Source organism: Leopardus geoffroyi, chromosome X (genome assembly GCF_018350155.1).
Source record: "Leopardus geoffroyi isolate Oge1 chromosome X, O.geoffroyi_Oge1_pat1.0, whole genome shotgun sequence".
Classification (NCBI taxonomy): Eukaryota; Metazoa; Chordata; class Mammalia; order Carnivora; family Felidae; genus Leopardus; species Leopardus geoffroyi.
In genome coordinates, this window is record NC_059343.1 from 95,754,401 (window position 1) to 95,896,080 (window position 141,680).

General features: G+C 59.7%; 2 long non-coding RNA genes across 2 annotated transcripts; both read left to right on the top strand.

Moving 5' to 3' along the window:
- The first annotated feature begins 8,902 nt into the window (after positions 1–8,902).
- LOC123595360 lies at positions 8,903–66,595 on the top strand. Its single transcript, XR_006711142.1, has 3 exons — positions 8,903–9,111; positions 57,965–58,078; positions 66,354–66,595. It is a non-coding gene; the product is annotated as an uncharacterized LOC123595360 (long non-coding RNA).
- Positions 49,069–56,753, top strand: LOC123595361. Its single transcript, XR_006711143.1, has 3 exons — positions 49,069–49,908; positions 50,165–50,170; positions 56,170–56,753. It is a non-coding gene; the product is annotated as an uncharacterized LOC123595361 (long non-coding RNA).
- Positions 66,596–141,680: the final 75,085 nt, after the last annotated feature.

Consider the following 141,680-nt stretch of genomic DNA (forward strand, 5'->3'; position numbering starts at 1 on the left):
GAAAATGTAGAATTTTGAATAGTGATATACAGCAGATCAATGACTTTCCAGGAGTGGTTAGGGGACAGGAATGTGTGAGGGGAGGATGACAGAGTGGAAAAGGGAATTTCAGGGGACAATGAATATGTTCCTTATTTTGATATAGTGATGTTATCACAGATGTGCATATACATCAGCATTTATTAAATTATATATGTTATTTTCATGATGTATTAATACTTATAATTCCGAATTATAAAGCTACAGATAAATAGCTTCATATTTCATGGTTGGTAAGATTTCTCATTTATTTCTTATCATTATTGCCAGTTGATAGATATTTCACTTGTTTACAGTGCTTACCTATCATGCTACCAAAAAAAATAAGCAGTATCTGTGGTTATGTTTTGAATCCACAAAGGTTAAGCACTGTATAACTGAAATAACATTTAAAAAGTGTCACAAAAGATGGGATGCCGGGTGGCTCAGTTGGTTAGGTGTCCGACTTCGGCTCAGGTCATGATCTCAGTTTGTGAGTTCGAGCCCCACGTCGGGCTCTGTGCTGATATCCTGGAGCCTGCTTCTGATTCTGTGTGTGTCTCTCTCTGTCCCTCCCCTGCTCATGCTCTCTCTCTCTCTCTCTGTGTGTCTCTCTCTCTCTCTCTCAAAAATAAGAATAAGCATTTAAAAAAAAGAAATTATTGTATCAGACACCTCAGGCAAAAGGTGGCTGCCAGTCTATACTTCTATTCAGTCACTTTCCCAATTGCCATTAAAGAGAAATTGAGCCATATCACACATAACACATACTACATACATAATACATAATACAATACCTACTGTTTCCTTAGCTGACTTACCGAGTTTAACATGAAGCTTCTCCAGGACCATAACCAAGCATCCATGAACATATATTGACCAGGTTCTTGCTAATTTTAAGAAACTCCAAATAATTTCAACTTTTCTGATTACAGAATTCTATAAAATTTCTTTCATAATTTATTTATTTTTGTTTTTTAAATGTTTAATTTTGAGAGAGAGAGCGCGTGAGCAGGGCAGGGGCAGAGAGAGAAGGAGACAGAACTCAAAGCGGGCACCAGGCTCCGAGCTGTCAGCACAGAGCCCAACGTGGGGCTCGAACTCACAAACTGTGAGATCATGAACTGAGCCGAAGTCGGACACTCAGCCGACTGAGCCACCCAGGCGCCCCTCTTTCATAATTTCTTATGGTTGGAACTATGCCAAAGAGTCTATATTTACAACAATTAATTCTCAAAGTACCCTTAAACCAAAATCAGTGATAGGACATACAATAACGCTCATTAATTCAGGATTTTTATGAAAGGATTATTTAATAAAATTTGATCTATGGCAGAAAGTGCCAAGTACATAAGAAATTTCTCAGGTGCATTCAAATACACCAAGTGCATGTTTTTAAAGTATATATGTAATTGCCTTAATAATAACTTATCCCTGGTTAAGCAAGAAGTAAATAACTAAATCACCTCTTTGGAACAACAGTGTAGTCCTCCTTACTATATGGTCCAAAGGATTATGAAGCATGATGTAATGCATGTGTTTGTTACTTTGATTATGGCGATCATTTCTCAGGTGTAACATATGCTGATTTTATACATTGTACACTCTATTTTTTTAAGTTTATTTTATTTTGAGAGGGAGAGAGCTGTCCCACATAAGCGGGGGAGGGGCAGAGAGAGGGAGAGAGAGAATCCTGACGTTGGGCTCAATCTCACGAACCATGAGATCATGACCTGAGCTGAAATCAAGAGTTGGACACTCAACCAACTGAGCCACCCATAAACTGTACGCCTTAAATGGGGCAGTTTATGTTCTGTCAGTTATATTTCTATTAATAAAGCTTTTTTTTTTTTAATTTTTTTTTCAACGTTTATTTATTTTTGGGACAGAGAGAGACAGAGCATGAACGGGGGAGAGGCAGAGAGAGAGGGAGACACAGAATCGGAAACAGGCTCCAGGCTCTGAGCCATCAGCCCAGAGCCCGACGCGGGGCTCGAACTCACGGACCGCGAGATCGTGACCTGAGTTGAAGTCGGACGCTTAACGGACTGCGCCACCCAGGCGCCCCAATAAAGCTTTTTTAAGAAACCCAAAAGTTGTGTGTTTGAGGCAAAGCAATCAGGGAAAAATGTGGTTAAGTAATCAGGGCAAAAAGTATCCCGATCTTGTGTTTTGCTGGCCATCCTTAGAAATTATTATTATGCTAATTCAAATTATGCCTATATGATTTGAATGATGGAAGATACTAGAATCACAGATGAGCAAAATTGGAAGAGACATGGAGCTCCTTAAGTCCAGGTGCTCTTAAGAATGATTTCAAAGTTTTCCTGAAATTTCCTGAAAGATCTGCTAATTTGTGTGTGTATGTGCACATTGTGTTTAAATTTTTTTTACTGAAGTGTAATTGACATATGATATTATATTAGCTTCTGGCACCCAACATATTGGTTGGACAGTTCTATACATTACTCACAGCTCACCATTATAAGTATAGCCACTGTCACTATACAATATTATTGACTACATTTTCTATGCTGTACTTTATATCTCCATGACTTATTTACTTAGTGACTGGAAGTTTTTTTTTTTTAAGTTTATTTATTTATTTTGAGAAAGAGTACGTGCACAGGAGGGGCAGAGAGGGAGAGAGAGAATCGCAATTAGGTTCTGCACTTTCAGCCGGGAGCCTGATGAGGGGCTTGAATGTACAAACCGTCAGATTATGACCTAAGCTGAAACCAAGAGTCGAAGCTTAACTGACTGAGTCACCCAGGAACCCTTAGTAACTGGAAGGTTTTACCTTTTCATCCTCTTTATCTTTTTGCCTATCCCTTCACCCACCTCCACTCTAGCAATTGATAGTTTGTTCTCTGTATTTAAGAGTCTATTTTATTGTTTATTCATGTTTTTTAGATTCCTTGGGGTGCCTAGGTGCCTCAGTTGGTTAAGCCTCCAACTCTTGATTTCAGCTCAGTTCATGATCTCATGGTTCATGAGATCGAGCCTGATGTAGGGCTCCGTGCTGACAGCGTGGAGCCTGCTTGGGATTCTCTCTCTCCTTCTCTGTCCCTAGCTCACTCATGTATGTGCGTGCTCTCTCTCTCTCTCTCAAAATAAATGAATAAACATTTTAAAAAAATGATTCCACATATAAGTGAAATCCTATGGTATTTGTCGTTCTCTGACTTATTCACTTAGCATGATACCCTCTAGGTCCATCCATGTTGTTGCAAATGCCAAGATCTCATTCTTTTTATGGCTGAGTAACATTCCAGTGTGTGTGTGTGTGTGTGTGTGTGTGTGTGTGTGTGTGTGTATACCACATATTCTTTATTCATCCACTGATGGACACTTAGGTTGCTTCCATATCTTAGCTATTGTAAATAATGCTGCAGTAAACATAGAGATGTATATATCTTTTTGAATTAGGGTTTTCATTTTCTTTGGGAATGACTGGATCTTATGGTAGTTGTATTTTTAACTTTTTGAGGACCCTCTATATTGTTTTCCATAGTGGTTGTATCTATTTGCATTTCCAAGTGTACAAGGGTTCCCTTTTCTCCACATCCTTGCCAATACTTGTTATTTGTTGTCTTTTTTATTGTAGCCGTTCTGACAGGCATGAGGAGATATTTCATTGTGGTTTTGATTTGCATTTTCCTGATGATTAGTGATGTATAACAAAATAAAAAGCTGTCCTACAGCAAAGAAAATCATCAACAAAACAAAAAGGCAGCCTACTGAATGGGAGAAGATGTTTACAAATAATATGACCAATAAGGGGTAAAACTCAAAATATATAAAGAACTTATACAACTCAACACAGAAAAAATGAATAATCTGATTGAAAATTGGGTAGAGGACCTGAATGGACATTTTTCCAAAGAAGACATACAGATGGCCAAGGGACACATAAAAAGATGCGTAACATGCATGTTTTCTAAATTTAATTTCCACGCTATTCTTCAGCTTCTCAGAAAGGTCCTCGGCCATACGTTTTTAAGACCTTTTCATTTAATTGACCCACATATTAGCTGAAGATCAAAACCCGGAGAAGTAAAGAGATTTGTTCAAAATCAGAGACGGCAGGTTGATGGGATCACAGGGGTTGTTCGGTACTGTCTACCCTCTCTTCCCACGTGCCCTCCTCTCTCCCCACTCCCACTGCTGACTCACAGAACTTTGGAGCTGGCACGGGTCTACTGAACCCTGACCCACTCACCCATGTCAGCAGGAGAGAGAGCGCCAAGGGTATGGTCCAGAAGAGGTCATAAGCCACGACAACCATCAGAAAACGGTCTCTTAGGGCTCCGTCATCAAACGTGTATAACGTTCTAAACCACCTACATGTGTATTACTATTAAACTCACAAAAGAGTACATCGTGATAATAAGCTAGTCATCTTTCACTATTACTCGGAGCCTGCCCTGTGCTACAGACCAAAAGAACAGCACAGAATTGGCATTCGACAGGTAGAGTTTTCTTCTTCTAAAGAAATGACAAGTGAGTTTATGGTCGATCCTCCCCAACAGAGATTCTGATTATGTATAAATCAAACTGCTGACTAGAAGGCCCCAGAGCAGACTACATTTCACAAGGGAAGTTCCAATGTCATCCTCTAGATCCGGTACAGGACAGGACAGGAGAGTCCTCCTTTCTTTCGCGCTCTAGGGAGACAAACAGGATCGCCTGACATCTTTGCTGGTGCTAGAGGTAACAAATATATCAGGCTACCCTGACAGCTTGAAAAGGTCTCAAGTTACTGAAGTTATTAGCTGCCTTTCTTTGCTCAACCTCGGGCACTAAGCACATAGCTATAATACTCATTGAAACCTAACGTACACAGGATTTCTACAAAACCTCTGTGGCACCGGTAAAAGCTGGATTAAAACATTTCAGAAAGTCATGCTTGCAAACATCAAGGAGATAAAACACAAGGCACAACTTATATTCCATCCCTACCAGATACACAACATCAACGCTAGTCAAATAATGGCCTTTGCTGGGCTTTGAGTTTGGAACTCACCAGGTACGTTACTATTTCCAGTTCCCCAGGCAGAACCCTCATAATCACCATCATTATCGCATTATTATCGCTATTACTGACCTTCTTACACCATGTCGGAAGGAGCATCTGTTTCTGAACTACAGTCGTCTGTAACAAACTGTAGAAAATGAAGTCATTGATAAAGGGGGGATCACTGTACTTAAAATCACCTGGGGGCACATGTGGTGTGGAGTTTACTTAAAATTAAAAAAAAAAAACCTTTTTTTAAATCATCTGTCTTGAGTCTTAACCGGAAATACAACGAATCACAGATCTGTAAATATAACCATAATCAACCCTTTCAGTTTGGTATTTTATCCATATATCTCAATAACATACGCAAAATATGATTATTTTATCAGTTTTGGTTGGCATAGTTGTTTTCTAGGTCTTGTTAGCTCTGTAACATGGATCAATTCAAACAAAGCAGATGTAACATAACAAAAATTCTGGTTACCAACCAGCTTCAACAAGGACTAATATTTTCCCAATTATTTTTATTTATTTAATTTTTTGCTGGCACATGTCAAAGCATATTCCAGATTTCGTACATCTTCATGCATAAATTCAAGGAAGGTATTTCCTCCACTACTCAACTGTACCATAAACTCTAACAAATAGTTTTTTTATTTTAAATTTTTTCTTAATGTTTATTTTTGAGAAAGAGAGAGAGTTAGAACACGAGCAGGGGAGGGGCAGAGAGAGAGGGAGACACAGAATCCGAAGCGGGCTCCAGGCCCTGTGCCGTCAGCACAGGCCTCCAACACACGAACTGCGAGATCATCACCTGAGCCGAAGTTGGACGCTTAACCAAGTGAGCCACCCAGATGCCCCAAATAGGGCTTTTAAAAAATGTAGCCAAAATACCACCATTACATCTAACAAAAATTACAATTACTCCCTGATGCCACATGAAAACATCCATGTGCAATGAACCTGTTGGGCCTGAATGTGTGTCTTAAATTTGATTTGTTCTTACTGGTATGCCAACAAGGATCATACACAGCACTGACTGAACTATGACTTTTTATAGTGGACACTTTGCACTCCTATCACACTATATAAGAGTGCACATGATATCTGTTGCTCACATTTTTGGTGATGTAAACATTGATCAGTGGATTGCAGTATTCTTACTTTGATTCACCCATACCGCAAAATTTTCCATCAATCTTTTACCTGAATTTTATTACATTGATGTGCTGGCTTACATTTTTTTTTTTTTTTTGGATTGATAGACCATTTACATAGCATGTAACTCACCACATTAAAATGTACCAGTCACTGTTTTTTAGTATACACAGAAAATTGTCCAGCAATCATCGTAATACATTTTTGGACATTGTCATCGCCCCGAAAAGAAAGTCCATACTTACTATCAGTCATTCCCCATTCTCTTGATGGGACTGGTAACCCAACTGAATGGTATAAAGATAGCTTCAAAGTGAAAACATCTGAGATACAAGAGAGCCAGAAGTCTTGTCTGAATTTCTCTTATCGAACTAAAGCAAAGTTTTATAAGCGACAGCTGCCACGACCGGGGTCTCTAATCAGCAGGCCTGACCTTGAGCATCAGAACATTTCAAAAGATTGTGAAAGCAAATCTCATAAGAACTTTCCATCCTTTGAAGTCCGCCCCCCACCTGCCCCACCTTGTGAAGTTGGTATATAACTCCTATCTCAAGCTGTTTAGGGAGCCTCTTCATCTAAAAGCTCTCACACAGTAAAGGAAATTTTCTCTTGTTAGTTTTCTGTTACTTAATTCACAGGCCCCCAGGCCCTGAACTAAGATGGTAAAATTTTTCCCCCAACATCTCCTGCCCATGAGCCCTTGGCAACCACTAATGACTTTCCAGCTCTGTAGATTTGCCTGTTCTAGTCATTTCTAGTGAATGAGATCTTACAGTGTGTGTTCTTTGGTGTCCATTTTTTTCGTGTATCATGTTTTCAAGTTTCGTCCATGTTTTAGCATGTGTCAGTACTTTGTTCCACATTATGCCTAAATAATAATCCATGGTATGGATATAGCACCTTGTGTTTAAACATTCGTCAATTGATGGCATTTGGGTGGTTTCCCCCTTTGGGGTTTATGAATAATGTTGCCATAAATATTTATGTACAGTTTTTGTTTGAATATCTATTTTCACTTCTCTGTTACAGATAACTAGGAGTGGAATTGGTGATCATGTGGTCACTCTATGTTTAACTTTTGGGGGAAGTGCTTTCCACAGTCCCTGTACAATTTTATATTCTCACCAGCAGTGTATGAGGGTCCCAATTTCTTCACATCCTTATCACACTTGTTATTTTCCATTTTTTTCATTCTAGCTCTCCTGGTAGGTGTGAAGTGGTGTCTCCTGTGATTTTGATTTTCCTGAATGATGTGGAGAATCTTTTTCGTGTGCTTATTGGCCATTTGCAAGGAGAGAGCAACGGATTTTGCACCTTGCGAGCCCCGTGTGCATGGTTGACAGTAAGAGAGTCATTTAGACCTCGGTTTCCTGGTACAATGAGTAGTTAGTAGTTACTGAATCTGTGTCTGTCCAAGGAATGGGGACAGAAAAAAAAAAAGCTTTGACTTGTACATCAGCCTGAGGAAATGACCCCTACTCCCTAACGTGAAGGGAGGAATCCAGAGGCGCAGCCGAGGCCCAGAGCCCAGGGGCTGGTCAGGTAATCCCACCAGGGGAGGAGGTGGAAACGCTTTCATTTACCACTCTGCCAGGTGGGGAGAGTGAGGCAGGGAATGAACCCCTCCCTTCACCCCTGGGAGTGGAAGGCTGCTGGGTTTTGTGAGATTTCCGGTGTTGACCTGAAATGCAAAAAGGCCGCCGCCCGGCCAGGACAAAGCCCCTCGGGGTCTTCTTTGTCCTCCTTCCTTCCGCCCTAGAAATTCCCACCCACTTCTACCCAAACAACCTAGGGAATGGGTGAGAAAAAGGGGCTGTGAGTCCCAGCTTGAACCAGGCTGGGAGCAGCCGGAGAGCAGGTGGTCTTGAGGGTGATGGGCAGGTGGGGGCAGGGGTGACTTCAATTCTCTCTTGAAACAGGTCTGTATTCCCGTATTTGTGAAGATTTTCTTCTTTAAAAATAAGAAAGGATTGCGTTTGTCAACGGAGAGAGAAAAAGCACACAAACGTATCTTCAACAGATATAGATTACAAACTGCTGGGAGGATACACGCACCAAATTAACACCCCTCATCTCTTGACTAGTCGCATCACCTGTTAGGTTCCTTCTTCTCTCGTAATCTACACGTGTCTTCCGTTGATGGTAACATTGTTTTGCAAGAGGAACGTGGTCCCTTCTCAATAGTTAGGAAAAAATAAATCAAGACACCACTCAGGTAGAAGAAACCTGCCAGTCGCTGTGAGATTCCTTCTGACCCAGCACATCCCCATCCACCTGGAGGGTGTGGACACCACCTGCAGCAGCCCCGGAAAGGCCACACAAGGGACGCTGGCTCCCTAGCAGGTCCTGGGCAAAGAGCGGGAGGTGATGGGGCGCAAAGAGCGCCTGCTCTTCCGATCCCGACTCTCACCCGGGGAGGGAGCAATTAAAGTTTCCATTACCTCAGGCGTATGAATGACGCAAACGTGTAACCTCGTCTGAAAGTGTACGTATTGAAACTCCTTTCCCCCTAAATAGTTTTGCTACTGCGGAACGGTACATTTTCGGCTTTATTGGACCAGCCCATTCATCATTTACTTTCTCGCCGGCAGGGACCCTATGAAGAAGTTGGTTCTCCTTTGCAAATGGCAGTAGGTGGGTTTCCCCTCAGACTTGCACCCGCCCGCCTCGCCCCGCCCCTTCTTGCACCTGGGATCTTCTGAGGACGTCCCACCCTTCCCTTGGGCGGGGCTGGCAGTAGAGATACTAGATTTCTCCTACTCCTTTGGCTGCCAGATTTTCAACCCTCACCCAGTCTCAGGAACGATGAAGTGAAGCGCAGGTTTGAGGGCAAGTGGTGGCTGCCTATTCCGGATCAGAGGTGCGGCGGCCCCGAGGTGGCCCAAGACTGCACCACGGCGCGCGGCCTCCGCCAGGTGGGTCCCTCGGCTTTCGTCCCTTTGCCGTTCCTTTCCCTTCTCGGGCGCGAGGGGACCGGGGAGGCGGGGGGGCGGGGGGCCGGGCTTGAGCGGCCCTTCCGGGCCCGAGGACCTTCCCTGTCCTCCAGAATGTGGACAGCCTGTCCCCGGCGTGCGACGTAGGCCAGCGGTGGCTGCTGCCCGGCCTGCTTGGAGGGACAGGAGGGGACTGGCCGAGGCGGGGCGAGCGCGGGCTCCGGGATTGTACCGCCGTCTAAGTTCTGTGCCCAGGCGCGTGTAGGGGGAGCCTCCCAGGAGCGCCTTCTCGGGCCTCCCTGGTCGGTGGGCCTGGGAGTGTTTCCCCAGCGGTGGCTGCGGGGTGGGGGTGGGGAGGGCGCGGATCCTTGTCCCCAATCCCCACTCTGGCCCCTCGCCTTCTTCCCCATTTACGTGGCCCCGGGAGGTTCTGCTCGGTCGGTTTGGATGGAGGGCTCCTCGGAAAGTATCCCTAGAGAAGTGACATTTCCTGTAATGAATTTTTGACCTAAAAAAAATTACAGCTCCATTTCCACGTGTGCATTTAACCACGTTGGGGGAAAAGCCCCTAGATTTTCAGGGGGTTCTCCTCAACTGATGGAAGTGCTGGTAGTTCACTGTTTTCATCTAGTTACAGTTTTGTAAAGTTAGAGGAGTTATCTGTAAGGAGGATGCCTTCTATTAATGAAAGAAACAGTGAAGCTTTTTAAAGAAATAGTTTCAGGTTAGTAAAGATAATAAAATTTAATGGTTATACAAACCACGAGTAAGGCGAACAAATTATGTGTGCATTTAAAAAGTCCAAAAGTAAAACAACCTAGTTACTTTCAGGCCCCATTGTTAAGGCGGGTGGGGGCGGGGCAGGGTGTGCGTGCGCGCACGCGAGCTGCACGCACATTTGTTTCCGGTTGCGGAGAGTGAGGGGGAAGGAATTTTGGCCATATTTCCAACGTTTATTTATTTTTGGGACAGAGAGAGACAGAGCATGAACGGGGGAGGGGCAGAGAGAGAGGGAGACACAGAATCGGAAACAGGCTCCAGGCTCTGAGCCATCAGCCCAGAGCCCGACGCGGGGCTCGAACTCCCGGACCGTGAGATCGTGACCTGGCTGAAGTCGGACGCTTAACGACTGCGCCACCCAGGCGCCCCCATATTTCCAAAATTTAAAAATTCAAATTGTGATGGCAAGAGAGGCCTATCGAGATAGAAAGGTCAGAGATTTTCGTATAAAGGACAGTACTTTGTTTACAGTGGGATTGTTATCATTTCCTGGGTAAAGGGGACTTTGGGGCCACTTGTAACAATTCAGATCCAAGAGAGGTCCGGGAAATGGCAGATCGGGCAGGACTTGGTTGGGAACTTATTATATGTAAGAAGTTATACGGAAGTTAGGTTTTGTTTGTGTTTCTCTTATATGAGTGTCTGAGGAGTCTTTTTGTGTATTTAAGAGCATTTTATGTTTCTGTTTCTGTGAACTGTTAATATCTTTTTCTATTTGCTAGTTGCTAATCTTTCTCTTAAATGATAGTTGGCAGCTCGCCCTACGTATTAGAAAGACTACTAATGTGAATTGAAATTTTTTTCCTTTTTATCAATGCTTTTCTAACTTTGATTACGGTTTTTCCTCCTTAACATGGCGAATTTTACATGGTCACAATTGTCCATTTTAAAGATTTTTTTAATGTTTATTTTTGAGAGAGAGAGAGAGACAGAGTGCAAACCGGGGAGGGACAGAGAGAGAGAGGGAGACAGAATCCGAAGCAGGCTCCAGGCTGTGAGCTGTCAGCACAGAGCCCGCCCCAGGGCCTGACCTCACCAACTGGGAGATTATGACTGAGCCACCCAGGCGCCCTTACCCATTTTTTTTTTTTTTTAAAGGATCTTTGACTCAAAAGGCTTTTCCTTCTCCGGGGTTATAAAGGAATCTGCCCATTATTTCTTATAGGAGTTCTACAGCTTATAGTTCTTTACTCCATGTAGAGTTTATACTGTTTTATTGTAAGGTTTGCGAAACTAAGAGCCTATTATACATGACTACCTCTTTGTCCCAAGGCAGACCACTATTACTGATTTGGGAGGCTGCCTCATTGTATATGAAATTCTTGTATGACTTCAGGTCTGTTCTTGGATTTTGTGTTCTATATATTTGCACATGTGGTAAGACTACTTCTCACACAACATGGCTGTTAATTGTCATAACTCTCCCAAGATATTCCTGCCTATTTATTTTCCTTTGCAAACACTGGAACATAACAAAGCATTCAAAAGTCTTGGATTTTCCTTAGTATTAGAATAGATTGATGAATTAACTGATGCAGAATGGAAATGTTCATGAGGTTAAGTGTCTTTACTCAATAATACAGTATATCCTTACTCTTGTTAAAGTCTACTAGCATTTAGGAATTTTAAAGTTGTCCTTGAGTACATATTCATGTAACTTTTATGCCTAAGCATGTAATATTTGATTATTGGTACCTTAAAATCTTGTATTTTATTTTATTTTTTTAAGTTTCTTGATTTAATTTGAGAGAGACAGAAAGCACAAGAAGGGGAGGGGCAGAGAGGGAGAGAGAATCCCAAGCAGGCTCCATACTGTCAGTGCAGAGCCCAATGTGGGGCTCGAACTCAGGAACCCTGATATCATGACCTGAGCTAAAGTCAGACACTTAATGGACTGAGCCACCAGGGGCCCCTTTTATTTTTAACTGGATGTTGATTGATGAAATTGGCTTCTAAAAATTGGTAATGCCCCTGATTACCAAGAAACTGGTTAACATTTTCAGTATTGGTGAATAGTATATTCTCTATAATCTAATCACCCCTTCGAGAGGTTAAAATGTGTTCACATATCCCTCTGAGTATGGGATTTTTGAGCATTGGCTGGGTAACGTTCTGGGAAAAATAAGTTATAAATCAATGTCTTTCAAATGTTTTGCCTCCTAATACACATTGTTGCATAGTTGAAATATTACTACAGTTTGGGACACCTGGGTGGCTCAGTCCCTTGAGCGTGCAACTCTTGATTTCGGCTCGGGTCTTGGGATTGAGCCTCATGTTAGCCTATGTGCTAAGCATGGAATCTGTTTAAGATTGTCTCTTTGTCCCCATATGCTCCCTCCCCCGCTTGCTGGTGCTCTCTAAAATAAAAAGAATTAAAATATCACCACATTTTTAAACACCTCATTGGAGGTGTACTGAAAACTTTGAATCTCTCATTTTTCATACCCATCTATGACTGTAAAATTTTGAAAGTTAGGGGCAGTTAAGTGGCTTAGTCGGTTAAGATTCCCAATTCAGCCCAGGTCATGACTTTGAGTTTCAGCCCTGAATCGAGATCTGCCCTGACATTGCAGAACCTGCTTGGGATTCTCTCTCTCTCTCTCTCATCCTTTCCTTCTGTCTACCCCTTCCCCAATTGCGCATAAGTGCTCTCTCACAAAATAAATACATAAACTTAAAAAAAATTGTTTTGAATGCTAATATTAAGTGGGAATGATGTTGAGACCTTATTTATTAAGCTAGTGACGAGTTCATCAACCAATTGAACTTGTGGTCCATACCCAGCGCTGTGGCTAGATGTTCTCAAGTGTGTACTTTTCACCAAAATTAACAACAGGGTATTATGAAGATACAGACAATAGACTACATGCCTGAGGTTCCCAGGTAAATTTCTAAACAGGAGGAAATTGAAATAGACTGGAACCAACGAAATAGGAGCCAAACAAGCCGTTTCAGAAAAGAAAGGTGTTCAACAGACTTTGATTTAAGGACTCCAGAATTGGATTACATAAATTCATAGTGAGAGACAGTACATACTTTTATTAATACCTAACAAGATGAATTTTAGAACTGTAAACTATGGCCCAGACTGTATTCAAGAGGATCACCAAAAAACAAACTTTAATACACTTCTAACACTGTTCCTTTTCATAACCTAATTATAGAGATATATTTTCTACTGAAAAAACTTAATCAGTAAAAAACATTCTCTTGTTCATTGTTTTCAAGTAGTATTATTGGCTTTATTGTAAACACGTCACTGGTAAGAGAAAATGTTTACGATTTTTTTCTTTTTTAAGAAACAGATTCTTTTGCCTAAAGAGTAGGGTGTTTTACAGGGAGTAAGGAGTATATATATTAAATTCCAGAAATAAGTTAAAAAGACAGAGACTCTCAGCCCATACTGGTCACCTTTCTGTCTATGATGATCTGAACCAGATGATCGCTGAGAGACCACTGTAAACACTTCAAAAGCCCTCCCATGGACCTACAATGCTCTCCTGAGACGACACACTATCAGAAGGCTTCTGGAGATGACTCCACTATTACCTTACCTATGGCGTGTCTCCTTAGGTCTGAAGACCTTCACAGGACTTGACGGAGACCCAGTTAGGTTGGAAGTGATTTACCAGAGAAAGAACACCGGCACTGTGCGTTGGCCTTGTTACCGCCGTGCCAGAAAAGGCACGGGTCCTGGAGAGCGTGGGCACCCCTGGGTGCTGCCCATGCCTGGCCTTGGCTCCCGTGGGAGCTGTCCAGGGATGGAGCCTGGGGCAAGCGTGAGGCCGCTTTGGCGTCTGTGGTGCGGCTCCAGGCCGCCCTCCCCAGTGACCTGTGGGTGCCACCGTCCGCGCCTGAACCGCGGGGGTGCCCCGGGGGTGAAGGGCCAGGTCCTCGGACCCGTACGTCCTCTGGCCGCGGGAAGCGGACGCCAGCGTTGACCGCACGGCTCCTGCCCGGGGGCCAGCGCAGACCTTGGCGTCTGGCTGCTAGAGGCTTCGGGGTCACGTCAGGCTGCCCTGTTGGGAGTCCTGACCGAGACACCCCGGGTGAGCGTGTGCCCCCATCGAGCACTGAATGGCTGGACAGGGGTGGCCCAGAGTATGGGTCCATGGCCAGTGGATGGTGTGTGTATGCGTGTCTGTGCATGCGTGAGCACGCGTATGCGCGCACCTGGTTTTTTGCCCTATAACATGGGATTGGGGGAGGGCTGGGGGTGTCAGGGTGCCCTTCCTATGACATAGGTCAGGTGTTCACTATAGGAGAGGATGGGAGCCTATTGACAGGAAAGAAGACCGTTGGTTGGCCTCGTCCGGCCGTGCCAGAACAGGCACGGGTCCCGGAGCACGTAGGCAGAGCTGGGTGTCGCCCGCGCTCTGGCCTTGGCTCCCGTGGGAGCTGTCCAGGGACAGCCAGGGGCAGGCACAAGGCCCCTTTGGGGACTGTGGTGCGGCTCCAGGCTGCAGTCCACGCCTGAATCGCAGGGGCGACCCATGGGTGACGGGCCAGGTCCGGGGGACGCGTCCGTCGTCTATGCCCGGGAGGTGGACGCCAGTGTCGACCCCCAGCCCCAGCGCGTACCCGCCGGCCGCCTCACACCTTCGTGTCGGCCTGCCGCTAAAGGCCTCCAGGTGGAAGCTGGCCTGGCGGGGAGTCCTGATTAAGCTCCCTGGGAGCATGGGCCCCGTCTGGCTCCGACTGGCCAGGTGGGGTGGGCTAGGCTCGGGCTCTGGGTTCCACGACCACTGTGTTTCCTGAGGTTCCCTGCAGACCTCCAGGAATCCCGACGAAGCCCTGGAGACAATCAGGGCCACCGCGGGGAGCCTCGATGCGCCTCGCCCTGGCTTTCCGGTCCCAAAAGCAAGTGCTAGTAAATTGCAGCAGCCAAAGGGGACAAATCAGATCTAAGGAGCCACCAACGAGGGGAGGGGTTGCCACAGACGGGTGGAGCCATGGACGCCGCCATGTTTGAGTCAGGTGGACAGGGCATAACTTTTTTCCACCACAAAGGGCGGGGTAAGAGGACTGGGTGAAGGGTGATTGGCACTCGTGGTGCAATACTGCCATCAAGTGGATATGATTAGCAATACCGTGAACACCTCTTCTTTTCTTCCCTACTAACAAAGGGGGAAGTCCCAGGCTAGTCACACTGCAGTTGCTCCCTGCAAACCCCCAACTGCTTTGAGATGCAGACCTACCGCAACCAGGCATCCCTGAAGGCTACAGAGAAGAGTAGCGGGACAAACCGCCAACTCCCACCGCCCTGTGTGTCGGGAACGGGCAACCACTGTTCTCTACGCTGGTGGCCTACATATCTGGGCGGGACTGGAGGGGAAGAGGCCGCCCCGAAAGGGCCAGGAGCACCAAGCGAACAAACGGGCCAGGAGAAGCCACCGGGCCAGGGGCGCTGGGACTCTGGCCTGGGAGAACATTGGGCCGCGTGACCCTTGCCCTAGCAGCGGGGTCCCCGTGTGGCCCGGCCTCGGGTGGGGGGCGGAGAGGAGGCTGGAAACCGTGCCTTAGACCTGGAGGGGCAGTTGGAGGGGTGCTGCCACTCGGTGGGGGGCAGAGTCGGGACCCTGCTGTCCTTGTGTTCCATTCTGAGGATCAGGTGTGGGGCCCGGCCACCCATTGTCCAGGGGCTTTGAGTCGTTCTCGGGGTGCCTGGGGTTGGGGGGGGGGCGGTTGTCGGGAGATGTGGACGTGGCTCCCTGGTGCAGCAGAGTCCAGAAGGGACGTGCCCACCACGGGGTGAGTGAAAGTGAAAGTGAAAGTGGAAGTGGAAGTGGAAGGGGGAGGCGGCGGCGGCGGTCTTAGCCGCCGCCGCCGCCGCCGCCGAAGCAGCCGCGGCAACCGCCGCCACCAACACCAGCGCCTCCTTCTCCTTCTCCGCCAACCCCCTCCCCCGCCCTTCAATAGCACATCTGGGCGCGAGAAGCGGTTGTCTGGCACAGACCCGGCAGCCGCGTTGCCATCCCCCCCGGGGCCTCACCCTCTCTGGCGGAGGCCTGGCCCCACCACCGATCACGCACTCAGGTCTCGGTCCCGCACCCGATTCTGGATCGCGCACTCGATCCTCGGCAGAGCCGTCCGCGGAGGACTCTGCGTTGGCGCACTTCAGCTTTCCGGGCCACCCTGTCCAACGTCCCACGGGAGCGTTCAGGGCAACGGGGAGGAATGGCCGTTGACATCTGCGGCCGGATGTCACTCTTGCTTCACAGCTGGTCATCGAGGGACCGGTGTGGACAGCCAGCCCGCCTGCCCGTTCACAGGGCCAGGCACCGTGGGATAGCGGGCCCGGTCCCGCTTTGGCCACCGGCGCCAGCGCTCAGGCACTCGTCTGCCAGTGCCACCGAGGAGGCTGACGCTCTGGATCCCGGGGGCAGACCTTAGGTGGAGACCTCTGCTGTCCCCACAAGCCCTGACCGGGGCGGGTCGTGCCTTCCCCTCCTCACTCGTCCACAGGCATCCACGCGCGTCTCTACCACACCCCCCCCGCCCCCCCCCCCCCATACCCTGCTGTCCATCCTCCTGCCGGGCACTGCCCCCTGCGAATGCTGAAGGCAGCCTGTTGCCCCTTGTCCTCACACATGTCGCCTTCCAGAATGCGTGGGGGGTGGGGTGGGGGGCGGGGGGAGGCCCTGGAGGGGCGGGACGTGGTGTCTGCTCGCCCGCTTACGTACACCGGGAGGGTGTGCCGGCTCACGCGTTCCTGGAACGCCAACCCCAGGGGCACGGTGTGGAGCTCCCGGACCTCCTAGCCCTCCGTGTCCCCCGCACCTTGCCCGAGAGCGCCGGAGGTGTCCTCGTGCCCTCCGGGCCCCGGCGCCACCTGGTGCACCTGCAGAGGTTTGGGTCTCCGGAACCGCGGAGCGCCCTGCTTGCCGTCTGGGGTACCCACCCCGAGGACAGGAAGTGGGTCACGCTGGCCCCGAGGCCGACGAGCAGGGTTTCGCTGGCCTGCCGTCGCCAGCCAGTGGGGAAAGGGGGCGTGGATGGGGTGACTCCCGAGGACGATGTCCTTATGGGCCGAGCGGACCCGGGCGCGTGTGCACACCCTCTGTCAGAGTTGCCGGGGTGGGCGCCGTGAGGGTACCTGGGGGCGTGCGTGCGGGACGGGGGAGGGGGGGGGGATGTGGAGGGACAGTGAGGGGTGTGTCTCTGTTTGGGGGAGCTGGTCGCGCGCCCGAGCCGGACCCACCCGAGTCAGGGGGCACCCGGGTGACCCTCCCTTGACGTGGACCCAACCCCGACGTTCAGGGCGGCTCGCCTCTCTAGGAACCGGGTCCTTCCTTCCCCTTGCGGCACATCTGTCTGTGTCCTTTGGGGTCTTGCGTGGCTCCTGCCTGTGCGTGTCTTTGCTTCGTGGTCAGTACGGAAGCCCTCGGCAGGGTGGGTAGGAGATGGTGGAGAATGGAGACGCTGGGTGTCCAGCCGGTCTGGAGGGCCAACTAAGTGTCTGTGAGCCTGCTCGGAAGTCCGGGCAGCCCAGAGTGTCCGGAATGACCGTTTGGACTTGAGGACCGCGGAGGGTGCGTGCAGGGGCGTGGCCGCGCGCGCGCGTCAGGTGAGACCGTGCGGCACGGGCCCCTTCGGGAGGGGCGGTGGGCACCCCTTCCCTTCCCTTCCCTTCCCTTCCCTTCCCTACCCTACCCTTCTTCCCTACCCTACCCTTCTACCCTACCCTACCCTTCTTCCCTACCCTACCCTACCCTACCCTACCCTACCCCTCTTCCCTTCTTCCCTTCCCTACCCTTCCCGGGACCCCCCGCAGCTGTAGCACCCTTCGCCTAGGCCCCGGAGGCGAGCGTGCATGCGTGCGTGTGCCCCTGGCCGGACCCAGCGATCGGACCTCGTCCCACCAGGCGGGATGCCAAGCTGGCTCCGGGAGCGCGCGTCCCTTGGCGGGACGCTTGGTTCCAAGTTCCAACAACAGAGAGCCTGCAGCGTGGGTTCTCTGTCCCCTCCCGCCAGCACCAGCCCTCCTCCAGGCCTGAGTCTCCCACGTGCACAGGGTTTGTGTCCACCGGGGTGTGATTCGCCAGGGTTCCTCGAACTGAAGCGTGGGAAGGGACCGCCAGGGCCCTTCCGAGGTGGAGGATGCGTGGTTGGGCACGGGAGGTTGTGGCCAGGGGGCTGCGGGTGCGGGGAGGGGGCGCGGCGCTGCTGTGCACAGCTGGGACCCAATACATCCACCCGCTGGCCTAGGAAGAATGAGGCGCTGGGCCTCTGGGGCCGGACGCTTGGGAGAAGAAGCGGGTCCTGTTTGCAGGGCAGAAAGTGAAAGTGTTCCCCGAGGGTTGAAGTTGGATCAGTCTCGGGTTTGGGTCCGGGTGGTTGTCAGGAGTCCCTTTCTGCCCTTGGGCACCCAGACTGGGGTAAAAGCACACATCCATCATTGACCTGTAGAGGCACTTGCTGTGGAGTGGGTGGGCCTTCTCCCGAGGAGGAAAAGCATGACCTCCGGTTGTGATCTCCCTTTTTCTCCGCGGGGGGGGGGGGGGGGTGGGGGGGGTGGGAAGGGGTGGGGGGAGGGAAGGGGGGCGGAGGGTTTAGGCCATGCGTGTGTGAGTGTGTGTGCTCGCGTATGCGAGTGTGGGTTTTGGCGATGGGGTTTCAGGGTGTTTGCCGCCGAGTGTGTGTTTGCCAGCGTGTTCGTGGTGTGTTTGTGTGAGTGTGTGTGTGTGTCTGTGTGTGTGATTATGCGTGCGTGTCCGTGTGCGTGCGCAGGCGCGCACCTGGTTCTTCTGCCGTGTAACGTGAGGCGGGCTGGGGCGGTCAGGGTACCCTCGCTATGACACAGGTCAGGTGTTCACCATAGGAGAGGACGGGAGCCGGTTGACAGGAAAGAAGACCGTTGGTTGGCCTCGTCCGGCCGTGCCAGGAGAGGCGCGGGTCCCGGAGCGCGTGGGCACAGCTGGGTGTCGCCCGCGCGCTGGCCTTGGCTCCCGTGGGAGCTGTCCAGGGACGGAGCCGGGGGCAGGCACGAGGCCTCTTTGGCGACTGCGGTGCGGCTCCAGGCTGCAGTCCACGCCTGAATCGCGGGGGCGCCCCGTGGGTGACGGGCCAGGCCCGCGGGACGCGTCCGTCGTCGATCCTCGGGAGGTGGACGCCAGTGTCGACCCCCAGCCCCCGGCCCGTGCCCGCCGGCCGCCTCACGCCTTCGTGTCGGCCGGCCTCTGGAGGCCTCCCGCTGGGGGCTGGCCTGGCGGGGAGTCCTGACGGACGATGCTCCCTCCCGGGGAGCATGGGCCCCGTCGGGCTCCGACTGGCCAGGTGGGGTGGGCTCGGCTCGGGCTCCGGGTCCACGACCAGTGTGTCTCCTGAGGTCTGCTGCAGACCTGCAGGGGTCCCGACGACCGAGCCCCGGAGAGGTTCAGGGCCACCGCGGGGAGCCTCGATGCCCCTCGCCCTGGCTTTCCGGTGCCGAGAGCCGAGAGCCGAGAGCCGAGAGCCGGCTAAGTGCAGCAGCCAGAGGGGACGACGAGGCTGCGCTTGCTCCACGGAGCGTCCGACGCGGGGAGGGGCCCCGCGCAGAGTGGCGGAGCCGTGGGCGCCGCCATGTTGGAGCCCGGGTGGACTGGGCCCGGCCTTTTTTTCTTCGGCAAAGGGCGGAGGGAGAGGCCCTGGGGGAAGGGCGCGTGGGCATACGTGGTGCAACACTGCCATCAAGCGGAACTCGTTCGCTTTCCCGCGAGCCCCGCGCCGTGGCTTCCCTGCGAGCGAAGTGGGGAGTCCCGGGCGGCAGAGAACGGGGTCCTCCCTCCAACCCCCCGACTGCCCCCGGGTGCCGAGCTCCCGCAGGCAGGCGACCCGGGAGGCTCCAGAGACGGGTAGCGGGACAGAGCGCCAGGTCCCGCCGCCCTGTGGGTCGGGCACGGGCAGCCACGGCTCTTGACGCTGGTGGCCGCCATGTCTGGGCGGGACTGGAGGGGAAGAGGCCGCCCCGAAAGGGCCAGGAGCACCAAGCGAACAAACGGGCCAGGAGAAGCCAGCGGGCCAGGGGCGCTGGGACTCTGGCCTGGGAGAGCATTGGGCCGCGTGACCCTTGCCCTAGCAGCGGGGTCCCCGTGTGGCCCGGCCTCGGGTGGGGGGCGGAGAGGAGCCTGGAAACCGTGCCTTAGACCTGGAGGGGCAGTTGGAGGGGTGCTGCCACTCGGTGGGGGGCAGAGTCGGGACCCTGCTGTCCTTGTGTTCCATTCTGAGGATCAGGTGTGGGGCCCGGCCACCCATTGTCCAGGGGCTTTGAGTCGTTCTCGGGGTGCCTGGGGTTGGGGGGGGGGCGGTTGTCGGGAGATGTGGACGTGGCTCCCTGGTGCAGCAGAGTCCAGAAGGGACGTGCCCACCACGGGGTGAGTGAAAGTGAAAGTGAAAGTGGAAGTGGAAGTGGAAGGGGGAGGCGGCGGCGGCGGTCTTAGCCGCCGCCGCCGCCGCCGCCGCCGAAGCAGCCGCGGCAACCGCCGCCACCAACACCAGCGCCTCCTTCTCCTTCTCCGCCAACCCCCTCCCCCGCCCTTCAATAGCACATCTGGGCGCGAGAAGCGGTTGTCTGGCACAGACCCGGCAGCCGCGTTGCCATCCCCCCCGGGGCCTCACCCTCTCTGGCGGAGGCCTGGCCCCACCACCGATCACGCACTCAGGTCTCGGTCCCGCACCCGATTCTGGATCGCGCACTCGATCCTCGGCAGAGCCGTCCGCCGAGGACTCTGCGTTGGCGCACTTCAGCTTTCCGGGCCACCCTGTCCAACGTCCCACGGGAGCGTTCAGGGCAACGGGGAGGAATGGCCGTTGACATCTGCGGCCGGATGTCACTCTTGCTTCACAGCTGGTCATCGAGGGACCGGTGTGGACAGCCAGCCCGCCTGCCCGATCACAGGGCCAGGCACCGTGGGATAGCGGGCCCGGGCCCGCTTTGGCCACCGGCGCCAGCGCTCAGGCACTCGTCTGCCAGTGCCACCGAGGAGGCTGACGCTCTGGATCCCGGGGGCAGACCTTAGGTGGAGACCTCTGCTGTCCCCACAAGCCCTGACCGGGGCGGGTCGTGCCTTCCCCTCCTCACTCGTCCACAGGCATCCACGCGCGTCTCTACCACACCCCCCCCCCGCCCCCCCCCCCCATACCCTGCTGTCCATCCTCCTGCCGGGCACTGCCCCCTGCGAATGCTGAAGGCAGCCTGTTGCCCCTTGTCCTCACACATGTCGCCTTCCAGAATGCGTGGGGGGTGGGGTGGGGGGCGGGGGGAGGCCCTGGAGGGGCGGGACGTGGTGTCTGCTCGCCCGCTTACGTACACCGGGAGGGTGTGCCGGCTCACGCGTTCCTGGAACGCCAACCCCAGGGGCACGGTGTGGAGCTCCCGGACCTCCTAGCCCTCCGTGTCCCCCGCACCTTGCCCGAGAGCGCCGGAGGTGTCCTCGTGCCCTCCGGGCCCCGGCGCCACCTGGTGCACCTGCAGAGGTTTGGGTCTCCGGAACCGCGGAGCGCCCTGCTTGCCGTCTGGGGTACCCACCCCGAGGACAGGAAGTGGGTCACGCTGGCCCCGAGGCCGACGAGCAGGGTTTCGCTGGCCTGCCGTCGCCAGCCAGTGGGGAAAGGGGGCGTGGATGGGGTGACTCCCGAGGACGATGTCCTTATGGGCCGAGCGGACCCGGGCGCGTGTGCACACCCTCTGTCAGAGTTGCCGGGGTGGGCGCCGTGAGGGTACCTGGGGGCGTGCGTGCGGGACGGGGGAGGGGGGGGGATGTGGAGGGACAGTGAGGGGTGTGTCTCTGTTTGGGGGAGCTGGTCGCGCGCCCGAGCCGGACCCACCCGAGTCAGGGGGCACCCGGGTGACCCTCCCTTGACGTGGACCCAACCCCGACGTTCAGGGCGGCTCGCCTCTCTAGGAACCGGGTCCTTCCTTCCCCTTGCGGCACATCTGTCTGTGTCCTTTGGGGTCTTGCGTGGCTCCTGCCTGTGCGTGTCTTTGCTTCGTGGTCAGTACGGAAGCCCTCGGCAGGGTGGGTAGGAGATGGTGGAGAATGGAGACGCTGGGTGTCCAGCCGGTCTGGAGGGCCAACTAAGTGTCTGTGAGCCTGCTCGGAAGTCCGGGCAGCCCAGAGTGTCCGGAATGACCGTTTGGACTTGAGGACCGCGGAGGGTGCGTGCAGGGGCGTGGCCGCGCGCGCGCGTCAGGTGAGACCGTGCGGCACGGGCCCCTTCGGGAGGGGCGGTGGGCACCCCTTCCCTTCCCTTCCCTTCCCTTCCCTCCCTTCCCTTCCCTACCCTACCCTACCCTAGCCTACCCTTCTTCCTACCCTACCCTACCCTACCCTACCCTTCTTCCCTTCTTCCCTTCCCTACCCTTCCCGGGACCCCCCGCAGCTGTAGCACCCTTCGCCTAGGCCCCGGAGGCGAGCGTGCATGCGTGCGTGTGCCCCTGGCCGGACCCAGCGATCGGACCTCGTCCCACCAGGCGGGATGCCAAGCTGGCTCCGGGAGCGCGCGTCCCTTGGCGGGACGCTTGGTTCCAAGTTCCAACAACAGAGAGCCTGCAGCGTGGGTTCTCTGTCCCCTCCCGCCAGCACCAGCCCTCCTCCAGGCCTGAGTCTCCCACGTGCACAGGGTTTGTGTCCACCGGGGTGTGATTCGCCAGGGTTCCTCGAACTGAAGCGTGGGAAGGGACCGCCAGGGCCCTTCCGAGGTGGAGGATGCGTGGTTGGGCACGGGAGGTTGTGGCCAGGGGGCTGCGGGTGCGGGGAGGGGGCGCGGCGCTGCTGTGCACAGCTGGGACCCAATACATCCACCCGCTGGCCTAGGAAGAATGAGGCGCTGGGCCTCTGGGGCCGGACGCTTGGGAGAAGAAGCGGGTCCTGTTTGCAGGGCAGAAAGTGAAAGTGTTCCCCGAGGGTTGAAGTTGGATCAGTCTCGGGTTTGGGTCCGGGTGGTTGTCAGGAGTCCCTTTCTGCCCTTGGGCACCCAGACTGGGGTAAAAGCACACATCCATCATTGACCTGTAGAGGCACTTGCTGTGGAGTGGGTGGGCCTTCTCCCGAGGAGGAAAAGCATGACCTCCGGTTGTGATCTCCCTTTTTCTCCGCGGGGGGGGGGGGGGGGGGTGAGGGGGGGTGGGGGGAGGGAAGGGGGGCGGAGGGTTTAGGCCATGCGTGTGTGAGTGTGTGTGCTCGCGTATGCGAGTGTGGGTTTTGGCGATGGGGTTTCAGGGTGTTTGCCGCCGAGTGTGTGTTTGCCAGCGTGTTCGTGGTGTGTTTGTGTGAGTGTGTGTGTGTGTCTGTGTGTGTGATTATGCGTGCGTGTCCGTGTGCGTGCGCAGGCGCGCACCTGGTTCTTCTGCCGTGTAACGTGAGGCGGGCTGGGGCGGTCAGGGTACCCTCGCTATGACACAGGTCAGGTGTTCACCATAGGAGAGGACGGGAGCCGGTTGACAGGAAAGAAGACCGTTGGTTGGCCTCGTCCGGCCGTGCCAGGAGAGGCGCGGGTCCCGGAGCGCGTGGGCACAGCTGGGTGTCGCCCGCGCGCTGGCCTTGGCTCCCGTGGGAGCTGTCCAGGGACGGAGCCGGGGGCAGGCACGAGGCCTCTTTGGCGACTGCGGTGCGGCTCCAGGCTGCAGTCCACGCCTGAATCGCGGGGGCGCCCCGTGGGTGACGGGCCAGGCCCGCGGGACGCGTCCGTCGTCGATCCTCGGGAGGTGGACGCCAGTGTCGACCCCCAGCCCCCGGCCCGTGCCCGCCGGCCGCCTCACGCCTTCGTGTCGGCCGGCCTCTGGAGGCCTCCCGCTGGGGGCTGGCCTGGCGGGGAGTCCTGACGGACGATGCTCCCTCCCGGGGAGCATGGGCCCCGTCGGGCTCCGACTGGCCAGGTGGGGTGGGCTCGGCTCGGGCTCCGGGTCCACGACCAGTGTGTCTCCTGAGGTCTGCTGCAGACCTGCAGGGGTCCCGACGACCGAGCCCCGGAGAGGTTCAGGGCCACCGCGGGGAGCCTCGATGCCCCTCGCCCTGGCTTTCCGGTGCCGAGAGCCGAGAGCCGAGAGCCGGCTAAGTGCAGCAGCCAGAGGGGACGACGAGGCTGCGCTTGCTCCACGGAGCGTCCGACGCGGGGAGGGGCCCCGCGCAGAGTGGCGGAGCCGTGGGCGCCGCCATGTTGGAGCCCGGGTGGACTGGGCCCGGCCTTTTTTTCTTCGGCAAAGGGCGGAGGGAGAGGCCCTGGGGGAAGGGCGCGTGGGCATACGTGGTGCAACACTGCCATCAAGCGGAACTCGTTCGCTTTCCCGCGAGCCCCGCGCCGTGGCTTCCCTGCGAGCGAAGTGGGGAGTCCCGGGCGGCAGAGAACGGGGTCCTCCCTCCAACCCCCCGACTGCCCCCGGGTGCCGAGCTCCCGCAGGCAGGCGACCCGGGAGGCTCCAGAGACGGGTAGCGGGACAGAGCGCCAGGTCCCGCCGCCCTGTGGGTCGGGCACGGGCAGCCACGGCTCTTGACGCTGGTGGCCGCCATGTCTGGGCGGGACTGGAGGGGAAGAGGCCGCCCCGAAAGGGCCAGGAGCACCAAGCGAACAAACGGGCCAGGAGAAGCCAGCGGGCCAGGGGCGCTGGGACTCTGGCCTGGGAGAGCATTGGGCCGCGTGACCCTTGCCCTAGCAGCGGGGTCCCCGTGTGGCCCGGCCTCGGGTGGGGGGCGGAGAGGAGCCTGGAAACCGTGCCTTAGACCTGGAGGGGCAGTTGGAGGGGTGCTGCCACTCGGTGGGGGGCAGAGTCGGGACCCTGCTGTCCTTGTGTTCCATTCTGAGGATCAGGTGTGGGGCCCGGCCACCCATTGTCCAGGGGCTTTGAGTCGTTCTCGGGGTGCCTGGGGTTGGGGGGGGGGCGGTTGTCGGGAGATGTGGACGTGGCTCCCTGGTGCAGCAGAGTCCAGAAGGGACGTGCCCACCACGGGGTGAGTGAAAGTGAAAGTGAAAGTGGAAGTGGAAGTGGAAGGGGGAGGCGGCGGCGGCGGTCTTAGCCGCCGCCGCCGCCGCCGCCGCCGAAGCAGCCGCGGCAACCGCCGCCACCAACACCAGCGCCTCCTTCTCCTTCTCCGCCAACCCCCTCCCCCGCCCTTCAATAGCACATCTGGGCGCGAGAAGCGGTTGTCTGGCACAGACCCGGCAGCCGCGTTGCCATCCCCCCCGGGGCCTCACCCTCTCTGGCGGAGGCCTGGCCCCACCACCGATCACGCACTCAGGTCTCGGTCCCGCACCCGATTCTGGATCGCGCACTCGATCCTCGGCAGAGCCGTCCGCCGAGGACTCTGCGTTGGCGCACTTCAGCTTTCCGGGCCACCCTGTCCAACGTCCCACGGGAGCGTTCAGGGCAACGGGGAGGAATGGCCGTTGACATCTGCGGCCGGATGTCACTCTTGCTTCACAGCTGGTCATCGAGGGACCGGTGTGGACAGCCAGCCCGCCTGCCCGATCACAGGGCCAGGCACCGTGGGATAGCGGGCCCGGTCCCGCTTTGGCCACCGGCGCCAGCGCTCAGGCACTCGTCTGCCAGTGCCACCGAGGAGGCTGACGCTCTGGATCCCGGGGGCAGACCTTAGGTGGAGACCTCTGCTGTCCCCACAAGCCCTGACCGGGGCGGGTCGTGCCTTCCCCTCCTCACTCGTCCACAGGCATCCACGCGCGTCTCTACCACACCCCCCCCCGCCCCCCCCCCCCATACCCTGCTGTCCATCCTCCTGCCGGGCACTGCCCCCTGCGAATGCTGAAGGCAGCCTGTTGCCCCTTGTCCTCACACATGTCGCCTTCCAGAATGCGTGGGGGGTGGGGTGGGGGGCGGGGGGAGGCCCTGGAGGGGCGGGACGTGGTGTCTGCTCGCCCGCTTACGTACACCGGGAGGGTGTGCCGGCTCACGCGTTCCTGGAACGCCAACCCCAGGGGCACGGTGTGGAGCTCCCGGACCTCCTAGCCCTCCGTGTCCCCCGCACCTTGCCCGAGAGCGCCGGAGGTGTCCTCGTGCCCTCCGGGCCCCGGCGCCACCTGGTGCACCTGCAGAGGTTTGGGTCTCCGGAACCGCGGAGCGCCCTGCTTGCCGTCTGGGGTACCCACCCCGAGGACAGGAAGTGGGTCACGCTGGCCCCGAGGCCGACGAGCAGGGTTTCGCTGGCCTGCCGTCGCCAGCCAGTGGGGAAAGGGGGCGTGGATGGGGTGACTCCCGAGGACGATGTCCTTATGGGCCGAGCGGACCCGGGCGCGTGTGCACACCCTCTGTCAGAGTTGCCGGGGTGGGCGCCGTGAGGGTACCTGGGGGCGTGCGTGCGGGACGGGGGAGGGGGGGGGATGTGGAGGGACAGTGAGGGGTGTGTCTCTGTTTGGGGGAGCTGGTCGCGCGCCCGAGCCGGACCCACCCGAGTCAGGGGGCACCCGGGTGACCCTCCCTTGACGTGGACCCAACCCCGACGTTCAGGGCGGCTCGCCTCTCTAGGAACCGGGTCCTTCCTTCCCCTTGCGGCACATCTGTCTGTGTCCTTTGGGGTCTTGCGTGGCTCCTGCCTGTGCGTGTCTTTGCTTCGTGGTCAGTACGGAAGCCCTCGGCAGGGTGGGTAGGAGATGGTGGAGAATGGAGACGCTGGGTGTCCAGCCGGTCTGGAGGGCCAACTAAGTGTCTGTGAGCCTGCTCGGAAGTCCGGGCAGCCCAGAGTGTCCGGAATGACCGTTTGGACTTGAGGACCGCGGAGGGTGCGTGCAGGGGCGTGGCCGCGCGCGCGCGTCAGGTGAGACCGTGCGGCACGGGCCCCTTCGGGAGGGGCGGTGGGCACCCCTTCCCTTCCCTTCCCTTCCCTTCCCTTCCCTACCCTACCCTACCCTACCCTACCCTTCTTCCCTTCTTCCCTTCCCTACCCTTCCCGGGACCCCCCGCAGCTGTAGCACCCTTCGCCTAGGCCCCGGAGGCGAGCGTGCATGCGTGCGTGTGCCCCTGGCCGGACCCAGCGATCGGACCTCGTCCCACCAGGCGGGATGCCAAGCTGGCTCCGGGAGCGCGCGTCCCTTGGCGGGACGCTTGGTTCCAAGTTCCAACAACAGAGAGCCTGCAGCGTGGGTTCTCTGTCCCCTCCCGCCAGCACCAGCCCTCCTCCAGGCCTGAGTCTCCCACGTGCACAGGGTTTGTGTCCACCGGGGTGTGATTCGCCAGGGTTCCTCGAACTGAAGCGTGGGAAGGGACCGCCAGGGCCCTTCCGAGGTGGAGGATGCGTGGTTGGGCACGGGAGGTTGTGGCCAGGGGGCTGCGGGTGCGGGGAGGGGGCGCGGCGCTGCTGTGCACAGCTGGGACCCAATACATCCACCCGCTGGCCTAGGAAGAATGAGGCGCTGGGCCTCTGGGGCCGGACGCTTGGGAGAAGAAGCGGGTCCTGTTTGCAGGGCAGAAAGTGAAAGTGTTCCCCGAGGGTTGAAGTTGGATCAGTCTCGGGTTTGGGTCCGGGTGGTTGTCAGGAGTCCCTTTCTGCCCTTGGGCACCCAGACTGGGGTAAAAGCACACATCCATCATTGACCTGTAGAGGCACTTGCTGTGGAGTGGGTGGGCCTTCTCCCGAGGAGGAAAAGCATGACCTCCGGTTGTGATCTCCCTTTTTCTCCGCGGGGGGGGGGGGGGGGTGGGAAGGGGTGGGGGGAGGGAAGGGGGGCGGAGGGTTTAGGCCATGCGTGTGTGAGTGTGTGTGCTCGCGTATGCGAGTGTGGGTTTTGGCGATGGGGTTTCAGGGTGTTTGCCGCCGAGTGTGTGTTTGCCAGCGTGTTCGTGGTGTGTTTGTGTGAGTGTGTGTGTGTGTCTGTGTGTGTGATTATGCGTGCGTGTCCGTGTGCGTGCGCAGGCGCGCACCTGGTTCTTCTGCCGTGTAACGTGAGGCGGGCTGGGGCGGTCAGGGTACCCTCGCTATGACACAGGTCAGGTGTTCACCATAGGAGAGGACGGGAGCCGGTTGACAGGAAAGAAGACCGTTGGTTGGCCTCGTCCGGCCGTGCCAGGAGAGGCGCGGGTCCCGGAGCGCGTGGGCACAGCTGGGTGTCGCCCGCGCGCTGGCCTTGGCTCCCGTGGGAGCTGTCCAGGGACGGAGCCGGGGGCAGGCACGAGGCCTCTTTGGCGACTGCGGTGCGGCTCCAGGCTGCAGTCCACGCCTGAATCGCGGGGGCGCCCCGTGGGTGACGGGCCAGGCCCGCGGGACGCGTCCGTCGTCGATCCTCGGGAGGTGGACGCCAGTGTCGACCCCCAGCCCCCGGCCCGTGCCCGCCGGCCGCCTCACGCCTTCGTGTCGGCCGGCCTCTGGAGGCCTCCCGCTGGGGGCTGGCCTGGCGGGGAGTCCTGACGGACGATGCTCCCTCCCGGGGAGCATGGGCCCCGTCGGGCTCCGACTGGCCAGGTGGGGTGGGCTCGGCTCGGGCTCCGGGTCCACGACCAGTGTGTCTCCTGAGGTCTGCTGCAGACCTGCAGGGGTCCCGACGACCGAGCCCCGGAGAGGTTCAGGGCCACCGCGGGGAGCCTCGATGCCCCTCGCCCTGGCTTTCCGGTGGCCGAGAGCCGAGAGCCGAGAGCCGGCTAAGTGCAGCAGCCAGAGGGGACGACGAGGCTGCGCTTGCTCCACGGAGCGTCCGACGCGGGGAGGGGCCCCGCGCAGAGTGGCGGAGCCGTGGGCGCCGCCATGTTGGAGCCCGGGTGGACTGGGCCCGGCCTTTTTTTCTTCGGCAAAGGGCGGAGGGAGAGGCCCTGGGGGAAGGGCGCGTGGGCATACGTGGTGCAACACTGCCATCAAGCGGAACTCGTTCGCTTTCCCGCGAGCCCCGCGCCGTGGCTTCCCTGCGAGCGAAGTGGGGAGTCCCGGGCGGCAGAGAACGGGGTCCTCCCTCCAACCCCCCGACTGCCCCCGGGTGCCGAGCTCCCGCAGGCAGGCGACCCGGGAGGCTCCAGAGACGGGTAGCGGGACAGAGCGCCAGGTCCCGCCGCCCTGTGGGTCGGGCACGGGCAGCCACGGCTCTTGACGCTGGTGGCCGCCATGTCTGGGCGGGACTGGAGGGGAAGAGGCCGCCCCGAAAGGGCCAGGAGCACCAAGCGAACAAACGGGCCAGGAGAAGCCAGCGGGCCAGGGGCGCTGGGACTCTGGCCTGGGAGAGCATTGGGCCGCGTGACCCTTGCCCTAGCAGCGGGGTCCCCGTGTGGCCCGGCCTCGGGTGGGGGGCGGAGAGGAGCCTGGAAACCGTGCCTTAGACCTGGAGGGGCAGTTGGAGGGGTGCTGCCACTCGGTGGGGGGCAGAGTCGGGACCCTGCTGTCCTTGTGTTCCATTCTGAGGATCAGGTGTGGGGCCCGGCCACCCATTGTCCAGGGGCTTTGAGTCGTTCTCGGGGTGCCTGGGGTTGGGGGGGGGGCGGTTGTCGGGAGATGTGGACGTGGCTCCCTGGTGCAGCAGAGTCCAGAAGGGACGTGCCCACCACGGGGTGAGTGAAAGTGAAAGTGAAAGTGGAAGTGGAAGTGGAAGGGGGAGGCGGCGGCGGCGGTCTTAGCCGCCGCCGCCGCCGCCGCCGCCGAAGCAGCCGCGGCAACCGCCGCCACCAACACCAGCGCCTCCTTCTCCTTCTCCGCCAACCCCCTCCCCCGCCCTTCAATAGCACATCTGGGCGCGAGAAGCGGTTGTCTGGCACAGACCCGGCAGCCGCGTTGCCATCCCCCCCGGGGCCTCACCCTCTCTGGCGGAGGCCTGGCCCCACCACCGATCACGCACTCAGGTCTCGGTCCCGCACCCGATTCTGGATCGCGCACTCGATCCTCGGCAGAGCCGTCCGCCGAGGACTCTGCGTTGGCGCACTTCAGCTTTCCGGGCCACCCTGTCCAACGTCCCACGGGAGCGTTCAGGGCAACGGGGAGGAATGGCCGTTGACATCTGCGGCCGGATGTCACTCTTGCTTCACAGCTGGTCATCGAGGGACCGGTGTGGACAGCCAGCCCGCCTGCCCGATCACAGGGCCAGGCACCGTGGGATAGCGGGCCCGGGCCCGCTTTGGCCACCGGCGCCAGCGCTCAGGCACTCGTCTGCCAGTGCCACCGAGGAGGCTGACGCTCTGGATCCCGGGGGCAGACCTTAGGTGGAGACCTCTGCTGTCCCCACAAGCCCTGACCGGGGCGGGTCGTGCCTTCCCCTCCTCACTCGTCCACAGGCATCCACGCGCGTCTCTACCACACCCCCCCCGCCCCCCCCCCCCATACCCTGCTGTCCATCCTCCTGCCGGGCACTGCCCCCTGCGAATGCTGAAGGCAGCCTGTTGCCCCTTGTCCTCACACATGTCGCCTTCCAGAATGCGTGGGGGGTGGGGTGGGGGGCGGGGGGAGGCCCTGGAGGGGCGGGACGTGGTGTCTGCTCGCCCGCTTACGTACACCGGGAGGGTGTGCCGGCTCACGCGTTCCTGGAACGCCAACCCCAGGGGCACGGTGTGGAGCTCCCGGACCTTCTAGCCCTCCGTGTCCCCCGCACCTTGCCCGAGAGCGCCGGAGGTGTCCTCGTGCCCTCCGGGCCCCGGCGCCACCTGGTGCACCTGCAGAGGTTTGGGTCTCCGGAACCGCGGAGCGCCCTGCTTGCCGTCTGGGGTACCCACCCCGAGGACAGGAAGTGGGTCACGCTGGCCCCGAGGCCGACGAGCAGGGTTTCGCTGGCCTGCCGTCGCCAGCCAGTGGGGAAAGGGGGCGTGGATGGGGTGACTCCCGAGGACGATGTCCTTATGGGCCGAGCGGACCCGGGCGCGTGTGCACACCCTCTGTCAGAGTTGCCGGGGTGGGCGCCGTGAGGGTACCTGGGGGCGTGCGTGCGGGACGGGGGAGGGGGGGGGATGTGGAGGGACAGTGAGGGGTGTGTCTCTGTTTGGGGGAGCTGGTCGCGCGCCCGAGCCGGACCCACCCGAGTCAGGGGGCACCCGGGTGACCCTCCCTTGACGTGGACCCAACCCCGACGTTCAGGGCGGCTCGCCTCTCTAGGAACCGGGTCCTTCCTTCCCCTTGCGGCACATCTGTCTGTGTCCTTTGGGGTCTTGCGTGGCTCCTGCCTGTGCGTGTCTTTGCTTCGTGGTCAGTACGGAAGCCCTCGGCAGGGTGGGTAGGAGATGGTGGAGAATGGAGACGCTGGGTGTCCAGCCGGTCTGGAGGGCCAACTAAGTGTCTGTGAGCCTGCTCGGAAGTCCGGGCAGCCCAGAGTGTCCGGAATGACCGTTTGGACTTGAGGACCGCGGAGGGTGCGTGCAGGGGCGTGGCCGCGCGCGCGCGTCAGGTGAGACCGTGCGGCACGGGCCCCTTCGGGAGGGGCGGTGGGCACCCCTTCCCTTCCCTTCCCTTCCCTTCCCTTCCCTTCCCTACCCTACCCTACCCTAGCCTACCCTTCTTCCCTACCCTACCCTACCCTACCCTTCTTCCCTTCTTCCCTTCCCTACCCTTCCCGGGACCCCCCGCAGCTGTAGCACCCTTCGCCTAGGCCCCGGAGGCGAGCGTGCATGCGTGCGTGTGCCCCTGGCCGGACCCAGCGATCGGACCTCGTCCCACCAGGCGGGATGCCAAGCTGGCTCCGGGAGCGCGCGTCCCTTGGCGGGACGCTTGGTTCCAAGTTCCAACAACAGAGAGCCTGCAGCGTGGGTTCTCTGTCCCCTCCCGCCAGCACCAGCCCTCCTCCAGGCCTGAGTCTCCCACGTGCACAGGGTTTGTGTCCACCGGGGTGTGATTCGCCAGGGTTCCTCGAACTGAAGCGTGGGAAGGGACCGCCAGGGCCCTTCCGAGGTGGAGGATGCGTGGTTGGGCACGGGAGGTTGTGGCCAGGGGGCTGCGGGTGCGGGGAGGGGGCGCGGCGCTGCTGTGCACAGCTGGGACCCAATACATCCACCCGCTGGCCTAGGAAGAATGAGGCGCTGGGCCTCTGGGGCCGGACGCTTGGGAGAAGAAGCGGGTCCTGTTTGCAGGGCAGAAAGTGAAAGTGTTCCCCGAGGGTTGAAGTTGGATCAGTCTCGGGTTTGGGTCCGGGTGGTTGTCAGGAGTCCCTTTCTGCCCTTGGGCACCCAGACTGGGGTAAAAGCACACATCCATCATTGACCTGTAGAGGCACTTGCTGTGGAGTGGGTGGGCCTTCTCCCGAGGAGGAAAAGCATGACCTCCGGTTGTGATCTCCCTTTTTCTCCGCGGGGGGGGGGGGGGGTGAGGGGGGGTGGGGGGAGGGAAGGGGGGCGGAGGGTTTAGGCCATGCGTGTGTGAGTGTGTGTGCTCGCGTATGCGAGTGTGGGTTTTGGCGATGGGGTTTCAGGGTGTTTGCCGCCGAGTGTGTGTTTGCCAGTGTGTTCGTGGTGTGTTTGTGTGAGTGTGTGTGTGTGTCTGTGAGTGTGTGTGTGTGTGTGTGTCTGTGTGTGTGATTATGCGTGCGTGTCCGTGTGCGTGCGCAGGCGCGCACCTGGTTCTTCTGCCGTGTAACGTGAGGCGGGCTGGGGCGGTCAGGGTACCCTCGCTATGACACAGGTCAGGTGTTCACCATAGGAGAGGACGGGAGCCGGTTGACAGGAAAGAAGACCGTTGGTTGGCCTCGTCCGGCCGTGCCAGGAGAGGCGCGGGTCCCGGAGCGCGTGGGCACAGCTGGGTGTCGCCCGCGCGCTGGCCTTGGCTCCCGTGGGAGCTGTCCAGGGACGGAGCCGGGGGCAGGCACGAGGCCTCTTTGGCGACTGCGGTGCGGCTCCAGGCTGCAGTCCACGCCTGAATCGCGGGGGCGCCCCGTGGGTGACGGGCCAGGCCCGCGGGACGCGTCCGTCGTCGATCCTCGGGAGGTGGACGCCAGTGTCGACCCCCAGCCCCCGGCCCGTGCCCGCCGGCCGCCTCACGCCTTCGTGTCGGCCGGCCTCTGGAGGCCTCCCGCTGGGGGCTGGCCTGGCGGGGAGTCCTGACGGACGATGCTCCCTCCCGGGGAGCATGGGCCCCGTCGGGCTCCGACTGGCCAGGTGGGGTGGGCTCGGCTCGGGCTCCGGGTCCACGACCAGTGTGTCTCCTGAGGTCTGCTGCAGACCTGCAGGGGTCCCGACGACCGAGCCCCGGAGAGGTTCAGGGCCACCGCGGGGAGCCTCGATGCCCCTCGCCCTGGCTTTCCGGTGCCGAGAGCCGAGAGCCGAGAGCCGGCTAAGTGCAGCAGCCAGAGGGGACGACGAGGCTGCGCTTGCTCCACGGAGCGTCCGACGCGGGGAGGGGCCCCGCGCAGAGTGGCGGAGCCGTGGGCGCCGCCATGTTGGAGCCCGGGTGGACTGGGCCCGGCCTTTTTTTCTTCGGCAAAGGGCGGAGGGAGAGGCCCTGGGGGAAGGGCGCGTGGGCATACGTGGTGCAACACTGCCATCAAGCGGAACTCGTTCGCTTTCCCGCGAGCCCCGCGCCGTGGCTTCCCTGCGAGCGAAGTGGGGAGTCCCGGGCGGCAGAGAACGGGGTCCTCCCTCCAACCCCCCGACTGCCCCCGGGTGCCGAGCTCCCGCAGGCAGGCGACCCGGGAGGCTCCAGAGACGGGTAGCGGGACAGAGCGCCAGGTCCCGCCGCCCTGTGGGTCGGGCACGGGCAGCCACGGCTCTTGACGCTGGTGGCCGCCATGTCTGGGCGGGACTGGAGGGGAAGAGGCCGCCCCGAAAGGGCCAGGAGCACCAAGCGAACAAACGGGCCAGGAGAAGCCAGCGGGCCAGGGGCGCTGGGACTCTGGCCTGGGAGAGCATTGGGCCGCGTGACCCTTGCCCTAGCAGCGGGGTCCCCGTGTGGCCCGGCCTCGGGTGGGGGGCGGAGAGGAGCCTGGAAACCGTGCCTTAGACCTGGAGGGGCAGTTGGAGGGGTGCTGCCACTCGGTGGGGGGCAGAGTCGGGACCCTGCTGTCCTTGTGTTCCATTCTGAGGATCAGGTGTGGGGCCCGGCCACCCATTGTCCAGGGGCTTTGAGTCGTTCTCGGGGTGCCTGGGGTTGGGGGGGGGGCGGTTGTCGGGAGATGTGGACGTGGCTCCCTGGTGCAGCAGAGTCCAGAAGGGACGTGCCCACCACGGGGTGAGTGAAAGTGAAAGTGAAAGTGGAAGTGGAAGTGGAAGGGGGAGGCGGCGGCGGCGGTCTTAGCCGCCGCCGCCGCCGCCGCCGCCGAAGCAGCCGCGGCAACCGCCGCCACCAACACCAGCGCCTCCTTCTCCTTCTCCGCCAACCCCCTCCCCCGCCCTTCAATAGCACATCTGGGCGCGAGAAGCGGTTGTCTGGCACAGACCCGGCAGCCGCGTTGCCATCCCCCCCGGGGCCTCACCCTCTCTGGCGGAGGCCTGGCCCCACCACCGATCACGCACTCAGGTCTCGGTCCCGCACCCGATTCTGGATCGCGCACTCGATCCTCGGCAGAGCCGTCCGCCGAGGACTCTGCGTTGGCGCACTTCAGCTTTCCGGGCCACCCTGTCCAACGTCCCACGGGAGCGTTCAGGGCAACGGGGAGGAATGGCCGTTGACATCTGCGGCCGGATGTCACTCTTGCTTCACAGCTGGTCATCGAGGGACCGGTGTGGACAGCCAGCCCGCCTGCCCGATCACAGGGCCAGGCACCGTGGGATAGCGGGCCCGGGCCCGCTTTGGCCACCGGCGCCAGCGCTCAGGCACTCGTCTGCCAGTGCCACCGAGGAGGCTGACGCTCTGGATCCCGGGGGCAGACCTTAGGTGGAGACCTCTGCTGTCCCCACAAGCCCTGACCGGGGCGGGTCGTGCCTTCCCCTCCTCACTCGTCCACAGGCATCCACGCGCGTCTCTACCACACCCCCCCCGCCCCCCCCCCATACCCTGCTGTCCATCCTCCTGCCGGGCACTGCCCCCTGCGAATGCTGAAGGCAGCCTGTTGCCCCTTGTCCTCACACATGTCGCCTTCCAGAATGCGTGGGGGGTGGGGTGGGGGGCGGGGGGAGGCCCTGGAGGGGCGGGACGTGGTGTCTGCTCGCCCGCTTACGTACACCGGGAGGGTGTGCCGGCTCACGCGTTCCTGGAACGCCAACCCCAGGGGCACGGTGTGGAGCTCCCGGACCTCCTAGCCCTCCGTGTCCCCCGCACCTTGCCCGAGAGCGCCGGAGGTGTCCTCGTGCCCTCCGGGCCCCGGCGCCACCTGGTGCACCTGCAGAGGTTTGGGTCTCCGGAACCGCGGAGCGCCCTGCTTGCCGTCTGGGGTACCCACCCCGAGGACAGGAAGTGGGTCACGCTGGCCCCGAGGCCGACGAGCAGGGTTTCGCTGGCCTGCCGTCGCCAGCCAGTGGGGAAAGGGGGCGTGGATGGGGTGACTCCCGAGGACGATGTCCTTATGGGCCGAGCGGACCCGGGCGCGTGTGCACACCCTCTGTCAGAGTTGCCGGGGTGGGCGCCGTGAGGGTACCTGGGGGCGTGCGTGCGGGACGGGGGAGGGGGGGGGATGTGGAGGGACAGTGAGGGGTGTGTCTCTGTTTGGGGGAGCTGGTCGCGCGCCCGAGCCGGACCCACCCGAGTCAGGGGGCACCCGGGTGACCCTCCCTTGACGTGGACCCAACCCCGACGTTCAGGGCGGCTCGCCTCTCTAGGAACCGGGTCCTTCCTTCCCCTTGCGGCACATCTGTCTGTGTCCTTTGGGGTCTTGCGTGGCTCCTGCCTGTGCGTGTCTTTGCTTCGTGGTCAGTACGGAAGCCCTCGGCAGGGTGGGTAGGAGATGGTGGAGAATGGAGACGCTGGGTGTCCAGCCGGTCTGGAGGGCCAACTAAGTGTCTGTGAGCCTGCTCGGAAGTCCGGGCAGCCCAGAGTGTCCGGAATGACCGTTTGGACTTGAGGACCGCGGAGGGTGCGTGCAGGGGCGTGGCCGCGCGCGCGCGTCAGGTGAGACCGTGCGGCACGGGCCCCTTCGGGAGGGGCGGTGGGCACCCCTTCCCTTCCCTTCCCTTCCCTTCCCTTCCCTTCCCTACCCTACCCTACCCTAGCCTACCCTTCTTCCCTACCCTACCCTACCCTACCCTTCTTCCCTTCTTCCCTTCCCTACCCTTCCCGGGACCCCCCGCAGCTGTAGCACCCTTCGCCTAGGCCCCGGAGGCGAGCGTGCATGCGTGCGTGTGCCCCTGGCCGGACCCAGCGATCGGACCTCGTCCCACCAGGCGGGATGCCAAGCTGGCTCCGGGAGCGCGCGTCCCTTGGCGGGACGCTTGGTTCCAAGTTCCAACAACAGAGAGCCTGCAGCGTGGGTTCTCTGTCCCCTCCCGCCAGCACCAGCCCTCCTCCAGGCCTGAGTCTCCCACGTGCACAGGGTTTGTGTCCACCGGGGTGTGATTCGCCAGGGTTCCTCGAACTGAAGCGTGGGAAGGGACCGCCAGGGCCCTTCCGAGGTGGAGGATGCGTGGTTGGGCACGGGAGGTTGTGGCCAGGGGGCTGCGGGTGCGGGGAGGGGGCGCGGCGCTGCTGTGCACAGCTGGGACCCAATACATCCACCCGCTGGCCTAGGAAGAATGAGGCGCTGGGCCTCTGGGGCCGGACGCTTGGGAGAAGAAGCGGGTCCTGTTTGCAGGGCAGAAAGTGAAAGTGTTCCCCGAGGGTTGAAGTTGGATCAGTCTCGGGTTTGGGTCCGGGTGGTTGTCAGGAGTCCCTTTCTGCCCTTGGGCACCCAGACTGGGGTAAAAGCACACATCCATCATTGACCTGTAGAGGCACTTGCTGTGGAGTGGGTGGGCCTTCTCCCGAGGAGGAAAAGCATGACCTCCGGTTGTGATCTCCCTTTTTCTCCGCGGGGGGGGGGGGGGGTGAGGGGGGGTGGGGGGAGGGAAGGGGGGCGGAGGGTTTAGGCCATGCGTGTGTGAGTGTGTGTGCTCGCGTATGCGAGTGTGGGTTTTGGCGATGGGGTTTCAGGGTGTTTGCCGCCGAGTGTGTGTTTGCCAGCGTGTTCGTGGTGTGTTTGTGTGAGTGTGTGTGTGTGTCTGTGTGTGTGATTATGCGTGCGTGTCCGTGTGCGTGCGCAGGCGCGCACCTGGTTCTTCTGCCGTGTAACGTGAGGCGGGCTGGGGCGGTCAGGGTACCCTCGCTATGACACAGGTCAGGTGTTCACCATAGGAGAGGACGGGAGCCGGTTGACAGGAAAGAAGACCGTTGGTTGGCCTCGTCCGGCCGTGCCAGGAGAGGCGCGGGTCCCGGAGCGCGTGGGCACAGCTGGGTGTCGCCCGCGCGCTGGCCTTGGCTCCCGTGGGAGCTGTCCAGGGACGGAGCCGGGGGCAGGCACGAGGCCTCTTTGGCGACTGCGGTGCGGCTCCAGGCTGCAGTCCACGCCTGAATCGCGGGGGCGCCCCGTGGGTGACGGGCCAGGCCCGCGGGACGCGTCCGTCGTCGATCCTCGGGAGGTGGACGCCAGTGTCGACCCCCAGCCCCCGGCCCGTGCCCGCCGGCCGCCTCACGCCTTCGTGTCGGCCGGCCTCTGGAGGCCTCCCGCTGGGGGCTGGCCTGGCGGGGAGTCCTGACGGACGATGCTCCCTCCCGGGGAGCATGGGCCCCGTCGGGCTCCGACTGGCCAGGTGGGGTGGGCTCGGCTCGGGCTCCGGGTCCACGACCAGTGTGTCTCCTGAGGTCTGCTGCAGACCTGCAGGGGTCCCGACGACCGAGCCCCGGAGAGGTTCAGGGCCACCGCGGGGAGCCTCGATGCCCCTCGCCCTGGCTTTCCGGTGCCGAGAGCCGAGAGCCGAGAGCCGAGAGCCGGCTAAGTGCAGCAGCCAGAGGGGACGACGAGGCTGCGCTTGCTCCACGGAGCGTCCGACGCGGGGAGGGGCCCCGCGCAGAGTGGCGGAGCCGTGGGCGCCGCCATGTTGGAGCCCGGGTGGACTGGGCCCGGCCTTTTTTTCTTCGGCAAAGGGCGGAGGGAGAGGCCCTGGGGGAAGGGCGCGTGGGCATACGTGGTGCAACACTGCCATCAAGCGGAACTCGTTCGCTTTCCCGCGAGCCCCGCGCCGTGGCTTCCCTGCGAGCGAAGTGGGGAGTCCCGGGCGGCAGAGAACGGGGTCCTCCCTCCAACCCCCCGACTGCCCCCGGGTGCCGAGCTCCCGCAGGCAGGCGACCCGGGAGGCTCCAGAGACGGGTAGCGGGACAGAGCGCCAGGTCCCGCCGCCCTGTGGGTCGGGCACGGGCAGCCACGGCTCTTGACGCTGGTGGCCGCCATGTCTGGGCGGGACTGGAGGGGAAGAGGCCGCCCCGAAAGGGCCAGGAGCACCAAGCGAACAAACGGGCCAGGAGAAGCCAGCGGGCCAGGGGCGCTGGGACTCTGGCCTGGGAGAGCATTGGGCCGCGTGACCCTTGCCCTAGCAGCGGGGTCCCCGTGTGGCCCGGCCTCGGGTGGGGGGCGGAGAGGAGCCTGGAAACCGTGCCTTAGACCTGGAGGGGCAGTTGGAGGGGTGCTGCCACTCGGTGGGGGGCAGAGTCGGGACCCTGCTGTCCTTGTGTTCCATTCTGAGGATCAGGTGTGGGGCCCGGCCACCCATTGTCCAGGGGCTTTGAGTCGTTCTCGGGGTGCCTGGGGTTGGGGGGGGGGCGGTTGTCGGGAGATGTGGACGTGGCTCCCTGGTGCAGCAGAGTCCAGAAGGGACGTGCCCACCACGGGGTGAGTGAAAGTGAAAGTGAAAGTGGAAGTGGAAGTGGAAGGGGGAGGCGGCGGCGGCGGTCTTAGCCGCCGCCGCCGCCGCCGCCGCCGAAGCAGCCGCGGCAACCGCCGCCACCAACACCAGCGCCTCCTTCTCCTTCTCCGCCAACCCCCTCCCCCGCCCTTCAATAGCACATCTGGGCGCGAGAAGCGGTTGTCTGGCACAGACCCGGCAGCCGCGTTGCCATCCCCCCCGGGGCCTCACCCTCTCTGGCGGAGGCCTGGCCCCACCACCGATCACGCACTCAGGTCTCGGTCCCGCACCCGATTCTGGATCGCGCACTCGATCCTCGGCAGAGCCGTCCGCCGAGGACTCTGCGTTGGCGCACTTCAGCTTTCCGGGCCACCCTGTCCAACGTCCCACGGGAGCGTTCAGGGCAACGGGGAGGAATGGCCGTTGACATCTGCGGCCGGATGTCACTCTTGCTTCACAGCTGGTCATCGAGGGACCGGTGTGGACAGCCAGCCCGCCTGCCCGATCACAGGGCCAGGCACCGTGGGATAGCGGGCCCGGGCCCGCTTTGGCCACCGGCGCCAGCGCTCAGGCACTCGTCTGCCAGTGCCACCGAGGAGGCTGACGCTCTGGATCCCGGGGGCAGACCTTAGGTGGAGACCTCTGCTGTCCCCACAAGCCCTGACCGGGGCGGGTCGTGCCTTCCCCTCCTCACTCGTCCACAGGCATCCACGCGCGTCTCTACCACACCCCCCCCGCCCCCCCCCCCATACCCTGCTGTCCATCCTCCTGCCGGGCACTGCCCCCTGCGAATGCTGAAGGCAGCCTGTTGCCCCTTGTCCTCACACATGTCGCCTTCCAGAATGCGTGGGGGGTGGGGTGGGGGGCGGGGGGAGGCCCTGGAGGGGCGGGACGTGGTGTCTGCTCGCCCGCTTACGTACACCGGGAGGGTGTGCCGGCTCACGCGTTCCTGGAACGCCAACCCCAGGGGCACGGTGTGGAGCTCCCGGACCTTCTAGCCCTCCGTGTCCCCCGCACCTTGCCCGAGAGCGCCGGAGGTGTCCTCGTGCCCTCCGGGCCCCGGCGCCACCTGGTGCACCTGCAGAGGTTTGGGTCTCCGGAACCGCGGAGCGCCCTGCTTGCCGTCTGGGGTACCCACCCCGAGGACAGGAAGTGGGTCACGCTGGCCCCGAGGCCGACGAGCAGGGTTTCGCTGGCCTGCCGTCGCCAGCCAGTGGGGAAAGGGGGCGTGGATGGGGTGACTCCCGAGGACGATGTCCTTATGGGCCGAGCGGACCCGGGCGCGTGTGCACACCCTCTGTCAGAGTTGCCGGGGTGGGCGCCGTGAGGGTACCTGGGGGCGTGCGTGCGGGACGGGGGAGGGGGGGGGATGTGGAGGGACAGTGAGGGGTGTGTCTCTGTTTGGGGGAGCTGGTCGCGCGCCCGAGCCGGACCCACCCGAGTCAGGGGGCACCCGGGTGACCCTCCCTTGACGTGGACCCAACCCCGACGTTCAGGGCGGCTCGCCTCTCTAGGAACCGGGTCCTTCCTTCCCCTTGCGGCACATCTGTCTGTGTCCTTTGGGGTCTTGCGTGGCTCCTGCCTGTGCGTGTCTTTGCTTCGTGGTCAGTACGGAAGCCCTCGGCAGGGTGGGTAGGAGATGGTGGAGAATGGAGACGCTGGGTGTCCAGCCGGTCTGGAGGGCCAACTAAGTGTCTGTGAGCCTGCTCGGAAGTCCGGGCAGCCCAGAGTGTCCGGAATGACCGTTTGGACTTGAGGACCGCGGAGGGTGCGTGCAGGGGCGTGGCCGCGCGCGCGCGTCAGGTGAGACCGTGCGGCACGGGCCCCTTCGGGAGGGGCGGTGGGCATCCCTTCCCTTCCCTTCCCTTCCCTTCCCTTCCCTTCCCTTCCCTACCCTACCCTACCCTAGCCTACCCTTCTTCCCTACCCTACCCTACCCTACCCTTCTTCCCTTCTTCCCTTCCCTACCCTTCCCGGGACCCCCCGCAGCTGTAGCACCCTTCGCCTAGGCCCCGGAGGCGAGCGTGCATGCGTGCGTGTGCCCCTGGCCGGACCCAGCGATCGGACCTCGTCCCACCAGGCGGGATGCCAAGCTGGCTCCGGGAGCGCGCGTCCCTTGGCGGGACGCTTGGTTCCAAGTTCCAACAACAGAGAGCCTGCAGCGTGGGTTCTCTGTCCCCTCCCGCCAGCACCAGCCCTCCTCCAGGCCTGAGTCTCCCACGTGCACAGGGTTTGTGTCCACCGGGGTGTGATTCGCCAGGGTTCCTCGAACTGAAGCGTGGGAAGGGACCGCCAGGGCCCTTCCGAGGTGGAGGATGCGTGGTTGGGCACGGGAGGTTGTGGCCAGGGGGCTGCGGGTGCGGGGAGGGGGCGCGGCGCTGCTGTGCACAGCTGGGACCCAATACATCCACCCGCTGGCCTAGGAAGAATGAGGCGCTGGGCCTCTGGGGCCGGACGCTTGGGAGAAGAAGCGGGTCCTGTTTGCAGGGCAGAAAGTGAAAGTGTTCCCCGAGGGTTGAAGTTGGATCAGTCTCGGGTTTGGGTCCGGGTGGTTGTCAGGAGTCCCTTTCTGCCCTTGGGCACCCAGACTGGGGTAAAAGCACACATCCATCATTGACCTGTAGAGGCACTTGCTGTGGAGTGGGTGGGCCTTCTCCCGAGGAGGAAAAGCATGACCTCCGGTTGTGATCTCCCTTTTTCTCCGCGGGGGGGGGGGGGGGGTGGGAAGGGGTGGGGGGAGGGAAGGGGGGCGGAGGGTTTAGGCCATGCGTGTGTGAGTGTGTGTGCTCGCGTATGCGAGTGTGGGTTTTGGCGATGGGGTTTCAGGGTGTTTGCCGCCGAGTGTGTGTTTGCCAGCGTGTTCGTGGTGTGTTTGTGTGAGTGTGTGTGTGTGTCTGTGAGTGTGTGTGTGTGTGTGTGTCTGTGTGTGTGATTATGCGTGCGTGTCCGTGTGCGTGCGCAGGCGCGCACCTGGTTCTTCTGCCGTGTAACGTGAGGCGGGCTGGGGCGGTCAGGGTACCCTCGCTATGACACAGGTCAGGTGTTCACCATAGGAGAGGACGGGAGCCGGTTGACAGGAAAGAAGACCGTTGGTTGGCCTCGTCCGGCCGTGCCAGGAGAGGCGCGGGTCCCGGAGCGCGTGGGCACAGCTGGGTGTCGCCCGCGCGCTGGCCTTGGCTCCCGTGGGAGCTGTCCAGGGACGGAGCCGGGGGCAGGCACGAGGCCTCTTTGGCGACTGCGGTGCGGCTCCAGGCTGCAGTCCACGCCTGAATCGCGGGGGCGCCCCGTGGGTGACGGGCCAGGCCCGCGGGACGCGTCCGTCGTCGATCCTCGGGAGGTGGACGCCAGTGTCGACCCCCAGCCCCCGGCCCGTGCCCGCCGGCCGCCTCACGCCTTCGTGTCGGCCGGCCTCTGGAGGCCTCCCGCTGGGGGCTGGCCTGGCGGGGAGTCCTGACGGACGATGCTCCCTCCCGGGGAGCATGGGCCCCGTCGGGCTCCGACTGGCCAGGTGGGGTGGGCTCGGCTCGGGCTCCGGGTCCACGACCAGTGTGTCTCCTGAGGTCTGCTGCAGACCTGCAGGGGTCCCGACGACCGAGCCCCGGAGAGGTTCAGGGCCACCGCGGGGAGCCTCGATGCCCCTCGCCCTGGCTTTCCGGTGCCGAGAGCCGAGAGCCGAGAGCCGGCTAAGTGCAGCAGCCAGAGGGGACGACGAGGCTGCGCTTGCTCCACGGAGCGTCCGACGCGGGGAGGGGCCCCGCGCAGAGTGGCGGAGCCGTGGGCGCCGCCATGTTGGAGCCCGGGTGGACTGGGCCCGGCCTTTTTTTCTTCGGCAAAGGGCGGAGGGAGAGGCCCTGGGGGAAGGGCGCGTGGGCATACGTGGTGCAACACTGCCATCAAGCGGAACTCGTTCGCTTTCCCGCGAGCCCCGCGCCGTGGCTTCCCTGCGAGCGAAGTGGGGAGTCCCGGGCGGCAGAGAACGGGGTCCTCCCTCCAACCCCCCGACTGCCCCCGGGTGCCGAGCTCCCGCAGGCAGGCGACCCGGGAGGCTCCAGAGACGGGTAGCGGGACAGAGCGCCAGGTCCCGCCGCCCTGTGGGTCGGGCACGGGCAGCCACGGCTCTTGACGCTGGTGGCCGCCATGTCTGGGCGGGACTGGAGGGGAAGAGGCCGCCCCGAAAGGGCCAGGAGCACCAAGCGAACAAACGGGCCAGGAGAAGCCAGCGGGCCAGGGGCGCTGGGACTCTGGCCTGGGAGAGCATTGGGCCGCGTGACCCTTGCCCTAGCAGCGGGGTCCCCGTGTGGCCCGGCCTCGGGTGGGGGGCGGAGAGGAGCCTGGAAACCGTGCCTTAGACCTGGAGGGGCAGTTGGAGGGGTGCTGCCACTCGGTGGGGGGCAGAGTCGGGACCCTGCTGTCCTTGTGTTCCATTCTGAGGATCAGGTGTGGGGCCCGGCCACCCATTGTCCAGGGGCTTTGAGTCGTTCTCGGGGTGCCTGGGGTTGGGGGGGGGGCGGTTGTCGGGAGATGTGGACGTGGCTCCCTGGTGCAGCAGAGTCCAGAAGGGACGTGCCCACCACGGGGTGAGTGAAAGTGAAAGTGAAAGTGGAAGTGGAAGTGGAAGGGGGAGGCGGCGGCGGCGGTCTTAGCCGCCGCCGCCGCCGCCGCCGCCGAAGCAGCCGCGGCAACCGCCGCCACCAACACCAGCGCCTCCTTCTCCTTCTCCGCCAACCCCCTCCCCCGCCCTTCAATAGCACATCTGGGCGCGAGAAGCGGTTGTCTGGCACAGACCCGGCAGCCGCGTTGCCATCCCCCCCGGGGCCTCACCCTCTCTGGCGGAGGCCTGGCCCCACCACCGATCACGCACTCAGGTCTCGGTCCCGCACCCGATTCTGGATCGCGCACTCGATCCTCGGCAGAGCCGTCCGCCGAGGACTCTGCGTTGGCGCACTTCAGCTTTCCGGGCCACCCTGTCCAACGTCCCACGGGAGCGTTCAGGGCAACGGGGAGGAATGGCCGTTGACATCTGCGGCCGGATGTCACTCTTGCTTCACAGCTGGTCATCGAGGGACCGGTGTGGACAGCCAGCCCGCCTGCCCGTTCACAGGGCCAGGCACCGTGGGATAGCGGGCCCGGTCCCGCTTTGGCCACCGGCGCCAGCGCTCAGGCACTCGTCTGCCAGTGCCACCGAGGAGGCTGACGCTCTGGATCCCGGGGGCAGACCTTAGGTGGAGACCTCTGCTGTCCCCACAAGCCCTGACCGGGGCGGGTCGTGCCTTCCCCTCCTCACTCGTCCACAGGCATCCACGCGCGTCTCTACCACACCCCCCCCCCCCCCCCCCCCATACCCTGCTGTCCATCCTCCTGCCGGGCACTGCCCCCTGCGAATGCTGAAGGCAGCCTGTTGCCCCTTGTCCTCACACATGTCGCCTTCCAGAATGCGTGGGGGGTGGGGTGGGGGGCGGGGGGAGGCCCTGGAGGGGCGGGACGTGGTGTCTGCTCGCCCGCTTACGTACACCGGGAGGGTGTGCCGGCTCACGCGTTCCTGGAACGCCAACCCCAGGGGCACGGTGTGGAGCTCCCGGACCTCCTAGCCCTCCGTGTCCCCCGCACCTTGCCCGAGAGCGCCGGAGGTGTCCTCGTGCCCTCCGGGCCCCGGCGCCACCTGGTGCACCTGCAGAGGTTTGGGTCTCCGGAACCGCGGAGCGCCCTGCTTGCCGTCTGGGGTACCCACCCCGAGGACAGGAAGTGGGTCACGCTGGCCCCGAGGCCGACGAGCAGGGTTTCGCTGGCCTGCCGTCGCCAGCCAGTGGGGAAAGGGGGCGTGGATGGGGTGACTCCCGAGGACGATGTCCTTATGGGCCGAGCGGACCCGGGCGCGTGTGCACACCCTCTGTCAGAGTTGCCGGGGTGGGCGCCGTGAGGGTACCTGGGGGCGTGCGTGCGGGACGGGGGAGGGGGGGGGGATGTGGAGGGACAGTGAGGGGTGTGTCTCTGTTTGGGGGAGCTGGTCGCGCGCCCGAGCCGGACCCACCCGAGTCAGGGGGCACCCGGGTGACCCTCCCTTGACGTGGACCCAACCCCGACGTTCAGGGCGGCTCGCCTCTCTAGGAACCGGGTCCTTCCTTCCCCTTGCGGCACATCTGTCTGTGTCCTTTGGGGTCTTGCGTGGCTCCTGCCTGTGCGTGTCTTTGCTTCGTGGTCAGTACGGAAGCCCTCGGCAGGGTGGGTAGGAGATGGTGGAGAATGGAGACGCTGGGTGTCCAGCCGGTCTGGAGGGCCAACTAAGTGTCTGTGAGCCTGCTCGGAAGTCCGGGCAGCCCAGAGTGTCCGGAATGACCGTTTGGACTTGAGGACCGCGGAGGGTGCGTGCAGGGGCGTGGCCGCGCGCGCGCGTCAGGTGAGACCGTGCGGCACGGGCCCCTTCGGGAGGGGCGGTGGGCATCCCTTCCCTTCCCTTCCCTTCCCTTCCCTTCCCTTCCCTTCCCTACCCTACCCTACCCTACCCTACCCTTCTTCCCTACCCTACCCTACCCTACCCTACCCTACCCTTCTTCCCTTCTTCCCTTCCCTACCCTTCCCGGGACCCCCCGCAGCTGTAGCACCCTTCGCCTAGGCCCCGGAGGCGAGCGTGCATGCGTGCGTGTGCCCCTGGCCGGACCCAGCGATCGGACCTCGTCCCACCAGGCGGGATGCCAAGCTGGCTCCGGGAGCGCGCGTCCCTTGGCGGGACGCTTGGTTCCAAGTTCCAACAACAGAGAGCCTGCAGCGTGGGTTCTCTGTCCCCTCCCGCCAGCACCAGCCCTCCTCCAGGCCTGAGTCTCCCACGTGCACAGGGTTTGTGTCCACCGGGGTGTGATTCGCCAGGGTTCCTCGAACTGAAGCGTGGGAAGGGACCGCCAGGGCCCTTCCGAGGTGGAGGATGCGTGGTTGGGCACGGGAGGTTGTGGCCAGGGGGCTGCGGGTGCGGGGAGGGGGCGCGGCGCTGCTGTGCACAGCTGGGACCCAATACATCCACCCGCTGGCCTAGGAAGAATGAGGCGCTGGGCCTCTGGGGCCGGACGCTTGGGAGAAGAAGCGGGTCCTGTTTGCAGGGCAGAAAGTGAAAGTGTTCCCCGAGGGTTGAAGTTGGATCAGTCTCGGGTTTGGGTCCGGGTGGTTGTCAGGAGTCCCTTTCTGCCCTTGGGCACCCAGACTGGGGTAAAAGCACACATCCATCATTGACCTGTAGAGGCACTTGCTGTGGAGTGGGTGGGCCTTCTCCCGAGGAGGAAAAGCATGACCTCCGGTTGTGATCTCCCTTTTTCTCCGCGGGGGGGGGGGGGGGGGGTGGGAGGGGGTGGGGGGAGGGAAGGGGGGCGGAGGGTTTAGGCCATGCGTGTGTGAGTGTGTGTGCTCGCGTATGCGAGTGTGGGTTTTGGCGATGGGGTTTCAGGGTGTTTGCCGCCGAGTGTGTGTTTGCCAGCGTGTTCGTGGTGTGTTTGTGTGAGTGTGTGTGTGTGTCTGTGTGTGTGATTATGCGTGCGTGTCCGTGTGCGTGCGCAGGCGCGCACCTGGTTCTTCTGCCGTGTAACGTGAGGCGGGCTGGGGCGGTCAGGGTACCCTCGCTATGACACAGGTCAGGTGTTCACCATAGGAGAGGACGGGAGCCGGTTGACAGGAAAGAAGACCGTTGGTTGGCCTCGTCCGGCCGTGCCAGGAGAGGCGCGGGTCCCGGAGCGCGTGGGCACAGCTGGGTGTCGCCCGCGCGCTGGCCTTGGCTCCCGTGGGAGCTGTCCAGGGACGGAGCCGGGGGCAGGCACGAGGCCTCTTTGGCGACTGCGGTGCGGCTCCAGGCTGCAGTCCACGCCTGAATCGCGGGGGCGCCCCGTGGGTGACGGGCCAGGCCCGCGGGACGCGTCCGTCGTCGATCCTCGGGAGGTGGACGCCAGTGTCGACCCCCAGCCCCCGGCCCGTGCCCGCCGGCCGCCTCACGCCTTCGTGTCGGCCGGCCTCTGGAGGCCTCCCGCTGGGGGCTGGCCTGGCGGGGAGTCCTGACGGACGATGCTCCCTCCCGGGGAGCATGGGCCCCGTCGGGCTCCGACTGGCCAGGTGGGGTGGGCTCGGCTCGGGCTCCGGGTCCACGACCAGTGTGTCTCCTGAGGTCTGCTGCAGACCTGCAGGGGTCCCGACGACCGAGCCCCGGAGAGGTTCAGGGCCACCGCGGGGAGCCTCGATGCCCCTCGCCCTGGCTTTCCGGTGCCGAGAGCCGAGAGCCGAGAGCCGGCTAAGTGCAGCAGCCAGAGGGGACGACGAGGCTGCGCTTGCTCCACGGAGCGTCCGACGCGGGGAGGGGCCCCGCGCAGAGTGGCGGAGCCGTGGGCGCCGCCATGTTGGAGCCCGGGTGGACTGGGCCCGGCCTTTTTTTCTTCGGCAAAGGGCGGAGGGAGAGGCCCTGGGGGAAGGGCGCGTGGGCATACGTGGTGCAACACTGCCATCAAGCGGAACTCGTTCGCTTTCCCGCGAGCCCCGCGCCGTGGCTTCCCTGCGAGCGAAGTGGGGAGTCCCGGGCGGCAGAGAACGGGGTCCTCCCTCCAACCCCCCGACTGCCCCCGGGTGCCGAGCTCCCGCAGGCAGGCGACCCGGGAGGCTCCAGAGACGGGTAGCGGGACAGAGCGCCAGGTCCCGCCGCCCTGTGGGTCGGGCACGGGCAGCCACGGCTCTTGACGCTGGTGGCCGCCATGTCTGGGCGGGACTGGAGGGGAAGAGGCCGCCCCGAAAGGGCCAGGAGCACCAAGCGAACAAACGGGCCAGGAGAAGCCAGCGGGCCAGGGGCGCTGGGACTCTGGCCTGGGAGAGCATTGGGCCGCGTGACCCTTGCCCTAGCAGCGGGGTCCCCGTGTGGCCCGGCCTCGGGTGGGGGGCGGAGAGGAGCCTGGAAACCGTGCCTTAGACCTGGAGGGGCAGTTGGAGGGGTGCTGCCACTCGGTGGGGGGCAGAGTCGGGACCCTGCTGTCCTTGTGTTCCATTCTGAGGATCAGGTGTGGGGCCCGGCCACCCATTGTCCAGGGGCTTTGAGTCGTTCTCGGGGTGCCTGGGGTTGGGGGGGGGGCGGTTGTCGGGAGATGTGGACGTGGCTCCCTGGTGCAGCAGAGTCCAGAAGGGACGTGCCCACCACGGGGTGAGTGAAAGTGAAAGTGAAAGTGGAAGTGGAAGTGGAAGGGGGAGGCGGCGGCGGCGGTCTTAGCCGCCGCCGCCGCCGCCGCCGCCGAAGCAGCCGCGGCAACCGCCGCCACCAACACCAGCGCCTCCTTCTCCTTCTCCGCCAACCCCCTCCCCCGCCCTTCAATAGCACATCTGGGCGCGAGAAGCGGTTGTCTGGCACAGACCCGGCAGCCGCGTTGCCATCCCCCCCGGGGCCTCACCCTCTCTGGCGGAGGCCTGGCCCCACCACCGATCACGCACTCAGGTCTCGGTCCCGCACCCGATTCTGGATCGCGCACTCGATCCTCGGCAGAGCCGTCCGCCGAGGACTCTGCGTTGGCGCACTTCAGCTTTCCGGGCCACCCTGTCCAACGTCCCACGGGAGCGTTCAGGGCAACGGGGAGGAATGGCCGTTGACATCTGCGGCCGGATGTCACTCTTGCTTCACAGCTGGTCATCGAGGGACCGGTGTGGACAGCCAGCCCGCCTGCCCGATCACAGGGCCAGGCACCGTGGGATAGCGGGCCCGGGCCCGCTTTGGCCACCGGCGCCAGCGCTCAGGCACTCGTCTGCCAGTGCCACCGAGGAGGCTGACGCTCTGGATCCCGGGGGCAGACCTTAGGTGGAGACCTCTGCTGTCCCCACAAGCCCTGACCGGGGCGGGTCGTGCCTTCCCCTCCTCACTCGTCCACAGGCATCCACGCGCGTCTCTACCACACCCCCCCCCCCCCCCCCCCCATACCCTGCTGTCCATCCTCCTGCCGGGCACTGCCCCCTGCGAATGCTGAAGGCAGCCTGTTGCCCCTTGTCCTCACACATGTCGCCTTCCAGAATGCGTGGGGGGTGGGGTGGGGGGCGGGGGGAGGCCCTGGAGGGGCGGGACGTGGTGTCTGCTCGCCCGCTTACGTACACCGGGAGGGTGTGCCGGCTCACGCGTTCCTGGAACGCCAACCCCAGGGGCACGGTGTGGAGCTCCCGGACCTCCTAGCCCTCCGTGTCCCCCGCACCTTGCCCGAGAGCGCCGGAGGTGTCCTCGTGCCCTCCGGGCCCCGGCGCCACCTGGTGCACCTGCAGAGGTTTGGGTCTCCGGAACCGCGGAGCGCCCTGCTTGCCGTCTGGGGTACCCACCCCGAGGACAGGAAGTGGGTCACGCTGGCCCCGAGGCCGACGAGCAGGGTTTCGCTGGCCTGCCGTCGCCAGCCAGTGGGGAAAGGGGGCGTGGATGGGGTGACTCCCGAGGACGATGTCCTTATGGGCCGAGCGGACCCGGGCGCGTGTGCACACCCTCTGTCAGAGTTGCCGGGGTGGGCGCCGTGAGGGTACCTGGGGGCGTGCGTGCGGGACGGGGGAGGGGGGGGGATGTGGAGGGACAGTGAGGGGTGTGTCTCTGTTTGGGGGAGCTGGTCGCGCGCCCGAGCCGGACCCACCCGAGTCAGGGGGCACCCGGGTGACCCTCCCTTGACGTGGACCCAACCCCGACGTTCAGGGCGGCTCGCCTCTCTAGGAACCGGGTCCTTCCTTCCCCTTGCGGCACATCTGTCTGTGTCCTTTGGGGTCTTGCGTGGCTCCTGCCTGTGCGTGTCTTTGCTTCGTGGTCAGTACGGAAGCCCTCGGCAGGGTGGGTAGGAGATGGTGGAGAATGGAGACGCTGGGTGTCCAGCCGGTCTGGAGGGCCAACTAAGTGTCTGTGAGCCTGCTCGGAAGTCCGGGCAGCCCAGAGTGTCCGGAATGACCGTTTGGACTTGAGGACCGCGGAGGGTGCGTGCAGGGGCGTGGCCGCGCGCGCGCGTCAGGTGAGACCGTGCGGCACGGGCCCCTTCGGGAGGGGCGGTGGGCATCCCTTCCCTTCCCTTCCCTTCCCTTCCCTTCCCTTCCCTACCCTACCCTACCCTACCCTACCCTACCCTTCTTCCCTACCCTACCCTACCCTACCCTACCCTTCTTCCCTTCTTCCCTTCCCTACCCTTCCCGGGACCCCCCGCAGCTGTAGCACCCTTCGCCTAGGCCCCGGAGGCGAGCGTGCATGCGTGCGTGTGCCCCTGGCCGGACCCAGCGATCGGACCTCGTCCCACCAGGCGGGATGCCAAGCTGGCTCCGGGAGCGCGCGTCCCTTGGCGGGACGCTTGGTTCCAAGTTCCAACAACAGAGAGCCTGCAGCGTGGGTTCTCTGTCCCCTCCCGCCAGCACCAGCCCTCCTCCAGGCCTGAGTCTCCCACGTGCACAGGGTTTGTGTCCACCGGGGTGTGATTCGCCAGGGTTCCTCGAACTGAAGCGTGGGAAGGGACCGCCAGGGCCCTTCCGAGGTGGAGGATGCGTGGTTGGGCACGGGAGGTTGTGGCCAGGGGGCTGCGGGTGCGGGGAGGGGGCGCGGCGCTGCTGTGCACAGCTGGGACCCAATACATCCACCCGCTGGCCTAGGAAGAATGAGGCGCTGGGCCTCTGGGGCCGGACGCTTGGGAGAAGAAGCGGGTCCTGTTTGCAGGGCAGAAAGTGAAAGTGTTCCCCGAGGGTTGAAGTTGGATCAGTCTCGGGTTTGGGTCCGGGTGGTTGTCAGGAGTCCCTTTCTGCCCTTGGGCACCCAGACTGGGGTAAAAGCACACATCCATCATTGACCTGTAGAGGCACTTGCTGTGGAGTGGGTGGGCCTTCTCCCGAGGAGGAAAAGCATGACCTCCGGTTGTGATCTCCCTTTTTCTCCGCGGGGGGGGTGGGGGGGGTGGGGTGGGGTGCGGAGGTGGGAGGGGGTGGGGGGAGGGAAGGGGGGCGGAGGGTTTAGGCCATGCGTGTGTGAGTGTGTGTGCTCGCGTATGCGAGTGTGGGTTTTGGCGATGGGGTTTCAGGGTGTTTGCCGCCGAGTGTGTGTTTGCCAGCGTGTTCGTGGTGTGTTTGTGTGAGTGTGTGTGTGTGTCTGTGTGTGTGATTATGCGTGCGTGTCCGTGTGCGTGCGCAGGCGCGCACCTGGTTCTTCTGCCGTGTAACGTGAGGCGGGCTGGGGCGGTCAGGGTACCCTCGCTATGACACAGGTCAGGTGTTCACCATAGGAGAGGACGGGAGCCGGTTGACAGGAAAGAAGACCGTTGGTTGGCCTCGTCCGGCCGTGCCAGGAGAGGCGCGGGTCCCGGAGCGCGTGGGCACAGCTGGGTGTCGCCCGCGCGCTGGCCTTGGCTCCCGTGGGAGCTGTCCAGGGACGGAGCCGGGGGCAGGCACGAGGCCTCTTTGGCGACTGCGGTGCGGCTCCAGGCTGCAGTCCACGCCTGAATCGCGGGGGCGCCCCGTGGGTGACGGGCCAGGCCCGCGGGACGCGTCCGTCGTCGATCCTCGGGAGGTGGACGCCAGTGTCGACCCCCAGCCCCCGGCCCGTGCCCGCCGGCCGCCTCACGCCTTCGTGTCGGCCGGCCTCTGGAGGCCTCCCGCTGGGGGCTGGCCTGGCGGGGAGTCCTGACGGACGATGCTCCCTCCCGGGGAGCATGGGCCCCGTCGGGCTCCGACTGGCCAGGTGGGGTGGGCTCGGCTCGGGCTCCGGGTCCACGACCAGTGTGTCTCCTGAGGTCTGCTGCAGACCTGCAGGGGTCCCGACGACCGAGCCCCGGAGAGGTTCAGGGCCACCGCGGGGAGCCTCGATGCCCCTCGCCCTGGCTTTCCGGTGCCGAGAGCCGAGAGCCGAGAGCCGGCTAAGTGCAGCAGCCAGAGGGGACGACGAGGCTGCGCTTGCTCCACGGAGCGTCCGACGCGGGGAGGGGCCCCGCGCAGAGTGGCGGAGCCGTGGGCGCCGCCATGTTGGAGCCCGGGTGGACTGGGCCCGGCCTTTTTTTCTTCGGCAAAGGGCGGAGGGAGAGGCCCTGGGGGGAAGGGCGCGTGGGCATACGTGGTGCAACACTGCCATCAAGCGGAACTCGTTCGCTTTCCCGCGAGCCCCGCGCCGTGGCTTCCCTGCGAGCGAAGTGGGGAGTCCCGGGCGGCAGAGAACGGGGTCCTCCCTCCAACCCCCCGACTGCCCCCGGGTGCCGAGCTCCCGCAGGCAGGCGACCCGGGAGGCTCCAGAGACGGGTAGCGGGACAGAGCGCCAGGTCCCGCCGCCCTGTGGGTCGGGCACGGGCAGCCACGGCTCTTGACGCTGGTGGCCGCCATGTCTGGGCGGGACTGGAGGGGAAGAGGCCGCCCCGAAAGGGCCAGGAGCACCAAGCGAACAAACGGGCCAGGAGAAGCCAGCGGGCCAGGGGCGCTGGGACTCTGGCCTGGGAGAGCATTGGGCCGCGTGACCCTTGCCCTAGCAGCGGGGTCCCCGTGTGGCCCGGCCTCGGGTGGGGGGCGGAGAGGAGCCTGGAAACCGTGCCTTAGACCTGGAGGGGCAGTTGGAGGGGTGCTGCCACTCGGTGGGGGGCAGAGTCGGGACCCTGCTGTCCTTGTGTTCCATTCTGAGGATCAGGTGTGGGGCCCGGCCACCCATTGTCCAGGGGCTTTGAGTCGTTCTCGGGGTGCCTGGGGTTGGGGGGGGGGCGGTTGTCGGGAGATGTGGACGTGGCTCCCTGGTGCAGCAGAGTCCAGAAGGGACGTGCCTACCACGGGGTGAGTGAAAGTGAAAGTGAAAGTGGAAGTGGAAGTGGAAGGGGGAGGCGGCGGCGGCGGTCTTAGCCGCCGCCGCCGCCGCCGCCGCCGAAGCAGCCGCGGCAACCGCCGCCACCAACACCAGCGCCTCCTTCTCCTTCTCCGCCAACCCCCTCCCCCGCCCTTCAATAGCACATCTGGGCGCGAGAAGCGGTTGTCTGGCACAGACCCGGCAGCCGCGTTGCCATCCCCCCCGGGGCCTCACCCTCTCTGGCGGAGGCCTGGCCCCACCACCGATCACGCACTCAGGTCTCGGTCCCGCACCCGATTCTGGATCGCGCACTCGATCCTCGGCAGAGCCGTCCGCCGAGGACTCTGCGTTGGCGCACTTCAGCTTTCCGGGCCACCCTGTCCAACGTCCCACGGGAGCGTTCAGGGCAACGGGGAGGAATGGCCGTTGACATCTGCGGCCGGATGTCACTCTTGCTTCACAGCTGGTCATCGAGGGACCGGTGTGGACAGCCAGCCCGCCTGCCCGTTCACAGGGCCAGGCACCGTGGGATAGCGGGCCCGGTCCCGCTTTGGCCACCGGCGCCAGCGCTCAGGCACTCGTCTGCCAGTGCCACCGAGGAGGCTGACGCTCTGGATCCCGGGGGCAGACCTTAGGTGGAGACCTCTGCTGTCCCCACAAGCCCTGACCGGGGCGGGTCGTGCCTTCCCCTCCTCACTCGTCCACAGGCATCCACGCGCGTCTCTACCACACCCCCCCCGCCCCCCCCCCCCCATACCCTGCTGTCCATCCTCCTGCCGGGCACTGCCCCCTGCGAATGCTGAAGGCAGCCTGTTGCCCCTTGTCCTCACACATGTCGCCTTCCAGAATGCGTGGGGGGTGGGGTGGGGGGCGGGGGGAGGCCCTGGAGGGGCGGGACGTGGTGTCTGCTCGCCCGCTTACGTACACCGGGAGGGTGTGCCGGCTCACGCGTTCCTGGAACGCCAACCCCAGGGGCACGGTGTGGAGCTCCCGGACCTCCTAGCCCTCCGTGTCCCCCGCACCTTGCCCGAGAGCGCCGGAGGTGTCCTCGTGCCCTCCGGGCCCCGGCGCCACCTGGTGCACCTGCAGAGGTTTGGGTCTCCGGAACCGCGGAGCGCCCTGCTTGCCGTCTGGGGTACCCACCCCGAGGACAGGAAGTGGGTCACGCTGGCCCCGAGGCCGACGAGCAGGGTTTCGCTGGCCTGCCGTCGCCAGCCAGTGGGGAAAGGGGGCGTGGATGGGGTGACTCCCGAGGACGATGTCCTTATGGGCCGAGCGGACCCGGGCGCGTGTGCACACCCTCTGTCAGAGTTGCCGGGGTGGGCGCCGTGAGGGTACCGGGGGCGTGCGTGGGGGCCGGGGGGGGGGGATGTGGAGGGACGGTGGGTGGTGTGTCTCTGTGACGTGGTGTCTGGTCGCTCGCCTACCTACACCTGGAGGGTGTGCCCGCTCAGTTGTTTCTCGAAGGCCCAAACCCGGGGGCACGGTGTGGACCTCTTGGATCTCTTCTTACCTTCCTCTTGCTGTTGAGTCGTTTTTGTGTCCGTATGTCCTTTGTAGTTAGGAGTCAGCTGGTGAACCCCTAGACGTTCGCGTTCACTAGAGTTAACTGGGATTTAATTTTGTAAGGGAAATGTTTCTCTCCAACGGGCATTTCCTGGTGTCCCTGAGTGGCTCAGTTGTTTAAGCATGAGAATTCCGCTCACGGAATTGAATTGTGGTTCATGGTTCGGAGCCAAAGTCCGGCTCTTTGTTGACCGCTCAGTGCCTGGAGCCTGCTTCAGATTCTCTGTCGTCTTCTCTCTCTCTCTGTTTCTCCCCTGCTCGTCCTCCTTGTCTCTCTCTCTCTCACAAATAAAGATGAAAAACATTTTTTTTTCTTCAAGGGAATTTTTATTAAGAAATAGAAATCAGTATCTGAACTACTTGTCTGAACTTCGAAGAAGGCACTACTAGTGATTTGTGAAACTCTTGTTCTTCTCTCTTCGTAATTAAAATGTTTTTTCTTGTGTTATTTTTTTTTTTTCTGTGAGAGAGAGACAGAAGGTGCAAGTGACCAAGGGGTAAAGAGGGAGAGAGCAAAGCTGGGCTCACCCAAAGTGGGGTTCAAAGTGAAGAACTGTGAGATTCCGTCCTGAGAAGTCTGATGCTCACCCGAGTGCGTCACCCAGGCGTTGTCTGATATTCTTATTCCAATTTACTTTTTACTCCAGCTTCAGAAACTGCAAGGATAGAAGGAAGCTTTTTTGTCCCTTATCATGGGTAAATGGAGTCTCTGTTTCGTTCTTCTATTTGAGTTGCTGAAAAATATCCATATTAATGAGGAAACAAGAATTACAAGAACAACTATGCCAACCTAAACCGATACATCATACCAGTACGTTCTGGCTTGCAAAGTTTCTGCTGAAAAATTAGATGATAGCCTTGTGAAGGTTCTTCTGTATGTAGGTAGGTCCTTTTGTTTGCTGCTTCTAAGATTCTAAGTTCTGATATTTTGGTGATCATCTCTTGGTGTGGTCCACTCTGATTTCATCCCGTTCGGGGCCTTCTGTGCCTCCCAGACCGGTTTCTTTCCCAAGGAAGGGAAGTTGTAAGCAGTATTTCTTTAACTACCTTTTCTGTTCTTTTCTCTCTTTTTCGGGGACCCCCTGCAATAAATGTGAATGTCAATATGTTTGATGTCCCAGAGGTCTAACGTGGTCATTAAAATTTTTTTGTTGTTGCTCAACTTTGATGGTTTCTAGCTATCCTATCTTCCAGATTACTGAGCGTTTTTAGATATTCTATTCTTCTTTGGTTTCATATTTCTCTTTGTTGAAGTTTGAGTTCATCCACCCTTCCCTCACTTCTAGCAAGCATCTTTATGAGCATTATTTTGAACACATAGGCAGATTGCTTATGTCCATTTTTAGTTCTCCTGACGTGTCTTATTCTTTCATTTAGAACATATTCCTCTGTGTCATTTTGCCTGACTCTCCCATTTCATTTTTTTTAAAGTAATCGTCATCCCCAGCGTGGGGCTCGAACTCACAACCCGGAGGTCAACAGTCACATGCTCCACCGACTGAGCCGACCAGGTGCCCCTGTCCTGTTTGTTTTTATGTATTAGGAAGACCGTGTCTCATGGTCTTCAAGGAGTGGATTTATGTAGAAAGCATCCTCGGGGGCCCAGAAGCACGATGTTACCTGAACACTAGAATGGGGTGTCCCACGTAGGCAGAATGCACACACTCTGGCCGGGGCCATGAGTGCCAGGGGTGGGCTGGTGGGTGGGATTAGACCCCAGTGTGGTGGGCTGTGAGGTCCAGCCACGACTGTTACGGGTACACTGGAAGGGAGTGTCGCCCTCCATTGTCCTGGGTAGGAGGGGCTTTAGAGGGCTGCCGGTCCCAGCCAAGGCTGCCCACCAGCCGTGTCAGAGTGGCAGCTGCACTGGGGTCTTCCAGCCCCAGCCATGGCTACCGACATGTGCATTGGGGAAGGGACTGCTTTGGAGGGGCTGCTTTTGGGGCAAGGTGAGTGGTTGTCACAAGGCAGATGGAGAGTGTCCGAACTGGGGCCCTCCCGTGTTGGCCCAGCTAGGCAGGAGGGCAAGAAACATGGCCCAGAAATTCATCAATCTCCCTTAGCTGTGGCCCAGGTACTTTTCAAAGTGCTGCCTGTGTGCTGGGTCTGTGAGCAAGTGAGTTTGTACATGAGCCCTTGAAAAGCAGAGTCTCCTTTCCTATTGTCCTCTGGCTCTCCCAGAGTGAAGGCCCAGTCTCGGAGTTAAGCCCTGCTGATTTCAAAGACAGACGTGATGGGGGAAGCATCTTTTTGGTGCAAGTACCCAGCTTGGCGGGGATGGGGGGGGTGGCTGATGTGGACTTTGACACTCTTCCTCCTCAGGGAGGACATGTGCATCGGTGATAGCCGTCTTGGCGGATACTGGGAGTGTGCGTCCTGAACAGACTTATTGACGTGGCTTCTTTAGATCTTTAAGGCGTGAATAGTTCTGCTAGTGTTCGGGTTCTTCTCAGAGTTGCTGTATACGTAGTTGTAGCCTTGGTGCGTCAATGGGAAGAGGGAAATGCAGGGGCCTCCTAGTCTGCCATCTTAATCAAGATTCCCAACCAAAATGGACAAGGAAACCACGGTTTATTTATCTGAGAAATACGGGAAAATAAAAAACTAAGAGTTGATTATGGTTATATTTACAGAGCTTTGTTTCTCTCTTTAGTTCGGAGTAGAGACTGGTGATATTTAACATACTGGAGAAATACTCGGGCTTAAGTGAACTGAGCGGTATCCATTTTTAATGGGCTTTTGTATGAGAATGCAAGCATATGGTAGGAGATCCTGAAGGACGCCCACTATACAATTACAGTGTCAGCTACGGGAATGGCATGAACATGAAGGCTGATGGCCAAGAGAACTCATTATTTGCTGACCTAACGTGTGCCAGACGCTCTTCTTAATAATGGAAATACAGCCATTAAAGAGACAAAAAATGTCCCTTCTCACATGAGGCTCACATTCCAGTGGGGGAGAATGAAAAAGTAAGATTGATGAGACGTGTATATACCATGATAGATGATGACCCATCCTATGCAGCACACTTAGGCAGGGGAGGGGAGCAGGACCTGGGGAGGCTGGGGGGATTTGCACCTTCAGGTAGGTTGTTCAGGGAAGGCATCACTGAGGGGACAGAGATCCCGAAGGAAGGTAGGGGGAGAGCCCCGTGGAGATCTGGGGATGAAAGACGCAACGAGAGCGAACACCCAGTACCTCTTCCCGCCGTTAACCTGTTTAAATCTTTCAGCCACTGACCAGCGGTCACCTTCCCTCCCAAGTTGACACCAACAGGTGCCGTGTTGGATTTTGGCAATATGCAAGTGGTCAGGTAGGGCCAGAAGTACCGGGACGGTTTACGTGATTAGGATATGGTTTAAGGCCTTTTCCACTTTGAATAAACTGAGGCTCTAGCTACACACACTAAGCGTGTATGCTTCCATAAAATGGATCACTTCAGAAGACACGTATAGATTGTTCCTTGCTTAGCGTCTTGGCAATTCTGTGTTTCTTCAGTAAGCTCTAGGCCCAATGTGGGCCTTCAACACACGACCCTGAGATGGAGTCGTATGCTCTGCCGACTGAGCCAGCCAGGCGCCCCCCCCTTGCTTAGCATCTTACGTGGCTCGGTCCAGTTTTGTAAGGTGTTTACAGGTAGCTGAGTAACAGAGCTGTACAAAACGCAAGGTGTCCCTTGCCACCTAGTGCTGGGACGGACGCTCATCTCTCATTAGAATCATTAAGTTACAAGTGGGAAAAAATTTCCATATCCACGGATGCAGGGCTGACAGGTTATTTCATTAACCTCAGGGGCAGTAGCTCAGGGACATCAAAAAAAAAAAGGCAGATGGGTATCTTTGGCCACAAGCCTGAATCCCAGCAAGTTACAAACTGAAGTCACTAAATGGTCACAGTTGGTGACATCACAATGGATTTATAGTATATAAGACCCAGACCAACTTTAGGTTTAGGCTGATTTCTCCTAAGGGTGTGTGGTGGCTGGAAGAGTTTCTCTTACAGAGGAAGTAAAAGCTTGATACATTTTTCTCTTTCATGTAGAATCTTTACTTAGAGAAATTGATTTGTGTCTGTGACCAGGGTAATCAAAAATACTTTCTTTCCTTTTTGGGTCCTAGGTTTATAAGAAAAGTGAGAGAGTGTGATCTTCAGTGTGTGCTGCACGAGCAGTGGTGTGGACCCAGAGTTCAGGCACAGGCGAAGAACGGACACGGATTTCACACTCCTGATAGGTGTGTAAGTGAACTCTGAGTTGCACTTTGATTCTGTGTTAGCCCTTCTGTACACAGGCTCCTTTTTCAAAATAGGCCTCTCACTGAACTTCCTCTGGTAACATCTGGTTGGCACCGTGTCCACGCATGCTCAGTCGCTCTAATGATGATGCGATCGTGATGCGATAATGATGGTGATTATGAGGGTTCTGCCTGGGGAACTGGAAATAGTAACGTACCTGGTGAGTTCCAAACTCAAAGCCCAGCAAAGGCCATTATTTGACTAGCGTTGATGTTGTGTATCTGGTAGGGATGGAATATAAGTTGTGCCTTGTGTTTTATCTCCTTGATGTTTGCAAGCATGACTTTCTGAAATGTTTTAATCCAGCTTTTACCGGTGCCACAGAGGTTTTGTAGAAATCCTGTGTACGTTAGGTTTCAATGAGTATTATAGCTATGTGCTTAGTGCCCGAGGTTGAGCAAAGAAAGGCAGCTAACTTCAGTAACTTGAGACCTTTTCAAGCTGTCAGGGTAGCCTGATATATTTGTTACCTCTAGCACCAGCAAAGATGTCAGGCGATCCTGTTTGTCTCCCTAGAGCGCGAAAGAAAGGAGGACTCTCCTGTCCTGTCCTGTACCGGATCTAGAGGATGACATTGGAACTTCCCTTGTGAAATGTAGTCTGCTCTGGGGCCTTCTAGTCAGCAGTTTGATTTATACATAATCAGAATCTCTGTTGGGGAGGATCGACCATAAACTCACTTGTCATTTCTTTAGAAGAAGAAAACTCTACCTGTCGAATGCCAATTCTGTGCTGTTCTTTTGGTCTGTAGCACAGGGCAGGCTCCGAGTAATAGTGAAAGATGACTAGCTTATTATCACGATGTACTCTTTTGTGAGTTTAATAGTAATACACATGTAGGTGGTTTAGAACGTTATACACGTTTGATGATGGAGCCCTAAGAGACCGTTTTCTGATGGTTGTCGTGGCTTATGACCTCTTCTGGACCATACCCTTGGCGCTCTCTCTCCTGCTGACATGGGTGAGTGGGTCAGGGTTCAGTAGACCCGTGCCAGCTCCAAAGTTCTGTGAGTCAGCAGTGGGAGTGGGGAGAGAGGAGGGCACGTGGGAAGAGAGGGTAGACAGTACCGAACAACCCCTGTGATCCCATCAACCTGCCGTCTCTGATTTTGAACAAATCTCTTTACTTCTCCGGGTTTTGATCTTCAGCTAATATGTGGGTCAATTAAATGAAAAGGTCTTAAAAACGTATGGTCGAGGACCTTTCGGAGATGCCGATTAATAGTATGAAAAATAAATTTTAAAAAACGGACATGTGCACAAATTAGCAGATACCTAAGTATAAGGAAAAGTCTAGACCTCTCTTTTCAAAGCTTTTTATTGAAGAATAATCAAAATAGTGTTTACTTCAGGTACATAGTATAATAATTCCTGTCAACAAATGTTAGACTCTTAGTGACTACATTTCCTATGCTGTATTTTCATCTCCATGACTTAATTACTTTGTAAGTATAAGTTTATCCCTCTTCAAAAAAAATGAAAAAAAAATTTTTTTAATGTTTATTTTTGAGAGAGTGAGAGTGGGGGGTCGGTGCACAGAGAGACACAGAATTTGAAGCAGGCTCCAGGCTCTGGGCTGTCAGCACAGAGCCCGACATGGGTCTCAAACCCACGAACTGTGAGATCATGACCTGAGCCGAAGTCGGACGCTCAACAACTGAGCCGCCCAAGCGCCCCTAATGTTTATTTTTGAGAGCGCAATTAGGGGAATGGCAGAGACAGGGGGACATAGGATCTGAAGAGGGCTCTGCACTGACAGCAAGAGAGCCCGACAAGGGGCTCAAACGTGCGAACCATGAGATCATGACCTCAGCCAAACTGGGACGTTTAACTGACTGAGCCACACAGGCGCCCTTAGAAGTTTATCCCTCTTAATCCCCTTTATCTGTTTCTCCCACTCCCTATCAACTCCCTTCTGGCAACCACCAGTTTGTTCTCTGTACTGAAGAGTCTGGTTTTCTTGTTCTTCTTGGTTCATTTATGTTTCTTAAATTCCACATATGACTAAAATCATATGGTATTTGTCTTTCTCTGTTTGGCTTCTCCCACTTAGCATAACACGCTCTAGGTCCATCAATGTCGCTGCAAATGGGAAGATTCCTTTTTTTTTTTTTTTTTTTTGATGTTTATTTCTGAGAGACAGAGCATGAGTGGGGGAGGGGCACAGAGAGAGGCGTACACAGAATCCCATGTAGGGTCCAGGCTCTGAGCTGTCAGCACAGAGCCCCGATGTGGGGCTTGAACTCATGAACTGCGAGATCATGACCTGAGCCAAAGTTGAACGCTTAACCGACTGACCCACCCAGGTGCCCCAACCACATTTAAACATATCTAACAAACATCCTAGAAGCTTGCAACCGTACAAAAAGGACAGAGATACCTGTAGTTGAATTACTTGTGCTTGAGTAGAGGAAGTAAATATTAGGAGCAGGGAAGAACTATTCCCTCAGAATATTGTGAACTGCCTGTTTATATCCTTTGCTCTTTTTTTTCATTTTGCTGTTTCTTTCTTATTTTTCTTAATTTTCTAACGCTTACTCATTATTGACAGACAGAGGGAGACAGAACATGAGCATGGGAGGGGAAGAGAGTTAGTTGCACATACGTAGCTGCTATCTCGGTGTGTCCACTGGACGAGGGGAGATCAGGATCCTCCTACTCTGCTATCTTCCTGACCTCCTTTGCATCTCGGATCTCTCTCTTAAGAGCACCCCTACTTAGGGTGCTTGATTTCACTTCCGATTTTACAGCTCTGTCATTCTAGTGCTTTCTATCACTCAAATCACACAGGCCCCTACCTGAAACCCTCCAACCATTTCCCACTGAAATTAGAGTAACAGGGGCGCCTCAGTGACTCAGTCGGTTGAGCATCTGACTTCGGCTCAGGTCATGATCTCACTGTCCATGAGTTGGAGCCCCATGTCAGGCTCTGTGCTGACAGCTCAGAGCCTGCTTCGGAGTCTGTGTCTCCCTCTGTCTCTCAAAAATAAACATTAAAAAATTAGAATAACAGAAATTCCCAAACATGGTTACATGAATAAAATCTAGCTACTCTTTGCCCCTCACACGGAGCTTTTGGCTATGCCAACTGAAGTTTCACTTGTCATTGTCAGTGAGTAGGTCTGATGAATATTTTTTGACATTTTGAATACAACAGCAATGGGAAATGCATAACATAATTTGAAGATAATAAGTAGGGTACAAATGAAAAATAATACAATTTGTAGACCTGTTCTACAACGTGATGTCATGTTTGACGTTACAACCCCCAGCCAGGAAAAGAAACCTCGAAGGAGATGGTCACTGGTAATTGACAGAAAAGCCTGCAGGGGATCACATTCCTGGGTACGTCCACAGCTATTATCTTCATAATCAGAAGGATCTTCATCAGATACTCTATTATGGAGAAGTCCCTTGTGATAGGAGATCAGTTGTGATCTGAGAACTGTGAGGGGGGGAAATAAGGTGACCTGCAAAGCCTTGGCCAGTAATTCTCCAGCTGTCCAAACAACTGGAGGTGCACAGAATGCACAGGTCTTATTTTTGTAAAGGAGAAGGGGGATAGCATCTAGCTAGGGATAGTGGTTTGGTTAAATGAACATTATTTCTCATAAAAGAGCACCACTGAGTTGTTGAAAGATTGTATCAGAAGGTTTGGTGCAGAATGGGCTGGTACATTCAAGTAGGAATATCCAAAAGTCTTGGCATAATGGAGATGGGACAGTTGAAAAGATTTCTATTAGAACAGGTGGAAGATACACAATTTGTAAAGAGGAAATCATATAAAGGGAAGGGGTGGGTTTCCATTTTTTGCTAACCCATTGACCCAGGAGGTAGGTGGTCAGCATAAAACATGGAAGGTTTTCTTTTTTCTATTTTTATTATTTTTTGAGAGAGAGAGACAGGGAGTGAGCAGGGGAGGGGCAGAGAGAGGGAAACAGAATCTGAAGCAGGCTCCGAGCTGTCAGCACACAGCCCAATGCAGGGCTTGAACCCATGACCCACAAGATCATAAACTAAGTGGAAGTCGGACGCTTAACCGACTGAACCACCCAGGCGCCCCAACATGGAAGGTTTTCTTAAGGCAAGAACATCCTTACGTTGAAAGTGATGGGAGGGATGTGTTTTGCTGTAACTAATGGAAATATTTGGAGGTATAAACTATATATAGCTTAACATTACGGGGTATTATTATCAGTAAAAGACCTAGTAGGAGTGTGGTGACAAATCCAACAGTCAGAAAGGTTTCCAGAAGCAACAAGGGATTGTGACACTTGAATTATAGCATTGTTTTCCCAATCAAAAGTGGAAATGGAAGAGAAAGAAGCCTCATGAGGATTGGTATGATGAATCTTGTGAACATAATACTGGCCTGCTCCCGAGTCTTGTGAGAGGAGTCTCTGAAGATGTCATCTGCTTCACTTTCCAAGAAAGGGTTAGTTTGAGGTCTCCTGTTGGTTTGGTGGTCCAGTCAGATGTTGAAGTCTCTTTAAAATGAAAAACATGAACCCGTGAGCCTGTGCCTTTTAATTTAGCAGCACAATGATTGGTCAATAGTACCTGGTATGATCCCCTCTCGCAAGGCTGGAGGGAATCTTTATGGAGAGCTTTTTCCGATAAACCATGTGTCCAGGCTGAAGGTCATGATGTTTGATGTCTTTATCTCCTAGGAGTGCACTGTGAAAAGACTGTTCTACCAATTTCTCACTTCTTTGAAGGGGCTATATCAACCCCTTAGAAGTCATCATCTTACCTTTAAGTAAAAGTTTGGTTCATATGCATCTTGATCTAATCTCATCAGTCTTCCAATATTCTTTCAAAGGGTGAGAGTTAGATCTACTCCCAGTGGGAGACACAAAGATTCAGTAGTACCAAGGGAAAGGCTTTTGGCCATGGCAAGTGTTTTCGGAAAAATCCCAAAGTTTCGCTAGTTAGGTTTTTATAATGCCATTGGTTCACTATAAAAGGCTGCATGATGGAGGATGGATAGGCACCGTAGAAATGGTGCATAATTGGCTAAAGGTGGCAAATGGCCTATACTATCTATCCAGTGAAATGGGTGTCTCAGTTACTATGAAGTTCCAAGGGTATTTTCCCCAATTGGGAATAATCTTTTCCAACAGGATTTTTCCTATTGCTTCAACTGTAGCTCTGTGTCAAGGAAAGGCTTCTATCCACTGAGAATACATACAAACCGTTACTAAAACATATTACTACCTTTGCGATGGCACCAGCTAGATGAAATCCAATTGCCATATCTCAAAAGGGCCCAGAGGGTAAGGGAAAATGTCCCTTTGAACTATGAAGGGGCTTCCAGAGTTATGTTTGGGGCAAATCCGACATTCTTTATAACACTGGGGGGCTATTTCTAGAGATGGTTTCCAAAAATACTGTTTTCCCAAAGGACCATCTTGCCAATATTTCAATGGGTAAGTTCATGAATCCAATTAAGAATGGAATGGGTTCCTGGATGGGGCACCCAGGACTCAGCACTCCTACTGGGTGTTTATCCGAAGGAAATAAAGTCACTATCTTGAAGAGATATTTGCACACCCATCTTCATTGGAGCATTATTCACAATAGCCAAAGCATGGAAACAACCTAGGTGTCCAATGGTAGAGGAATGGATAAAGAAAATGTGATACACAAACAATGGAATATCATTCTGTCCTAGAAAAGAAGAAAATCTGATCATTTACAACAACATGGATGAAATTTGAGGGCACTGTGCCAAGTGAAATAAAATCAAACAGGGAAAGAGCAATACAATATGATCTCACTTATGTGGAATCTAAAAACTAATTCAAAGAACAGTAGACTAGTGACGGGCGGGGCGGGGGAAGGGAGTAAAGGTGGTCCAAGGGTGCAAACTTCCAGTTATAAAATGAGTAAGTTCTGGGGATCTAATGTACTGCATGGTGACTATAATTAACAATACTGTACTGTATACATGAAAGTTGCTGAGAGATATTTATTTTTTAATGTTTATCCATTTTTGAGAGACACAGATAAGCCTAAGTGGGGGAGGGGCAGAGAGGGAGACACAGAATCTAAAACAGGCTCCAGGCTCCGAGCTGTCAGCACAGAGCGCGACGCAGGGCTCGAACCCACGGACCGTGAGATCATGATCTGAGCTGAAGTCAGACACTCAACCGACTGAGCCACCCAGGCGCCCCTGAAAGTTGCTGAGAGATCTTAAAAGTTCACACCACACACACAAAAAGGTTACTGTGTAATGGTGATGGATATGTTAACTAACCTTATTGTAATTATTTCATGAGCTATACATATACCAAAGATATACACATATCAAATCACGTGGTACACCTTAAATGTACCCCCATGTTATATGTCAATTATAGCTCAATAAAGCTGGGGAAAAAATAGATCGTAATAGCCCTCCTCTTTCTGGTGAGGGAGAGAGAGAGACACTTTTTACCGATGGAAATTTCCTTTACAAAAGAAAGCTTGTGCTGTTTTAGAAGCATTTCCTATGTTGGCTGGTTCTCAATGGCCTTGAGCTTAAAATAGTCCCTATTCCAAAGAAGCCTACTTTGGGGTGTTTCATGATGATTTGAAAAATTGGGTCCATGGTATTTCCTTTGAAAAAGCAAAGCCCCAATAATTTTAGTAATTCCAGAAGCTCTGTATACCTCTTTAAATCTAAACTACTATCTGTAGGTGGTCATGTAAAGTTATGTATGATGAAAGATCCCATTATACTTAAAATCATTATTAGGAAGTCTAAGCTTTAGAACTGATTAAATCCAAGACATTTGATCAGTCACTTAAACTTTTGGAGTTTGGTAACTCTTCTGTAAATAGTGAGATGAAAGTACTCATCCTATCTACATTAAGTTCAAGTGTTTTTAGGTTTATTTATTTACTTTGAGAGAGAGAGAGAGGGAGCATGGGTGGGAGGAGCAGAGAGAGAGGGAGAGAGAAAACTGGAGCAGATTCTAGGGTGTCGGCGCAGACGCCGATGCAGGGCTCAATCCCACAAACTGTGAGATCATGACCTGAGCCGAAATCAAGAGTCAGACACTTAACTGACTGAGCCACCCAGGTGCCCCTCTACGTTACAGGGTCCTAATGAGGATCAAAAGTAAGGCAAAAATTTTGATAAGCATTGTCCCTGTGCAAATGGATGTTACTTATCATTAGTTATTGGTATTAGAAAATAGCTCAGTCATCAATGTTGTAAGACAGACTCTTGGTGCTCCCTTAGGGATCAACCCATGGCCTTGTATTGTCCATATTTGAACCAACTAGTCTAACAGCCCATACCAGATAGACTAATTCTCCTTTGCATATGTTTATCACGAAATCTAGGTTTTCATTATTTTGGAATACTATTTCACAAGGCCTTTGATGAGGAGGCCAACTCTCCTAGTATGAGAGTATTAGCAGTAGTCACTATGGCGGTGCCTGGGTGGCCCAGTTGGTTAATTGTCTGGACTCTTGATTTCAGCCCAGGTCATGATCTCAGTTGTGTGATCGAGCCCCACGTCAGGCTCTATACTGACACTGCGGAGCCTGCTTGGGATTTTATACCTCTCTGCCCTTCCCCTACTTGCTCGCCTTCTCTCTCTAAAGAAGCAGTCATTATGTAGTTTAGAATGATCACCATGGGGCGCCCGGGGTGGCTCAGTCAGTTAAGCGCCTGACTTTGGCTCAGATCACGATCTCATGGTTTGTGAGTTCGAGCCTGTGTCTGGCTCTCTACTGTCGGTGGGGAGCCTGCTTTGGATCCTCTGTCCTCCAAAGGCTCTGCCCCTCCCCCACTCGTGCTTGCTCACTCTCTCCCAAATAAATATTTAAAAACTAAAAAAAATTCAGGGCACCTGGGTGGTTCAGTCGGTTAAGTGTCCAACTTTCACTCAGGTCATGATCTCACGGTTTGGGAGTTCGAGCCCTGCGACGGGCTCTGTGCTGACAGCCTGGAAACTGGAGCCTGCTTGGATTCTGGGTCTCATTCTCTCTCTGCCCCTCCCCCACTTGTGCTCTCTCAAAAATAAAAAAAAAAAAATGCTCATCAGATACCTATACAAGTCCTTTGCACGTAGTGTTATATCACTGAATGCTGATAAATTAATAAGTGGTATATAATCTATATGTCTTATAATCTATGTGAGTCTTAAGTGTCTATTACTATGCATTCTGGGCTGCATATTCTATGACAAGTATTGGAAGAGTGGCTTATTTATATCGTAGGAACATGGACTTGGAGGTTGCTCGTGAATCCCAGGACCTCCACTGCATCTACAGGCAAGAGGGGCATCCCCACCACCAGCTCTACCAGCACCACCTCTAACTGCAGGAATTGCTCCTCCAAGTCCTTCGCCTCTACTAAATGGTATCCACCGCCGTTGCCTTTGTTGGGGGATCGGTGATCCATAATCACACCACCCGCTCTGAATTATGAATGGAAGTACAAATAAATGTATAAACCTGCACTCCATGTGTATTTCATAATCTTTATTTATTTTGAGAGAGAGAGAAAGAGCCTGTGTGAGGGGGGTGAGGGACAGAGACGGCCGTGGGGGACAGAGGATCCAAAGCGGGCTCTGCACTGTTGCATATTTGTCTTCTGCCACTTTGCCAAATCCACTTAACAACCCGTGTGCGTGCCTGCATATGTGTGCGTGTGTATTCTTTGGGATACTCCACGTATTGGAAATCATGTCATGTGCAGAAAGACTTGCTGATTTGGGTGGCTTTTATTTCATTTTCTGGCCTAATTTTGCTATAGCTAAAACTTCTAGCAAAATCTTGAAGTGGCAATAACAGGCAACCTTCTGTTTCTCATGGGAAAGATTCCGGTCTTTCACTACTAAGTATGATACTGGCTGTGGGCTTTTCACATGAGGAAGTTCCTATTTTATTGAATGTTATAAATGGGTATTTTGTCAAGTGGTTATTCTGCATCATTTGAGATGACCATGTGGTTTTTCACCTCCATTCTATTTATGTGTACATTACATTAATTTCCTTACATTCCCGGAGTATCCTGGTGTATAATCTTTAAATACGCTTGGATTGTCTGCCAGTATTTTCTTGAGGATTTTTATGTGGACAGTCATACAAGATATTAGTCTGTACTTTACTTGTGTTATTTTTGCCTGGCTTTGGTATTGGGGTAATGCTGGTCCCAAACAATGACCTAGGATGTTATGACAGTTCATCTTATGTGTCAACATGGCTAAGCCATGGCACCTAGATATCTGTTGAATATCTAAGTCTAAATGTTGAAGTGCGGGGCGGGGCACCTGGGTGGCTCAGTCAGTTGAGCGTCCAACTTCGGCTCAGGTCATGATCTCACGATTCGTGAGTTTGAGCCCCGCATCGGCTGGGCTCTGTGCTGACAGCTCGGGGCCTGGAGCCTGCTTCGGATTCTGTGTCTCCCTCTCTCTCTGCTCCACCCCTGCTCACACTCTGTCTCTCTCTCAAAAATAAATAAAGAGTAAAAAAAAAAAAGTAAATGTTGAAGTGCAAGTATTTTTAGAGGAGACTGACGTTTCAGTAATTAAAGCAGATTACTATCTACAATACAGGTGGGTTTCATCCAATCAGTTGAAAGCCATACGAGAAAAACGATGGAAGTCCCGCAAGGAAGAGGGAATTCTACCCCCACACTGCTGTGACACTCCATCTGCAACATGAACTTTCTCAGGCATCTCAAGCATGCCAGCCTACCATGCAGATTTCATACTTCTCAACCTCTACTATCACATAAGCCAATTTCATAAAATAAACCTCTCCTCTTCTATATATGGCTCCATTTCTCCGGAGAACCCTAATACAGATGCATTCCAAATTTATTAGAAGATTTGAGGATTAGTGTTAATTGTCTTTAAGTGGTAAAATTTACTGGTAAGGACATCTTGTCCTGGAATTGTATTTGACAGGAGATTTTGACTACTTATTCAAAATATTTAATAGCTACAGGTCTGTTAAGATCATCTATATCCTCTTGAGTCAATTTGGTAACGTGTATTTCTAGTAATTTCACCTGTTTAATTGTTGGGTACAGTTGTTCATAATACAGTCCAATCACCTAATTTCTGTAACATAGGCCATAATGTCCACCCCGTCCTCACATTTTTAACTTCAATTATTTCTATTTTCTCCATTCAGTGTAGCCAAAGATACAGAACTTTTAGTTTTCTTCATTATCTTCTGTTCTGCATTTCATTTATCCCTGCCTTAATTATTTTCTTCTTTCTGCTTGCTTTGTAGTAGTTTGCTAATCTTTTTCTGACTTCTAAGTGAAAGGTTAGGTTGTTGATTTAAGGTTTCCTCTTTTTTAAACTACATGTTTAGGGGTGCCTGGGTGGCTCAGTCAGTTAAGGATCCGACTTTGGCTAGGACCATGATCTCATGGCTCCTGAGTTCGAGCCCCACATAGGGTTCTCTGCTTTCAGCAGGAAGCCGGAGCCTGCTTAGGATCCTGTCTCCCCTCTCTCTCTGCCCCTCCCCTGCTTGTGTACGTGCTCTCCCTCTCTCAGAAATAAACATTTTTTAAAAATTGAAAAAACTACGTTTATATAATGATAATTCCCTCTGAGTGCTGCTTTCACTGCAATATATACAACTCATTTCTTTAACGTGAAAAATTCAGGAGCACCTGAGTGGCTCAGTCAGTTAAGTGTCTGAATCTTGGTTTCAGCTCAGGTCATGATGTTGCAGTTTTGTGGGTTTGAGCCCCGGGTCTGGCTCCGCACTGACAGGGTGGGACTTGCTGGGGATTCTCTGTCTCCCCCCCCCCTCTCTCTTCCCCTTCCCCACTCACTGTCTCTCAATAAATAGACTTAAAAAAAAAAAAAAAAAAAAAAAAAAGAGCCTCTCAGAAAAGGCTGCTGAACAAATGACCCTCACCAAGGTCGTAACTGTATAGATGGAGACACCGGGCCACTGTCCCGTGGACTCACCACCCCCCACCTACCCAGAAGCATCATGGGGCACAATGGCAGAGTGACTGCCTGAGACTCCTGGAGGTGAGCTGGGCAATCCGCTTCCCTGTCTCCTAAACTTAACGTGACCCTATCAGTTCTTCTTGCTACCACAGTGGCCTACTCCCTCTAGAGCCTGCTCCCGAGCTCTTATGCTAGATGTAGTACCTGGCTGAGCACAGGAGGGAGGCAATACCTCAAGGAGAATGGGGGACATCCAGGTCATCGTGATACCTACTGCTACAAATCAATGTCCTTGGAAAACTAGGATTCTGCCCCCGAAGACCCATATGGATTTCCATCCACAAGAATGCAGAGAAAACAGGGTCCCTGTTACCAGGAAATGCAGACTTCAAACAGAGATGTGGTGATGGGTCCACAGATGCATGTATTCCTTGGATGTCTATATGTATATTCCCACTGCCAGCAAGAAACCTAAAAGAAAGAACCATGACAGCCCAGCAGAGCCAACCCCACTTGAAGCGCCTGGATGACTTTTTAAGCCTCCTTGGGCCTTTCGTGATTCTCAAAAGGCTGAGAGGCTGCCCTTTGCAAACCTGCGTTGACATTTCAGGAGCAACAGTGCCATCAAGTGGAAGCTTTTCAAAAATGTAACATTTATTTGTTTTTGAGAGAGAGAGAGAGCACAAACAGGCGAGGAACAGAGAGAGAGGGAGACACAGAATCCAAAGCAGGCTCCAGGCAATGAGCTGTCAGCACAGAGCCCGATGCGGGGCTCGAACCCACAAACTGTGACATCATGACCTGAGCCGAAGTCGGACGCTTAACCGACTGAGCCACCCAGGCACCTCTAGTGAAAGCTTTTTGAGCAAGGCCTGCAGATGCTATCTGTGGATCCCCTGAGGAAGCCCTATGATGGGAGGAAGGGTGGGATTGGAACACCCAAAACATTCTGGAGAAGACCCAGCAGCCTGGCAACCTCCATTATCAGTGAGGAAACCACAGAGGATGGATAGAGCCCAGCTCCAGCTGAAAGAATGCTAGCTTGGCCAGGCTGTGGGGGCAGGTGGCCTCGGCAGCCGCCATGTTAAGAACCAAGGAGCTAAAGCTCCTACTCCAGGTCATCTGGCCTGTGGATCAGCACCTTCAGTCCAAAGCAAGTTCGGCCAGTGGGGCTTCTAGGGTCTCAGGGCAACAAGAAACCCAGGACTGGAGTGTCTAGTCCAAGATGCCAAAGAAGAAAAAAAGGAGAGGACAGCCATCTTGTCAGGGCAGCGTTTTGCAGACAGAATAAAGAATCTCCTGATTACGTAATACTAGACCCAGACAAGGAAGAGCAATGTGGTGTACCGCAAATTAGAGCTAGGATTGTTTACCTTTGGTTCCCACAAAAACAAAATCTGTCTCTCAGGCTTCACAGTATCCTAGACAACCCAAATTTGTCCCATATGACAGAGGGTGTGGATATCCACTAAGGATGGGAGGGAACAGAAACAGACATGACCAGGATCAGTACCTTGAGGTGGGCGTCATCCCCCAGAGTGAGAGAATCCAGGTGTACTTTCCTCACATGCCTCAGGAACTTTGTGGCCCAGGAACGCCCTGTGCCACGGCAACCTCCTAGTGTATGGGTGTATGAAATGGCTCCTCATCTTTGTGGGGACACCTGGGATTTTCCACACGGGGTATATGTTCTGTGGTACAGCCATCGGCCTGGGCAGACAGAGGCCACTTTAAATTAGGGACAAATCAGACCATATATGTCAGGACCTGGACCCAAGGCGATGAGAAAAGGTTGAGCACAAACGGTTCAACCCACATAAAGTTACATGGCAAAATTCAAGGTGACTCACAAGCATGAAACACAGAGCAGGGAGCTGGTTTCAGCACCTTTACAGGGAAGATGAAAGCAAGAGGTGTGTGAAGAGGGAGAAGCTCAACCTGGAGACTTGCTCCCTGCTGACACCCAACAGGTAAGAGGCAGGCAAAGGGCACGAACCACCCCAAAGGTTCTTCCAGAAGTGGGCTATAGGGACAGTCAGGGTCTGGAAGAAAAGGCTGTATGCCTGGGAGTATGTCCTGTCCTTGGCTGATATGCTTGATCTGTGATCAACTTGGGGGAGAGAAGGGTTGGGTTCCCTCAGCCCAACAGCCCTGAGTTGTAGGCAGTGTTTTCACACCTCTTGTTGATTCTCCAGCTGCAGGGGGGTGGGGTGGGGGGCTGGGGGGTTGTGGGGTGGAGCATGGGGCTGACACCTGTGAAGCCATGGGGGTGACACCTGTGGAGCATGGGGCTGACACCTTGAATGGAATCCAGGCCATTCCTTCTCTTGGCTATAGTGAATCTCAAGCTTTTGGGAAAGCCGGAAGTATGCAAATGAACGGCCAGGGCGTGGGCACTGCTCTGCTCAATTCTGCACGTGTGGAGGCAGGCCCAGCAGAATGCATGGAGCCCCCAGGAGAAGGCAGTAGAGCCAAGTGATTCCATTTTAGGCTCAGAAAGTATCCCTCAACTGGATTCCTTTGTGGTGAGGGCCATTCCTCTTCTAGACTCGGCTTGTGTGTTCTTGTTGGGCCTCGGGCCCCTTGGCACTGGGAGCCGGGCTTTACATTTCATTTCTGAGCTGGTCAGGGAAACATCATTCACCCTTTTCCATGGCCACTAATGGCAGCGGGTCTCCGGCTGTGGTCTTTGGCTGGGCTTCACCATGCCCAGAGAGGCTTCCAGGGCTCTGGGCCTACCCAGTCCAAATGTGCTCTCTCTCCTAAGGGAAGGGGCACGTGGCCAAATGACCAGAGCCCCCTGGCCTGGGCTCCTTTGGAGCCAATGCTTCTAGTCCCGTCCAGACATGGCAGCCACCAGGGTCCCAGACCTTGGCTCCCTGTGTTAGACCTCCAGGCTCTGAGACCAAGATCCTGTCCCTGTCTCTGATGCTTCCACGGCCTGACTCAGCTTTGCACCGCGCTCACCCCCGTGCCTAGTGGACCTCTTCACCTCCTGGGGTCACTGTCCTTCTCCCACACTTCACTCCTTTGTCACTCTTCCCCAGGAAGTGACGGTACAGAGTTTGCGAGATTTACAAGGCATTTCCTCCTGATGGCGGTATTGTACCAGAAAAGCGAACCTGCCCCTCCAACCCAAGCCTCCTCCCTCCACCCTTTGCTAACAGAAAAAAAAAAAAAAAAAAAAAAAAAAAAAAAGGCAACGTGTATAGCCTGGCTAACACAATGTGGCTCGCCATCTTGGCCACTTTGGGGTAAAGGGAATATAAGCCTCAAAGTCTGGCGCCCCATTCTGCATGGCCTCCTCTCTCTAGCATCCTCTTGGCCTACCTTCATGACAAAAAAGCAAGGACTCCCCACCTAGGTACCCTAGCAGCAGACCTGAAGGTATCCATGGCTATTTCTTTAGCACTCCACATTTGTCTCAAACATCCAGAAACACAATCACGGTAAGGAAGAGACACACAGCCAGCGCCCAGCAGAGCACACGCTTCCAGAACCTTCCCTGATCACTGAGAGAGCAGCCTAAATGGGAGACACCTGGCAGCCAAACACTATGGGCTGCAGCAGAGCCCACTCACTGGCAGTGGAGTCAAGAGAAAGACAAATCGCCCCACCAAGAGAGACTATGGATGGGGCCTCAGGACCTAGCTCTTCTCCAGTGATGGCCCCCAGGTTCTGGAGTGGACGGTGACACACACAGGTCAGATGGGAGGGCAGACTAACACCGTACTACAGATGCCCAAGCCCCAGGTTGAAGAGAGAAGAGAAGAAAGAAAGAAAACAGAACCTAGTTCTACAGAGAAAGGACAACTGAAATAACCTAGGCCTCTGGACCCAGGAAGAACCCACAGCACCTGACACTGGCTACTGTTACAAAAGAAATATAAAAAAGATCAAGTGTAACAAGACATTTATTTTGTACAGGTGTGTGGAGGCCAGGGGACTTATGGGCTGTGAGGCAGTCAAACGCAAGAGAGTGTTATTACTACAGAGCCTCACGGGGTCAGAGCAGAGAAAATGGAGAATGCCCTCTGTGTCTGTTGGCTTTCACTTTCATTGAACCCCCAAACAATTCATGAAAAAATTACATAAGGTCCCCACTGTGGGGAGAAAGATGAAAGTCAGAGAGATAATTTGGGAGTAGCCATCACACAAGGGTAAGGATTTTTGCTTTGATTTGGAGAAATTTCTTTCCCCACTGGCATCTCCAAGGCAGTTACAAGGAAAAGTACAGAAGGGAAATTTTAAATCCAGTTGACCACTGAATAACGTGCGGGTTGGAAGCTGACAAGCGCCCCTGCCCAGTTGAAAATCCACATGCAACTTTTCACTCCCCCCAGAAACCTAACTACTAGTAACAACTGCTGACCAGAAGCCTTTCCGATTATGTAAACAACACGTATTTTGTAGTTATCTGTGTCACTTCTACATTCTTATAAGAAAGCTAGAGGAAAATGTTTTAAGAAAAGCATAAGGAAAATACATTTACAGCACTGTATTCCATTTATTTAAAAATATGTGCATATTTAAGTGCCTTATCAATTCAGATCAATGTGGTTCAAACCCATGTTCTTCAAGGGTCAACTGTACATCTAACACACACATACACGCTTCTGTGTGTATGTATTTACAAGCGAATGAATGGTGAATGAATATAGATTTTGCAAGTGGAATACAGACACACTCCGACGGATGGCTTCCCAGAAGGGGCTACTGAACAATGGCCTTCACCCAGGTCATCTGACTATGTGTTGGAGCCACTGGGCTCTCCACCTGTCCCGTGGATCCTAACACCGAGCACCCACCCACAATCATCCCGGGACACACAATGGCAGGGTGACTGCCTGAGGCTCCTGGAGGTGAGCCTGGGCAATCCTCCTCTCTTCTTTTAATTTTTTTATTTTTGAGAGAAAGAGAGCGAGTGAGCATATGAAAGCGTGCGTGCAGGGAATGGGCAGAGAGGGAGACACAGAATCCAAAGGAGGCTCCAGGCTCTGAGCTGTCAGCACAGAGCCCGTTCTGGAGCTTGAACCAACGAACCATGAGTTCAGTGACCTGAGCCGAACTCAGACACTTAACTGACTGAGCCACCCAGGTGCCACCCCCCACTTCCCTTCTTTTAACCAGACCTGGATCCTGTCATTTCCTCCTGCTGCCATCATGGCCTGCTCTGAGCCCTTAAGCTGGAGGAGCACAGAAGACAAGCAGTACCTCAGGTAGAAAAGGGACATCAAGAACTCGTGCCACCTATTGCTATGAATCAGTATCTGAAAACAAGGATTCTGCCCAAATAGACCTATTTGGACGTCCATCCACAAGTATACCGAAAAAAACAGGATCCCCATGCCCAGGAAATGTGCACTTAAAACTCCTAGAGAGATGTGGAATTGGATCTACACATGCACATATTCCTCTGGATGTTATTGTAAGTATATTCCTACTGCCAACAAGAAGCCCAAAAGGAAGAGATACCACCTCCACCAACACCTCAGTATAGTCAACCCCACTCGGGGGATCAGAAGGCTCTTAGGCCTTCGTTAGCCTTTTTTCATCCACAAAGGCCCCAAAAGCATGGTTGGCATTTCTGGAGCAAGAAACAGTGCCGTCAAAAGGAACCTCTTTGAGCAAAGCCTGCAGCGCCCGTCTGTGTTCTGAGGAAGGCCTGTGAGGGGAGGAAGGGTGGGTTTGGGGACACCCGCAAGATTATAGGCAGAACAAAGCGATGGCGCGCACCTCCAGAATTGGTGGGGAAGCAACACAGGGTGGATGGAGCAGGGCTCTGCCAACCAGCAGCGCTGGGCTGCCAGGACTCAGGCCTCCCCAGGCTGGGGGGGCGTGGCCTCGGCAGCCTCCATGTTACAAAACAAGGAGCTGAAGCTCCAACTCCAGGGCAGCTGGCCTGTGGATCCTTACCCTCGGTGCAGAGGCAAGTTTGGTCAGTGGGGTCCCTGGGGCCTCAGGGCCACCAGGAACCCAGAACCAGAGGCTCCAAGCCTTGCCACCACAGAAACAGGGGAAAAGAGGAGGTGGTGGCCACCCTCTCAGGGGCAGCATTCTGCAGGCAGGATGGAGAACTTCCAGATTATTTGGTATTAGACCCAGACCAGGAAGAGCAATTCAGGTGCACTGCAGGTTAGAGCTAGAGTTCTCGGTTTTGTACTTTGGCTCCTGCTTAAAAGAGCCTGTAAGCCAGGTCCCAGGTTACCCTAAAAAGCCCTACATGTCCCATATGACAGAGGATGTGATGACCCACTCGGGATAGGACAGGAGAAGATGGGACAGGGACCAGTATGTGGAGATGAACATCTTCCAGACTGAAGGGATACAGGTCAGCTTTCCTTACTACTTGTCGGGAACACTCCAGCCCAGAAACATGCTAATTCCTTGGCCACCCTCCCAGTGTAGGGGTGTATGACCTGGGTCCTCTTCCTTGGGAAATCTCTGTGAGTGCAGCCATTGGCCCTGGCCAGAGGGTACGCCTAGACCATCTTAAACTGGGGACTAGTCAGATGACATAAGTCAGGACCTTGACCTTGGGCTTGACAAAGACAGGTGACCACAAAGGGTGAGCCCACAGAGGGCAGCCTGACAAACTTTCAGGCAACTCATGAGTATGAAATTAAGGGGAAGGGAGTGGGTTTCAGCGCGCTTCCCAAGAGGGGTGTGTGAGGAGGGAGAAGCTGAGCCTGGAGACCTGCTCCCCTACTGACACCCTGCAGGTAAGAGCTAGGCAAAGGGCATGAGCCACTCCAGGGGTACTTCCAGAAGTGGGATAGTCAGGGTCTGGAAGAAAAGGCTGTGTGCCTGGGAGTATGTGCCTTGATACTGTCCTTGGGAGATAACCTTGATCTGTGACCAATCTGGGGAGAGAAGGGTTGGGTTCCCTCAGCTCCCAAGCTCTGAGTTTTAGGCAGTGACTTCAGACCTCTTGATTCCCAGCTGTGGGGTAAGAACGAGGCTGAGATCTGCAGCACCAGGCTTGAACGGAAGCCAGGGCCATTCCTTCTCATTGCAGAAGTCAGCCTCAGGGCCTCTTGGGGAAAGTGGTCAAGAAAGCCGAAATATGCAAATGAACGGCCAGGGTATCTGCATTGTTCCACTCAGCTCTGTTCCTGTCTGCTGCTGGTGAGGTAGGTTCAGGAGCCCTGGAGACAGGCCTGTGCCAGAGTCCTTTGGGACCCCAGGGAATGGCCCCGCAGCTGCTGGTTGCATTTTAGGCTCTGGAGAAGGTCTCCTTCAACCCTGACTCCGTCGTCCGAGTGAAGGCAGTTCTCTTCTGGACTCTGCGCTCTCACTGGGCCTCATCACTGCTCCCCTCTCCCACCCAGGCACAGATAGCCAGGTTCTACATCCTATTTCTGAGCTGGTCAGATGAATGTCATTCAACCAGTCTCTATGGCTGCCAATGGCAGCGGGACTCCAGTGGTGGTCTTTGGTTGTGCTTCATCATGCCCAAGAAGGCTTCCAGGACCCCAGGCCCAAGCAGAACAAACCTGATCTCTCTAGGAGAGGTTGGGACACGTGGCCAAATGCCCACAGCCTCCTGGCCTAGGCTCCTTTATAGTAAATTCCTCTAGTCCTGCTCAGACATGGTGGCCATCAGAGTCCCAAACTTTGGCTTCCTGTGCTAGACCCACTAGACTCTCAGACCATAATCCTTGAATTGGTACGCTTATCTCTGGAGCTTCCATGGCCCCATTCAGCCCTGTGCCATGCTCACCCCATGACCAGTGAATCTCTTGATGTCTCAGGGACACTCTCCCTTCTTGTACAATTCACTTCCTTGTCACTCTTCTTCAGGAAGTGATGGTGCAAGGTTCGTGGAATCTGCAAAGTGATCCCTCTTTTTTTTTTTTCTTTTCCTTTAAGTAGGCTCCACACCCAGCATGGAGCCCAATGCAGAGCTTGAACTCAGGATCCTGAGATCAAGACCTGAACTGAGATCAGGAGTCACTTAACTAACTGAGCCATCCAGGTGCCCTAAAGTATTTCCTCTTGATGGCAGTATTGCACCAGGAATGTCAACCTGCCCCCCACCCCTCCACCCTTTCCTGAAGAAAAAACACCAATCTCTGTCTAGCCCAGCTTACAGTAGTTAAACATCTTGACCACATGGGATTGGAACCACACCTCAAAGTCTAGTGCTCCAACCTGCAGAGCCTGGTCTCTCTAGCAACCTCTTAGCCTATCTTTATGACCAAAAAGCAATGACTGCCCCTCTACTAGGCACCCTAGCAGAGGACCTGAAAGTACCCCTGGCTGTTACTTTAGCACTCCATGATTGCCTTAGACTTTGGGAAACACACTGAGCATGGGCGCAGAGGCAGAGCCATTCCCTCCCTGTGTCCAGCAGGGCCTGCACTTCCTGGACATCCTTCCTAGTCACTGAGAGGTAACTCTGAATGCAGGACCTCAGCAGGCAGACACAAAGGTCTGTGGCTATCTACTGGTACTGGCGGTGGAGTCGAGAGAGGTGAACCACCTACACTGAGACAGATGATATACAGAGCCTGAGGACCCAGCTCTTCTCCAGTGATAGACTCCAGTTCAGGCGTAGACAGAGGTCCACATGGAAGACTGGAGGGCAGCGGGGCCTTCTACCACAGATGTCAAAATCCCAAGTTGAATAGAAAAGAGGAGAGGAAGGGGTGCCTGGGTGGCTCAGTCAGTTAAGTGTGCGACTTTGGCTCAGGTCATGATGTCACAGTTTGTGGCTTCGAGCCCCACATTGTGCTCTGTGCTGACAGTTCAAAGCCTGGAGCTTGCTTTGGATTCTGTGTCTCCCTTTCTGCCCTTTCCCCACTTGCATTCTGTCTCTTATTCTCAAAAATGAATAAACATCCGGGGTGCCTGGATGGCTCAATTGGTTAAGTGTCTTACCTCTGCTCAGGTCATGATCTCACCGCTCGTGAGTTTGAGCCCCGCATCGGGCTCTGTGCTGACATCTCAGAGCCTGGAGCCTGCTTCGAATTCTGTGTCTCCCTCTCTCTGCACCTTCCCTCCCCTTAAAAATAAATAAACATAAAAAATTGTTTAAAAAATGAATAAACATTTAAAAGTTAAAAAAAAAAGAGAGAAGAAGAAAGAAAGCCTAGTGTCCAAAGAGAAGGGATAAGCAAAATAACCTAGGCCTGTACCCCCAGGAAGAAACCAGGGAACCCTACACTGGGTATTTGCCAGAAACAAACAGAGAAGATGAAACAGAACACATTAACTCTGCAGAGATGTGTCAAAGCCAGGGAATTTATGGGCTCTGAGAACAGCCAAATGCAAAAGATTGGAGTGCCTAGGTGGCTCAGTCAAGTTAAGTATGTGACACTTGATCTCAGCTCAGGTTTTTATCTCAGTGTTGTGAGTTTGAACCTAGCATTGGGCTCTACGCTGAGCTTGAAGCCTACTTGGAAAAAAAAAGTATTATTACTACAGGAGCTTTATGGGAGAGCCGGGGAAATGTAAAATGCCACATGGGTCTGCTGGATTTCATTTGCATTCAACTCCAAAACCACACATGACAAATATTACATGTGGTTCCCACTGTGGGGAGGAATCTGGAAGGCAGAGAGACAAATCGGAGTGGTCATCATTCAACGGTAAGAACTTCTGGTTCGACGGGGAGACATTTCCTTCTGCAGTGGCAAAGCGATTAGAGGGTGAAGTACAGAAGGAGGAGATTTTTATATACAGTTCACCTTTGAATAACTCCAGGGTTAGGGGTGCAGACCCAGCCACCCACTACTGGAGTTGAGAACCCAAAAAGGACTTTTCACTTCCTCAAAAACCTAACTATTAATAACCAATGTTGACCAGAAATCTCTCCTATTACATAAACAATGAATTACCACATATTTTGTACATGTGTTACTTATAACAGAAAAAAAAATTTTTTAGAAGAAATGTTTTAAGACAATCATAAGAGATTGACACAAATGCAACGATATTCCATGCTCATGGGAGAATATTGTTAAAATGTTGATACTGCCCAAAGCAATCTACATATTTAATGCAACCCCTATCAAAACACCAACAATATTTTTCACAAAACTAGAAACAAATAATCCTAAAATTTGTATGGAACCACAAAAGACCCCAAATAGCCAAAGCAATCTTGAAAAAAAGAAAAAAAAAAAATGAACAAAACTAGAAGTATCAAAATCCCAGATTTCAAGATATACTACAAAGCTGTACTAATCAAACAAGTATGGTACTGACATAAAAACAGACACATAGATCACTAGAACAGAATAGAGCCCAGAAATAAACCACTGTATGGTCAACTGATTTTCGACAAAAAGAGGCAAGAACATGCAATGAGAAAAAGACATTCCCTTCAACAAATGGTGTTAGGAAAACTGGACAGCCAGGTACAAATGAATGAAACTGGACCACTGTCTTATACCGTACACAAAAATAAAGTAAAAATGGATTAACAACCTAAATGTGAGATGTGAAACCAGAAATGTCTCTGACATCCACGGTAGCAACATATTTTTAGCTATGTCTCTGGAGGCAAAGGAAACAAAAGCAAAATTAAACTATTGGGACTATATAAAAATAAAAAGCTTCTGCACAGCACAGTAAACAATCAACAACACTAAAAGACAACCTACTGAATGGAAGAAGAGATTTGCAAATGACACATCCAATGAAGGGTTAGTATTTAAATATGTAAAAAACTTACACAACACAAAAACCTCAAATAATCCAATTTAAAAATGGCCAGAAGACCTCAAGAAAGTCGGGATAGAAGGAACATACCTTAACATCATAAAAGCCATATATGAAAGGGCCACAGCTAACATCCTCCTCGATGGGGAAAAACTGAGAGCTTCTCCCTGAGATCACAAAGACAACATGGATGTCCACTCTCACCACTGTTATTTAACATAGTGTTGGAAGTCCTAGCCTCAGCAATCAGACAACAAAATGAAATAAAAGGCATCCAAATGGGCAAAGAAGCAGCCAAACTTTTACTTTTCGCAGATGACATGATACTCTACATGGAAAACTCAAAACTCCACCAAAAAGCTGCTAGAACTGATATACATGAATTCAGCAAAGTCACAGTACATAAAATCAATGTACAGAAATCAGTTGCATTTCTATACACCAATCATGAAGCAACAGAAAGAGAATTCAAGGAATCGATCCCATTTACAACCACAAAATAACTACGAATAAACCTAACCAAAGAGGTAAAAGATCTGTACAATGAAACCATAGCAAACTTATGAAAGAAATTGAAGAAGACACAAAGAAATGGAAAAAACATTCCATGCTGTGGATTCAATGAATATTGTTAAAATGTCAACACTACCCAAAGCAATTTACACATTCAACGCAATTCCAATCAAAATACTATCAGAATTCTTCTCAGAGCTACAACAAAGAATTCTAAAATTTGTATAGAACCACAAAAGACCCCAAATAGCCAAAGTAATGTTGAAAAAGAAAACCAAAGGTGGAGGCATCACAATCTCGGACTTTAGCCTGTACTACAAAGCTATCCATCAAGACAGTATTGGCATAAAAACAGATACATAGACTAAAGGAATATAATAGAGAACCCAGAATTGGACTCACAAATGTATGGCCAACTAATCTTTTTTTTTTTTAATGTTTATTTTTGAGGCGGGGCGGGGGAGACAGAGCACTAGTGGGGGAGGAGTAGAGCGAGAGGGAGACACAGAATCTGAAGCAGGCTCCAGACTCTGAGCTGTCAGCACAGGGCCTGACACGGGGCTCAAACTCATGAGCCATGGGATCATGACCTGAGCAGAAGTCGGATGCTTAACCCAACTGAGCCACCTAGGTGCCCTGGCCAACTAATCTTTGACAAAGCAGGAAAGAGTATCCAATGGAAAAAGTCTCTTTAGCAAATGGTGCTGGGAACACTGGACAGCAACATGCAAAAGAATGAAACTGGACCACTTTCTTACACCAAACACAATAATAAACTCAAAATGGATGAAAGACCTAAATGTGAAACAGGAACCCATCAAAATCCTAGAGGAGAAAACAGGCAACAACCTCTTTGACCTAAGCTGCAGCAACTTCTTACTTGACACATCTCCGAAGGCAAGGGAAATAAAAGCAAAAATGAGGGGCGCCTGGGTGGCGCAGTCAGTTAAGCGTCCGACTTCAGCCAGGTCACGATCTCGCGGTCCGTGAGTTCGAGCCCCGCGTCGGGCTCTGGGCTGATGGCTCGGAGCCTGGAGCCTGTTTCCGATTCTGTGTCTCCCTCTCTCTCTGCCCCTCCCCCGTTCATGCTCTGTCTCTCTCTGTCCCAAAAATAAATAAACGTTAAAAAAAAAAAAGTTTAAAAAAAAAAAAAGCAAAAATGAACTACTGGGACCTCATCAAGATAAAAAGCTTCTGCCCAGAAAAGGAAACAATCAACAAGACTAAAAGGCAACCAATGGAATGGGAGAAGATATTTGCAAATGACATATCGGAAAAAAGGTTAGTATCCAAAATCTATAAAGAACTTACCAAACTCAACACCTGAAAAACAAATAATCCATTGGAGAAATAGGCAGAAGACATGAACAGACACTTTCCCAAAGAAGCCATCCAGATGGCCAACAGATACATGAAAAGATGTTCAACAATGCTCATCATCAGGGAAATAGAAATCAAAACCACACTGAGATACCACCTCACACCAGTCAGAGTGGCTAAAATGAACAACTCAGGAAACAACAGATGTTGGCAAGGATGTGGAGAAAGGGAACCCTCCTGTACTGTTGGTAGAATGCAAACTGGTGCAGTCACTGTGGAAAACTGTGTGGAGGTTCCTCAAAAAATTAAAAGTAGAATTACCCTGTGACCCAGCAATAGCACTACTAGGAATTTATCCAAAGGATACAGGAGTGCTGATTCATAGGGGCACATGCGCCCTAATGTTTATAACAGTGCTTTCAACAATAGCCAAATTATGGAAAGAGCCCAAATGTCCATCAACTAATGAATGGATAAAGAAGATGTGGTATATACATATATACAATGGAATACTACTCGGCAATGAAAAAGAATGAAATCTTGCCATTTGCAAAAACATGGATGGAACTGGAGGGTATTATGCTACGTGAAATAAGTCAGTCAGAGAAAGACAGGTATCCTATGTTTTCACTTGTATGTGGAATTTGAGAAACTGAACAGAAGACCTTGGGAGAAGGGAAGGAAAAAAATAGTTACAGAGAGAGAGGCAAACCATAAGAGACTCTTAAATACAGAGAAAAAACTGAGGGTTGATGGGAGTGGGAGATTGGGGGATCAAGGAAAATGGGTGATGGGCACTGAGGAGGACACCTGGTGGGGTGAGCACTGGACGTTTTATGTAAGTGATGAATCACAGGGGAATCTACTCCTGAAGCCAAGAGTACACTGTATACTCTTATATTGTATGCTAGTTAATGTGACAATAAATTATATAAAACATAAAAAATAGGGGCACTTGGGTGGCTCAGTTGGTTGACTGTCCAACTTTGGCTTGGGTCATGATTTCACGGTTCATGAGTTCAGGCCCCACACTGGGCTTGCTGCTGTCAAGTCTGTCAGCACAGAGCCCGCTTGGGATCCTCTGTCCCCCTTCCCACTTGCACTCTCCCCAAAATAACTAAATATTTTTTTAAAAACATAAAAAATAAAAATAAAGACGGCCAGAAGACATGAACAGAGGTTTCTCCAAAGAAGACATACAGATGTCCAACAGATATATGAAAAGATGCTCAATGTGACTCATCAACAGGAAAATACAAATCAAACCCACAAGGAGATATCACCTCTCATCTGTCAGAATAGCTAAAATCAAAAACACAGGCAATAGTAAGTGTTGATGAGGTTGTGGAGGAAAAGGAACCCTCATGCACTGTTGGTGGGAATGTAACCAGGTGTAGCCACTGTGGAAAACAGTATGGAAGTTCCCCCAAATTTAAAAAATAGAATTAGCATATAATCTAGTAATTCCACTGCTGGGTATTTAACCAAAAATATATGTGCACCCCTATGTTTACTGCAGCATTATTTATAACAGCCAAATTATGGAAGCAGCTTAAGCGTCCATTGGGATAATGAAAATGTGGGACACATACACACATACACACACACACACACACACACACACACACACACACACACACACAGTAGAATAGTATTCAGTCATAAAAAAACGAAATCTTGCCATTTCCAACAACACGGATAGATCTAGAAGTATAATGCTAACTGAAACAGGTAAGAGAAAGACAATACGATTTCACTTATACGTGAAATTTAAAAAACAAAAGAAAACAAAGAAAAAAACAGAAACAAAAAAACAGACTCTTAACTATGGTTACCAGATGGGAAGTGGGTGGGGGGATGGGTAAAATAGGTGATAGGGGATTAAGAGTACACTCATCTTGATGAGCACTAAATAATACACAGAATTATTCAATCACTATATTACACACCTACAACTAATATAATGCTATAAGCTAATTATATTAGAATTAACAATTTAAAAATAACAAATTTAAAAAAGAAAATCGTAAGGAAAACACATTTACAATACTGTACCATACTCATTTAAAACAATCTTCATGTTTAAGTAGAGTCCTGCAATTCAGGATCAATGCAGTTCAAACCCACGTTCTTCAAGGGTCAGATGTATAGGTATATACACACACAAACACACATTTATGTATATATATGTATTTATGAATGAATGGTGAATGAACATGGATATTGAGGGTAGAATACCCACTACCAAGGATGGCTTCCCAGAAGGATTCCCTGAAAAATGGCCCTCACCCAGGTCATCTGACTATGTGGATGGAGTCACTGGCGCCTGTCCCATGGACCCCAACGCCCTGCACCCACCCACAATCATCCTGGGACACGATGGAAGAATGACTGCCTGAGACTCCTCGAGTGAGCCTAGGTAATCCACTTCTCTGTCTTCTAACCTGAACTTGACCTTGTCAGTTCCTCTTGCTGCCACAATGGCCTATTCCCTCTAGGGCCTGCTCCCAAGCACTTAAGCTAGATGTAGTACCTGGCTGAGCACAGGAGAGAGGCAATACCTCAAGGAGAATGGGGGACATTCAGGTCATCGTGACACCTACTGCTACAAATCAGTGTCCTTGGAAAGTGAGAATTCCACCTATATTTGCCCATTTGGACATCAACGCACAAGTGTACAGAGAAAAATCGGTCCTTGCTCCCAAGAAATGTGCACATAAAACTCCTAGAGAGATGTGGAACTGGATCTACACATGCACATATTCCTGTGGACGTCATTAGAGGTGTATTCCTACCACCACCTAGAAACCCCCAAAAAAGAGACAGTAGTACCTCCCAACACCCCAGTACAGCCAACCCGACTTGGGGTTAGATAACTCTTGAGCCTCCTTGAGCCCTTTTTGACACACTAAGTGGGGGAGGGAAGGCCCCAGAGCAACCAGGGAAGGCATTCCTGGAACAAGAGTGCCATCAAGTGGAATCTTTTTGAGCAGAGTCTGCAGCGCCTGTCTGTGCTTCTCAGGAAGGCCTGTGAGGGGAGGAAGGGTGGGTTTGAGACACCCACAAGATTCTGGGCTGGACAAAGCGAATGGGTGCACTTCCAGAATCACTGGAGAAGTGACACAGGGTGGATGGAACTGGGCTCACCCAACAAGGAGCCCCAGTGTACCAGGCTGCCTACCTCAGGCCTCTCGTCTCCCCAGGCTGAGGGGGCGTGGCCTCGAGAGCCACCATGTTAACAAAACAAATTACTAAGCCTCCCACTCCAGGATGTCTGGCCAGTCAATCCTTGCCTTTAATGCAGAAGCAAGCAAGGCCAGTGTGTTCCCTGGGGTCTCAGGGACATGGGGAACCCTGGACCAGAAGCTCTAGGCTCAAAAACCACATAAACAGGGGAAAGGGTAGGAAGTGGCCACCCTCTCAGGGGCAGCATTTTGCAGGCAGGATGGAGAATTTCTTGATTATCTGGTACTAGACCCAGATAAGGAAGAGCAACTCAAGTTGTAGGTTGGAGTAGGAGTTATGACTTTTGTATTTTGTCTCCCATGTAAAAGAGGCTGGGTGCCATGCCCCACAGTATCCAAGAAGGCCTAACTTCTCACATATGACACAGGGTGTGGATACCCACTCAGGATATAATGGGATGGAACAGGAGAAGATAGGACAAAGTTCAGTACATCTTTCTCCTGACTGGGTGGATGCACGTCTGTTTCCTGCAGTACTTGTCAGAAATGTCGCAGCCCAGAAACACCCTGGGCTCGCTCTCTCAGTGTAGGGGTGCATGACCTGGGCCCTCTTCTATGAGGAGACGCCTGAGATTTCCCACACAGGGTCCATGTTCTATGGGTGCAGACACTGGCCCTGGCCAGAGGAGCACACTAAGACCATTTTATTTTTCTGTTTTGTTGGTTTGTTTAAGTATGCCCAACGTGAGGCTCGAACTTACAACCCCCAGATCAAAAGTTGCATGCTCTACCAACTGAGCCAATCAGGTGCCTCAAGTGTTATATTTTATTGGTTTTGTTTTTAAAGTAATCTCCATGTCCAATGTGGGGCTCGAACTGATGACCTCGAGATCAAGAGTCACATGTTCTACTGAGCCAGCCAGTCACCCCAAAACCACTTTAAATTGGGGACCAATCAGATCATAAGTCGGGACCTGGACCCAAGGCTTGGCAAAGAAAGTTGACCCCAGAAGGGTCAGCCCACATAGGGCAGCTAGCCACTTTCAGGTGGCTCACAGGTATGAAATGAAAGTCAAGGAGCAGGTTTCAGAATTTTTCCAGTAAGGGTGAAAACAGAGGGTGTGTGTGCAGAGAAAAGTAGAGCCTGGAGACTTGCTCCCCTACTGACAGCCAACAGGTAAGAGCTAAGCAAAGGGCAAGAGCCACCCCAGATGTTCTTCCAGAAGTGGGCTATATGTAAGGACAGTCAGGGTCTAGAGGAAAAGGCTGTGTGCCTGGGAGTATGTGTCTCGATCCTGTCTTTGGTAGACATGCTTGATCTGTGGCACATCTAGGGAAGAGGAGGGTTGGGTTCCTTCAACCCAACAGCTCTGAGTTTTTGGGCAATGTCTTCAGACCTTTTGATTCCTCAGCTGCATAGGGGAGCATGGAGTTGAGACCTGGACAGCCAGGCTTGAATGGACGCCAGGGCCATTCCTTCTCATTCCGGATGGGAGTCACAGTGCTTCTTGGGGAAGGTGGCAAAGAAAGCTAAGGAATGCAAATGAATGGCCAAGGGTGTCCTCATTACTCTGTTCCTCTCCTGTCCTCTGCTCTTGGGGAGGTGGCTCCAGGAGCTCTGGAGAAAGTCCTGTGCCAGAATCCTTGGAGACCCCAGGTGATGGCACCTCAGCTGCTGATTCCATTTTAGGGTCAGAAGGTCTCCATCAAGCCTGACTCCTTTGCCCTGGTGAAGGTAGTTCTCTTCTGGACTCATGGGACTCTTACTCTGTGTCAGGCCTCTTTGGTACTGTGAAGTCAGGCTCCACCTCTACTCCTGAGTTCAACAGAGGTTCATCACTTGGCCTATCTATACCTGCGATGGAAGCCTGACACTAGAGCTCTCGCTAGTCTTTGGCTTGGCCCTCAGGTGCCACTAGAGGCTTCCAAAGCACTGGGCCCACACAGGCCAAAGTTGCTTATGCACTAAGGGTAAGGTAAATGTGGCCAAATGCCCCCAAAACCCTGGCCAGGACTCCTTCAGAGAGAATTGCTCTAGACTGGCACAGACATGGCTGCTTCAAGGTTTTGAAGCTTGGCTTCTCATAAAAGGCCAACCAAGAAGCCACGCTCTGTGATTTTGCTTCTGCCTGTCTCTGGAGCTTCCAAGACCTCACCTGATCTTGGGCTTCACTTTCCCCAGGGCCTAGTGGGGCATTTAACGTCCTGGGGACCCACTTCCGTGGCCTACACTTCACTCTTGTCACTCCTCCTCAGGAGCAACGTGACTGTGAGCCCTAACTCTCTATTTATTATCAGTAGCAGTATGGCACCAGAAATGCCAGACTATTCTTCCATGCAAACTGCTCTCACTCTACCCTTAGCTAACAAGGCAAAAAAACAAACAAACAAAAACAACAACAACAACAAATGCCACCTGGGTCCATTCTGGCTAACACAAGAAGTCACCATCATGGTGACTTTGGGCTGGTGAATGTTTGCCTCAAAGTCTGGTGCTCCACCACATAGGACCTGACCTCTGTAGTATTCACGTAGACTGCCTTCATGAAACAAAAAAAAAACATGCAATGACACTCCATTGAGACACCACAGTGACCGTCAAGAATACATTTGTGGACAGTTCATTGCCTCTCTAGGCCTCAAGAAACATAATGAGTGTAAGCACAGTATTCTGGCCAACACCAAACAATGGGGAGCAGGGCACTATCACAACAGAAATTATAAGAAGTCACTGGAAGGCCAGTCTGACCAAGAGGATTCAAGCAGGCAGACACAAAGGTCTGTGATGAACAATGGAAACCAATACGAAAATCGAATGGTCTGACAAGCCTACAAGAAGACTGTAGGACCCAAAACATACACTTCTATTCTCATGGAGCTCTCAAGGTTCAAAAATAGACAGGGGCCCAAAGAGTTAATCTGGAGGTCAGAAAGGAGCCGCAACATAGGTAACCAGCCAACTACATGACTACGCCAAACTAAACCTCTAGACACATAGAAGAGGAAATTCAAGAATGGGAAACATCCACATGTGCAAATGTATCTAAGTATCTAATGGTTTTACAGATCCTGCTTCCATGCTGCCCAAAAGGGAGCCATGCTGCGAGTGCCCATGACAAACTTTAAAATGGTTGTAGCATATCCAACAGTAAGGATTCCAGAGAGGTCTATACCCCCAGGCCTTTCATGCTCTTACTCCTATAGAAAGGGGAATGTGCCAAAAACACAGAGAGAAAGGGGAATGCCCCGGGTCAAAAGTCTCTCCTCCATTCCCATTACTACAGCCACTCTAGTACTGCCTTCTAGAAGTAGGAGAAACAAGGATCTCAAACCTTGAATTTCTGGGCTTGACTTACAGGGCAATAAGGCTTCTTCCTCAGTCTGATAAAATGACTAAAACCCCAGGGGGAGCCCAGGAAAAACTACCTACCTTCAGGCAGATGAGGGAAGGCAAGAAGTCCAAATTTATGTCCAATCTGAGAACGCAACGTGAAATCCAATCACTCCTGCAGAAACAGCCAAAACGAATAATGAAAACACCAGCGGGACCAGGTTGATGGCAGTACTGTACTACATATGTCCAAGAGCCCTTCCCCAGATCCCCTCACTTACCTCACTGCTAAAAACAAACAAACAAACAAACAAACAAAAAAAAGGGCAGGCATTGTCAACCCTACATCCAATATGGCCATGCAGACCTATCAGTAACTATACAGGAGCAGCTCCCCTTTCTGAGGCTCCAGCAAGCACAGCCTCGTCCCCACTGACAACACGGGGACAAATTTTCCACTTAGTTCCCTGTCCCCAACTACAAAGGCTAGCGGTCCGGGTAGGCGACGGCCCCTCCCGAAGCGGCCCGTGCCAGCACATTCTCTCCTGGCACCCGCACACGAACCCTTGGCCGGCCTCAAGTCCAAAAGGGTCATTCCGGGCACTTTGGGCTGCCGGGACATCCAAGCAGGCTCCCGGACAGTTAGGTGCCCCTCCAGTCCGGCTGGAAACCCAGCATCTCCATTCTCCACCGGCTGCCACCCTCCCGAGGGATTTCGTTCTGACACCAACAACAAAGGCCCCGAGGACCCTCAAAGCGCAAGCAGGAGCCACGCAAGGCCACGAAAGAGACAGAGACACGCAGAGAGAGACAAGGAGGGAGGAACGACCCGCACGGGGAAGGAAGGGTCCGGTCCCAAGAGACGCGAGCCGCCCCGATCGATCGTCGGGGACGGGGCCGCACCAAGGGAGGCTCACCCAGGTGCCCCCGAACCCGGGTGTTTGCTGTCAGGTCACCAAACAGAGTCCCCGGCACGGGCCCCCACGGCGCCCATCTCGGGAACCCTGACCGAGGGGGAGGGTGTGCGTGTGCGCCCGGGACCGCTCCGCCCACAAGGACCTCATCCACCACAGTCACCCCATCGAGGCCCACCTTTCCCCACTGGGTATCAACGGTAGCCCAGCGCAGCCCTGCTCCTCGGCCTCGGGGCCCGCGTGACCCAGCTCCCGTCCTCTGGGTAGGCACCCGAGAGCGCACGCAGGGCGCTCTGCGGTTCCGTGGACCCAACGTCTGCGGGCGCACCGGCTGGACCCGGGGCCCAAAGGACACCCGCCGGGACTCTCGGGCAAGGGGCGGGGGAACAAGGAGATCTCCAGGATGTCAACACCGTGCCCCTGGGGTTGGGCCAAAAAGGAGGTGAGGGGGCACAGCTTCTCGCTCCCCACCCCCAACCTCCACCCCCACCCCCACCCCGCGCCCAAAGAGCCTTGCTGAAGTTGACTTGTGTGAGGAGAAGGGGACACAGGCTGCCTTTGGCCCTCGGTGGGTGTTGGCCGGAGTTGGGGGGGGCGGGGGGGAGGAGGGAGGAACGTGGACGTGGGACCCGGACGCGTGTGGATGCTTGGGGACTCCCGGGGCTGGATGTGGCTGCGTGTGGAGGGGAAGGCACGACCCAGCCCGCACCTTCTTCCACACGTGGGCTATTGGCACGGCCGGGGGTCTCCACGTAAGGGCGGGCACTGTGATCCACAGCGTGAGCCTCCTCCGCGGCCTAGGCGGACGGTTGCCCGAGTGGGCATCTGGGCCTAGGGGCCCGGGCCTTGCTGCCGAGGGGACCAGGCTCGGCTGCACGGAGCCACCACACAAGCGGAGCTGTTGCCACAAAGTGGCCCAGACGAGGGCGCCGCCATGTTGGAGCCAGAGTGGCCAGGGCCCGGCCTTTTTTCTTCCGCAAAGGGCGGAGGGAGAGGACCTGGGGGAAGGGCGCGTGGGCATTCGTGGTGCAACACTGCCATCAAGCGAAACTCGTTGGCCATCCCGTGAGCCCCGCGCTGTGGCTTCCCTGGGAGTGAAGTCCCAGGCGGGACACGAGATGGGTCCTCCCTCCAATCGCCCCCCCCCCACCCCCACCCCCAGGCGCAGAGTTCCGGCGGGAGACCCGGGAGGCTCCAGAGACGGGTGGCGCGACAGAGCGCCAGAACCGGCTCCCCTGCGGGTCGGGCACGGGAAGCCAGGGCCAGGGACCCTGGTGGCAGCCATGTCTGGGCGGGACTGGAGGAGTCCTGGAAGCCGCCCCGAAGCGGCCAGGAGCACCCCGGGCCGGCCGGGGCAAGGGGCGCTGGGCCCTTGGCCCGTGAGCCCTCGGCCGCGTGTCCCTTCCGTTGGGAGCAAGAGCAGGATCGGCCCCGGCGGGGCCGGGGTGGGGAGGGCAGGTGGGGGCTAGAAGCCCTGCACGAGACAGGCACGGCGGCGCGGCACGGGCACTGGGAGGGCTGCTGCCACTTGGCCTTGGGGGAGGAGGCGGGACCCTGATGTCCCTGTGTCCCACCGTGAGGCTCAGGTGTGGGGCCCCGCCTAGCCGGTGTCCAGGGACCTCGTGCTGGTCTTGGGGGGTGGGAGGTGGGGGGTGAGGAACGTGCAGGTGGCTCCCGCGGGGTGTGGGGAGGAACGGAGTCCAGAAGCCAGGGCGAGCCAAAGTAGAAGTGGCGGCAGCCCCCCTCCTCCTTCGCTCCGCTGCTGCACCCCTGCCCCCCCCCCAACGACCCGCCACGGCCCCCCAAACCCGGGCCTGGGCCCAGGAAGCGGCCGCCCGACACACACACACACACACACACACACACACACACACACACACACTCACACACACACACGGGGCAGCTGCAGTGCGAACGCCTGGGGATAACACGGTGTCCGGCGGGGACCGCGCACCACCGATCTCGATCTTGCACTCAACTGTCTGTCCACGTGTCTGTCTGGGGAGTGGTCTACTCCCCACCCCCCCACCCCCCCCCCCCCCCCCGCCGCCAGGAATCTGCATTGACACGGGTCACTCTCTGGGCCACCTGCTTCCAACGTCCCATGAGAGTGTTGAGGGCAATGGCAAGGAGTGGCCTTTGTGTGTGCGTCCGGATGCCACGCTTGCTTCGCAGCCGGTCACCAAAGGACCACGGTGGAGAGTCTGCCAAAAGGACCGGGCACCTTTGGACCGCGGCCCCTTCTGTCCCGACCGGGACTCCCCACTTCACTCCAACGCCTCTCCTCCAGGGGACGCCTGGATGGCCAACGAGTTCCGCTTGATGGCAGTATTGCACCACGAATGTCCACGCGCCCTTCCCCCAGGTCCTCTCCCTCCGCCCTTTGCCGAGGAAAAAAGGCCGGGCCCTGTCCACCCCGGGCTCCAACATGGCGGCTCTCAGGTCTCTGCCACCTGGGGGAGCACTCCGGCTCCTGAGGCTCCGGGGAGCGGAGCCTTGTCCCCTCTGGCTCCATGTAGCCCGCTTTCGGACCCAAAAGCAAACGCGAGGCCGGCGCATCGCGGCTCCCCGAGGCTCCCGGCGCTGGCGCTGGCCCTGACCCTTTCCGGGGCGCCACTGCGACCCCTGGAGGCCTGCAGGAGGAGACCTCAGGAGACCCACTGGTCGTGGACCCAGCGCCCGGGCCACCCCTATCCAGCCAGTCGGTGCCCGACGGGGGCACACGCTCACCCGGGCATCCTCGGTCAGGACTCCCCGACGGGCCAGCCTGACGTGACCCCGAAGCCTCTAGCAGCCAGACGCCAAGGTCTGCGCCGGCCCCCGGGCAGGAGCCGTGCGGTCAACGCTGGCGTCCGCTTCCCGCGGCCAGAGGACGTACGGGTCCGAGGACCTGGCCCTTCACCCCCGGGGCACCCCCGCGGTTCAGGCGCCCACGGTGGCACCCACGGGTCACTGGGGAGGGCGGCCTGGAGCCGCACCACTGACGCCAAAGCGGCCTCACGCTTGCCCCAGGCTCCATCCCTGGACAGCTCCCACGGGAGCCAAGGCCAGGCATGGGCAGCACCCAGGTGTGCCCACGCTCTCCAGGACCCGTGCCTTTTCTGGCACGGCGGTAACAAGGCCAACGCACAGGGCCGGTGGTCTTCTCTCCCGTTCATCGGTCCATAACCTACGACCAACACCTGACCGCAGACCTCTCAAGGGCACCCTGACAACCCGCCTCTCGTGCCTGGGGCACATTCCAACCAGGAAGAACCACACACACTCCCTCCCTCCCTAGCTTGCTCTCTCTCTCACACACACACACACACCCTCATCTCACACACACATACCCTCAACTCACACCACAAGCAGGCTTGGACACACTCTCCCGCAGACAGACGCGCGCGCGCGCACACACACACACACACACACACACACACACGCATGCAGACTGACACGCCCACACCGTCCCGCAGTAAAAGGGGAGTTCGGCACTGTTGGAGGTCATGCTTTTCGCCCTCAGGAGGTGGCCCACACACCCCGCAGCAAGAGCTCATAAAGGTGTACGGCGGATGTCTGTTTCTACCGCGGTCCGTATGCCCAAGGGCATAAAGGGACTCCTGACAACCGCACGGACCCAGGTCACTTGCTCTCCTCCGGTGAGACACTTGTCCATCCTCAACCCTCAGGGAACGTTTTCGCTTTCTGCCCTGCAGACGGGAGCCGCCTGTTCTCCCAAGCCTGTGGCCCAGCACCTCGTTCTTCCTAGGCCAGCCAGTGGATGTAAGATTCCATCCCACCTGTGGAAAGCAGCCAGCCTCCTCCCCGCTCCCCCCACCCCGCCATATTCGTCTCCACGTCCCCAGAGTCCTTCCGGTCCCTTCCCGTGCGTCAGTTCTACCAACCCCGGCCGAACGACACCCGGTTGGACACAGACCCTGCTCGCTGGGGAGACTCATGCCCCCGAGGGCGAGGGCGAGGGCGAGGGCGAGGGCTGGGGCCTGGGGCCTGGGGCCTGGGGCCTGGGGCTGGTGGGAGGGGAGAAAGAACACGCACCGGAGGGGCTCTGTTCTTTGACCTTGGAGCCAAGCGTTCCCGCAAAGGGACGCGTCGTCCCCAAGACAGCCCGGCACTGGCACTGGCGAGTCCGTGGTGCGATCGCACCGTCCAGGCACGCGGGCACGGACACGGGCCCACGCGAAGGGACCTACAGCGGCGGCGGCGGCGGCGGCGCACGGTCCGGGAAGGCCACGAACGTCCACCGCCCCTCCCGAGGCGGCCCGTGCCCGCACATTCTCTCCTGGCACCCGCACACGAACCCTTGGCCGGCCTCAAGTCCAAAAGGGTCATTCCGGGCACTTTGGGCTGCCGGGACATCCAAGCAGGCTCCCGGACAGTTAGGTGCCCCTCCAGTCCGGCTGGAAACCCAGCATCTCCATTCTCCACCGGCTGCCACCCTCCCGAGGGATTTCGTTCTGACACCAACAACAAAGGCCCCGAGGACCCTCAAAGCGCAAGCAGGAGCCACGCAAGGCCACGAAAGAGACAGAGACACGCAGAGAGAGACAAGGAGGGAGGAACGACCCGCACGGGGAAGGAAGGGTCCGGTCCCAAGAGACGCGAGCCGCCCCGATCGATCGTCGGGGACGGGGCCGCACCAAGGGAGGCTCACCCAGGTGCCCCCGAACCCGGGTGTTTGCTGTCAGGTCACCAAACAGAGTCCCCGGCACGGGCCCCCACGGCGCCCATCTCGGGAACCCTGACCGAGGGGGAGGGTGTGCGTGTGCGCCCGGGACCGCTCCGCCCACAAGGACCTCATCCACCACAGTCACCCCATCGAGGCCCACCTTTCCCCACTGGGTATCAACGGTAGCCCAGCGCAGCCCTGCTCCTCGGCCTCGGGGCCCGCGTGACCCAGCTCCCGTCCTCTGGGTAGGCACCCGAGAGCGCACGCAGGGCGCTCTGCGGTTCCGTGGACCCAACGTCTGCGGGCGCACCGGCTGGACCCGGGGCCCAAAGGACACCCGCCGGGACTCTCGGGCAAGGGGCGGGGGAACAAGGAGATCTCCAGGATGTCAACACCGTGCCCCTGGGGTTGGGCCAAAAAGGAGGTGAGGGGGCACAGCTTCTCGCTCCCCACCCCCAACCTCCACCCCCACCCCCACCCCGCGCCCAAAGAGCCTTGCTGAAGTTGACTTGTGTGAGGAGAAGGGGACACAGGCTGCCTTTGGCCCTCGGTGGGTGTTGGCCGGAGTTGGGGGGGGCGGGGGGGAGGAGGGAGGAACGTGGACGTGGGACCCGGACGCGTGTGGATGCTTGGGGACTCCCGGGGCTGGATGTGGCTGCGTGTGGAGGGGAAGGCACGACCCAGCCCGCACCTTCTTCCACACGTGGGCTATTGGCACGGCCGGGGGTCTCCACGTAAGGGCGGGCACTGTGATCCACAGCGTGAGCCTCCTCCGCGGCCTAGGCGGACGGTTGCCCGAGTGGGCATCTGGGCCTAGGGGCCCGGGCCTTGCTGCCGAGGGGACCAGGCTCGGCTGCACGGAGCCACCACACAAGCGGAGCTGTTGCCACAAAGTGGCCCAGACGAGGGCGCCGCCATGTTGGAGCCAGAGTGGCCAGGGCCCGGCCTTTTTTCTTCCGCAAAGGGCGGAGGGAGAGGACCTGGGGGAAGGGCGCGTGGGCATTCGTGGTGCAACACTGCCATCAAGCGAAACTCGTTGGCCATCCCGTGAGCCCCGCGCTGTGGCTTCCCTGGGAGTGAAGTCCCAGGCGGGACACGAGATGGGTCCTCCCTCCAATCGCCCCCCCCCCACCCCCACCCCCAGGCGCAGAGTTCCGGCGGGAGACCCGGGAGGCTCCAGAGACGGGTGGCGCGACAGAGCGCCAGAACCGGCTCCCCTGCGGGTCGGGCACGGGAAGCCAGGGCCAGGGACCCTGGTGGCAGCCATGTCTGGGCGGGACTGGAGGAGTCCTGGAAGCCGCCCCGAAGCGGCCAGGAGCACCCCGGGCCGGCCGGGGCAAGGGGCGCTGGGCCCTTGGCCCGTGAGCCCTCGGCCGCGTGTCCCTTCCGTTGGGAGCAAGAGCAGGATCGGCCCCGGCGGGGCCGGGGTGGGGAGGGCAGGTGGGGGCTAGAAGCCCTGCACGAGACAGGCACGGCGGCGCGGCACGGGCACTGGGAGGGCTGCTGCCACTTGGCCTTGGGGGAGGAGGAGGGACCCTGATGTCCCTGTGTCCCACCGTGAGGCTCAGGTGTGGGGCCCCGCCTAGCCGGTGTCCAGGGACCTCGAGCTGGTCTTGGGGGGTGGGAGGTGGGGGGTGAGGAACGTGCAGGTGGCTCCCGCGGGGTGTGGGGAGGAACGGAGTCCAGAAGCCAGGGCGAGCCAAAGTAGAAGTGGCGGCAGCCCCCCTCCTCCTTCGCTCCGCTGCTGCACCCCTGCCCCCCCCCCAACGACCCGCCACGGCCCCCCAAACCCGGGCCTGGGCCCAGGAAGCGGCCGCCCGACACACACACACACACACACACACACACACACACACACACACACACACACACACGGGGCAGCTGCAGTGCGAACGCCCGGGGATAACACGGTGTCCGGCGGGGGCCGCGCACCACCGATCTCGATCTTGCACTCAACTGTCTGTCCACGTGTCTGTCTGGGGAGTGGTCTACTCCCCACCCACCCCCCCCCCACCCCCGCCGCCAGGAATCTGCATTGACTCGGGTCACTCTCTGGGCCACCTGCTTCCAACGTCCCATGAGAGTGTTGAGGGCAATGGCAAGGAGTGGCCTTTGTGTGTGCGTCCGGATGCCACGCTTGCTTCGCAGCCGGTCACCAAAGGACCAGGGTGGAGAGTCTGCCAAAAGGACCGGGCACCTTTGGACCGCGGCCCCTTCTGTCCCGACCGGGACTCCCCACTTCACTCCAACGCCTCTCCTCCAGGGGACGCCTGGATGGCCAACGAGTTCCGCTTGATGGCAGTATTGCACCACGAATGTCCACGCGCCCTTCCCCCAGGTCCTCTCCCTCCGCCCTTTGCCGAGGAAAAAAGGCCGGGCCCTGTCCACCCCGGGCTCCAACATGGCGGCTCTCAGGTCTCTGCCACCTGGGGGAGCACTCCGGCTCCTGAGGCTCCGGGGAGCGGAGCCTTGTCCCCTCTGGCTCCATGTAGCCCGCTTTCGGACCCAAAAGCAAACGCGAGGCCGGCGCATCGCGGCTCCCCGAGGCTCCCGGCGCTGGCCCTGACCCTTTCCGGGGCGCCACTGCGACCCCTGGAGGCCTGCAGGAGGAGACCTCAGGAGACCCACTGGTCGTGGACCCAGCGCCCGGGCCACCCCTATCCAGCCAGTCGGTGCCCGACGGGGGCACACGCTCACCCGGGCATCCTCGGTCAGGACTCCCCGACGGGCCAGCCTGACGTGACCCCGAAGCCTCTAGCAGCCAGACGCCAAGGTCTGCGCCGGCCCCCGGGCAGGAGCCGTGCGGTCAACGCTGGCGTCCGCTTCCCGCGGCCAGAGGACGTACGGGTCCGAGGACCTGGCCCTTCACCCCCGGGGCACCCCCGCGGTTCAGGCGCCCACGGTGGCACCCACGGGTCACTGGGGAGGGCGGCCTGGAGCCGCACCACTGACGCCAAAGCGGCCTCACGCTTGCCCCAGGCTCCATCCCTGGACAGCTCCCACGGGAGCCAAGGCCAGGCATGGGCAGCACCCAGGTGTGCCCACGCTCTCCAGGACCCGTGCCTTTTCTGGCACGGCGGTAACAAGGCCAACGCACAGGGCCGGTGGTCTTCTCTCCCGTTCATCGGTCCATAACCTACGACCAACACCTGACCGCAGACCTCTCAAGGGCACCCTGACAACCCGCCTCTCGTGCCTGGGGCACATTCCAACCAGGAAGAACCACACACACTCCCTCCCTCCCTAGCTTGCTCTCTCTCTCACACACACACACACACACACACACACACACACCCTCATCTCACACACACATACCCTCAACTCACACCACAAGCAGGCTTGGACACACTCTCCCGCAGACAGACGCGCGCGCGTGCGCGCACACACACACACACACACACACACACACACACGCATGCAGACTGACACGCCCACACCGTCCCGCAGTAAAAAGGGAGTTCGGCACTGTTGGAGGTCATGCTTTTCGCCCTCAGGAGGTGGCCCACACACCCCGCAGCAAGAGCTCATAAAGGTGTACGGCGGATGTCTGTTTCTACCGCGGTCCGTATGCCCAAGGGCATAAAGGGACTCCTGACAACCGCACGGACCCAGGTCACTTGCTCTCCTCCGGTGAGACACTTGTCCATCCTCAACCCTCAGGGAACGTTTTCGCTTTCTGCCCTGCAGACGGGAGCCGCCTGTTCTCCCAAGCCTGTGGCCCAGCACCTCGTTCTTCCTAGGCCAGCCAGTGGATGTAAGATTCCATCCCACCTGTGGAAAGCAGCCAGCCTCCTCCCCGCTCCCCCCACCCCGCCATATTCGTCTCCACGTCCCCAGAGTCCTTCCGGTCCCTTCCCGTGCGTCAGTTCTACCAACCCCGGCCGAACGACACCCGGTTGGACACAGACCCTGCTCGCTGGGGAGACTCATGCCCCCGAGGGCGAGGGCGAGGGCGAGGGCTGGGGCCTGGGGCCTGGGGCCTGGGGCCTGGGGCTGGTGGGAGGGGAGAAAGAACACGCACCGGAGGGGCTCTGTTCTTTGACCTTGGAGCCAAGCGTTCCCGCAAAGGGACGCGTCGTCCCCAAGACAGCCCGGCACTGGCACTGGCGAGTCCGTGGTGCGATCGCACCGTCCAGGCACGCGGGCACGGACACGGGCCCACGCGAAGGGACCTACAGCGGCGGCGGCGGCGGCGGCGGCGGCGCACGGTCCGGGAAGGCCACGAACGTCCACCGCCCCTCCCGAGGCGGCCCGTGCCCGCACATTCTCTCCTGGCACCCGCACACGAACCCTTGGCCGGCCTCAAGTCCAAAAGGGTCATTCCGGGCACTTTGGGCTGCCGGGACATCCAAGCAGGCTCCCGGACAGTTAGGTGCCCCTCCAGTCCGGCTGGAAACCCAGCATCTCCATTCTCCACCGGCTGCCACCCTCCCGAGGGATTTCGTTCTGACACCAACAACAAAGGCCCCGAGGACCCTCAAAGCGCAAGCAGGAGCCACGCAAGGCCACGAAAGAGACAGAGACACGCAGAGAGAGACAAGGAGGGAGGAACGACCCGCACGGGGAAGGAAGGGTCCGGTCCCAAGAGACGCGAGCCGCCCCGATCGATCGTCGGGGACGGGGCCGCACCAAGGGAGGCTCACCCAGGTGCCCCCGAACCCGGGTGTTTGCTGTCAGGTCACCAAACAGAGTCCCCGGCACGGGCCCCCACGGCGCCCATCTCGGGAACCCTGACCGAGGGGGAGGGTGTGCGTGTGCGCCCGGGACCGCTCCGCCCACAAGGACCTCATCCACCACAGTCACCCCATCGAGGCCCACCTTTCCCCACTGGGTATCAACGGTAGCCCAGCGCAGCCCTGCTCCTCGGCCTCGGGGCCCGCGTGACCCAGCTCCCGTCCTCTGGGTAGGCACCCGAGAGCGCACGCAGGGCGCTCTGCGGTTCCGTGGACCCAACGTCTGCGGGCGCACCGGCTGGACCCGGGGCCCAAAGGACACCCGCCGGGACTCTCGGGCAAGGGGCGGGGGAACAAGGAGATCTCCAGGATGTCAACACCGTGCCCCTGGGGTTGGGCCAAAAAGGAGGTGAGGGGGCACAGCTTCTCGCTCCCCACCCCCAACCTCCACCCCCACCCCCACCCCGCGCCCAAAGAGCCTTGCTGAAGTTGACTTGTGTGAGGAGAAGGGGACACAGGCTGCCTTTGGCCCTCGGTGGGTGTTGGCCGGAGTTGGGGGGGGCGGGGGGGAGGAGGGAGGAACGTGGACGTGGGACCCGGACGCGTGTGGATGCTTGGGGACTCCCGGGGCTGGATGTGGCTGCGTGTGGAGGGGAAGGCACGACCCAGCCCGCACCTTCTTCCACACGTGGGCTATTGGCACGGCCGGGGGTCTCCACGTAAGGGCGGGCACTGTGATCCACAGCGTGAGCCTCCTCCGCGGCCTAGGCGGACGGTTGCCCGAGTGGGCATCTGGGCCTAGGGGCCCGGGCCTTGCTGCCGAGGGGACCAGGCTCGGCTGCACGGAGCCACCACACAAGCGGAGCTGTTGCCACAAAGTGGCCCAGACGAGGGCGCCGCCATGTTGGAGCCAGAGTGGCCAGGGCCCGGCCTTTTTTCTTCCGCAAAGGGCGGAGGGAGAGGACCTGGGGGAAGGGCGCGTGGGCATTCGTGGTGCAACACTGCCATCAAGCGAAACTCGTTGGCCATCCCGTGAGCCCCGCGCTGTGGCTTCCCTGGGAGTGAAGTCCCAGGCGGGACACGAGATGGGTCCTCCCTCCAATCGCCCCCCCCCCACCCCCACCCCCAGGCGCAGAGTTCCGGCGGGAGACCCGGGAGGCTCCAGAGACGGGTGGCGCGACAGAGCGCCAGAACCGGCTCCCCTGCGGGTCGGGCACGGGAAGCCAGGGCCAGGGACCCTGGTGGCAGCCATGTCTGGGCGGGACTGGAGGAGTCCTGGAAGCCGCCCCGAAGCGGCCAGGAGCACCCCGGGCCGGCCGGGGCAAGGGGCGCTGGGCCCTTGGCCCGTGAGCCCTCGGCCGCGTGTCCCTTCCGTTGGGAGCAAGAGCAGGATCGGCCCCGGCGGGGCCGGGGTGGGGAGGGCAGGTGGGGGCTAGAAGCCCTGCACGAGACAGGCACGGCGGCGCGGCACGGGCACTGGGAGGGCTGCTGCCACTTGGCCTTGGGGGAGGAGGCGGGACCCTGATGTCCCTGTGTCCCACCGTGAGGCTCAGGTGTGGGGCCCCGCCTAGCCGGTGTCCAGGGACCTCGAGCTGGTCTTGGGGGGTGGGAGGTGGGGGGTGAGGAACGTGCAGGTGGCTCCCGCGGGGTGTGGGGAGGAACGGAGTCCAGAAGCCAGGGCGAGCCAAAGTAGAAGTGGCGGCAGCCCCCCTCCTCCTTCGCTCCGCTGCTGCACCCCTGCCCCCCCCCCAACGACCCGCCACGGCCCCCCAAACCCGGGCCTGGGCCCAGGAAGCGGCCGCCCGACACACACACACACACACACACACACACACACACACACACACACACACACGGGGCAGCTGCAGTGCGAACGCCCGGGGATAACACGGTGTCCGGCGGGGGCCGCGCACCACCGATCTCGATCTTGCACTCAACTGTCTGTCCACGTGTCTGTCTGGGGAGTGGTCTACTCCCCACCCACCCCCCCCCCACCCCCGCCGCCAGGAATCTGCATTGACTCGGGTCACTCTCTGGGCCACCTGCTTCCAACGTCCCATGAGAGTGTTGAGGGCAATGGCAAGGAGTGGCCTTTGTGTGTGCGTCCGGATGCCACGCTTGCTTCGCAGCCGGTCACCAAAGGACCAGGGTGGAGAGTCTGCCAAAAGGACCGGGCACCTTTGGACCGCGGCCCCTTCTGTCCCGACCGGGACTCCCCACTTCACTCCAACGCCTCTCCTCCAGGGGACGCCTGGATGGCCAACGAGTTCCGCTTGATGGCAGTATTGCACCACGAATGTCCACGCGCCCTTCCCCCAGGTCCTCTCCCTCCGCCCTTTGCCGAGGAAAAAAGGCCGGGCCCTGTCCACCCCGGGCTCCAACATGGCGGCTCTCAGGTCTCTGCCACCTGGGGGAGCACTCCGGCTCCTGAGGCTCCGGGGAGCGGAGCCTTGTCCCCTCTGGCTCCATGTAGCCCGCTTTCGGACCCAAAAGCAAACGCGAGGCCGGCGCATCGCGGCTCCCCGAGGCTCCCGGCGCTGGCCCTGACCCTTTCCGGGGCGCCACTGCGACCCCTGGAGGCCTGCAGGAGGAGACCTCAGGAGACCCACTGGTCGTGGACCCAGCGCCCGGGCCACCCCTATCCAGCCAGTCGGTGCCCGACGGGGGCACACGCTCACCCGGGCATCCTCGGTCAGGACTCCCCGACGGGCCAGCCTGACGTGACCCCGAAGCCTCTAGCAGCCAGACGCCAAGGTCTGCGCCGGCCCCCGGGCAGGAGCCGTGCGGTCAACGCTGGCGTCCGCTTCCCGCGGCCAGAGGACGTACGGGTCCGAGGACCTGGCCCTTCACCCCCGGGGCACCCCCGCGGTTCAGGCGCCCACGGTGGCACCCACGGGTCACTGGGGAGGGCGGCCTGGAGCCGCACCACTGACGCCAAAGCGGCCTCACGCTTGCCCCAGGCTCCATCCCTGGACAGCTCCCACGGGAGCCAAGGCCAGGCATGGGCAGCACCCAGGTGTGCCCACGCTCTCCAGGACCCGTGCCTTTTCTGGCACGGCGGTAACAAGGCCAACGCACAGGGCCGGTGGTCTTCTCTCCCGTTCATCGGTCCATAACCTACGACCAACACCTGACCGCAGACCTCTCAAGGGCACCCTGACAACCCGCCTCTCGTGCCTGGGGCACATTCCAACCAGGAAGAACCACACACACTCCCTCCCTCCCTAGCTTGCTCTCTCTCTCACACACACACACACACCCTCATCTCACACACACATACCCTCAACTCACACCACAAGCAGGCTTGGACACACTCTCCCGCAGACAGACGCGCGCGCGCGCGCGCGCACACACACACACACACACACACACACACACACGCATGCAGACTGACACGCCCACACCGTCCCGCAGTAAAAAGGGAGTTCGGCACTGTTGGAGGTCATGCTTTTCGCCCTCAGGAGGTGGCCCACACACCCCGCAGCAAGAGCTCATAAAGGTGTACGGCGGATGTCTGTTTCTACCGCGGTCCGTATGCCCAAGGGCATAAAGGGACTCCTGACAACCGCACGGACCCAGGTCACTTGCTCTCCTCCGGTGAGACACTTGTCCATCCTCAACCCTCAGGGAACGTTTTCGCTTTCTGCCCTGCAGACGGGAGCCGCCTGTTCTCCCAAGCCTGTGGCCCAGCACCTCGTTCTTCCTAGGCCAGCCAGTGGATGTAAGATTCCATCCCACCTGTGGAAAGCAGCCAGCCTCCTCCCCGCTCCCCCCACCCCGCCATATTCGTCTCCACGTCCCCAGAGTCCTTCCGGTCCCTTCCCGTGCGTCAGTTCTACCAACCCCGGCCGAACGACACCCGGTTGGACACAGACCCTGCTCGCTGGGGAGACTCATGCCCCCGAGGGCGAGGGCGAGGGCGAGGGCTGGGGCCTGGGGCCTGGGGCCTGGGGCTGGTGGGAGGGGAGAAAGAACACGCACCGGAGGGGCTCTGTTCTTTGACCTTGGAGCCAAGCGTTCCCGCAAAGGGACGCGTCGTCCCCAAGACAGCCCGGCACTGGCACTGGCGAGTCCGTGGTGCGATCGCACCGTCCAGGCACGCGGGCACGGACACGGGCCCACGCGAAGGGACCTACAGCGGCGGCGGCGGCGGCGGCGGCGGCGCACGGTCCGGGAAGGCCACGAACGTCCACCGCCCCTCCCGAGGCGGCCCGTGCCCGCACATTCTCTCCTGGCACCCGCACACGAACCCTTGGCCGGCCTCAAGTCCAAAAGGGTCATTCCGGGCACTTTGGGCTGCCGGGACATCCAAGCAGGCTCCCGGACAGTTAGGTGCCCCTCCAGTCCGGCTGGAAACCCAGCATCTCCATTCTCCACCGGCTGCCACCCTCCCGAGGGATTTCGTTCTGACACCAACAACAAAGGCCCCGAGGACCCTCAAAGCGCAAGCAGGAGCCACGCAAGGCCACGAAAGAGACAGAGACACGCAGAGAGAGACAAGGAGGGAGGAACGACCCGCACGGGGAAGGAAGGGTCCGGTCCCAAGAGACGCGAGCCGCCCCGATCGATCGTCGGGGACGGGGCCGCACCAAGGGAGGCTCACCCAGGTGCCCCCGAACCCGGGTGTTTGCTGTCAGGTCACCAAACAGAGTCCCCGGCACGGGCCCCCACGGCGCCCATCTCGGGAACCCTGACCGAGGGGGAGGGTGTGCGTGTGCGCCCGGGACCGCTCCGCCCACAAGGACCTCATCCACCACAGTCACCCCATCGAGGCCCACCTTTCCCCACTGGGTATCAACGGTAGCCCAGCGCAGCCCTGCTCCTCGGCCTCGGGGCCCGCGTGACCCAGCTCCCGTCCTCTGGGTAGGCACCCGAGAGCGCACGCAGGGCGCTCTGCGGTTCCGTGGACCCAACGTCTGCGGGCGCACCGGCTGGACCCGGGGCCCAAAGGACACCCGCCGGGACTCTCGGGCAAGGGGCGGGGGAACAAGGAGATCTCCAGGATGTCAACACCGTGCCCCTGGGGTTGGGCCAAAAAGGAGGTGAGGGGGCACAGCTTCTCGCTCCCCACCCCCAACCTCCACCCCCACCCCCACCCCGCGCCCAAAGAGCCTTGCTGAAGTTGACTTGTGTGAGGAGAAGGGGACACAGGCTGCCTTTGGCCCTCGGTGGGTGTTGGCCGGAGTTGGGGGGGGCGGGGGGGAGGAGGGAGGAACGTGGACGTGGGACCCGGACGCGTGTGGATGCTTGGGGACTCCCGGGGCTGGATGTGGCTGCGTGTGGAGGGGAAGGCACGACCCAGCCCGCACCTTCTTCCACACGTGGGCTATTGGCACGGCCGGGGGTCTCCACGTAAGGGCGGGCACTGTGATCCACAGCGTGAGCCTCCTCCGCGGCCTAGGCGGACGGTTGCCCGAGTGGGCATCTGGGCCTAGGGGCCCGGGCCTTGCTGCCGAGGGGACCAGGCTCGGCTGCACGGAGCCACCACACAAGCGGAGCTGTTGCCACAAAGTGGCCCAGACGAGGGCGCCGCCATGTTGGAGCCAGAGTGGCCAGGGCCCGGCCTTTTTTCTTCCGCAAAGGGCGGAGGGAGAGGACCTGGGGGAAGGGCGCGTGGGCATTCGTGGTGCAACACTGCCATCAAGCGAAACTCGTTGGCCATCCCGTGAGCCCCGCGCTGTGGCTTCCCTGGGAGTGAAGTCCCAGGCGGGACACGAGATGGGTCCTCCCTCCAATCGCCCCCCCCCCCACCCCCACCCCCAGGCGCAGAGTTCCGGCGGGAGACCCGGGAGGCTCCAGAGACGGGTGGCGCGACAGAGCGCCAGAACCGGCTCCCCTGCGGGTCGGGCACGGGAAGCCAGGGCCAGGGACCCTGGTGGCAGCCATGTCTGGGCGGGACTGGAGGAGTCCTGGAAGCCGCCCCGAAGCGGCCAGGAGCACCCCGGGCCGGCCGGGGCAAGGGGCGCTGGGCCCTTGGCCCGTGAGCCCTCGGCCGCGTGTCCCTTCCGTTGGGAGCAAGAGCAGGATCGGCCCCGGCGGGGCCGGGGTGGGGAGGGCAGGTGGGGGCTAGAAGCCCTGCACGAGACAGGCACGGCGGCGCGGCACGGGCACTGGGAGGGCTGCTGCCACTTGGCCTTGGGGGAGGAGGCGGGACCCTGATGTCCCTGTGTCCCACCGTGAGGCTCAGGTGTGGGGCCCCGCCTAGCCGGTGTCCAGGGACCTCGAGCTGGTCTTGGGGGGTGGGAGGTGGGGGGTGAGGAACGTGCAGGTGGCTCCCGCGGGGTGTGGGGAGGAACGGAGTCCAGAAGCCAGGGCGAGCCAAAGTAGAAGTGGCGGCAGCCCCCCTCCTCCTTCGCTCCGCTGCTGCACCCCTGCCCCCCCCCCAACGACCCGCCACGGCCCCCCAAACCCGGGCCTGGGCCCAGGAAGCGGCCGCCCGACACACACACACACACACACACACACACACACACACACACACACACACACACGGGGCAGCTGCAGTGCGAACGCCCGGGGATAACACGGTGTCCGGCGGGGGCCGCGCACCACCGATCTCGATCTTGCACTCAACTGTCTGTCCACGTGTCTGTCTGGGGAGTGGTCTACTCCCCACCCACCCCCCCCCCCACCCCCGCCGCCAGGAATCTGCATTGACTCGGGTCACTCTCTGGGCCACCTGCTTCCAACGTCCCATGAGAGTGTTGAGGGCAATGGCAAGGAGTGGCCTTTGTGTGTGCGTCCGGATGCCACGCTTGCTTCGCAGCCGGTCACCAAAGGACCAGGGTGGAGAGTCTGCCAAAAGGACCGGGCACCTTTGGACCGCGGCCCCTTCTGTCCCGACCGGGACTCCCCACTTCACTCCAACGCCTCTCCTCCAGGGGACGCCTGGATGGCCAACGAGTTCCGCTTGATGGCAGTATTGCACCACGAATGTCCACGCGCCCTTCCCCCAGGTCCTCTCCCTCCGCCCTTTGCCGAGGAAAAAAGGCCGGGCCCTGTCCACCCCGGGCTCCAACATGGCGGCTCTCAGGTCTCTGCCACCTGGGGGAGCACTCCGGCTCCTGAGGCTCCGGGGAGCGGAGCCTTGTCCCCTCTGGCTCCATGTAGCCCGCTTTCGGACCCAAAAGCAAACGCGAGGCCGGCGCATCGCGGCTCCCCGAGGCTCCCGGCGCTGGCCCTGACCCTTTCCGGGGCGCCACTGCGACCCCTGGAGGCCTGCAGGAGGAGACCTCAGGAGACCCACTGGTCGTGGACCCAGCGCCCGGGCCACCCCTATCCAGCCAGTCGGTGCCCGACGGGGGCACACGCTCACCCGGGCATCCTCGGTCAGGACTCCCCGACGGGCCAGCCTGACGTGACCCCGAAGCCTCTAGCAGCCAGACGCCAAGGTCTGCGCCGGCCCCCGGGCAGGAGCCGTGCGGTCAACGCTGGCGTCCGCTTCCCGCGGCCAGAGGACGTACGGGTCCGAGGACCTGGCCCTTCACCCCCGGGGCACCCCCGCGGTTCAGGCGCCCACGGTGGCACCCACGGGTCACTGGGGAGGGCGGCCTGGAGCCGCACCACTGACGCCAAAGCGGCCTCACGCTTGCCCCAGGCTCCATCCCTGGACAGCTCCCACGGGAGCCAAGGCCAGGCATGGGCAGCACCCAGGTGTGCCCACGCTCTCCAGGACCCGTGCCTTTTCTGGCACGGCGGTAACAAGGCCAACGCACAGGGCCGGTGGTCTTCTCTCCCGTTCATCGGTCCATAACCTACGACCAACACCTGACCGCAGACCTCTCAAGGGCACCCTGACAACCCGCCTCTCGTGCCTGGGGCACATTCCAACCAGGAAGAACCACACACACTCCCTCCCTCCCTAGCTTGCTCTCTCTCTCACACACACACACACACACACACACACACACCCTCATCTCACACACACATACCCTCAACTCACACCACAAGCAGGCTTGGACACACTCTCCCGCAGACAGACGCGCGCGCGTGCGCGCACACACACACACACACACACACACACACACACACACGCATGCAGACTGACACGCCCACACCGTCCCGCAGTAAAAAGGGAGTTCGGCACTGTTGGAGGTCATGCTTTTCGCCCTCAGGAGGTGGCCCACACACCCCGCAGCAAGAGCTCATAAAGGTGTACGGCGGATGTCTGTTTCTACCGCGGTCCGTATGCCCAAGGGCATAAAGGGACTCCTGACAACCGCACGGACCCAGGTCACTTGCTCTCCTCCGGTGAGACACTTGTCCATCCTCAACCCTCAGGGAACGTTTTCGCTTTCTGCCCTGCAGACGGGAGCCGCCTGTTCTCCCAAGCCTGTGGCCCAGCACCTCGTTCTTCCTAGGCCAGCCAGTGGATGTAAGATTCCATCCCACCTGTGGAAAGCAGCCAGCCTCCTCCCCGCTCCCCCCACCCCGCCATATTCGTCTCCACGTCCCCAGAGTCCTTCCGGTCCCTTCCCGTGCGTCAGTTCTACCAACCCCGGCCGAACGACACCCGGTTGGACACAGACCCTGCTCGCTGGGGAGACTCATGCCCCCGAGGGCGAGGGCGAGGGCGAGGGCTGGGGCCTGGGGCCTGGGGCCTGGGGCCTGGGGCTGGTGGGAGGGGAGAAAGAACACGCACCGGAGGGGCTCTGTTCTTTGACCTTGGAGCCAAGCGTTCCCGCAAAGGGACGCGTCGTCCCCAAGACAGCCCGGCACTGGCACTGGCGAGTCCGTGGTGCGATCGCACCGTCCAGGCACGCGGGCACGGACACGGGCCCACGCGAAGGGACCTACAGCGGCGGCGGCGGCGGCGGCGCACGGTCCGGGAAGGCCACGAACGTCCACCGCCCCTCCCGAGGCGGCCCGTGCCCGCACATTCTCTCCTGGCACCCGCACACGAACCCTTGGCCGGCCTCAAGTCCAAAAGGGTCATTCCGGGCACTTTGGGCTGCCGGGACATCCAAGCAGGCTCCCGGACAGTTAGGTGCCCCTCCAGTCCGGCTGGAAACCCAGCATCTCCATTCTCCACCGGCTGCCACCCTCCCGAGGGATTTCGTTCTGACACCAACAACAAAGGCCCCGAGGACCCTCAAAGCGCAAGCAGGAGCCACGCAAGGCCACGAAAGAGACAGAGACACGCAGAGAGAGACAAGGAGGGAGGAACGACCCGCACGGGGAAGGAAGGGTCCGGTCCCAAGAGACGCGAGCCGCCCCGATCGATCGTCGGGGACGGGGCCGCACCAAGGGAGGCTCACCCAGGTGCCCCCGAACCCGGGTGTTTGCTGTCAGGTCACCAAACAGAGTCCCCGGCACGGGCCCCCACGGCGCCCATCTCGGGAACCCTGACCGAGGGGGAGGGTGTGCGTGTGCGCCCGGGACCGCTCCGCCCACAAGGACCTCATCCACCACAGTCACCCCATCGAGGCCCACCTTTCCCCACTGGGTATCAACGGTAGCCCAGCGCAGCCCTGCTCCTCGGCCTCGGGGCCCGCGTGACCCAGCTCCCGTCCTCTGGGTAGGCACCCGAGAGCGCACGCAGGGCGCTCTGCGGTTCCGTGGACCCAACGTCTGCGGGCGCACCGGCTGGACCCGGGGCCCAAAGGACACCCGCCGGGACTCTCGGGCAAGGGGCGGGGGAACAAGGAGATCTCCAGGATGTCAACACCGTGCCCCTGGGGTTGGGCCAAAAAGGAGGTGAGGGGGCACAGCTTCTCGCTCCCCACCCCCAACCTCCACCCCCACCCCCACCCCGCGCCCAAAGAGCCTTGCTGAAGTTGACTTGTGTGAGGAGAAGGGGACACAGGCTGCCTTTGGCCCTCGGTGGGTGTTGGCCGGAGTTGGGGGGGGCGGGGGGGAGGAGGGAGGAACGTGGACGTGGGACCCGGACGCGTGTGGATGCTTGGGGACTCCCGGGGCTGGATGTGGCTGCGTGTGGAGGGGAAGGCACGACCCAGCCCGCACCTTCTTCCACACGTGGGCTATTGGCACGGCCGGGGGTCTCCACGTAAGGGCGGGCACTGTGATCCACAGCGTGAGCCTCCTCCGCGGCCTAGGCGGACGGTTGCCCGAGTGGGCATCTGGGCCTAGGGGCCCGGGCCTTGCTGCCGAGGGGACCAGGCTCGGCTGCACGGAGCCACCACACAAGCGGAGCTGTTGCCACAAAGTGGCCCAGACGAGGGCGCCGCCATGTTGGAGCCAGAGTGGCCAGGGCCCGGCCTTTTTTCTTCCGCAAAGGGCGGAGGGAGAGGACCTGGGGGAAGGGCGCGTGGGCATTCGTGGTGCAACACTGCCATCAAGCGAAACTCGTTGGCCATCCCGTGAGCCCCGCGCTGTGGCTTCCCTGGGAGTGAAGTCCCAGGCGGGACACGAGATGGGTCCTCCCTCCAATCGCCCCCCCCCCCACCCCCACCCCCAGGCGCAGAGTTCCGGCGGGAGACCCGGGAGGCTCCAGAGACGGGTGGCGCGACAGAGCGCCAGAACCGGCTCCCCTGCGGGTCGGGCACGGGAAGCCAGGGCCAGGGACCCTGGTGGCAGCCATGTCTGGGCGGGACTGGAGGAGTCCTGGAAGCCGCCCCGAAGCGGCCAGGAGCACCCCGGGCCGGCCGGGGCAAGGGGCGCTGGGCCCTTGGCCCGTGAGCCCTCGGCCGCGTGTCCCTTCCGTTGGGAGCAAGAGCAGGATCGGCCCCGGCGGGGCCGGGGTGGGGAGGGCAGGTGGGGGCTAGAAGCCCTGCACGAGACAGGCACGGCGGCGCGGCACGGGCACTGGGAGGGCTGCTGCCACTTGGCCTTGGGGGAGGAGGCGGGACCCTGATGTCCCTGTGTCCCACCGTGAGGCTCAGGTGTGGGGCCCCGCCTAGCCGGTGTCCAGGGACCTCGAGCTGGTCTTGGGGGGTGGGAGGTGGGGGGTGAGGAACGTGCAGGTGGCTCCCGCGGGGTGTGGGGAGGAACGGAGTCCAGAAGCCAGGGCGAGCCAAAGTAGAAGTGGCGGCAGCCCCCCTCCTCCTTCGCTCCGCTGCTGCACCCCTGCCCCCCCCCCAACGACCCGCCACGGCCCCCCAAACCCGGGCCTGGGCCCAGGAAGCGGCCGCCCGACACACACACACACACACACACACACACACACACACACACACACACACACGGGGCAGCTGCAGTGCGAACGCCCGGGGATAACACGGTGTCCGGCGGGGGCCGCGCACCACCGATCTCGATCTTGCACTCAACTGTCTGTCCACGTGTCTGTCTGGGGAGTGGTCTACTCCCCACCCACCCCCCCCCCCCACCCCCGCCGCCAGGAATCTGCATTGACTCGGGTCACTCTCTGGGCCACCTGCTTCCAACGTCCCATGAGAGTGTTGAGGGCAATGGCAAGGAGTGGCCTTTGTGTGTGCGTCCGGATGCCACGCTTGCTTCGCAGCCGGTCACCAAAGGACCAGGGTGGAGAGTCTGCCAAAAGGACCGGGCACCTTTGGACCGCGGCCCCTTCTGTCCCGACCGGGACTCCCCACTTCACTCCAACGCCTCTCCTCCAGGGGACGCCTGGATGGCCAACGAGTTCCGCTTGATGGCAGTATTGCACCACGAATGTCCACGCGCCCTTCCCCCAGGTCCTCTCCCTCCGCCCTTTGCCGAGGAAAAAAGGCCGGGCCCTGTCCACCCCGGGCTCCAACATGGCGGCTCTCAGGTCTCTGCCACCTGGGGGAGCACTCCGGCTCCTGAGGCTCCGGGGAGCGGAGCCTTGTCCCCTCTGGCTCCATGTAGCCCGCTTTCGGACCCAAAAGCAAACGCGAGGCCGGCGCATCGCGGCTCCCCGAGGCTCCCGGCGCTGGCCCTGACCCTTTCCGGGGCGCCACTGCGACCCCTGGAGGCCTGCAGGAGGAGACCTCAGGAGACCCACTGGTCGTGGACCCAGCGCCCGGGCCACCCCTATCCAGCCAGTCGGTGCCCGACGGGGGCACACGCTCACCCGGGCATCCTCGGTCAGGACTCCCCGACGGGCCAGCCTGACGTGACCCCGAAGCCTCTAGCAGCCAGACGCCAAGGTCTGCGCCGGCCCCCGGGCAGGAGCCGTGCGGTCAACGCTGGCGTCCGCTTCCCGCGGCCAGAGGACGTACGGGTCCGAGGACCTGGCCCTTCACCCCCGGGGCACCCCCGCGGTTCAGGCGCCCACGGTGGCACCCACGGGTCACTGGGGAGGGCGGCCTGGAGCCGCACCACTGACGCCAAAGCGGCCTCACGCTTGCCCCAGGCTCCATCCCTGGACAGCTCCCACGGGAGCCAAGGCCAGGCATGGGCAGCACCCAGGTGTGCCCACGCTCTCCAGGACCCGTGCCTTTTCTGGCACGGCGGTAACAAGGCCAACGCACAGGGCCGGTGGTCTTCTCTCCCGTTCATCGGTCCATAACCTACGACCAACACCTGACCGCAGACCTCTCAAGGGCACCCTGACAACCCGCCTCTCGTGCCTGGGGCACATTCCAACCAGGAAGAACCACACACACTCCCTCCCTCCCTAGCTTGCTCTCTCTCTCTCACACACACACACACACACACACACACACACACCCTCATCTCACACACACATACCCTCAACTCACACCACAAGCAGGCTTGGACACACTCTCCCGCAGACAGACGCGCGCGCGTGCGCGCACACACACACACACACACACACACACACACACACGCATGCAGACTGACACGCCCACACCGTCCCGCAGTAAAAAGGGAGTTCGGCACTGTTGGAGGTCATGCTTTTCGCCCTCAGGAGGTGGCCCACACACCCCGCAGCAAGAGCTCATAAAGGTGTACGGCGGATGTCTGTTTCTACCGCGGTCCGTATGCCCAAGGGCATAAAGGGACTCCTGACAACCGCACGGACCCAGGTCACTTGCTCTCCTCCGGTGAGACACTTGTCCATCCTCAACCCTCAGGGAACGTTTTCGCTTTCTGCCCTGCAGACGGGAGCCGCCTGTTCTCCCAAGCCTGTGGCCCAGCACCTCGTTCTTCCTAGGCCAGCCAGTGGATGTAAGATTCCATCCCACCTGTGGAAAGCAGCCAGCCTCCTCCCCGCTCCCCCCACCCCGCCATATTCGTCTCCACGTCCCCAGAGTCCTTCCGGTCCCTTCCCGTGCGTCAGTTCTACCAACCCCGGCCGAACGACACCCGGTTGGACACAGACCCTGCTCGCTGGGGAGACTCATGCCCCCGAGGGCGAGGGCGAGGGCGAGGGCTGGGGCCTGGGGCCTGGGGCCTGGGGCCTGGGGCTGGTGGGAGGGGAGAAAGAACACGCACCGGAGGGGCTCTGTTCTTTGACCTTGGAGCCAAGCGTTCCCGCAAAGGGACGCGTCGTCCCCAAGACAGCCCGGCACTGGCACTGGCGAGTCCGTGGTGCGATCGCACCGTCCAGGCACGCGGGCACGGACACGGGCCCACGCGAAGGGACCTACAGCGGGCGGCGGCGGCGGCGGCGGCGCACGGTCCGGGAAGGCCACGAACGTCCACCGCCCCTCCCGAGGCGGCCCGTGCCCGCACATTCTCTCCTGGCACCCGCACACGAACCCTTGGCCGGCCTCAAGTCCAAAAGGGTCATTCCGGGCACTTTGGGCTGCCGGGACATCCAAGCAGGCTCCCGGACAGTTAGGTGCCCCTCCAGTCCGGCTGGAAACCCAGCATCTCCATTCTCCACCGGCTGCCACCCTCCCGAGGGATTTCGTTCTGACACCAACAACAAAGGCCCCGAGGACCCTCAAAGCGCAAGCAGGAGCCACGCAAGGCCACGAAAGAGACAGAGACACGCAGAGAGAGACAAGGAGGGAGGAACGACCCGCACGGGGAAGGAAGGGTCCGGTCCCAAGAGACGCGAGCCGCCCCGATCGATCGTCGGGGACGGGGCCGCACCAAGGGAGGCTCACCCAGGTGCCCCCGAACCCGGGTGTTTGCTGTCAGGTCACCAAACAGAGTCCCCGGCACGGGCCCCCACGGCGCCCATCTCGGGAACCCTGACCGAGGGGGAGGGTGTGCGTGTGCGCCCGGGACCGCTCCGCCCACAAGGACCTCATCCACCACAGTCACCCCATCGAGGCCCACCTTTCCCCACTGGGTATCAACGGTAGCCCAGCGCAGCCCTGCTCCTCGGCCTCGGGGCCCGCGTGACCCAGCTCCCGTCCTCTGGGTAGGCACCCGAGAGCGCACGCAGGGCGCTCTGCGGTTCCGTGGACCCAACGTCTGCGGGCGCACCGGCTGGACCCGGGGCCCAAAGGACACCCGCCGGGACTCTCGGGCAAGGGGCGGGGGAACAAGGAGATCTCCAGGATGTCAACACCGTGCCCCTGGGGTTGGGCCAAAAAGGAGGTGAGGGGGCACAGCTTCTCGCTCCCCACCCCCAACCTCCACCCCCACCCCCACCCCGCGCCCAAAGAGCCTTGCTGAAGTTGACTTGTGTGAGGAGAAGGGGACACAGGCTGCCTTTGGCCCTCGGTGGGTGTTGGCCGGAGTTGGGGGGGGCGGGGGGGAGGAGGGAGGAACGTGGACGTGGGACCCGGACGCGTGTGGATGCTTGGGGACTCCCGGGGCTGGATGTGGCTGCGTGTGGAGGGGAAGGCACGACCCAGCCCGCACCTTCTTCCACACGTGGGCTATTGGCACGGCCGGGGGTCTCCACGTAAGGGCGGGCACTGTGATCCACAGCGTGAGCCTCCTCCGCGGCCTAGGCGGACGGTTGCCCGAGTGGGCATCTGGGCCTAGGGGCCCGGGCCTTGCTGCCGAGGGGACCAGGCTCGGCTGCACGGAGCCACCACACAAGCGGAGCTGTTGCCACAAAGTGGCCCAGACGAGGGCGCCGCCATGTTGGAGCCAGAGTGGCCAGGGCCCGGCCTTTTTTCTTCCGCAAAGGGCGGAGGGAGAGGACCTGGGGGAAGGGCGCGTGGGCATTCGTGGTGCAACACTGCCATCAAGCGAAACTCGTTGGCCATCCCGTGAGCCCCGCGCTGTGGCTTCCCTGGGAGTGAAGTCCCAGGCGGGACACGAGATGGGTCCTCCCTCCAATCGCCCCCCCCCCCACCCCCACCCCCAGGCGCAGAGTTCCGGCGGGAGACCCGGGAGGCTCCAGAGACGGGTGGCGCGACAGAGCGCCAGAACCGGCTCCCCTGCGGGTCGGGCACGGGAAGCCAGGGCCAGGGACCCTGGTGGCAGCCATGTCTGGGCGGGACTGGAGGAGTCCTGGAAGCCGCCCCGAAGCGGCCAGGAGCACCCCGGGCCGGCCGGGGCAAGGGGCGCTGGGCCCTTGGCCCGTGAGCCCTCGGCCGCGTGTCCCTTCCGTTGGGAGCAAGAGCAGGATCGGCCCCGGCGGGGCCGGGGTGGGGAGGGCAGGTGGGGGCTAGAAGCCCTGCACGAGACAGGCACGGCGGCGCGGCACGGGCACTGGGAGGGCTGCTGCCACTTGGCCTTGGGGGAGGAGGCGGGACCCTGATGTCCCTGTGTCCCACCGTGAGGCTCAGGTGTGGGGCCCCGCCTAGCCGGTGTCCAGGGACCTCGAGCTGGTCTTGGGGGGTGGGAGGTGGGGGGTGAGGAACGTGCAGGTGGCTCCCGCGGGGTGTGGGGAGGAACGGAGTCCAGAAGCCAGGGCGAGCCAAAGTAGAAGTGGCGGCAGCCCCCCTCCTCCTTCGCTCCGCTGCTGCACCCCTGCCCCCCCCCCAACGACCCGCCACGGCCCCCCAAACCCGGGCCTGGGCCCAGGAAGCGGCCGCCCGACACACACACACACACACACACACACACACACACACACACACACACACGGGGCAGCTGCAGTGCGAACGCCCGGGGATAACACGGTGTCCGGCGGGGGCCGCGCACCACCGATCTCGATCTTGCACTCAACTGTCTGTCCACGTGTCTGTCTGGGGAGTGGTCTACTCCCCACCCACCCCCCCCCCCACCCCCGCCGCCAGGAATCTGCATTGACTCGGGTCACTCTCTGGGCCACCTGCTTCCAACGTCCCATGAGAGTGTTGAGGGCAATGGCAAGGAGTGGCCTTTGTGTGTGCGTCCGGATGCCACGCTTGCTTCGCAGCCGGTCACCAAAGGACCAGGGTGGAGAGTCTGCCAAAAGGACCGGGCACCTTTGGACCGCGGCCCCTTCTGTCCCGACCGGGACTCCCCACTTCACTCCAACGCCTCTCCTCCAGGGGACGCCTGGATGGCCAACGAGTTCCGCTTGATGGCAGTATTGCACCACGAATGTCCACGCGCCCTTCCCCCAGGTCCTCTCCCTCCGCCCTTTGCCGAGGAAAAAAGGCCGGGCCCTGTCCACCCCGGGCTCCAACATGGCGGCTCTCAGGTCTCTGCCACCTGGGGGAGCACTCCGGCTCCTGAGGCTCCGGGGAGCGGAGCCTTGTCCCCTCTGGCTCCATGTAGCCCGCTTTCGGACCCAAAAGCAAACGCGAGGCCGGCGCATCGCGGCTCCCCGAGGCTCCCGGCGCTGGCCCTGACCCTTTCCGGGGCGCCACTGCGACCCCTGGAGGCCTGCAGGAGGAGACCTCAGGAGACCCACTGGTCGTGGACCCAGCGCCCGGGCCACCCCTATCCAGCCAGTCGGTGCCCGACGGGGGCACACGCTCACCCGGGCATCCTCGGTCAGGACTCCCCGACGGGCCAGCCTGACGTGACCCCGAAGCCTCTAGCAGCCAGACGCCAAGGTCTGCGCCGGCCCCCGGGCAGGAGCCGTGCGGTCAACGCTGGCGTCCGCTTCCCGCGGCCAGAGGACGTACGGGTCCGAGGACCTGGCCCTTCACCCCCGGGGCACCCCCGCGGTTCAGGCGCCCACGGTGGCACCCACGGGTCACTGGGGAGGGCGGCCTGGAGCCGCACCACTGACGCCAAAGCGGCCTCACGCTTGCCCCAGGCTCCATCCCTGGACAGCTCCCACGGGAGCCAAGGCCAGGCATGGGCAGCACCCAGGTGTGCCCACGCTCTCCAGGACCCGTGCCTTTTCTGGCACGGCGGTAACAAGGCCAACGCACAGGGCCGGTGGTCTTCTCTCCCGTTCATCGGTCCATAACCTACGACCAACACCTGACCGCAGACCTCTCAAGGGCACCCTGACAACCCGCCTCTCGTGCCTGGGGCACATTCCAACCAGGAAGAACCACACACACTCCCTCCCTCCCTAGCTTGCTCTCTCTCTCTCACACACACACACACACACACACACACACACCCTCATCTCACACACACATACCCTCAACTCACACCACAAGCAGGCTTGGACACACTCTCCCGCAGACAGACGCGCGCGCGTGCGCGCACACACACACACACACACACACACACACACACACACGCATGCAGACTGACACGCCCACACCGTCCCGCAGTAAAAAGGGAGTTCGGCACTGTTGGAGGTCATGCTTTTCGCCCTCAGGAGGTGGCCCACACACCCCGCAGCAAGAGCTCATAAAGGTGTACGGCGGATGTCTGTTTCTACCGCGGTCCGTATGCCCAAGGGCATAAAGGGACTCCTGACAACCGCACGGACCCAGGTCACTTGCTCTCCTCCGGTGAGACACTTGTCCATCCTCAACCCTCAGGGAACGTTTTCGCTTTCTGCCCTGCAGACGGGAGCCGCCTGTTCTCCCAAGCCTGTGGCCCAGCACCTCGTTCTTCCTAGGCCAGCCAGTGGATGTAAGATTCCATCCCACCTGTGGAAAGCAGCCAGCCTCCTCCCCGCTCCCCCCACCCCGCCATATTCGTCTCCACGTCCCCAGAGTCCTTCCGGTCCCTTCCCGTGCGTCAGTTCTACCAACCCCGGCCGAACGACACCCGGTTGGACACAGACCCTGCTCGCTGGGGAGACTCATGCCCCCGAGGGCGAGGGCGAGGGCGAGGGCTGGGGCCTGGGGCCTGGGGCCTGGGGCCTGGGGCTGGTGGGAGGGGAGAAAGAACACGCACCGGAGGGGCTCTGTTCTTTGACCTTGGAGCCAAGCGTTCCCGCAAAGGGACGCGTCGTCCCCAAGACAGCCCGGCACTGGCACTGGCGAGTCCGTGGTGCGATCGCACCGTCCAGGCACGCGGGCACGGACACGGGCCCACGCGAAGGGACCTACAGCGGCGGCGGCGGCGGCGGCGGCGGCGCACGGTCCGGGAAGGCCACGAACGTCCACCGCCCCTCCCGAGGCGGCCCGTGCCCGCACATTCTCTCCTGGCACCCGCACACGAACCCTTGGCCGGCCTCAAGTCCAAAAGGGTCATTCCGGGCACTTTGGGCTGCCGGGACATCCAAGCAGGCTCCCGGACAGTTAGGTGCCCCTCCAGTCCGGCTGGAAACCCAGCATCTCCATTCTCCACCGGCTGCCACCCTCCCGAGGGATTTCGTTCTGACACCAACAACAAAGGCCCCGAGGACCCTCAAAGCGCAAGCAGGAGCCACGCAAGGCCACGAAAGAGACAGAGACACGCAGAGAGAGACAAGGAGGGAGGAACGACCCGCACGGGGAAGGAAGGGTCCGGTCCCAAGAGACGCGAGCCGCCCCGATCGATCGTCGGGGACGGGGCCGCACCAAGGGAGGCTCACCCAGGTGCCCCCGAACCCGGGTGTTTGCTGTCAGGTCACCAAACAGAGTCCCCGGCACGGGCCCCCACGGCGCCCATCTCGGGAACCCTGACCGAGGGGGAGGGTGTGCGTGTGCGCCCGGGACCGCTCCGCCCACAAGGACCTCATCCACCACAGTCACCCCATCGAGGCCCACCTTTCCCCACTGGGTATCAACGGTAGCCCAGCGCAGCCCTGCTCCTCGGCCTCGGGGCCCGCGTGACCCAGCTCCCGTCCTCTGGGTAGGCACCCGAGAGCGCACGCAGGGCGCTCTGCGGTTCCGTGGACCCAACGTCTGCGGGCGCACCGGCTGGACCCGGGGCCCAAAGGACACCCGCCGGGACTCTCGGGCAAGGGGCGGGGGAACAAGGAGATCTCCAGGATGTCAACACCGTGCCCCTGGGGTTGGGCCAAAAAGGAGGTGAGGGGGCACAGCTTCTCGCTCCCCACCCCCAACCTCCACCCCCACCCCCACCCCGCGCCCAAAGAGCCTTGCTGAAGTTGACTTGTGTGAGGAGAAGGGGACACAGGCTGCCTTTGGCCCTCGGTGGGTGTTGGCCGGAGTTGGGGGGGGCGGGGGGGAGGAGGGAGGAACGTGGACGTGGGACCCGGACGCGTGTGGATGCTTGGGGACTCCCGGGGCTGGATGTGGCTGCGTGTGGAGGGGAAGGCACGACCCAGCCCGCACCTTCTTCCACACGTGGGCTATTGGCACGGCCGGGGGTCTCCACGTAAGGGCGGGCACTGTGATCCACAGCGTGAGCCTCCTCCGCGGCCTAGGCGGACGGTTGCCCGAGTGGGCATCTGGGCCTAGGGGCCCGGGCCTTGCTGCCGAGGGGACCAGGCTCGGCTGCACGGAGCCACCACACAAGCGGAGCTGTTGCCACAAAGTGGCCCAGACGAGGGCGCCGCCATGTTGGAGCCAGAGTGGCCAGGGCCCGGCCTTTTTTCTTCCGCAAAGGGCGGAGGGAGAGGACCTGGGGGAAGGGCGCGTGGGCATTCGTGGTGCAACACTGCCATCAAGCGAAACTCGTTGGCCATCCCGTGAGCCCCGCGCTGTGGCTTCCCTGGGAGTGAAGTCCCAGGCGGGACACGAGATGGGTCCTCCCTCCAATCGCCCCCCCCCCCACCCCCACCCCCAGGCGCAGAGTTCCGGCGGGAGACCCGGGAGGCTCCAGAGACGGGTGGCGCGACAGAGCGCCAGAACCGGCTCCCCTGCGGGTCGGGCACGGGAAGCCAGGGCCAGGGACCCTGGTGGCAGCCATGTCTGGGCGGGACTGGAGGAGTCCTGGAAGCCGCCCCGAAGCGGCCAGGAGCACCCCGGGCCGGCCGGGGCAAGGGGCGCTGGGCCCTTGGCCCGTGAGCCCTCGGCCGCGTGTCCCTTCCGTTGGGAGCAAGAGCAGGATCGGCCCCGGCGGGGCCGGGGTGGGGAGGGCAGGTGGGGGCTAGAAGCCCTGCACGAGACAGGCACGGCGGCGCGGCACGGGCACTGGGAGGGCTGCTGCCACTTGGCCTTGGGGGAGGAGGCGGGACCCTGATGTCCCTGTGTCCCACCGTGAGGCTCAGGTGTGGGGCCCCGCCTAGCCGGTGTCCAGGGACCTCGAGCTGGTCTTGGGGGGTGGGAGGTGGGGGGTGAGGAACGTGCAGGTGGCTCCCGCGGGGTGTGGGGAGGAACGGAGTCCAGAAGCCAGGGCGAGCCAAAGTAGAAGTGGCGGCAGCCCCCCTCCTCCTTCGCTCCGCTGCTGCACCCCTGCCCCCCCCCCAACGACCCGCCACGGCCCCCCAAACCCGGGCCTGGGCCCAGGAAGCGGCCGCCCGACACACACACACACACACACACACACACACACACACACACACACACACACGGGGCAGCTGCAGTGCGAACGCCCGGGGATAACACGGTGTCCGGCGGGGGCCGCGCACCACCGATCTCGATCTTGCACTCAACTGTCTGTCCACGTGTCTGTCTGGGGAGTGGTCTACTCCCCACCCACCCCCCCCCCCACCCCCGCCGCCAGGAATCTGCATTGACTCGGGTCACTCTCTGGGCCACCTGCTTCCAACGTCCCATGAGAGTGTTGAGGGCAATGGCAAGGAGTGGCCTTTGTGTGTGCGTCCGGATGCCACGCTTGCTTCGCAGCCGGTCACCAAAGGACCAGGGTGGAGAGTCTGCCAAAAGGACCGGGCACCTTTGGACCGCGGCCCCTTCTGTCCCGACCGGGACTCCCCACTTCACTCCAACGCCTCTCCTCCAGGGGACGCCTGGATGGCCAACGAGTTCCGCTTGATGGCAGTATTGCACCACGAATGTCCACGCGCCCTTCCCCCAGGTCCTCTCCCTCCGCCCTTTGCCGAGGAAAAAAGGCCGGGCCCTGTCCACCCCGGGCTCCAACATGGCGGCTCTCAGGTCTCTGCCACCTGGGGGAGCACTCCGGCTCCTGAGGCTCCGGGGAGCGGAGCCTTGTCCCCTCTGGCTCCATGTAGCCCGCTTTCGGACCCAAAAGCAAACGCGAGGCCGGCGCATCGCGGCTCCCCGAGGCTCCCGGCGCTGGCCCTGACCCTTTCCGGGGCGCCACTGCGACCCCTGGAGGCCTGCAGGAGGAGACCTCAGGAGACCCACTGGTCGTGGACCCAGCGCCCGGGCCACCCCTATCCAGCCAGTCGGTGCCCGACGGGGGCACACGCTCACCCGGGCATCCTCGGTCAGGACTCCCCGACGGGCCAGCCTGACGTGACCCCGAAGCCTCTAGCAGCCAGACGCCAAGGTCTGCGCCGGCCCCCGGGCAGGAGCCGTGCGGTCAACGCTGGCGTCCGCTTCCCGCGGCCAGAGGACGTACGGGTCCGAGGACCTGGCCCTTCACCCCCGGGGCACCCCCGCGGTTCAGGCGCCCACGGTGGCACCCACGGGTCACTGGGGAGGGCGGCCTGGAGCCGCACCACTGACGCCAAAGCGGCCTCACGCTTGCCCCAGGCTCCATCCCTGGACAGCTCCCACGGGAGCCAAGGCCAGGCATGGGCAGCACCCAGGTGTGCCCACGCTCTCCAGGACCCGTGCCTTTTCTGGCACGGCGGTAACAAGGCCAACGCACAGGGCCGGTGGTCTTCTCTCCCGTTCATCGGTCCATAACCTACGACCAACACCTGACCGCAGACCTCTCAAGGGCACCCTGACAACCCGCCTCTCGTGCCTGGGGCACATTCCAACCAGGAAGAACCACACACACTCCCTCCCTCCCTAGCTTGCTCTCTCTCTCTCACACACACACACACACACACACACACACACACCCTCATCTCACACACACATACCCTCAACTCACACCACAAGCAGGCTTGGACACACTCTCCCGCAGACAGACGCGCGCGCGTGCGCGCACACACACACACACACACACACACACACACACACACGCATGCAGACTGACACGCCCACACCGTCCCGCAGTAAAAAGGGAGTTCGGCACTGTTGGAGGTCATGCTTTTCGCCCTCAGGAGGTGGCCCACACACCCCGCAGCAAGAGCTCATAAAGGTGTACGGCGGATGTCTGTTTCTACCGCGGTCCGTATGCCCAAGGGCATAAAGGGACTCCTGACAACCGCACGGACCCAGGTCACTTGCTCTCCTCCGGTGAGACACTTGTCCATCCTCAACCCTCAGGGAACGTTTTCGCTTTCTGCCCTGCAGACGGGAGCCGCCTGTTCTCCCAAGCCTGTGGCCCAGCACCTCGTTCTTCCTAGGCCAGCCAGTGGATGTAAGATTCCATCCCACCTGTGGAAAGCAGCCAGCCTCCTCCCCGCTCCCCCCACCCCGCCATATTCGTCTCCACGTCCCCAGAGTCCTTCCGGTCCCTTCCCGTGCGTCAGTTCTACCAACCCCGGCCGAACGACACCCGGTTGGACACAGACCCTGCTCGCTGGGGAGACTCATGCCCCCGAGGGCGAGGGCGAGGGCGAGGGCTGGGGCCTGGGGCCTGGGGCCTGGGGCCTGGGGCTGGTGGGAGGGGAGAAAGAACACGCACCGGAGGGGCTCTGTTCTTTGACCTTGGAGCCAAGCGTTCCCGCAAAGGGACGCGTCGTCCCCAAGACAGCCCGGCACTGGCACTGGCGAGTCCGTGGTGCGATCGCACCGTCCAGGCACGCGGGCACGGACACGGGCCCACGCGAAGGGACCTACAGCGGCGGCGGCGGCGGCGGCGGCGGCGCACGGTCCGGGAAGGCCACGAACGTCCACCGCCCCTCCCGAGGCGGCCCGTGCCCGCACATTCTCTCCTGGCACCCGCACACGAACCCTTGGCCGGCCTCAAGTCCAAAAGGGTCATTCCGGGCACTTTGGGCTGCCGGGACATCCAAGCAGGCTCCCGGACAGTTAGGTGCCCCTCCAGTCCGGCTGGAAACCCAGCATCTCCATTCTCCACCGGCTGCCACCCTCCCGAGGGATTTCGTTCTGACACCAACAACAAAGGCCCCGAGGACCCTCAAAGCGCAAGCAGGAGCCACGCAAGGCCACGAAAGAGACAGAGACACGCAGAGAGAGACAAGGAGGGAGGAACGACCCGCACGGGGAAGGAAGGGTCCGGTCCCAAGAGACGCGAGCCGCCCCGATCGATCGTCGGGGACGGGGCCGCACCAAGGGAGGCTCACCCAGGTGCCCCCGAACCCGGGTGTTTGCTGTCAGGTCACCAAACAGAGTCCCCGGCACGGGCCCCCACGGCGCCCATCTCGGGAACCCTGACCGAGGGGGAGGGTGTGCGTGTGCGCCCGGGACCGCTCCGCCCACAAGGACCTCATCCACCACAGTCACCCCATCGAGGCCCACCTTTCCCCACTGGGTATCAACGGTAGCCCAGCGCAGCCCTGCTCCTCGGCCTCGGGGCCCGCGTGACCCAGCTCCCGTCCTCTGGGTAGGCACCCGAGAGCGCACGCAGGGCGCTCTGCGGTTCCGTGGACCCAACGTCTGCGGGCGCACCGGCTGGACCCGGGGCCCAAAGGACACCCGCCGGGACTCTCGGGCAAGGGGCGGGGGAACAAGGAGATCTCCAGGATGTCAACACCGTGCCCCTGGGGTTGGGCCAAAAAGGAGGTGAGGGGGCACAGCTTCTCGCTCCCCACCCCCAACCTCCACCCCCACCCCCACCCCGCGCCCAAAGAGCCTTGCTGAAGTTGACTTGTGTGAGGAGAAGGGGACACAGGCTGCCTTTGGCCCTCGGTGGGTGTTGGCCGGAGTTGGGGGGGGCGGGGGGGAGGAGGGAGGAACGTGGACGTGGGACCCGGACGCGTGTGGATGCTTGGGGACTCCCGGGGCTGGATGTGGCTGCGTGTGGAGGGGAAGGCACGACCCAGCCCGCACCTTCTTCCACACGTGGGCTATTGGCACGGCCGGGGGTCTCCACGTAAGGGCGGGCACTGTGATCCACAGCGTGAGCCTCCTCCGCGGCCTAGGCGGACGGTTGCCCGAGTGGGCATCTGGGCCTAGGGGCCCGGGCCTTGCTGCCGAGGGGACCAGGCTCGGCTGCACGGAGCCACCACACAAGCGGAGCTGTTGCCACAAAGTGGCCCAGACGAGGGCGCCGCCATGTTGGAGCCAGAGTGGCCAGGGCCCGGCCTTTTTTCTTCCGCAAAGGGCGGAGGGAGAGGACCTGGGGGAAGGGCGCGTGGGCATTCGTGGTGCAACACTGCCATCAAGCGAAACTCGTTGGCCATCCCGTGAGCCCCGCGCTGTGGCTTCCCTGGGAGTGAAGTCCCAGGCGGGACACGAGATGGGTCCTCCCTCCAATCGCCCCCCCCCCCACCCCCACCCCCAGGCGCAGAGTTCCGGCGGGAGACCCGGGAGGCTCCAGAGACGGGTGGCGCGACAGAGCGCCAGAACCGGCTCCCCTGCGGGTCGGGCACGGGAAGCCAGGGCCAGGGACCCTGGTGGCAGCCATGTCTGGGCGGGACTGGAGGAGTCCTGGAAGCCGCCCCGAAGCGGCCAGGAGCACCCCGGGCCGGCCGGGGCAAGGGGCGCTGGGCCCTTGGCCCGTGAGCCCTCGGCCGCGTGTCCCTTCCGTTGGGAGCAAGAGCAGGATCGGCCCCGGCGGGGCCGGGGTGGGGAGGGCAGGTGGGGGCTAGAAGCCCTGCACGAGACAGGCACGGCGGCGCGGCACGGGCACTGGGAGGGCTGCTGCCACTTGGCCTTGGGGGAGGAGGCGGGACCCTGATGTCCCTGTGTCCCACCGTGAGGCTCAGGTGTGGGGCCCCGCCTAGCCGGTGTCCAGGGACCTCGAGCTGGTCTTGGGGGGTGGGAGGTGGGGGGTGAGGAACGTGCAGGTGGCTCCCGCGGGGTGTGGGGAGGAACGGAGTCCAGAAGCCAGGGCGAGCCAAAGTAGAAGTGGCGGCAGCCCCCCTCCTCCTTCGCTCCGCTGCTGCACCCCTGCCCCCCCCCCAACGACCCGCCACGGCCCCCCAAACCCGGGCCTGGGCCCAGGAAGCGGCCGCCCGACACACACACACACACACACACACACACACACACACACACACACACACGGGGCAGCTGCAGTGCGAACGCCCGGGGATAACACGGTGTCCGGCGGGGGCCGCGCACCACCGATCTCGATCTTGCACTCAACTGTCTGTCCACGTGTCTGTCTGGGGAGTGGTCTACTCCCCACCCACCCCCCCCCCCACCCCCGCCGCCAGGAATCTGCATTGACTCGGGTCACTCTCTGGGCCACCTGCTTCCAACGTCCCATGAGAGTGTTGAGGGCAATGGCAAGGAGTGGCCTTTGTGTGTGCGTCCGGATGCCACGCTTGCTTCGCAGCCGGTCACCAAAGGACCAGGGTGGAGAGTCTGCCAAAAGGACCGGGCACCTTTGGACCGCGGCCCCTTCTGTCCCGACCGGGACTCCCCACTTCACTCCAACGCCTCTCCTCCAGGGGACGCCTGGATGGCCAACGAGTTCCGCTTGATGGCAGTATTGCACCACGAATGTCCACGCGCCCTTCCCCCAGGTCCTCTCCCTCCGCCCTTTGCCGAGGAAAAAAGGCCGGGCCCTGTCCACCCCGGGCTCCAACATGGCGGCTCTCAGGTCTCTGCCACCTGGGGGAGCACTCCGGCTCCTGAGGCTCCGGGGAGCGGAGCCTTGTCCCCTCTGGCTCCATGTAGCCCGCTTTCGGACCCAAAAGCAAACGCGAGGCCGGCGCATCGCGGCTCCCCGAGGCTCCCGGCGCTGGCCCTGACCCTTTCCGGGGCGCCACTGCGACCCCTGGAGGCCTGCAGGAGGAGACCTCAGGAGACCCACTGGTCGTGGACCCAGCGCCCGGGCCACCCCTATCCAGCCAGTCGGTGCCCGACGGGGGCACACGCTCACCCGGGCATCCTCGGTCAGGACTCCCCGACGGGCCAGCCTGACGTGACCCCGAAGCCTCTAGCAGCCAGACGCCAAGGTCTGCGCCGGCCCCCGGGCAGGAGCCGTGCGGTCAACGCTGGCGTCCGCTTCCCGCGGCCAGAGGACGTACGGGTCCGAGGACCTGGCCCTTCACCCCCGGGGCACCCCCGCGGTTCAGGCGCCCACGGTGGCACCCACGGGTCACTGGGGAGGGCGGCCTGGAGCCGCACCACTGACGCCAAAGCGGCCTCACGCTTGCCCCAGGCTCCATCCCTGGACAGCTCCCACGGGAGCCAAGGCCAGGCATGGGCAGCACCCAGGTGTGCCCACGCTCTCCAGGACCCGTGCCTTTTCTGGCACGGCGGTAACAAGGCCAACGCACAGGGCCGGTGGTCTTCTCTCCCGTTCATCGGTCCATAACCTACGACCAACACCTGACCGCAGACCTCTCAAGGGCACCCTGACAACCCGCCTCTCGTGCCTGGGGCACATTCCAACCAGGAAGAACCACACACACTCCCTCCCTCCCTAGCTTGCTCTCTCTCTCTCACACACACACACACACACACACACACACACCCTCATCTCACACACACATACCCTCAACTCACACCACAAGCAGGCTTGGACACACTCTCCCGCAGACAGACGCGCGCGCGTGCGCGCACACACACACACACACACACACACACACACACACGCATGCAGACTGACACGCCCACACCGTCCCGCAGTAAAAAGGGAGTTCGGCACTGTTGGAGGTCATGCTTTTCGCCCTCAGGAGGTGGCCCACACACCCCGCAGCAAGAGCTCATAAAGGTGTACGGCGGATGTCTGTTTCTACCGCGGTCCGTATGCCCAAGGGCATAAAGGGACTCCTGACAACCGCACGGACCCAGGTCACTTGCTCTCCTCCGGTGAGACACTTGTCCATCCTCAACCCTCAGGGAACGTTTTCGCTTTCTGCCCTGCAGACGGGAGCCGCCTGTTCTCCCAAGCCTGTGGCCCAGCACCTCGTTCTTCCTAGGCCAGCCAGTGGATGTAAGATTCCATCCCACCTGTGGAAAGCAGCCAGCCTCCTCCCCGCTCCCCCCACCCCGCCATATTCGTCTCCACGTCCCCAGAGTCCTTCCGGTCCCTTCCCGTGCGTCAGTTCTACCAACCCCGGCCGAACGACACCCGGTTGGACACAGACCCTGCTCGCTGGGGAGACTCATGCCCCCGAGGGCGAGGGCGAGGGCGAGGGCTGGGGCCTGGGGCCTGGGGCCTGGGGCCTGGGGCTGGTGGGAGGGGAGAAAGAACACGCACCGGAGGGGCTCTGTTCTTTGACCTTGGAGCCAAGCGTTCCCGCAAAGGGACGCGTCGTCCCCAAGACAGCCCGGCACTGGCACTGGCGAGTCCGTGGTGCGATCGCACCGTCCAGGCACGCGGGCACGGACACGGGCCCACGCGAAGGGACCTACAGCGGCGGCGGCGGCGGCGGCGCACGGTCCGGGAAGGCCACGAACGTCCACCGCCCCTCCCGAGGCGGCCCGTGCCCGCACATTCTCTCCTGGCACCCGCACACGAACCCTTGGCCGGCCTCAAGTCCAAAAGGGTCATTCCGGGCACTTTGGGCTGCCGGGACATCCAAGCAGGCTCCCGGACAGTTAGGTGCCCCTCCAGTCCGGCTGGAAACCCAGCATCTCCATTCTCCACCGGCTGCCACCCTCCCGAGGGATTTCGTTCTGACACCAACAACAAAGGCCCCGAGGACCCTCAAAGCGCAAGCAGGAGCCACGCAAGGCCACGAAAGAGACAGAGACACGCAGAGAGAGACAAGGAGGGAGGAACGACCCGCACGGGGAAGGAAGGGTCCGGTCCCAAGAGACGCGAGCCGCCCCGATCGATCGTCGGGGACGGGGCCGCACCAAGGGAGGCTCACCCAGGTGCCCCCGAACCCGGGTGTTTGCTGTCAGGTCACCAAACAGAGTCCCCGGCACGGGCCCCCACGGCGCCCATCTCGGGAACCCTGACCGAGGGGGAGGGTGTGCGTGTGCGCCCGGGACCGCTCCGCCCACAAGGACCTCATCCACCACAGTCACCCCATCGAGGCCCACCTTTCCCCACTGGGTATCAACGGTAGCCCAGCGCAGCCCTGCTCCTCGGCCTCGGGGCCCGCGTGACCCAGCTCCCGTCCTCTGGGTAGGCACCCGAGAGCGCACGCAGGGCGCTCTGCGGTTCCGTGGACCCAACGTCTGCGGGCGCACCGGCTGGACCCGGGGCCCAAAGGACACCCGCCGGGACTCTCGGGCAAGGGGCGGGGGAACAAGGAGATCTCCAGGATGTCAACACCGTGCCCCTGGGGTTGGGCCAAAAAGGAGGTGAGGGGGCACAGCTTCTCGCTCCCCACCCCCAACCTCCACCCCCACCCCCACCCCGCGCCCAAAGAGCCTTGCTGAAGTTGACTTGTGTGAGGAGAAGGGGACACAGGCTGCCTTTGGCCCTCGGTGGGTGTTGGCCGGAGTTGGGGGGGGCGGGGGGGAGGAGGGAGGAACGTGGACGTGGGACCCGGACGCGTGTGGATGCTTGGGGACTCCCGGGGCTGGATGTGGCTGCGTGTGGAGGGGAAGGCACGACCCAGCCCGCACCTTCTTCCACACGTGGGCTATTGGCACGGCCGGGGGTCTCCACGTAAGGGCGGGCACTGTGATCCACAGCGTGAGCCTCCTCCGCGGCCTAGGCGGACGGTTGCCCGAGTGGGCATCTGGGCCTAGGGGCCCGGGCCTTGCTGCCGAGGGGACCAGGCTCGGCTGCACGGAGCCACCACACAAGCGGAGCTGTTGCCACAAAGTGGCCCAGACGAGGGCGCCGCCATGTTGGAGCCAGAGTGGCCAGGGCCCGGCCTTTTTTCTTCCGCAAAGGGCGGAGGGAGAGGACCTGGGGGAAGGGCGCGTGGGCATTCGTGGTGCAACACTGCCATCAAGCGAAACTCGTTGGCCATCCCGTGAGCCCCGCGCTGTGGCTTCCCTGGGAGTGAAGTCCCAGGCGGGACACGAGATGGGTCCTCCCTCCAATCGCCCCCCCCCCCCACCCCCACCCCCAGGCGCAGAGTTCCGGCGGGAGACCCGGGAGGCTCCAGAGACGGGTGGCGCGACAGAGCGCCAGAACCGGCTCCCCTGCGGGTCGGGCACGGGAAGCCAGGGCCAGGGACCCTGGTGGCAGCCATGTCTGGGCGGGACTGGAGGAGTCCTGGAAGCCGCCCCGAAGCGGCCAGGAGCACCCCGGGCCGGCCGGGGCAAGGGGCGCTGGGCCCTTGGCCCGTGAGCCCTCGGCCGCGTGTCCCTTCCGTTGGGAGCAAGAGCAGGATCGGCCCCGGCGGGGCCGGGGTGGGGAGGGCAGGTGGGGGCTAGAAGCCCTGCACGAGACAGGCACGGCGGCGCGGCACGGGCACTGGGAGGGCTGCTGCCACTTGGCCTTGGGGGAGGAGGCGGGACCCTGATGTCCCTGTGTCCCACCGTGAGGCTCAGGTGTGGGGCCCCGCCTAGCCGGTGTCCAGGGACCTCGAGCTGGTCTTGGGGGGTGGGAGGTGGGGGGTGAGGAACGTGCAGGTGGCTCCCGCGGGGTGTGGGGAGGAACGGAGTCCAGAAGCCAGGGCGAGCCAAAGTAGAAGTGGCGGCAGCCCCCCTCCTCCTTCGCTCCGCTGCTGCACCCCTGCCCCCCCCCCAACGACCCGCCACGGCCCCCCAAACCCGGGCCTGGGCCCAGGAAGCGGCCGCCCGACACACACACACACACACACACACACACACACACACACACACACACGGGGCAGCTGCAGTGCGAACGCCCGGGGATAACACGGTGTCCGGCGGGGGCCGCGCACCACCGATCTCGATCTTGCACTCAACTGTCTGTCCACGTGTCTGTCTGGGGAGTGGTCTACTCCCCACCCACCCCCCCCCCCACCCCCGCCGCCAGGAATCTGCATTGACTCGGGTCACTCTCTGGGCCACCTGCTTCCAACGTCCCATGAGAGTGTTGAGGGCAATGGCAAGGAGTGGCCTTTGTGTGTGCGTCCGGATGCCACGCTTGCTTCGCAGCCGGTCACCAAAGGACCAGGGTGGAGAGTCTGCCAAAAGGACCGGGCACCTTTGGACCGCGGCCCCTTCTGTCCCGACCGGGACTCCCCACTTCACTCCAACGCCTCTCCTCCAGGGGACGCCTGGATGGCCAACGAGTTCCGCTTGATGGCAGTATTGCACCACGAATGTCCACGCGCCCTTCCCCCAGGTCCTCTCCCTCCGCCCTTTGCCGAGGAAAAAAGGCCGGGCCCTGTCCACCCCGGGCTCCAACATGGCGGCTCTCAGGTCTCTGCCACCTGGGGGAGCACTCCGGCTCCTGAGGCTCCGGGGAGCGGAGCCTTGTCCCCTCTGGCTCCATGTAGCCCGCTTTCGGACCCAAAAGCAAACGCGAGGCCGGCGCATCGCGGCTCCCCGAGGCTCCCGGCGCTGGCCCTGACCCTTTCCGGGGCGCCACTGCGACCCCTGGAGGCCTGCAGGAGGAGACCTCAGGAGACCCACTGGTCGTGGACCCAGCGCCCGGGCCACCCCTATCCAGCCAGTCGGTGCCCGACGGGGGCACACGCTCACCCGGGCATCCTCGGTCAGGACTCCCCGACGGGCCAGCCTGACGTGACCCCGAAGCCTCTAGCAGCCAGACGCCAAGGTCTGCGCCGGCCCCCGGGCAGGAGCCGTGCGGTCAACGCTGGCGTCCGCTTCCCGCGGCCAGAGGACGTACGGGTCCGAGGACCTGGCCCTTCACCCCCGGGGCACCCCCGCGGTTCAGGCGCCCACGGTGGCACCCACGGGTCACTGGGGAGGGCGGCCTGGAGCCGCACCACTGACGCCAAAGCGGCCTCACGCTTGCCCCAGGCTCCATCCCTGGACAGCTCCCACGGGAGCCAAGGCCAGGCATGGGCAGCACCCAGGTGTGCCCACGCTCTCCAGGACCCGTGCCTTTTCTGGCACGGCGGTAACAAGGCCAACGCACAGGGCCGGTGGTCTTCTCTCCCGTTCATCGGTCCATAACCTACGACCAACACCTGACCGCAGACCTCTCAAGGGCACCCTGACAACCCGCCTCTCGTGCCTGGGGCACATTCCAACCAGGAAGAACCACACACACTCCCTCCCTCCCTAGCTTGCTCTCTCTCTCTCACACACACACACACACACACACACCCTCATCTCACACACACATACCCTCAACTCACACCACAAGCAGGCTTGGACACACTCTCCCGCAGACAGACGCGCGCGCGCGTGCGCGCACACACACACACACACACACACACACACACACACACACGCATGCAGACTGACACGCCCACACCGTCCCGCAGTAAAAAGGGAGTTCGGCACTGTTGGAGGTCATGCTTTTCGCCCTCAGGAGGTGGCCCACACACCCCGCAGCAAGAGCTCATAAAGGTGTACGGCGGATGTCTGTTTCTACCGCGGTCCGTATGCCCAAGGGCATAAAGGGACTCCTGACAACCGCACGGACCCAGGTCACTTGCTCTCCTCCGGTGAGACACTTGTCCATCCTCAACCCTCAGGGAACGTTTTCGCTTTCTGCCCTGCAGACGGGAGCCGCCTGTTCTCCCAAGCCTGTGGCCCAGCACCTCGTTCTTCCTAGGCCAGCCAGTGGATGTAAGATTCCATCCCACCTGTGGAAAGCAGCCAGCCTCCTCCCCGCTCCCCCCACCCCGCCATATTCGTCTCCACGTCCCCAGAGTCCTTCCGGTCCCTTCCCGTGCGTCAGTTCTACCAACCCCGGCCGAACGACACCCGGTTGGACACAGACCCTGCTCGCTGGGGAGACTCATGCCCCCGAGGGCGAGGGCGAGGGCGAGGGCTGGGGCCTGGGGCCTGGGGCCTGGGGCCTGGGGCTGGTGGGAGGGGAGAAAGAACACGCACCGGAGGGGCTCTGTTCTTTGACCTTGGAGCCAAGCGTTCCCGCAAAGGGACGCGTCGTCCCCAAGACAGCCCGGCACTGGCACTGGCGAGTCCGTGGTGCGATCGCACCGTCCAGGCACGCGGGCACGGACACGGGCCCACGCGAAGGGACCTACAGGCGGCGGCGGCGGCGGCGGCGCACGGTCCGGGAAGGCCACGAACGTCCACCGCCCCTCCCGAGGCGGCCCGTGCCCGCACATTCTCTCCTGGCACCCGCACACGAACCCTTGGCCGGCCTCAAGTCCAAAAGGGTCATTCCGGGCACTTTGGGCTGCCGGGACATCCAAGCAGGCTCCCGGACAGTTAGGTGCCCCTCCAGTCCGGCTGGAAACCCAGCATCTCCATTCTCCACCGGCTGCCACCCTCCCGAGGGATTTCGTTCTGACACCAACAACAAAGGCCCCGAGGACCCTCAAAGCGCAAGCAGGAGCCACGCAAGGCCACGAAAGAGACAGAGACACGCAGAGAGAGACAAGGAGGGAGGAACGACCCGCACGGGGAAGGAAGGGTCCGGTCCCAAGAGACGCGAGCCGCCCCGATCGATCGTCGGGGACGGGGCCGCACCAAGGGAGGCTCACCCAGGTGCCCCCGAACCCGGGTGTTTGCTGTCAGGTCACCAAACAGAGTCCCCGGCACGGGCCCCCACGGCGCCCATCTCGGGAACCCTGACCGAGGGGGAGGGTGTGCGTGTGCGCCCGGGACCGCTCCGCCCACAAGGACCTCATCCACCACAGTCACCCCATCGAGGCCCACCTTTCCCCACTGGGTATCAACGGTAGCCCAGCGCAGCCCTGCTCCTCGGCCTCGGGGCCCGCGTGACCCAGCTCCCGTCCTCTGGGTAGGCACCCGAGAGCGCACGCAGGGCGCTCTGCGGTTCCGTGGACCCAACGTCTGCGGGCGCACCGGCTGGACCCGGGGCCCAAAGGACACCCGCCGGGACTCTCGGGCAAGGGGCGGGGGAACAAGGAGATCTCCAGGATGTCAACACCGTGCCCCTGGGGTTGGGCCAAAAAGGAGGTGAGGGGGCACAGCTTCTCGCTCCCCACCCCCAACCTCCACCCCCACCCCCACCCCGCGCCCAAAGAGCCTTGCTGAAGTTGACTTGTGTGAGGAGAAGGGGACACAGGCTGCCTTTGGCCCTCGGTGGGTGTTGGCCGGAGTTGGGGGGGGCGGGGGGGAGGAGGGAGGAACGTGGACGTGGGACCCGGACGCGTGTGGATGCTTGGGGACTCCCGGGGCTGGATGTGGCTGCGTGTGGAGGGGAAGGCACGACCCAGCCCGCACCTTCTTCCACACGTGGGCTATTGGCACGGCCGGGGGTCTCCACGTAAGGGCGGGCACTGTGATCCACAGCGTGAGCCTCCTCCGCGGCCTAGGCGGACGGTTGCCCGAGTGGGCATCTGGGCCTAGGGGCCCGGGCCTTGCTGCCGAGGGGACCAGGCTCGGCTGCACGGAGCCACCACACAAGCGGAGCTGTTGCCACAAAGTGGCCCAGACGAGGGCGCCGCCATGTTGGAGCCAGAGTGGCCAGGGCCCGGCCTTTTTTCTTCCGCAAAGGGCGGAGGGAGAGGACCTGGGGGAAGGGCGCGTGGGCATTCGTGGTGCAACACTGCCATCAAGCGAAACTCGTTGGCCATCCCGTGAGCCCCGCGCTGTGGCTTCCCTGGGAGTGAAGTCCCAGGCGGGACACGAGATGGGTCCTCCCTCCAATCGCCCCCCCCCCACCCCCACCCCCAGGCGCAGAGTTCCGGCGGGAGACCCGGGAGGCTCCAGAGACGGGTGGCGCGACAGAGCGCCAGAACCGGCTCCCCTGCGGGTCGGGCACGGGAAGCCAGGGCCAGGGACCCTGGTGGCAGCCATGTCTGGGCGGGACTGGAGGAGTCCTGGAAGCCGCCCCGAAGCGGCCAGGAGCACCCCGGGCCGGCCGGGGCAAGGGGCGCTGGGCCCTTGGCCCGTGAGCCCTCGGCCGCGTGTCCCTTCCGTTGGGAGCAAGAGCAGGATCGGCCCCGGCGGGGCCGGGGTGGGGAGGGCAGGTGGGGGCTAGAAGCCCTGCACGAGACAGGCACGGCGGCGCGGCACGGGCACTGGGAGGGCTGCTGCCACTTGGCCTTGGGGGAGGAGGAGGGACCCTGATGTCCCTGTGTCCCACCGTGAGGCTCAGGTGTGGGGCCCCGCCTAGCCGGTGTCCAGGGACCTCGAGCTGGTCTTGGGGGGTGGGAGGTGGGGGGTGAGGAACGTGCAGGTGGCTCCCGCGGGGTGTGGGGAGGAACGGAGTCCAGAAGCCAGGGCGAGCCAAAGTAGAAGTGGCGGCAGCCCCCCTCCTCCTTCGCTCCGCTGCTGCACCCCTGCCCCCCCCCCAACGACCCGCCACGGCCCCCCAAACCCGGGCCTGGGCCCAGGAAGCGGCCGCCCGACACACACACACACACACACACACACACACACACACACACACACACGGGGCAGCTGCAGTGCGAACGCCCGGGGATAACACGGTGTCCGGCGGGGGCCGCGCACCACCGATCTCGATCTTGCACTCAACTGTCTGTCCACGTGTCTGTCTGGGGAGTGGTCTACTCCCCACCCACCCCCCCCCCCACCCCCGCCGCCAGGAATCTGCATTGACACGGGTCACTCTCTGGGCCACCTGCTTCCAACGTCCCATGAGAGTGTTGAGGGCAATGGCAAGGAGTGGCCTTTGTGTGTGCGTCCGGATGCCACGCTTGCTTCGCAGCCGGTCACCAAAGGACCAGGGTGGAGAGTCTGCCAAAAGGACCGGGCACCTTTGGACCGCGGCCCCTTCTGTCCCGACCGGGACTCCCCACTTCACTCCAACGCCTCTCCTCCAGGGGACGCCTGGATGGCCAACGAGTTCCGCTTGATGGCAGTATTGCACCACGAATGTCCACGCGCCCTTCCCCCAGGTCCTCTCCCTCCGCCCTTTGCCGAGGAAAAAAGGCCGGGCCCTGTCCACCCCGGGCTCCAACATGGCGGCTCTCAGGTCTCTGCCACCTGGGGGAGCACTCCGGCTCCTGAGGCTCCGGGGAGCGGAGCCTTGTCCCCTCTGGCTCCATGTAGCCCGCTTTCGGACCCAAAAGCAAACGCGAGGCCGGCGCATCGCGGCTCCCCGAGGCTCCCGGCGCTGGCCCTGACCCTTTCCGGGGCGCCACTGCGACCCCTGGAGGCCTGCAGGAGGAGACCTCAGGAGACCCACTGGTCGTGGACCCAGCGCCCGGGCCACCCCTATCCAGCCAGTCGGTGCCCGACGGGGGCACACGCTCACCCGGGCATCCTCGGTCAGGACTCCCCGACGGGCCAGCCTGACGTGACCCCGAAGCCTCTAGCAGCCAGACGCCAAGGTCTGCGCCGGCCCCCGGGCAGGAGCCGTGCGGTCAACGCTGGCGTCCGCTTCCCGCGGCCAGAGGACGTACGGGTCCGAGGACCTGGCCCTTCACCCCCGGGGCACCCCCGCGGTTCAGGCGCCCACGGTGGCACCCACGGGTCACTGGGGAGGGCGGCCTGGAGCCGCACCACTGACGCCAAAGCGGCCTCACGCTTGCCCCAGGCTCCATCCCTGGACAGCTCCCACGGGAGCCAAGGCCAGGCATGGGCAGCACCCAGGTGTGCCCACGCTCTCCAGGACCCGTGCCTTTTCTGGCACGGCGGTAACAAGGCCAACGCACAGGGCCGGTGGTCTTCTCTCCCGTTCATCGGTCCATAACCTACGACCAACACCTGACCGCAGACCTCTCAAGGGCACCCTGACAACCCGCCTCTCGTGCCTGGGGCACATTCCAACCAGGAAGAACCACACACACTCCCTCCCTCCCTAGCTTGCTCTCTCTCTCACACACACACACACACACACACACACACCCTCATCTCACACACACATACCCTCAACTCACACCACAAGCAGGCTTGGACACACTCTCCCGCAGACAGACGCGCGCGCGTGCGCGCACACACACACACACACACACACACACACACACGCATGCAGACTGACACGCCCACACCGTCCCGCAGTAAAAAGGGAGTTCGGCACTGTTGGAGGTCATGCTTTTCGCCCTCAGGAGGTGGCCCACACACCCCGCAGCAAGAGCTCATAAAGGTGTACGGCGGATGTCTGTTTCTACCGCGGTCCGTATGCCCAAGGGCATAAAGGGACTCCTGACAACCGCACGGACCCAGGTCACTTGCTCTCCTCCGGTGAGACACTTGTCCATCCTCAACCCTCAGGGAACGTTTTCGCTTTCTGCCCTGCAGACGGGAGCCGCCTGTTCTCCCAAGCCTGTGGCCCAGCACCTCGTTCTTCCTAGGCCAGCCAGTGGATGTAAGATTCCATCCCACCTGTGGAAAGCAGCCAGCCTCCTCCCCGCTCCCCCCACCCCGCCATATTCGTCTCCACGTCCCCAGAGTCCTTCCGGTCCCTTCCCGTGCGTCAGTTCTACCAACCCCGGCCGAACGACACCCGGTTGGACACAGACCCTGCTCGCTGGGGAGACTCATGCCCCCGAGGGCGAGGGCGAGGGCGAGGGCGAGGGCTGGGGCCTGGGGCCTGGGGCCTGGGGCCTGGGGCTGGTGGGAGGGGAGAAAGAACACGCACCGGAGGGGCTCTGTTCTTTGACCTTGGAGCCAAGCGTTCCCGCAAAGGGACGCGTCGTCCCCAAGACAGCCCGGCACTGGCACTGGCGAGTCCGTGGTGCGATCGCACCGTCCAGGCACGCGGGCACGGACACGGGCCCACGCGAAGGGACCTACAGCGGCGGCGGCGGCGGCGGCGCACGGTCCGGGAAGGCCACGAACGTCCACCGCCCCTCCCGAGGCGGCCCGTGCCCGCACATTCTCTCCTGGCACCCGCACACGAACCCTTGGCCGGCCTCAAGTCCAAAAGGGTCATTCCGGGCACTTTGGGCTGCCGGGACATCCAAGCAGGCTCCCGGACAGTTAGGTGCCCCTCCAGTCCGGCTGGAAACCCAGCATCTCCATTCTCCACCGGCTGCCACCCTCCCGAGGGATTTCGTTCTGACACCAACAACAAAGGCCCCGAGGACCCTCAAAGCGCAAGCAGGAGCCACGCAAGGCCACGAAAGAGACAGAGACACGCAGAGAGAGACAAGGAGGGAGGAACGACCCGCACGGGGAAGGAAGGGTCCGGTCCCAAGAGACGCGAGCCGCCCCGATCGATCGTCGGGGACGGGGCCGCACCAAGGGAGGCTCACCCAGGTGCCCCCGAACCCGGGTGTTTGCTGTCAGGTCACCAAACAGAGTCCCCGGCACGGGCCCCCACGGCACCCATCTCGGGAACCCTGACCGAGGGGGAGGGTGTGCGTGTGCGCCCGGGACCGCTCCGCCCACAAGGACCTCATCCACCACAGTCACCCCATCGAGGCCCACCTTTCCCCACTGGGTATCAACGGTAGCCCAGCGCAGCCCTGCTCCTCGGCCTCGGGGCCCGCGTGACCCAGCTCCCGTCCTCTGGGTAGGCACCCGAGAGCGCACGCAGGGCGCTCTGCGGTTCCGTGGACCCAACGTCTGCGGGCGCACCGGCTGGACCCGGGGCCCAAAGGACACCCGCCGGGACTCTCGGGCAAGGGGCGGGGGAACAAGGAGATCTCCAGGATGTCAACACCGTGCCCCTGGGGTTGGGCCAAAAAGGAGGTGAGGGGGCACAGCTTCTCGCTCCCCACCCCCAACCTCCACCCCCACCCCCACCCCGCGCCCAAAGAGCCTTGCTGAAGTTGACTTGTGTGAGGAGAAGGGGACACAGGCTGCCTTTGGCCCTCGGTGGGTGTTGGCCGGAGTTGGGGGGGGCGGGGGGGAGGAGGGAGGAACGTGGACGTGGGACCCGGACGCGTGTGGATGCTTGGGGACTCCCGGGGCTGGATGTGGCTGCGTGTGGAGGGGAAGGCACGACCCAGCCCGCACCTTCTTCCACACGTGGGCTATTGGCACGGCCGGGGGTCTCCACGTAAGGGCGGGCACTGTGATCCACAGCGTGAGCCTCCTCCGCGGCCTAGGCGGACGGTTGCCCGAGTGGGCATCTGGGCCTAGGGGCCCGGGCCTTGCTGCCGAGGGGACCAGGCTCGGCTGCACGGAGCCACCACACAAGCGGAGCTGTTGCCACAAAGTGGCCCAGACGAGGGCGCCGCCATGTTGGAGCCAGAGTGGCCAGGGCCCGGCCTTTTTTCTTCCGCAAAGGGCGGAGGGAGAGGACCTGGGGGAAGGGCGCGTGGGCATTCGTGGTGCAACACTGCCATCAAGCGAAACTCGTTGGCCATCCCGTGAGCCCCGCGCTGTGGCTTCCCTGGGAGTGAAGTCCCAGGCGGGACACGAGATGGGTCCTCCCTCCAATCGCCCCCCCCCACCCCCACCCCCAGGCGCAGAGTTCCGGCGGGAGACCCGGGAGGCTCCAGAGACGGGTGGCGCGACAGAGCGCCAGAACCGGCTCCCCTGCGGGTCGGGCACGGGAAGCCAGGGCCAGGGACCCTGGTGGCAGCCATGTCTGGGCGGGACTGGAGGAGTCCTGGAAGCCGCCCCGAAGCGGCCAGGAGCACCCCGGGCCGGCCGGGGCAAGGGGCGCTGGGCCCTTGGCCCGTGAGCCCTCGGCCGCGTGTCCCTTCCGTTGGGAGCAAGAGCAGGATCGGCCCCGGCGGGGCCGGGGTGGGGAGGGCAGGTGGGGGCTAGAAGCCCTGCACGAGACAGGCACGGCGGCGCGGCACGGGCACTGGGAGGGCTGCTGCCACTTGGCCTTGGGGGAGGAGGAGGGACCCTGATGTCCCTGTGTCCCACCGTGAGGCTCAGGTGTGGGGCCCCGCCTAGCCGGTGTCCAGGGACCTCGAGCTGGTCTTGGGGGGTGGGAGGTGGGGGGTGAGGAACGTGCAGGTGGCTCCCGCGGGGTGTGGGGAGGAACGGAGTCCAGAAGCCAGGGCGAGCCAAAGTAGAAGTGGCGGCAGCCCCCCTCCTCCTTCGCTCCGCTGCTGCACCCCTGCCCCCCCCCCAACGACCCGCCACGGCCCCCCAAACCCGGGCCTGGGCCCAGGAAGCGGCCGCCCGACACACACACACACACACACACACACACACACACACACACACACGGGGCAGCTGCAGTGCGAACGCCCGGGGATAACACGGTGTCCGGCGGGGGCCGCGCACCACCGATCTCGATCTTGCACTCAACTGTCTGTCCACGTGTCTGTCTGGGGAGTGGTCTACTCCCCACCCACCCCCCCCCCACCCCCGCCGCCAGGAATCTGCATTGACACGGGTCACTCTCTGGGCCACCTGCTTCCAACGTCCCATGAGAGTGTTGAGGGCAATGGCAAGGAGTGGCCTTTGTGTGTGCGTCCGGATGCCACGCTTGCTTCGCAGCCGGTCACCAAAGGACCAGGGTGGAGAGTCTGCCAAAAGGACCGGGCACCTTTGGACCGCGGCCCCTTCTGTCCCGACCGGGACTCCCCACTTCACTCCAACGCCTCTCCTCCAGGGGACGCCTGGATGGCCAACGAGTTCCGCTTGATGGCAGTATTGCACCACGAATGTCCACGCGCCCTTCCCCCAGGTCCTCTCCCTCCGCCCTTTGCCGAGGAAAAAAGGCCGGGCCCTGTCCACCCCGGGCTCCAACATGGCGGCTCTCAGGTCTCTGCCACCTGGGGGAGCACTCCGGCTCCTGAGGCTCCGGGGAGCGGAGCCTTGTCCCCTCTGGCTCCATGTAGCCCGCTTTCGGACCCAAAAGCAAACGCGAGGCCGGCGCATCGCGGCTCCCCGAGGCTCCCGGCGCTGGCCCTGACCCTTTCCGGGGCGCCACTGCGACCCCTGGAGGCCTGCAGGAGGAGACCTCAGGAGACCCACTGGTCGTGGACCCAGCGCCCGGGCCACCCCTATCCAGCCAGTCGGTGCCCGACGGGGGCACACGCTCACCCGGGCATCCTCGGTCAGGACTCCCCGACGGGCCAGCCTGACGTGACCCCGAAGCCTCTAGCAGCCAGACGCCAAGGTCTGCGCCGGCCCCCGGGCAGGAGCCCTGCGGTCAATGGTGGCCTCTGCCTTCCGTAGCTAGAGGACAGATTGGTCCCGTGGACCCGGCCCTTCACCCACCGGGTGCTCCTGCGATTTACGTGTGAATAATAGCACCTATGACTAATTATGGATGGCAGGTGTGTATCTCATGCGATGCTTAATCATGTCATGCCTTCTGAAATTGAATTTCTGACGGCTCTCATATTCATATCAGCCTGTCAGTAGGCTAGGGAGGAGCTATCTGTTATATACCTTATACTCGTTTTAGGTTTGGAAATGTACTTTGTTTTTATGGTCGTCAATCAGGCATTTGGTGTAGACACATGCCAATGAACTTTAGTGGCCCCTTAGTGCTTGGCTGCTCTTAGAGAAGGCATCTGGGTGAGTTGATGCTTCAGAATTCCACTTGGTGAAGGAGTTGACTCTCAATGACTAGAGACATTGGGAGGACACAGAGCACTTTGATGAGACCTCCATCTCTGCATTTATGAGCACTGACATTTATCATATGCTGCATCTTGAAAAGCAATGGCATGACCTAGTTTTCTTTCTACTCTACCTTTATTTTCTTTGAGCTTGCTCTGAACTGTCTCTAACTGTAATTTTCATACTCTGTGTGCTGACACCACTTTCAGTTATACTGAGATGTATATAGCAATACTTAACGAGCTGCCAGGTCTGAGCAGGGGTCCTATAGACCCATGCTCTAGGAGAAATGCTTGTCCATGTCTGGGCATTCTGCCTGTTTCCGTGGCAGTCTGAGTGTACAGAGGTACAGAGGTGTTTGCATGTCCACATGGCTTCATGTTGTATCGACTCCTCAAATCTCCATTCTTGAGACAACCCCTACTTTTTTTAAATTCCAACAAGACAGGAGTTGTGCACTCAATCACACCTAAGGTTCCCATTAGCTCCGTTTCCCCCTATGGCAGGTAACAGGCAGCATATTCCTTCCCTGTCCCTAGGTTTTGTACAGAAAGTCATACTGGAGAAGGAGGGGAGTGTCATGGTCCAACGCTTCTTTTAAGGGCAGCAGGTGGCATCTTTCCTCCTCTCTGGAACCTAGAGCAAGAACTCGACTCAAACATTGAGCTGTGTCCAGGATTTACTATGAAAGGCTCATAGAGTTGTCAAACAAGGTCCTCCTGAAAGTGGGGTTCCCACAAAATTGTCTCCTTGCCTTTGCTGCTTGGACCCTGTCTCTGTCCTTTGCTAAGGCAGAAACCTTGACCAGACTAGCATACAACCCAGCATAAGCATGATTCTACAAGGTCCCTTGGCCACCTGCAGAAGCTTTCAATTATTTTGAACCACAGTAGGAAGTGTCATCTTCATGACACTTTTTTTTGTTTAAAGGAACATGAGTAAGAAGAAAGAAAACATGTCTGGCTTCTGGCCATGCCCTCATGCAACATTTCCACCCAGAAGAACGAAGTACACTTCCTCAAGACTCTATGCTTTTAAGTTTCTTGGTTTGTCAAAAGATAGAGTTAGGGCTCGTGGAGAGATCTACAGTTGACTGCCATGATATGCTCCCCCGAAGCCAACACCCCCCAGCACATGTAACCTCTTAATATTCCAGTAAGAGTTTGTTCCCAAGGCTTCCCTGAACTGGCAGAGGGCCATGGTGCAGTAAGCTAGACGCAAGAGAAATCAGGAGACAATGGGAAGAACATGTATGGAGACATCCAATCAAATCAAAGATAGCAATAGGCATGAGGCACTTGGCTGTCTTCAAAAGGTCTCCAGTGACCTCTCTGCCAATGGGGCTGGGACTGCTGCTCCCCGTAGGTGAAGTGGGGAGCCAAATACCAGACCATGTTTTGGTCTCTGGTAGTTGACTTCACAGGGACTGGAGCCCAAATCAGGTTCCGGCCCAATCCCTTTCCACTCTCTCAGTCCTGCAGGACATTGACTTTGAGTTCCTCATACAGGTTCCCTTAAGTCAAGTATTGAGACGATCTAGACGCTCATGCACGTATCACCTTTTTCCTGTCCCACGATCAGGATGTGACTTGAGAGCCTTGCCTACCATGGCTGAAACTCTGGTAAAGTACACAAATGCCTTGGTGTCAGGAACCTGCTTCGGGAGTCTCTCCTTGAGCCTTGCGGAAATACCACAACCACTGTGTTTTACCTATGATAAAATGAACTCTCTTGGAAAAGGAAAAGAAAGAGAACGAAGAGCACTCACTTACCCAGAACACCAGCACCGGCCTCTTCGTTTTTCCTTTCTCTTTCTTTCCTTACACTGTGTCCTCCTGCAACGATAGAGCTCTCTCAGTATGGGACCACCACAGTGGTGCTCCAGTTAACAGGGTGTCGTGTACATCCCACTCAAGCAATCCTGAGTGTTTCTGGTTACTATTCATACCACCCCTGGGGTCAATCAAAACTGCTGAATACGGCAGGGTGTGTAAACCAACCTCACTCATCTTTCAAAAACTACGCAGATTGTCATTCCAGGATGTCAGAAAGCAGCTCACAGAGAATGCATCAGGTGAATCATGAAGTTATCTTCTAAAATCTCTTTTCTGAGGGAACCACAGCCATCACCTTGACGTTTATACTCATAGCTCTCCCCCCTTAGTTCTGGACCTGTGTGACTATGGGGGGATATTTATGGGCATACATTCATTTTCTAGGGATGTGGACATTTTCCCTAAGGATGTGGCAGGTTACGATTTACCATCCTCTTTCCTCTGGGTGGACACTGACGTAAGAAAATGTAACCTGGGGGCACTTGGGTGGCTCAGTTAGTTAAGTGTCTGACTTCAGCTCAGGTCATGATCTCACAGTTTGTGGGTTTGAGCCCCGCGTCAGGCTCTGTGCTGGCAGCCTGGAGCCTGGAGCCTGGAGCCTGCAGCCTGCTTTGGATTCTGTATCTCCCCTTTTCTCTGCCCCTCCCCCACTTGTGCTCTGTCTCTGAAAAATAAATAAATGTTTAAAAAACTTAAAAAAAAAAAAAAAAGAAAATGTATCATGGTCACACACACGCATGCATGCACACACAGACACACAGTTCAGTAACTATGACTCTGTATGCTGGTTGAAGAGGGAAGGAGAGAAGGGGAGAAACCCAGTGTCCAAAGAGATGGGACAAGTAAAATAACCTGTGCTCCAGCCCCTGGCAGAGGTGAGGACACCCTACACTGAACAGCTATCAGAAAAGAAATGGAGAGGATCAAGCAGGCTAGGTCATTTACTCTGCACAGATGTGCCAAGGTCAAGATACCTATATGCTGGGAGAGCAGCCAAATGTTAAAGAGTGTGTATTACTACGTGGGACGTGTAGGGTCAGAGAGCAGAATACGTGATGCCCTGTGTCCATTAGTTTTCATTTACATGCAATCACTGCAGCATACATGA